The sequence below is a fragment of the Mobula birostris genome, chromosome 4, assembly GCF_030028105.1.
Source record: "Mobula birostris isolate sMobBir1 chromosome 4, sMobBir1.hap1, whole genome shotgun sequence".
Classification (NCBI taxonomy): domain Eukaryota; kingdom Metazoa; phylum Chordata; class Chondrichthyes; order Myliobatiformes; family Myliobatidae; genus Mobula; species Mobula birostris.
In genome coordinates, this window is record NC_092373.1 from 191,641,770 (window position 1) to 191,785,948 (window position 144,179).

Here is a 144,179-nt window from a genome sequence, read left to right on the forward strand (position 1 = left end):
CACTAATCACTCCTCTCAGAAGTGGACCTTGGGCTGTGGGTCCTAAATTCCTCACTGATGACACTACTTTCCCACTGTCAAAAGCCCTTGAATGTTTTTTAAAACATAACTTTTTCTATTTGAACTGTTAATTATTAGAAAATGCTGGGGATACTCAAGTGAAGCATCTGTAAAGAAACTCTTGGGTGAGCTGATTAATGGGTAGGTTGGTTAATTGATTCAAATTCTGAAAGCGTAATAGTACATTTCCTCACCAGCTACTATCTGACCTGCTGAATATCACCAGCATTCTGTGATTCTTGGGAAGAAACTACAGATACTATTTGTTACAATTTGTCACCTCATTCTAGAAGTATAAAATTAAACAGATTACATGTCTGACAGTCAGTAATCTGTTCAAATGAAAGTCCACTCAAATACCTCTTCAGTTTTGGCTTGTGTACAGAGATTGACTTTCCCCCTTGGCTCAGTTCAAGTTTATGCTACTAGGTTCTGGTTAATCCTGCAGAGACTGGGTATACAGCCAGCTGATGTCCAGGTCAACTTTGACCTCAGGGTGGCAGTTCCCATAGAACTGTCAGTGTAATACACAAGGTGGGCAGTGAGTTCAGTGAACCTCTACCAATATGCAAACATAATGTGTCAAGTTGAACACGGAGACAATAGGGATGAATTTCCATGCCTTAAGTAGATGGTAAACTTCAAGTCAATGATTTTTTTTTATATTGGGAAATGTAGTTGTGCACATGAGAGCACCAGCTGTGAGATTAAGGGTCAATTCCTGTGCCTGTCTAAAAGGTTTGTGTTCTTCCCAACCTGTTCCTCCTGGGGCTCTGATTTTCTCCCCCCGCCCCCCCCCACCCACCCCAATTGAAGACATATGAGTTGGTGTCAGTAGCTTGAGGGCGTACTATGCCAGAAGCATGGTGACACTTGTCTCAGCACTCCTTTGGGCACTGATAGACCAACCCAGTCAGTTGTTAATGTAGCTACACACAAAAGTTGCTGGTGAACGCAGCAGGCCAGGCAGCATCTCTAGGAAGAGGTACAGTCGACGTTTCGGGCTGAGACCCTTCGTCAGGACTATTAGTCCTGACAGTTAGTCCTGATGAAGGGTCTCGGCCTGAAACGTCGACTGTACCTCTTCCTAGAGATGCTGCCTGGCCTGCTGCGTTAACACACAAAAGTTGCTGGTGAATGTAGCTGACTGCTTTGTACATGTGACAAAGCTTTTCTTTCTTGTGAATTCTAGTGTTGAAATGATTGTATAGCACTTTTTGCACTTGGTCCTTATGAACTTCTTTTATCATTTCAGACAATAACTCTGGCTGGCATTGTTTACAAGCGGATAAGCAAAAAAGTGGAAAATCCTAATGAAGGTCAATGTAGTTCATTATAATTGTTCCTGCAATAAAATAGTTTTGCCATGGGTTTTGACTGGGGGTGTGCTTTTCAAAATTAATGTTATGGAAGCCTTTTACCTTGGCTTCATACTGTTTTCAATGAGTATTGCTAAAGCTTTTAGTGCTATGCATTCTCGAGCACTTCATGTGTTGAATTTATTGATGTAATATCAATGAACACAATAGCTCATCCTTCTGTGAGATATGGAAGTAGGCCATTCAACCCATCAAGTCTGCTCCACCATTCAATCATGGGCTGATCCAATTCTTCCAGTCATCCTCAGTCCCCTGCCTTCACCCCGTAAACTTTGATGCCCTGGCTGATCAAGAAACTATCTATCTCTGCCTTAAATACACCCAATGACTTGGCCTCCACAGCTGCTTGTGGCAATAAATTCCACAGATTTACCACCCTCTGACCAAAGTAATTTCTCTGGATCTCAGTTCTAAATGGACGTCCTTCAATCCTGAAGTCATGCCCTCTTGTCCTAGAATCCCCTATCATGGGAAATAACTTTGCCATATCTAATCTGTTCAGGCCTTTTAACATTTGGAATGTCTGAGATTCCCAACCACCCCCATTCTGCTGAACTCCAGGGATTACAGCCCAAGAGATGCCAGATGTTCCTCATGCAGTAACCCTTTCATTCCTGGAATGATTCTCATGAATCTTCTCTGAACCCTCTCCAATGTCAGTACATTCTTTCTAAAATAAGGAACCCAAAACTGCACACAATACTAAGTGTGGTCTCACAAGTGCCTTACAGAGCCTCAACATCACATCCTTGCTCTTGTATTCTATACCCCTAGAAATGAATGCCAACATTGCATCTGCTGCCTTTACCACCTACTCAACCTGGAGGTTAACCTTTAGGGTATCCTACACAAGGACTTCCAAGTCCCTTTGCACCTCTGCATTTTGAATTATCTCCCCATCTAAATAATAGTCTGCCTATTTATTTCTTCCACCAAAGTGCATGACCATACACTTTCCAACATTCTATTTCATTTGCCACTTCTTTGCCCATTTCTCCTAAACTTTAAGTCTCGTTGCAGGCTCTATTTCCTCAACACTACCTGCTCCTCCACCTATCTTTATATCATTGGCAAATTTTCCCACAAATCCCTTAATACTGTAGTCCAAATCATTGACATCATAAAGTAAAGGTCCCAACACTGACCCTTGTGGACCCCACTGGTAACAACCAGCCAAAATAGGATCCCTTTATTCCCACTGTTTTCTGCTGACCAGCCAATGCTTGACCCATGCTAATAACTTCCCTGTAATTCCATGGGTTCTTATCTTGCTAAGCAGCCTCGTGCAGCACCTTGTCAAAGGCCTTCTGAAAATCCAAGTACATTATGTCTACTGCATTTCCCTTGTCTACCCTGCTTGTAATTTCCTCAAAGAATTTCAGTAGGTTAGTCAGGCAGGATTTTCCTTTTAGGAAACCACCCTGGCTTTGGCCTATCTTGTCATGTACCTCCAGGTACTCTGTAATCTCATCCCTAACAATCGATTCCAACAACTTCCCAACCACTGTCATCAGGCTAACAGGTCTGTAGTTTCCTTTCTGCTGCCTCCTGCCCTTAAATAGCAGAGTAAGACTTTCAATTTTCCAGTCATCAGGTACAATTCAAAGAAGCTATCGATTCTTGAAAAATCATTGTTAATGTCTCTCCAGCTACTTCCTTCAGAACCTAAGGGTGCATTCCATCAGATCCAGGAGATTTATCCACCCTTGACCATTAATCTTCCTGAGCACCTTCTCAGTCACAATTTTCACTGCACAAACTCCACTTCCCTGACACTCTGGAATGTCCGGTATACTGCAGATGTCTTCCACTGAAGACATGCAAAATATGCATTCAGTTTCTCTGCTTCTCTCATTACAATGTCTCCAGCATCATTCTGAATTGGTCCTATATCTACCTTGACTCTTTTACCCTTTATATACTTAAATGCTTTTAGTATCTTTGATATTGGTTATCAGCTTCCTTTCATAATTCATCTTTTCCTTCCGAATGACCTTGGTTTCCTTCTGCAAGGTTTTTTTTTTAAAAAAACTTCCTAATCCTTTGTCTTCCTACTAGCTCTGAGCTCTGGCTTCCTCGTATGCCCTCTCTTTTGCTTTACTGTGGCTCTGACTTCACTTGTCAGCCATGGTTGTGTCTTTCTTCCCTTTGAAAATTTCTTGTTTGGAATATCTATCTTGCACTTCCCTCATTTTTCACAAGCTCCAGCCATTGTTGCTCTGCTGTCCGTCCTGCAAATGTCAGTCAACTTCAGCCAGTTCCCCATTGTAACTTCCTTTATTCCACAGAAATACCATAACATGAATATGGAGCAGGCAATTCTGGATTTAGTATTGTGTAATGAACCGGACTTGATAAGGGAACTCGAGGTAAAGGAGCCATTATGAGGTAGTGACCATAATATGATAAGTTTTAATCTACAATTTGAGAGAGGGAAGGGAAAATCGGAAGTGTCAGTATTACAGTTGAACAAAGGGGACAATGGGCCCATGAGGGAGGAGCTGGCCAAAGTTGACTGGAAAGATACCCTAGCAGGGATGACAGTGGAACAATAATGGCAGGTATTTCTGGGAATAATATGGAAGGTGCAGGATCAGTTCATTCCAAAGAGGAAGAAAGATTCTAAGGGGTGACTGTGGATGACAAGGGAAGTTAAGAACAGTATAAAAATAAGAGAGGAAGTATAACATAGCAAGGATGAGTGGGAAGCCAGAGGATTGGGAGACTTTAAGGAGCAACAGAAGATGACTAAAAAGGCAATACTGGGGGAAAAGATGAGGTATGAAGGTAAGCTAGCCAAGAATGTAAAGGAGGATAGTAAAAGCTGCTTTAGGTATGTGAAGAGGAAAAAATTAGTTAAGACCAAAGTTAGGCCCTTGAAGACAAATGGGTGAAATTATTGTGTGGAACAAGGAAATAGATGAGCTGAACAGGTACTTTGGATTTGTCTTCACTAGGGAAGACACAAACAATCTCCCAGATGTAATAGTGGCCAGAGAACCGAGGGTAACAGAGGAACTGAAGGAAATTTGCATCAGGCACAAAATGGTGTTGGGTAAACTGATGGGACCGAATGCTGATAAATCCCCAGGGCCTGGTGGTCTGCATCCCACACCAAGGGTACTTAAGGAGGTGGCTCTAGAAATCATGGATGCATCGGTAATTATTTTCCAGTGTTCTATAGATTCAGGATCAGTTCCTGTGGATTGGAGGGTAGCTAATGTTATCCCACTTTTTAAGAAAGGAGGGAGAGAGAAAATAGGCAATTATAGACCAGATAACCTGACATCAGTTGTGGGGAAGATGCTGGAATCAATTATAAAAAATGAAATAGTAGCATATTTGGATAGCAGTAGTAGGATAGGTCTGAGTCAGCATGGATTTACAAAGGGGGAAATCATGCTTGACTAATCTTCTGGAATTTTTTTGAGAATGTAACTATGAAAATGGACATGGGGAAAGCCAGTGGATGTAATGTACCTGGACTTTCAGAAAGCCTTTGATAAAGTCCCACATAGGAGGTTAGTGGGCAAAATTAGAGCAAATGGTATTGGGGGTAGAGTACTGACATGGATAGAAAATTGGGTGGAAGACAGGAAACAGTAGGGATTAATGGGTCCTTTTCAGAATGGCAGGCAGTGACTAGTGGGGTACTGCAAGGCTTGGTGCTGGGACTGCAGCTATTTACAATATACAATAATGATTTAGATGAAGGAATTAATTTGCAGATGACACAAAGCTGGGTGGCAGTGTGAGATGTGAGGAGGATGTTATGAGAATGCAGGGTGACTTGGACAGGCTGGGTGAGTGGGCAGATGCACAGCAGATGCAGTTTAATGTGGATAAATGTGAGGTTATCCACTTTGGTGGTATGAACCGGAAGGCAGATTACTATCTGAATGGTGTCAAGTTAGGAAAACAGGAAGTACAACAAGATTTAGGTGACCTTGTTCATCAGTCACTGAAAGTAAGCATGCAAGTACGGCAGGCAGTGAAGAAAGCTAATAGCATGCTGGCCTTCATAACAAGAGGAGTTGAGTATAGGAGCAGAGAGGTCCTTCTGCAGTTGTACAGGGCTCTGGTGAGACCACACTTGGAGTACTGTGTACAGTTTTGGTCTCCAAATTTGAGGAAGGACATTCTAGCCATTGAGGGAGTGCAGCGGAGGTTCACAAGGTTAATTCCTGGGATGGTGGTACTGTCATATGTTGAAAGATTGGAGTGACTGGGCTTGTATACACTGGAATTTAGAAGGATGAGGGGATCTGATTGAAACATGTAAGATTATTTAAGGATTGGACACGCTAGAGGCAGGAAACATGTTCCTGATGTTGGGGGAGTCCAGAACCAGAGGCCATAGTTTAAGAATAAGGGGTAGGCCATTTAGAATGGAGTTGAGGAAAAACTTTTTCACCTAGAAAGTTGTGGTTCTGTGGAATGCTCTGCCTCAGAAGGCAGTGGAGGCGAATTCTCTAGATTCTTTCAAGAAAGAGTTAGATAGTGCTCTTAAAGATAGCGGAGTGAAGGGATATGGGGAGAAGGCAGGAAAGGGGTACTGATTGTGTATGATCAGCCATGATCACAGTGAATGGTGGTGCTGGCTTGAAGGGCTGAATGGTCTACTCCTACACCTATTGTCTATTGAGAGGATTTGAGCTAGAAGTCAGGAGCAGATGGGCAGTGACTTGGCCACCACTGCTGGCCTGCCAACTAGAGAGTGTAGTGGTTAAGGGTTAAAATGTTCTATGAAGGTTGGCCATGACATCTGCTCCTGGTCAAATGCTATGGTTTCCTCATCAGGTAACTGTAGAGAGCACCCTGGTATATGACACAAGCAAGAGATCTTTGATTAACCAATAAATGAGCACTATAACTCTCTGGTGTTGAGATTCCCAATAACTCATGCAGCAGTGATATCTTTATCCCTTCTCCCTATGTTTATATTTAAAGTACCTCAACTATTAAATGCTTGAGGTCAAGGTCTTCATGATGTCTTCCACAGACCACTTTAGCCTCTGAGCTTGTCCATCATGAAATCCAATCTCATCTGCTCTTGGACACAGACAAAGCTCCTACTTTTTAAAGTATATCCAGATCTTCACTCTTTGATTAGAACCTTTTTTTTTAAGATGTGAACCAACTAACCTTATTTAAGGTTTTCCCCATATCCACATCTACTGGCTGCCAGTGCAATAATTGAAGCCATTCTGTACAGCCATCCTTAAATAATGCTGAGACTTTTCCTGCTGCCTCAACCCTTTGCGTGGTTCTCCTTGGTCTGGGAGATAGACAACTAAGATTGGAAACCAAACAAGGTGCTGAATGAGCAACACTTTGTAGCCTTGGTGTTAATCACTGGATGGTAGGTTGTCTATTTGAAAGATATTGCTTAGGTGAATAAGTGGGGTGCATTACTTTTTTTGTGGTTTGGCTGGAAAGGAATGTGGCCATTACTAGCAAGGCCTGACTTCACTGTCTATTATTGCTATGTATTGAAGCTATTTTTGGAGTACTCAAGTATCAACCACAGTGGAGTTGCATATGGAGTGCAGCAAACAAGGACACTAGCAAACCTGATGGGCTTTTATTACAGCCCAGGTCATGAGTAAAACATGGTTCTTTTAAAATTCCATGTTATTAACTGAATTTAAATTCTATCATTGCTGCTGTAGAATTTAGACCTGGGCTCTAAATTGTTGGGTCAATTGTTTGGATTCTGATGGTATAAACTACTGCAGACTGTGGCCCAGATTTCCCTCTGAAATATATCCAGTAATGTGAGTCTGCACACTACCACTCCAATTCCAAAACTCATCACCTCTTATGGATGGCATCCTAAACTATCTGTTTTCATAAAAGGATTTTTTTTTTTTTTTTTTTTTTTTTTGGTTTTGTTTCTCCTGCCTGTATGCTGCTCTTTGTTCCTGGTTTCAGATGGCAATCTAGTATCTGCAGTCCTGGAGCTTGTTGGTATAAGGCTTGCATGGTAGAGCAGTGGTTAGTGAAATGCTGTTACAGTGCCAGCAATCACTGATCAGGGTTCAACTCCCACTGCTGCCTCTAAGGAATCTGCATGATCTCCCTGTGACCACATGGATTCCCTCCAGGTGATCAAGTTTACTCCCAAATTCCAAAAGGCTTGCGGTTAGGGTTAGTGAGTTTTGGGCATGCCAGAAATATAAAGGATCCCCTGCACAATCTTTGCTGATATAATGCAAAACTGACACATGTCACGGTTCTGATGTACACATGACAAATAAAGCTAATCTGTTTTAACTGCACTGCCAACATTATGCACACGTGATGGGAGGAACGAACCTTCGGCCTGTCACTCCGATACCCAACCTTGTTCTGGCCAGCGATGAACATCTGGTGCTCTTTGGACCTGTTTTTATCCAGGCAAGTGCAGTCATTCTGTCATTGATGCTGATGAGATTGTAGAAGTGGACATGGCATTTACATCTTCAATACATGCTGATACATTCTTATGTGCATATTTTTCCATATCTGTACTTTAACCTCTAACTTATTTTTATATTTATAACTGACAAATGTTTTGTTGTACGTTGTGTTATAACACCCCCAGCAAATTCCTAATACATGTAAATGTACGTGGCAAATAAAGTTGATCCCTGAGCCTTGATCCAAAGTTAGCATTCTAAATGTAAGAGGTGTTAGCACTACCTCCGAATTCACTGAATTAAACCATAAAGTAGAAAAGTCCCCAGATTGTCTTTTATTCAAGATATTGGAAATAAATGCAAGATCTCACACATTTTACTAAAGACGCAAACACCAAATTACACCCTGGTAGCTTTTCATTTATTCTAGTCTGTTCATTGACATTAAGTGAGAAGTCCACAGCATCACAAAACAAAAACCTTTGTTTTAATCCTTAATGAAAATAATTTCAAGCACCAACTTGAGTAGCTGATCATGCCCATTTATTTCATTGACAAAATGGGCTTGGATGGGGGGAGAGATTAGATGTTTGATTTTTATATTTGCCTTCAAAACTGCTGGAGGATGATAAGCCGTCCTTATGCAGGACCAAATGCACATGACACAGTATTTGTGCTGCTATCTTGCATCTCCATACAAACTAGATCCAGTCCCGGCCTCTGGCATTGCCTATGTGGACTTTACATGTTCTACCTGTGATCATGGGCATTTCCTCTGGCATCCCAAAGCTGTGCAGGTTCTTGGGTTAACTGACCCCTGGTGGAGCTGGGTGGAAGTAGAATATCAGAGGGAAAACAGGATGAGTGCAATTTAATTGGTACAGAGGGAACTGACTAATTTTGGCATTGGACTATTGAGCGAGATGTATGCTCTATATGGGCCCTTTGATACTTCCATGCTGACCATCCTTACCAATCTACAGTAATCACATTTTCCTCCACTTTCCATGTCTTGTGCTTGTTAAGTTTACACTGAATTCACTTAGACCCAAGTTGACAATGATGCTTAAACCCAAAGTTCTGTAAATATTTGCCCAGAAATTCCTTCCGTTTTGATCTTTTTTGTGGTCTACAGCACCAAGCGGGTAGTTCGCCCAGACTGAAATAAACTACTGATCGGTTCATTCTCAACAAGTGATATTTCTGCTTGAAATATTTTTTCTAGAAAAAATATAGTTGAACCAGGATGTCCCTTTAGAACAGAGGAGGAATTTCCTTAGCTAGTGGGTGATGAATCTCTGAAATTCATTGTTACAGATGACTGTGAAGGCCTCACTATTTCAAATGTTTAAAGCGGAGGCTGATCAGTTCTTGATTAGTAAAGGTGTCAGTTACGGGAGAAAGCAGGATAATAGGCTTGAGAAGGATAATCAATCAGTCATGGTGGAATGGTGGAGTAGGTTCGATGAGCCGAGTGGATAATTCTGCTCTTATATCTTCTAATTTGTGGTTTGTGACTGAGATTCAATAAGTTATGAGCAAATACAAAATGTCACAAGTGAGGGAGAATTTCAAGTCATGTCTTCTAAATAATTCTCTGGGACAGAGGAGTAGAAATCTGTTCTCTGATGCTTATATTAACGTCTTATTGTTGCATGCTGAACTCCACTTCTGAAATCTGAATGTATTAGAGTGAGTGAAACAACTGTCTATGGGTGAGAGCTGGTGGGAAGGAGGGAAGAGGCTTGTTGTGTTCTGTGTTGTTCTGTCGAACATTTTGGCATGCTATGTTCATGCTGGAATGTGTGACATTTACAGGCTGTTCCCAGCACATCCCTAAGTAGTTATGGAGTCATTGAACATGATAGTCCATCTATTCTGTGCCAGACCATTCATCTCCCTAGTCCCATTGACCTGCTTCTGGACCATATCCCTCCTACCCATGTACCTATCCAAATTTCTCTTAAATGTGAAAATCGAGCCCACATCCATCACTTGTGCTGGCAGCACATTCTCACCACCTGAAGATGTTCCCCTTCATGTTCCTCTTTCTTTTGGTAGGTGACCAAAACTGGGCACAATACTCTAAATTAGGCCTCACCAATGCCTTTTACAACTTCAACATAACACTCCATCTCCTGTGCTCAATACGTTGAAGGCCAATGTGCCAAAAGCTTTCTTTACAATCCTATCTACCTGTGACACTACTTTCAAGGAATTATGAATGCTGTTTCCCAAATTCCTCTGTTCTACTGCCCTTCTCCGTGCCCTACCACTCACTGTGTAAGACCTACCCTGGTTCATCCTCCAAAAATGCAACATTTCACACTTGTCTGTATTAAATTCCATCTGAGATTTTCCAGCCTATTTTTTCCGGCTGGTCCAGATTCCACTGTAAGCTTTGATAGTCTTCCTCACTGTCCACTACACTCCCCCAATCTCAGTGTCACCCATAAATTTGTTGATCCGGTTAACCACACTGTCATCTAGATTTTTGATATCTATGACAAACAACAATGGAGCCAGCAGCCATCCCTACAGCACTCCACTAATCACAGGCCTCAAGGCAGAAAGTTAACCATCTACAACTACACTCTGCCTTCTTCGCGAAGCCATTATCTAATCCAATTTACTATCTCATCTTGAATGCCAAGCAACTAAGGCACCCTGACAAACCTTTCATGAGGGACCATGCCAAAGGTATTAGATAATATCCATTGCCATGACTTCAGCTTTTCTCACAACTTCCTCCAGAAACTATAAGATTGGTTAGACATGAACTACCATGCTCAAATCTATGTTAACTATCCCTAATAAAGCTGTGTTGGTTGTCAACACAAATAATGCATTTTACTGTATGTTTTGATGTACACATGATAAATTAATCAGAATAAGTAAATGAAAAGCTCACTTTAAGTGAGCGAAGCTGTGTTCAATAAAGATTTTTAAAAATCCACAAATTCTGGAAATCTGAAACAGGAAAACTCAGCAGGCCAGGCAGCATCTGTGGAAAGAGATGTAGTCAACAACTGAGTTCTGACAAAAGGTAGCAGACCTGAAACTTTGATTGTTTCCTCTTTCCATGGATACTGCCTCACATGCTGATCAGTTCTAGCAGTTTCTGTTTTGGTTTAAGCTGTGTTTCACATGTCTGGGTTACAAATAGTGCAACTTACAGCATAGAAAGGAGAATGAAATTGTACCAGAGGACCATATCTTTTTAATTACCATTTTCTAAAACAAGTCATGTTCTTCAACTGAATCTGAGATTAATTCCCAGCCTTTTCTTCTCCCCACCTTTACCAGAAGGAGACACATGAGATAGCAGATACTGGAATCTGCATCAGCACACAAAGTGCTGGAGGAACTTGATGGATTAGACATCAGTGGTGGATGGTAATGGATAGTCAACATTTCTGGTTGAGGAATGAGTCTAACTGAAGGTGCTCAATCCAAAACATCAACTGTCCATAGATGCTGCCTTACCCACTGAGCTCCTCCAGCACTTTCTGTTTTGCAATAAGTCACATCACGTGAATGAGTTCCAAATGCCTGCAGAATATGATTAAACTTTGGGATCCTATTTTCTTCTGTGGAAAAGCTCCTTGATGTATTCGCCAGCTGGTTCTGCCATGACTTGCATTTTCTGATTCTTCAGTGCCACCTCTCTCATCTGATAGTAAAGGAATTCGTTCTCCTTGAACATTCGAAGTTCCATTTCGGTCTGACATCGCATTGTCTGTGAAGAGGACATAATACAGATCATCAGTCTAACTTAGGTGGGAACACCGGCAGCCTGGTAGAAGAAGCAGTCGTGCTCATTTATACTATCTGCAGTAATAAATTACCAACAAAATGTGACCAAACAAATTGATAAAGGTTCAAGTTCAAACTTAATTATCATTCAATCATATATGCATATAGCCAAATGAAACGGCATTTCTCTGGGTCCAAGGTGCAAAACACATTATCAGCAACACACTGCAAATAGCACGTGTTGTTACAATTTCAGAAGAAACATACAGTCACAAAGAAAAAAAAAATAGCCCGAATCCCTGAATGTCATGGCTGTAGATTGTCCTGGTCTAGATTGTTCTTCCACTGAGTAGACAGTAACGAGCCAACACCAGAGGGAGCACTGACAAGAGAGGCCAACTCCCAACTCCCAACCCCCAACCCATTACGATTCCAGTGTGCCCAGCAAAGGCCCTTGCTCTGTTCCCTGAGCAGCTGCGACAGGTTGCTGCATCCAAGGTGACCTCACAGCCGAGGTCTAATGCTCACCACAACAGAGGCAATGCGGCTCCCCTGTTCTCAGTCTTGCCAATGAATGAACTTGCAGTATTCTACACTATCAATGTCCAACAGGATCTTGCGATCCCAATAGAACACACAAGATAATCACTCATTCTACTTACTGGATCGTGCACCATCTCAGCACAAAGGTATGCAACAAGTTCAGGCAACAACACAACGATACGCAATAAATCCAGCTCTATCACTATCGAGCAACTCACGGATGGAATTGTCCTGCAGGTTTTGATGTTCCTAATATCCAGCAGTGACTTGTGATCCTAAAGACATACAAGATGAGCAAGGTGCACCTTTGATTGGACCCAATCCGGAAGGTAGAGCAGTGGGTGTGGTGTATATGGATTTTACTAAGGTTTGGTGAGGAGGAATTTCTTTAAGCAGAGGATGATGAATCTGTGTAATTCTTCACCATGGATGGCTATGGATGCCAAGACGTTGGATATATTTAAAGCGGAGGTTGATAGGTTCGTGATTAGTAAGGGTGTCAATGATTATGGGAAGGAGCAGAAGAATGAGGTTGAGAGAGATAATAAATCAGCCATGATAGAATGGTGGAGCAGAATTGATGGCTGAATAGTCTAATTCTGCTCCTGTATCTTATGGTTCACCATAGTAGGCTCATCCAGGAAGACAGGAAGCCTGGGATTTAGGGAAACTTGGCAGTGTGGATTCAGAATTGGCTTGCCCACAGAAGGCAGAAGGTGGTACTAAATGGAGCGTATTCTGTGGTGTTCCTCAGGGATCTGTTCTAGGCTCCCTGCTCTTTTTATAAATTATTTGGCTGAGGAAGGGGAAGAGTGGGTTAGTAAGTTTTTATGTATATGACTCAAAGTTTGGTGACGTGGATAGTGTAGAAGGTTGTCATAGGTTACAAAGGGATATAGACAGGATGCAGAGCTGGGCAGGGAAGTGGTAGATAGATTTACATCTGGAAAAGTGTGAGGTAATTCACTTAGAAGATTGAACTTGAAGACAGAATATGGGGTTAACGGCAGGACTCTTAACAGTGTGGAGAAACAGGTGGATCTTGGGGCCAAATACATATATCCCTCAAAGTTGGTTAAGAAGGCATATGGGACATTGTTCTTCATTAGTTGGGGGATTGAGTTCAAGAGCTGTAAGATGTTGCAGATATAAAAAAAACTCTGGTCATACCACATTTGGAGTATTGCATTTGGTTCTTGCTGCCTCATTGTAGGAAGAATGTGGAAACTTTAGAGAGGCTGCAGAGGATACATTAGAGAACATGCCATGGGGAAAGGGTGAACAAGCTCACTTTGGAGAAAAGGAGGATAGAATTGCATAGAGTTATGAGAGGTATAGATAGAGTGGACAACCAGTGCCTTTTACTCAGGGTAGCAATGGTCAATACCAGAGTACATCCATTCAAGATGAATGGAGGAAAGTTTGGAGGAGATGGCAAAGGAAGGCTTTTTATTACAGAGAGTTGTGGATGCCTGGAATGTATGGTGGGGAGGTGGTAGAGGTAGATACTACAGGGACATGTAAAAGACTCTGACACATGGATGTAAGAAAAATGAAGAGTTAGAGGCTATGTAGGAGGTAAGGGTAAGACTGATCGTGGAGAAGGTTTATATAGGTTGGCACTCTGCTGTGTTGTTCTATGTTCAACACAACAAAAGACACACATTGACAATTTGAAAACACATTCAATCAAGAGATTGGGGTTCTACTGTTGGGTTTCACAGAGCTGGAAGCAATGCGCAATCAGGCATGATGGAATGGTGGAATGGACTTGATGGGCCAAATAGTCTAATTCTGCTCCCATTATACTCCCCCAGAAAATCAGCTGTATTATTATATAATTAAATTATTATTGTCACATTTTCCAAGCTGCAATGTTTTGCATGACAACCATACAGGTTATTTCATTACATCAGTACGTGGGCAGTAAAAGGGAACAGCAAATACAGAATTTAAAATAGTGTTACAGCTACAGGGAGTATAAGCAGGCAGACAATTAAATGCAAGGCCATGACGAGCTAAATTGTGAGTTCAAGTGTCTATATTATACAAGAGGTCTGTTGGATAGTCTTATAACAGCTAGATACCTGGAGAATTTGTCCTTTAACCTACTGGTACATGCTTTCAAGATTTTGTGTCTTCTGCTCAATAGGAGGGGGTAGGAAGGAGTGAGAAAAGAGAATGGCTGTGGTGGGAGAGGTCTTTGGTTATGTTGGCTTTTTTACCAAGGCAGTGAGAAGTATATATACATTCTTGAAAATCAAAGAACAACAGATGTCTTCACCTGATTTCAGTCATTGATGTATTAATCTGTCTTATGCTTGATGCTGTGAAAGCCATGATCCTAACTAACAGATCCAATACACAGTCATTCTCAGTGAAGACTGCAGTTAAGCAAGGCTGTGTTGTCTTCCCAATGCATTTTTACAATCTGTCTGACTGCAGCGCAGCCCATCACTGCCAATGCATTCCTCAAAGCAAGGTCGTTACAACGCCAGGGATCAGGTAGCGGGATGCATGAGGCCTGAGGTCAGTCTCGCTAAGCCGTGGCCAACTTGTTCAGTGGAGTGTATATCTCACAGCAACTTCTATACTCTACTAATTTCTCCCTACTGTGCAACACTAACAACAATAAAAATCCAGAAAGCAACCCTGAAAAACAAGAACCGCTTCCCCTATATCTCAAGAACTTCTAGCAGAGATGAATCTCACTGATAAAAGTTGTTTCCCTTTTATTATTTCATTACAACTCTTCACCTTATTCTTGTGTGCTTCTCTGAACATGTTGACAATGTCTTGGACATTGACCCAAGATCTGCTAGCACTGTAGCTGAACTACTGATGTTGAGGTGATCTTGTTGGAGGTGAGGTACAGCATTACAGCGAGACAGACTGAAAAGTGTTTGGTTGACACCATAGCCTTTCACAATACCAGTCTCTACAGAATCTTTCAACTCCACAGGAAAGATAACTGAACCAATGTCAGCAACTTCTCCCAGGTGAATATTCCTGAACATGATGTGTCCTACTGATACTCGTCTTGAAAGACCATATTGTTCATATGTCTTACACTAATCTCCCAAAGCAGACACTCTCTTCCAAGCTCTGATGTGGGAAAAGATTACTGGTGTGGACAGAGGAAAAGACGCAGGGATGTTACCAAAGCCAACCTGAAAGAGCGCACCAATCCCACTGGTGAGAGGCATCAGCTGTCCATGACTGTTCAAAGTGGGATGGAAATGAGTATCTTGAACCCATGCTACAGAAGCACACAAGAACCTACATAAATGTTTGACAAACCACCCCAGACTTTAAGAGCCATGTGGCCTACTCCTGCTTGTGTGCTTTATATCTGAGAGGAAGCAGGCAGTCTCAATCTTGAGAAAATCAGCTTCATCCATGCAGTACTGCATTCAAGATTCAAAACCGTCAAACCATCAACGTCACCCTCCAGTTAAAAGAGCACCCTTGGGACTAACCTCAAGATCCTTGGTGATGGGATGGGTTGGGCCATGTGTTACCAGGATAATCCCATATGCTTGGCAGATCATGGCATGGCCGGATTCTATGAGGCCAGCGTGCCAGTGGGTCACTCCAGCCCTCATCAGAGCCATTCCCAACTGAGCATTGTTGTGATGGTAGAGCTTCCTATGAACAATGAGAATGTTTTGTTAGGAACTCTTTATATAAACACAGCCTTAGTCCCGCTAATCCCCATCAACAATTACACCCAGCCTCTAGGTGTAATAAACCTTTCAGGTAACTTGATGTTTCTGTCTATATCAGCCATCATTTGGTGATATCTATTGTCTTTACCCCCTTTTCCTTCCTCTGGGAGCGGAGGATGTGTCCAGTCTGACATCCTGGGCATTTACTGCTCTACATTTTCACAACTCTCATGTTCTTTTTTCTGTGTTCCTGCTCTCTAGCTCCTCCCATTTACTCATTGACCAGATAAAGTGCAGGCCCTTCAGCCTAAATCGTTGTAACCTGTAACCAGATTTTAACCTATTCCAAGATCAAACAATGCCTTTTCTCCCACATACCCCTCCATTTATCTTTCATCCATGTGCCTAGCTAAGAGTCGCTTAAATGCCCCTAATGTATCTGCCTCTACCACCACCCCTGGCAGCACGTTCTACATACCCACCACTCTCTGTGTAAAAATAAAACTACCTCTGACATCCCCCCACCCAAACTTTCCACCAATCACCTTAAATTTGAGCCCTCTGATAATAGCCACTTCTGCATGGGGAGAAAGGTGCTGGCTGTCCACTCTATCAACGGGGTGAATGGTAGCTAATCAGTTATCACAAAACAATGCTTTACAGCAGGCAGCTGTAAGATCAGGGTTCGATTCCTACCACTGACTGTAAAGAGTTTGTACATTCTCCTCGTCACTGCATGAAATTCCTCAGGATGTTCCGATTTCCCCTCACGTTCCAAAGAGGTACTGTCAGGGTAGTGAGCTGTGAGCATGCTACGTTAGCACAGGAAGTGATGCAGCACTTGCGGGCTGCCCAGCACAGTCTTCGTTGACAGGCAAAGCATTTTTACACGTTTCGATGTACATGTGATAAATAATAAAGCTAATTTTTATTCTCACATACACCTCCATGGAGATGCTTCTTGTGCATTGATAATAAACTTGATTTTGACTTTGGACTGACCTACTTGAACCCATAACCTACTAAGCCAAGAGCAAGAGAACAAGCAACTGGGGCAAAACTAATTCAGGACGTAGGGAGAAACTGCAAAATAATGAGAAACACCCCACGTTACAGACACAGATTTTCTGATCTACAACAGTTTGTTGGTTATGGGAGGTGCCGACTGGTACTTACAGATATCCCTCCACCATCTGCTTGGCGTACCCTGCTGCTTCTTCAAAGTACTGCAGGTAAGAGAGGACTTCGGAGGCGAGGCTCAGTATCTTTAGCTTGTAAAGGTTTGTATCTGCCAGAATAGGCTCCTGTCTCTTCAGGCACTCCCGGCAGAGCTTCACAATCTGACCATGCACAAATCAGCCACCACAAATGCACCAAGAGAAGACAACAAGAAAAGAGGAATAAAGACAGTTTAATAACACCTTTGGTAGTATATCATCTCTGGAGACTTTTCCCTCCCTCCTTATCTGCTTACTTTGCAACTTTATTCCCTGGAGCATTGGGGAATGAGGGGGATTTTGGAGGACTGTGTGCAGTTCTGGTCACCTACCTAAAGGAAATATATCAATAAGATTGAAAGAGTCCAGAGAACATTTCTAAGGACGTCACTGGAACTTGAGATCCTGAGTTAAAAGGAAAGGTTGAACTGTTTTTTTTTTGGAGCATAGGAGAATGAGGGGAGATTTCATAGAGGTATACAAAATTTCTCTGTTCCACTGTGAATGTCTTCAAGAAAATGAATCTCAAGGCAGTATATGGAGATATACTGTATATGTACTGTGCTATGAAAATAAATTTACAGTACTTTGAACTTGGAACTTGGAATTATGAACGGTACAGATAGGGTAAATGCAAACAGGGTTTTTCTGCTGTGGTCGTGTGAGATTAGGACTAGAGGTCATAGTTAAGAGTGAAAGGTGAAATAATTAAGGGAAAATCGAGGGGAATCTTCTTCACTCAGAGGGTGATGAGAGTGTAGAACAAGCTGCCAGCTGAAGTGGTGGTTGCAGATTCGATTTCAACATTTCGCAGAAGTTTGGTTAAGTACATAGATTGGAGGGGTTGGAGGGCTATGGTCCCAGTGCAGAACGATGGGACTAGGTAGAGAAACAGTTTGCATGACCTAGATGGACCAAATGGCCAGCTTCTATGACTCTATAACTTTGGGTTAGTGCAACTCTTGAGTAGGATCAGAGCTCTGCCAACCAGTGTGCAAAAGGCAACAAACTGTGCAAATACAAGATTTAATCTTGATTTAAAATGCAAACTCATAAAAGATTCCATACCTTACTATAAATACAAGCTTGATCCAATTTTAGAGTCAGAGTCCCACAAATTATATTACATCTGATTCATTTTTACAGACGTGGCCAAGTGGTTAAGGTGTCGGTCTAGTGATCTGAAGGTCACTAGTTCGAGCATCAACTGAGGCAGCGTGTTGTGTCCTTGAGCAAGGTACTTAACCACACATTGGTCTGCGACGACACCGGTGCCAAGCTGTATCGGCCCTAGTGCCCTTCCCTTGGACAACATAGGGGAGACCTGCAACATGGGCAACTGGAGGTCTTCCTTACAACCTTGCCCAGGCCTGCGCCCTGGAAACCTTCCAAGGCACAAATCATGATCTCATGAGACTAACAGATGCCTATATTATTACAGATAGGACAATCCATAATAACCACCCAGACATAATATTACAGAACAAGCAAGAACATTAACTTAATAGATATTGCCTTTCCAAATACACACAACCCTCAGAAATGAATAAGTGAAAAACACCAGGAATATGCTGAATTAAAAGAGGAAATTAAAGACCTGTTATATCTATATCTCAGGCCTCCATGTGACTCTTTCATAGTCACAACAAACATGTTTCTAGGGTTGTCACTGAACTCAAGATGCTTTCTGATAAGTGCAAGAATATGCAGGAAATGGAAGAACATGTATCATGTGCAGGCAGAAGAGATTTAGCTGAATTTGACATCATGTTCAACACAGATGTTGTGGGCTGAAAAGCCTGTCCTGTACTGTATTGTCATGTGTAAATGTTATATGTTCCAAAAAATTAGCAGACCGTTAAGAACTCTGCTGGATGTGAAGTGTAAGATTTTCAGGATAGTTGGACTAATTTGTAAATGTAGACTGCCTCAATGAGCCCTGGATCATGGCTAACTAATTTCTACAGTCAATTACACGTTCACAGGAGCACCAAGTTATTGACAGTTTTGTGAAGTGAGGAATGCCAGTGCCAACAGTTCAGTCATCTTTAGAACATAGAGCATAGAACATTCAGTAGAACAGGAATAGAACATAAGGCACAGCAGTAGTGTAGCAGTTAGCACGACGCCATTAAAGCTCGGGACGTTGGAGCTTGGAATTCAGTTCCATTGCTGTCTGTAAGGATTTTTAGCATTCTGCCCATGAACATGTGGGTTTCATCTGGGCACTCCCACTCTCCTCCCACATTCCAAAGGCACATCTGTTAGGAGCCTAATTGGTGGGTTTCCGGGCTGGAAGAGCCCAGTATCTCTAAATGAAAATAAACAGCACAGTATAGGTCCTAACCTACTCTAACCACGTAGCCCCCCATGTTTCTATCGTCTACGTGCCTATCTAAGAGTCTCTTGATTGTCCCTAATGTATCTGCTTCTACCACCAAATCACCCCCACCCCCAGAAGCATGTTCCATTCATCCACCAATCTCTGTGTATAAAAAAAACCTATCTCTGACAGCCCCCATACTTCCTTCCAAACACTGTAAAAGTATGTTCTCTGGTACTAGTCCTTGCTGCCCTGGGAAATAAGTGCTGGCTGTCCACTTTATCTAAGCCTCTTATCATCTTGTATACCTCTATCAAGTCATCTCACATCCTCCTACACACCAAAGAGAAAAGTCCAAACTCGCTCAAACTTTTCTCATAGACATGCTCACTTATCTAGGCAGCATCCTGGTAAATGTCCTCTGCACCCTCTCTAAAGTATTCACATCCTTCCTATAATGAGACGACCAGAACTGAACACAGTATGAAATGTGGTCCACTAATACAGACTCCAACCACTGTGGTGAGCTTGGCCAATTATTATTTAAGTACAAGAATTGCATCAAATGAAGTGGTGAACAAGGAAAAAGGATGAAGATTAGGTGATACTTTTCTGAAGATAAGTGAAATGAATCATCAGCAAATGGTGGAGACTCACAGTTCACCCAGGATCTCCTGCATACCACGTAATTATAATGGTGTGCCAATCACAGACTTTAACTTTATGACAGATTCAGGACCTAAACACTCCCTGTATTAGTCAAAGGTCATGTAGTGAAAATATTTTGTTCTATGTGGATCTCTTTGCCTTTCAGATGAACTAATCTACCAAAGGTTCAAAGGTTCGATGTTTCAAAGTTGATTTATTATCAAAGTATATGTCATGATATACTACCATGGGATTTATTTTCTTGAAGATATTCACAGTAGAACAAAGAAATACAATAGAATTAATTTTAAATTATCAACAAAGACTGACAAACAACCAATGTGCAAGAGAAGACAAACTGTGCAAATATAAAACAAAACTAATTAACTAAATCAATCAATCAATAAATAAATAAATAGATAAGTAGATAGATAGATAATATTGAGAGCATGAGCTGTAAAGTCCTTGAAAATGAATCGATAGATTGTGGAATCAATTCAGTGCCGATGTAAGTGAAGTTATCCATGCTGGTTTAGCAGCCTGATGGTTGAAGGGTAATATAATAGGGCAACATGTTGGGAAAGAAAGATAACAAATAATGGGGCAGTTAAGGGGGCAAATGTAAAAACTGTTTATCAATATATTTTTATTAGTCTCCCTTTGCACAAAAGCCTCACCTAAACTAAACTTAAATAGATAAAACATGCTGAGAGTATTGTACAGATTTTCCTTCTCTACAAACTCAAGCGCTATACCCGAAGAAATGGTGCACAGGTACAATTAAACATTATAAAGTATCTAGTTATCAGGATTGATTAAAGCTTAGTGAACAGCTGATTTCACTTACGTTCGCCCAGAGACCTTCTTGTCGATCCTTCTCAACTTTTTCCAATGTCTTCTTTGAAAACTCAATGACTTCTTTCACTGTTTCTTCCGGTGGCTGCAGTTGTACAAATATGTAAGACACTGGCATTTTATTATTATCTAAAAAAGAATTAACACCTCTCTGAATCTTACTGTTGTTCCTGTCTGCATTCTCATAGCAATACAAATTGCTGTAATCTGCTGGAGGAACTTAATGTGTCGAGCAACATCCCTGGGAGGTAAAGAATTGCCAGCACTTTAGGACAAAATCCTGCAAACCTTCTCATTCCCAATCCTTGTTGTATTCTCACAGAGTTGTAAACCACAGAAATGGGCTATTTGGCCCACGATATTTCTCACTGGAATTAAAAGTCTATTACTCAATATGAGCAAATTTTAAGCACATTGACAAAGGATTTGGAATTAATCAATATGATTGAATTGAGATTGTCAAAAGTCCAGGACTGAAAGACTTCAATGTCTTAGAATTGTGAGTGTTGGATGAGTTGGGAATACTGAATGTACTAGATTTCAGGACGCTGGATGAATTTGGATTGGGGTGTGTTGAAAGACTTCATATTGAGAACGTTAAATGAGTAGAATTGGGAATGTTGAATGAGATTGGAGTGGGAATATTGAATGAGTTTGGTTTGGAAACATTGTATGAGTTTGGATTGGGAATATTGAGTAAATTCGTACAGTATTAGGAATTTTGAGTCAGTAGGATTGGGAACGTTGAATGCGTAGAATTGAAAATGTTGAGTCAGTAGGATTGGGGATGTTGAATGAGTAGAATTGGGAATGTCGAATGAGTAGGATTGGAAATATTGAATGGGTTTAATTGAGAATGTTGAATGAGTTTGGACTACCTGTTTAATATCCTGAGACTGAAGGAGCTGAATGTCTGCCCACAAGAAAACAAATCGTAGAATTATATGTGGTGACATACAGTGATGCTAGAAAGTTTGTAAACCCTGTAGAATTTTCTCTATTTCTGCATAAATATGAGCTAAAATGTGATCAGATCTTCACGTAAGTCCAAAAACTAGGTAAAGAGAACCCAATTAAATAAATAATACAAAAAACATTATACTGTACTTGTTCATATATTTATTGAGGAAAATTGAGTTTATATCAGGGAAGCGGAAATCCCCATGACAACCACTCTGTTATTTTAACACATTTCCTTAATCTGATCTTATTACCTGATCCTCAATGTCCCGGTAGCTATTAAGGGGGTCTGTCATACAATCCCACCTGTGTGATTGCACCCTTCCTATTCCTGAGTTCTACCCAAATGAACTCAATGTCTGACCCCTCCATTATATCTCCTCTTAGTGCAGCCGCGATATTGCCCCTGATTAGTAGTGCAACTCCACACCCCCTTTTACCTCCCCTCTATCTTTTGAAAAACTCGGAAAACCTGGTAGATTAATCATTCATTCCTGCTCCTCTCTCAACCAAGTTTCAGTAATGGCTACAACATCGTAGTTCCATGAACTGATTCATGCTCTAAGTTCATCACCTTTACCCATAACACTCCTAGCATTAAAGTATACACACTTGAAACTACCTGACCCATCATAGCAGTTATTTCGATTTTGCCTTTCAATATTTTTCCTGATATCTACCTTCTGATCCTTCTCTTACTGACCTAGGACTCTGGTTCCCATCTCCCTGCAAAACTAGTTTAAAGTCTCCTGAGTAGCAGTCTTTCAGTCTGTCTAATGTGGAGTGAGATTGGGTTGGGAAGGGGGCAGGGAGAGGGGAATGATGGTTGGGAAAAGGGAAAGGGAGAGGGGAGGGAGCAGGAAGCACGAGAGAGGCATACTGTAGTGATCAATTAACCAACTGTTTGGAATCAAATGACCTTCCCTGGTGTCTTGGGGCTGATTGTGTCCGCATCCGCACTACCCTCCACCCCGGAACTCTTTCTTTGCCACCTTTTCCACACCCCTCCTGCAGCACTTTACCCTCAGCATTCCCAATATTCTTTGCTCCCACCAGATTTACAAACTTGCTGTCTACTCCACATTGACAAATTTAGTACTGTGCAAAGGTCTTAGACACCCTTGCTATATACACGTGCCTCCGACTTCTGCACAGAACTGTAAGCTGCAATAAAAAATAAATAACAGTGTAAATGAGGAATTGCAAGGAAGTGTTGATGAGAGGGGAAGGGAAGGAGGTCCACACTGCAGCTAATTTTACCTTTTTGCCATCTTCGTCTTTGACACCCTGCATCAGGTCATCTTTGATTCCCTTTTGGCAATGCTCACAAGTGCAGTCGAAGTAATAATGCTGCTTGAGCATCTTGCGCCTGTCCGCACTGAGATTCAGGAAGTCCACATATGATACCGTCATCTCCTCCCCGTCCTTGATCTGCTGGATGGCCCGAAGTTCAATTCTGTTGATCAAGGAAAACATTCATTTCACCGCTGAGGTGGGGCCGTAAACATCACAGATGATTCCCCTCCTACACGTGATCCCCCTCCATGTGGGGCTGCTGTACCAGCCCATCCACAGGGCTTATGAACCCATTCACATCAAACAAAGCAATGATGCTGGCACAACGGTGAGTGGAAATAATATGAACAAATGGGACGCCATGGTAGTGTAGCAGTTAGGGAACACTATTACAGCTCAGGGCATCGGCGTTCTGAGTTCAATTCCAGCATCAACTGAAGGAGATCGCATATTCTCCCCTGAACCACCTATATCAACTATAAATTTGCTGACGATGCAACCATTGTTGGTAGAATCTCAGGTGGTGACGAGAGGGCATACAGGTGTGAGATATGCCAACTAGTGGAAAGGTACCACAGCAACAGTCTGGCACTCAACGTCAGTAAGATAAAAAAGCTGATTGTGGACTTCAGGAAGGGTAAGACGAAGGAGCACACACCAATCCTCATAGAGAGATCAAAAGTGGAGAAAGCGAGCAGCTTCAAATTCCTCAGTGTCAGGATCTGTGAGGATCCCAACATATTGATGTAGTTATAAAGAAGGCAAGACAGCAGCTATCCTTTATTAGGAGTCTGAAGACATTTGGCATGTCAATAAATGCATTCAAAAACTTCCATAGATGTACCATGGAGAGCATTCTGACAGGCTGCATCCCTGTCTGGTATGAAGAGGATCGAAAGAAGTTGCAGAAGGTTGTAAATCTAGTCAGCTCCATCTTGGGTACTAGCCTACAAAGTACACAGGACATCTTTAGGGAGTAGTGTCTCAGAAAGGCAGCGTCCATTATTAAGGACCTCCAGCACCCAGGGCATGCCCTTTTTTCACCGTTACCATCAGGTAGGAGGTATAGAAGCCTGAAGGCACACGCTCAGCGATTCAGGAACACCTCCTTCCTCTCTGCCATCCGATTCCTAAATGGACATTGAGCCCTTAGATACTACCTCACTCTTTTAATATATAGTACTTCTGTTTTTGCACATTTTTAAAATCTATTCAATATACGTAATTGATTGACTTGTTTATTTATTATGTTTTATTTTATTATTATTATTATTCTCTCTCTCTGCTAGATTCTGTATTGCATTGAACTGCTGCTGCTAAGTTAACAAATTTCATGTCACATGCCGGTGATAATAAACTTGATTCTGATTCTGATTCTGATTCTGAGCTGCATGGGTTTTCTCTGGGTGCTCCGGTTTCCCCACACAGTCCACAGTTAGTAGGTTAATTGGTCATTGTAAATCAGCCTTTACTCAGGCAGGTGTTAGATCAGTGGGTTGCTGGGCAGTGAGGCGATTTGGGCCAGGAGGGCCTGTTCTGTGCTGAATCTCTAAAAACAACTAAGTATAAATGTGCAAAGTTTTCAACACATGCTTTTTCCACAAGGAAGGACATTTGGCTTTCTAGCAGTAATACAGTCCAGGCAAACAAATTACAGTAAGTTGCAATAAAAAATAATATTGCAAAAGAGAAATATTGATGTTGTGTGCATGGGATGTGAGGAAGGGAGGTGTGCTTGATGTCAGCAAGCTATTTGGCTGCTGTAAATTTAATAGGTGGCTAACGAATTGAAAGGGAATTGATTCAAGATTATTTAATGTCATTTCCATTAAGTAAGGAGAACAAATAAATAAGGGAAACAAATAAATTATATGGGAGAACAAATAAATTGTTACTCTGGATCCAATGCAGCACAAAAAACTCAGTAAGATAAAGAACACATTAATAAAACAACACAACAAATATAAATATGTAAGATAGCTTATATGCAAAGAATGATTATATGTCCATAAAGTGACACTAGGCCCAGGTGTGTCTGTATATAAGGTGACTCTGGTAAGAAATGATAAAGTAGTGGTAGTGGAAAGTTTGTGGGATGGGTTCGTGGGTGGAGGTATCGATCAGCCTTACTGCTTGGGGAAAGTAACTGTTTTTGAGTCTGGTGGTCCTGATGTAAATGCTACGTAGCATCCTTCCTCATAGTCATTCAAGGTGAGATGAATGTGGCTTCCACATTAGAGAGATTAACAAATGAAACATAACGTATTTTTGTTTAAACTAGAAAAACCTTTTCAGAAATATCAGCCGAGTTAGCGGCAGTAAGAACTGTATCATTACAAGGCAGAATGGCCCGAGACTTTGTGTTGTCTGAAAAAGGAGGCAGTTGTCCCTAAGAGGACAAGAATGGTGTACTTGTATCCCTGATGAATCAGAAAATATAACTATCACAAGCTCCAGAAAAAAAAAAACAGGGGATCAGTTACATAATTACAATCCTCCAGGTGGATGGTGGCCATTTGGAATCTTGAGTAGGTGGTAGGCTCTATTAGTTCACAACGGTACAATATTGAGTGCAGTAATACTTCAGTGCACATATAGAGCAATACCCACATAGGGAAGGAATCGGCCTCTTATTCCTGTATATTATAGAGGAAGGAGAGCTCCAGGGGATGAGGGAAACAAAGAGAAGGATTATTTAGTTATGAGACCTTTACCTTTGAGGTATGAAGCCCCTATAGCTGAAACTAATCTTTAAAGTTGATTTTATGATTTAAAATGAGGGAATTGTAGAAGAAGGGTCAGCAAAAAAAGGTTAATGAATAAAATAGCTAACTTCCATTTTTCTATTTGAATTTTGTGACCTAATGAACCTTTGTAACCCAGTGTCCTAAACTTAGACTTTCAGCAGGCAGTCTTTCATAATCAGGTTGTAGCAATAAGAGCAAAAAAGAGGAACATACATTCATATGACTTTATTACTGTCTGTTTTATGATTTTAAATATCTTGTGCTACAAATGTACCTATCTGTTCCTGGTTATGTATATCTTCTTGTGTAACAGAATAACTTGCATGCCAGTAGTCATGTATATTCACCTGTTTAGAAGTATAAGCATATACCAAAATCGGTCTGTCACTTTGAGCTTGCACATTTCTGCAGGCTCTCCAGGATATCATGGTGAATAAAGTATCACTGCTTGAAGTCTTGTCTCTAAAGTCATTTTTTTTTCCAGTCTGGAACAGAGTCTTGAGCTCTTCCACCTCCTCTCTGTAGGCTGCATCATCATTGTTGGTGATGATGTCCTGTTATGTACTCTCTGGATTCAGGGCATTCGTGTATGAAAGGGAACAATTTGAAGGAGGAAATAAATTGCAGGGATACAGGGAAATACTGAGAGAGGGACAATTTTCAATGTTTTTGACTGAAAGTGCTTTGTTCTCAAGGCTTTTGAATTGGAATTGCCATGTTTTCTTAGGTCTGCTCGTCTTTCATAAACGACGTAATATGGGCACACGTTCATAATTCTACACTGATCCCACTTTTATTCTGCCTGCATTCCCATCAACCCTCTCTTCTCCAGGTTCAGCCACTCACCTGCACTCCAGGGACAATTTGCAATGGTCAATTAGCTTTAGAATACGGGAGTAAGCCCACGTGATCGCAAGCAGAGCTTCAACTCCACATAAGCAGAACCAGAAGTCAGAATGACATGCAGGTTGCTAAAACAGTGAGGCAGCAGTGCCACAGGCGGGAAGGAATGTCATTTTCTGTTAAACAAAAGAAGTTCTCCGTGATTGGCATTGATTCAATGGGCCAATGTTCTTTGAGAACACATCCAGTGTGTCCAGAATCAGAATCAGATTTATTATCACCGGCATAGAAAACATAGAAACATAGAAACATAGAAAATAGGTGCAGCAGTAGGCCATTCGGCCCTTCGAGCCTGCACCGCCATTCAGTATGATCATGTGACGTGAAATTTGTTATCTACAGTCAAAATCATCTGCACAGCCAGCAGTCATTGACAACAGATGGCAAATAATGTTTACAGTATAATACATGTAACCTTATATGAATAACTATTGGGTCAGTGTGCTTGAAATTAAAGCAACATTTAGTCAACATGACTATCATGGAAGGAATTAATGCTTCCATAGAGTGGCACCAATAGAGTGGCAAGTTCCTGGTGTCAACATCTCTGAAGATCTATCCTGGTCCCAACATAATGATTCCATCAACAAGAAGTGAAGAGGTGAATTGGTATGCCACAAAAAACTCTAAACAAATCTCTACAGATGTACTGTGGAGAGTATTCTGCCTGGTATGGAAGGGCCACTGCGCAAGATCGGAAAAAGCTGCAGAAAGTTACAGCACCATCATGGGCACTAGCCTCCCCACCATCAAGGACATCTTCAAAAGGTGATACCTCAAAAAGGCGGCATCCATCGTTCAGGGCCCCCATCACCCAAGGCAAGCTCTCTTCTTATGACTGCCATTAAAGAGGAGGTACAGGAGCCTGAAGACACACACTCAATGCTTTAGGTATGGTCTCCTCACCTCCACCATCAGATTTCTGAATGGACAATAAACCAACTCATGAACACCACCTCACTATTTTTGCTTTCTTTTTGCGTTACACACTTAATTTATTTTTATACTGTATTTATATTTTTATTGTAATTTATACTTTCTGTGTATTGCACTGCACTGCTGCTGTAAAGCAACAAATTTCTTGATATTAAACCTGCTTGTGATTCGGATTCTGCCTCTCGATGTCCAACACACATTCAGCCAGCGAAGTTGGCTTGCAGGTACAACAGGTTATTAAGAAGGCAAATGGAATGTTGGCCTTCATTGCTGGAGGGATTGAATTCAAGAGCAGGGAGGTCATGCTGCAACTATACAGGGTACTGGTGAGGCCGCACCTGGAGTACTGTGTGCATTTCTGGTCTCCGTACTTGAGGAAGGATATACTGGCTTTGGAGGCAGTGCAGAGGAGGTTCACCAGGTTGATTCCAGGTTAATCTATGAGGAGAGATTGAGTCGCGTGGGATTATACTCTCTGGAGTTCAGAAGAATGAGAGGGGATCTTAGAGAAACATACAAAATTTTGAAAGTGATATATAAGATAGAAGTAGGAAAGTTGTTTCCATTGGTAGGTGAGACTAGAACTAGGGGACATTGCCTCAAGATTCAGGGGAGAAGATTTAGGACGGAGATGAGGAGAAACTCTTTTTCCCAGAGAGTGGTGAATCTGTGGAATTCAATGCCCAGGGAAGCAGTTGAGGCTTCTTCACTAAATATATTTAAGAAACAGTTAGATAGGTTTTTACATAGTAAGGGAATTAAGGGTTATGGGGAAAAGGCGGGTAGATGGAGTTGAGTTTACGGACAGATCAGCCATGATCTTATAGAATGGCGGGGCAGGCTCGATGGGCCGGATGGCCTACTCTTGCTCCTATTTCTTATGTTCTTATGTTCAACGTCTAACCATTGTTGTCAAGAAGGAAGTGCAGTAATCAGTGTCACACAGCAAGCTCACAGGGAAAGCAAAGAAGTGATCGTGTGTTCTTGGGATTTATAGATAAGTAATTTCTGAGTCAGGCCACCCTTGCAAACCCTTCTGACTAGGGCACCTTCTACATCTCTCTCATGTTCCAGTCTGATGAAATGTGGCACTCTGAGGTGAGGTCCTTTTCTAGGTCAGATTGTTTGCTATCAAGCTGAATGTATGATATTCATTCCTGTGATCTGGTTATGAATTGAATGCTCTGAACATCTGAGTTTATGCAATGGAGTAGGGGAGACCCTTTGATTCTCAGCTTAGATTTTAGCCTAAACCATTGGCATAAAATAGTTACATGATTTAAAGGTGAAAGCACCTTAAAGATACAGGCAAAGAATGTAAAATGTACCACATCAAACAACAACCAATGTGGTACAGCACATTTCGCAGGCTATGTTGGGCCAGTTGTGCCTTTATTTTAGCTGAATTCAACGTCAGAGTCAGTGTTGGGTGCCCATCCCATTTCATGCTCACCCTCACTTCAGAGATAGAACTTGTGATTAGAAAAACATCCAATTCAAAAATAAAATAGGGAAATAGAGAGCAAAGCAATCACGAGAAGGACAGGATGGAAAGGCGGACTACATGTCGCTAAGGTCTGTAAATGGGGACCAACAGAGGAGCGAGCTCAGTTTGTTCCATGCTTCTGGCCAGGGTCACCACTCAATGTGGAACCTGAATCCCCAATCACAACACCCATCCCCACATCGTCCCGTCCCTTAATCACTGCCTCGGTATCCCTCAATTCTCTCACTCTACCAGAGTGTGTACACGCCTCCACCATCACGTACCTTTCTATGCACACAATACCTCCGTACATCCTCCTCTCTCCATCCCTCTGTACCAACACCTCTCCAAAATCCTCTGTACATAAAGCCCTGTACCCCCCTCTACTCCACGATCTTCCGTATCCAATCCTTTACCGCTACCGTAGTGTAACAATTTACAGCGGCCGTGACCCGGGTTCAATTGCCATCACTGCCTGTAGGGAATTTGTCCGTTCTCCCTCCCAGAGTTCTGGTTTTACCCCACATTCCAACAACATACGGTTTAGGGTTAGTAAGTTGTGGGCATGCTATGTTGGCGTTGAAACCATGGCAACACTTGCGAGCTTCTTCCAGCACATCCTCGGATCGAGTTGGCTGTTGATGCAAGCGACACATTTCACTGCATGTTTTTATGTTTCAATGTACTTGTGGCAAATAAATCTAATCTTTAAGTCTGTACACCATGTCCTCATTCTGCATTGACCCTCCCCATCCTTCTCAGTCAAAGCAATCTAGTTTTTCCTGTCTCTCCACCCACTATGACATAAATTCCCAGCTCAAACCATCAGACTCTTTCTCTTCAGGAGCTGACTGTGTTGGTGACTAAGGAAAACTATTTTTAAAACATACTGCCTGTTTTGATTTGATTCACTTTCATCACCCACTCAGATTTTGATGGGGTGTATTTTCCAGAAGTTCTGTTTGGCTGGGAGAATTGTGGTTAGAAGAAGTAGAGGCTATTGCAGAAGATAAGTATTCAGTGGTGCAGTGTTAATGTTAGACAGGGACACGGGGGGACAAAACAAAGAGCAGCCATGGCTTGACCCACCTCATCTGCGTGTGGAACATTGAGTTAACCGCATCATGACTGGAAGACAAAAATCGAAATCCACATTTCACAACCAAAGGAAAAATAAATCATGCACTACAAATTACATTTTCAGAACATCTTCAACATGGCAACACTTCCCAGGACACTGAGAAGGACAACCCTTTAATCAACTATAGAGCCAGGCTATGGTAATGAGAAATAGGCATCAGTGAGCAACATTTGTGGAAGAATTAGAGAGGGTGCAGAGGAGACTTACCAGGGTTCTACCTGGACTGGAGAGCATGTATTAATAGGATAGGCTTTTCTCTTTGGAGAGAAAGAGGATGAGAGGTGACTTGATCATAAGAGCCAGAGAATTTTTCCCAGGATAGAAATAACTAATAAAAGAGGGCATAATTTTAAGGAGATTAGAGGAAACTATGGGAGTGATGTCTGAGGTAACTTTTTTACGTAGAGAATGGTGAGTGTGTGGAATGTGCTGCCAGGGGTGGTGGTAGAGCCAGAATACCTTAGGGGCATTTAAGAAACTCTTAGATAGGTACACAGATGATAGAAAAATGGAGAACTATGTGGGAAAGAAGGGTCGGGTTGATCTTAGAATAGGTTAAAATGTCAGCACACTGTTGTGGGCCAAAGGGCCTGTACTGTGCTGCACGATTCTTTGTTGATCAAACAGCAGGATCTTTGAGTAGGAAAGTGAGTGGGAGGGGTCCATAATGGAATTTCCAGAGTACGTGACCCAACTGCTGAAAGTATGGTTACCAACAACAGAGCAGTTAGATTCAGGAATGTACAAGAGGCCGGACTGGGAGGAATGTGAATGCCCAGGAGGGGTGTTGGGCTGGAAGGGCTTACAAAGGGAGGGGGAGAGGTGGAGGGACTGAGAAAAGACCAACATTTTATTCAGACCAGTGAGTTAACGATGCCAGTGAGCATATGGATGAATGTTGACCAGGATAAAGAGCAAGCAGCAAAGTTTAAGATGACCACACGCAGAATTCTGAAGGAATTCATCAGGTTAGGCTGCATCTACGGATATGAATAAACAGTTGACGTTTCAGGCCGAGACCTTTCTTCAGGACTGGAAAGGAAGGGGGAAGACGGCAGAATAAAAAGGTGGGGGGAGGGGAAGGAGGATAGCTAGAAGGTGAAAGGTGAAGCCAGGTGGTTGGGATAGGAGAGGAGACTGGACCATAGGAGAAAAGAAAGGAGGAGGGGACCCAGGGGGAGGTGATAGGCAGGTGAGAAGAGGTAAGAGGCCAGAGTGGGGTATAGAAGAAGAGGGGAGGGGAGGAAATTTTTTTAAAAAGGAGAAATTGATATTCATGGCATCAGGCTGGAGGCTACCCAGACACGATATAAGGTGCTACCCAGATGGATGAAAGATGGCAGAGAGATTTGGAACAAAAAAAACATTAACTCCCATATCAAATCAACCCTCAATACAAGGGACTTGCAAAAAGAAGATGGGTCATGACCTTATTCAAACATGCTTGAGGTTCTGAAAGGCCAGATCCTGTGCAATTATTATTTATGGTCTTAGAAGAAAGAGAGTTATGTTGAACACATACAGGCCACTGGTTCAGCCATAATTGTGGTCACCACACTTCAGAAAGTCCCAAAGAGGATTGAAAGATTTGCTAGAACGTGTCCAGAGATGAGGAGTGTTATAGATATGCATAAAATCATGAGGGTCATAGGTAGCGAGAATGCACACAATCTTTTTCCAAGGGAAGGGGATCAATGATTTAAGGTGAGCAATGAAAGATTTAAAATGAAACTTCAGGGCCAAATGCTTTATACGTACATAGTGTGTACATGGGATAAGCTACAGAGAGAGTGGTTGAGACGAGTACAAGAGCAGCATTTAAAAGACATTTAGATAAGTACATGGAGAGGAAGAACTTAGAGGGATATTGGCCAAACATGGGACAAGCTCGAATGTGCACCTTGGTGGGCATGAACCAGTCGGGCCAAAAGCCCTGTCTTCATGCTGCATTACTCCAGGACTCTCTGCTCTGTGACTCTATATCAACTACAGGTTTAGACTGGAGAAATTGGGGTGGGTTCTCTTTAAACTAGAGAAGGTTGAGGGGAGATTTGGAGACAAACTAGATCATAGTATATTTTGGTATGGCAGATAGAGGGAAGCTGTTCATAAAGACAGGGAGTTGAAATAGCGGAAGCACAGGTTTAACACTGTGAGTGAAAGATGTTGATGTGAGGACCACACACAAAATGCTGGAGGAACCAACAGCTTGGCACAGTAGTGTAGCAGTTAGCAAAACGCTGTTACAGTGCAAGCAATCTGTGTTCGATTCCCGCCGCTGACAGTAAGGAGTGTGTGCGTTCTCCCCGTGACTACATGGGTTTCCTCTGGGTGGTCCAGTTTCCTCCCACATTCCAAAGACATATGGGTTAATAGGTTAATTGGTCACATGAGTGTAACTGGGCACTGCAGTCTTGTTGTGCCAGAAGGGTCTGTTACCATGCTAAATAAAATAAAACTCAGGTCAAGCAACATCTATGGTGAAGAATAAACAGTTGACATTTCGGGGCGAGACCCTTCATCACTTCCATAGATGCTGCCTGACCTGCTGAGTTTCTCCAACATTTTTGTGTGTATCACTCTGGATTTCCAGTACCTGCAGAATCTCTTGTGTTTTGATGTGAGAACAATCTTTTTCGCTCAGAGCGAGGATAGGAGCACACTAACTTTAATGTGTGTTCATGCACTACCACATTCCTAGCTGACACCATTTTGTATTTACACATTTTAGCAAGTACCAGATTAAACTCTTTCTTTACACCACATTCCTCGGCAACTTTCCCTCAAACTCCATCACACATTTACACAAAAGGGGTAGTTTACACTGGCCAACCAACCCACAAACCCACACATCTTTGGAATGTGGATGGAAAGAAGAGCACCTGGAGGAATCCCATGCCATCAGAGGGAGAGTATAAATTCTACATGAAGAGAACTGGGAGTCAGAACTAAATGAAGCTCTGAGGCAGCAGCTCTACTGTCCACATCACTATGCAGCCTTCTAAGTACTTTGGAGCCCCCAAAGAATTCTTATTTTGTAAATATACAAGAAATTTGCAAATGCTGGAAATCTTAAGCAACACACACAAAAAGTTGAAGGTACTCAGCAAGACAGGCGGAATCCATGGAAGCGAATAAATAGATTCTCTTACGGGCCGAGATCCTTCATCAGGACTGGAAAAGAAGAGGGAAGGAGCCAGAATATGGGGATGTTCCCCTTTCTTCCATGGTCTACTGTCCTTGCCTATCAAATTGATCCTTCTTCAGCATTTTACCTCATCCACCTATCACCTCCCAGCTTCTTACTTCATCCCACCCACCTTCCCCTTCACCTGGTCTCACCTATCACCTGCCAGCTTGTACTCCTTCCCCTTCCCTCACCTTTGTATTCTGGCTTCACCTTCCTTCCTTTCCAGTCTTAATGAAGGGTCAAGGCCCAAAATATTGACTGTTTATTTCCCTCCATAAATGCTGAGTTCCTCCAGCTTTTTGTGTGTGTCGCTTATATTTTTTTTGTAAATGTTTCCCTTTTAAATATCACTTGGGATCAGAGAAGTGTTTTACTTTTCTGGGGCTTCACTAGGAACCCATGTGGATCTGGAAGCCCAATTGTCTGTTCATTGCCTATTGCTGAAATAAATCTTAGCTCGGACAGTAGTTAACCCTTGACCTCAGGATCCATGCTCCTGAGGACCCTTCAGCAAGCACTGAGCACGGAGATCAGGATAGCATCTCGGATGCTCTTTCTTCCTCTCACCCCAACCCTCCCCTCTCCACTGACACCACTAGCCTCCCTCCCCCTCCCCCCTCTGATCCCACTTCTCATCTGTGCCGGGTCTTTACCATCCCCTCCGACCTTCAACTGTTCGTAGTAGGGGCCTCAACTTTGTCCCCCTTCACCCACACCTCAGCAAGTTCCGCGTTCGCCATGACGCTGAACTCTTCTTCCGCCGTCTCCGTCTCCGAGCCTACTTCTTTGGCAAGGACTCTTCCACCCCCACCGATGACCCCTTCTCCCATCTTCAACCCTCCTCCTCCTCATGGACACTCCGCTCTGGTCTTCTGCCTGCTCTGGATCTCTTTATTGCTAACTGCCAACGGGACATCAACCATCTCAACTTCACCACACCTTGTTCTCATTCCAACCTCACTCCTTCCGAACACTCTGCTCTCCACTCCCTCCGCACTAATCCTAACCTTACTATAAAACCTGCCAATAAGAGGGGTGCTGTTGTAGTCTGGCGTACTGACCTCAACCTTGCCAAGGCACAGTGACAACTCACGGATACCTCCTCTTTTTTCCCCTCAATCATGACCCCACTAAGGAGCATCAGGCCATTGTCTCCCACACCATCACCAACTTTATCCGCTCAGGGGATCTCCCATCCAGTGCTACCAACCTTATAGTTCCCACACCCCGCACTTCCCGTTTCTACCTCCTACCCAAGATCCACAAACCTGCCTGTCCTGGCAGACCTATTGTCTCAGCTTGCTCCTGCCCCACCGAACTCATTTCTGCATACCTCGACACTGTTTTATCCCCACTTGTTCAATCCCTTCCTACCTATGTTCGTGACACTTCTCACGCTCTGAATTTTTTCACTGATTTTAAGTTCCCTGGCCCCCACCGCTTTATCTTCACCATGGATGTCCAGTCCCTATATACTTCCATCCCCTACCAGGAAGGTCCCAAAGCTCTCCGCTTCTTTTTGGATTCCAGATCCAACCAGTTCCCCTCTACCACTACTCTGCTCCGTCTAGTGGAATTAGTCCTTACTCTGAATAATTTCTCCCTTGGGTCCTCCCACTTCCTCCAATCTAAAGGTGTAGCTATGGGCACCCATATGGGTCCTAGCTATGCCTGCCTTTTTGTTGGCTTTGTGGAACAATCCACGTTCCAAGCCTATACTGGTATCTGTCCCACACTTTTCCTTCGCGACATCGGCGACTGCGTTGGCGCTGCTTCCTGCACACATGCTGAGCTCGTTGACTTCATTAACTTTGCCTCCAACTTTCACCCTGCCCTCACGTTTACCTGGTCCATTTCCGACACCTCCCTCCCCTTTCTAGATCCTTCTGTCTCTATCTCTGGAGACAGCTTATCCACTGATGTCTACTATAAGCCTACGGACTCTCACAGCTACCTGGACTATTCCTCTTTTTACCTTGTCTCTTTCAAAAATGCCATCCCCTTCTCGCAATTCCTCCATCTCCACTGCATCTGCTCTCAGGATGAGGCTTTTCATTCCAGGATGAGGGAGATGTCCTCCTTTTTTAAAGAAAGGGGCTTCCCTTCCTCCACCATCAACTCTGCTCTCAAACGCATCTCTCTCATTTCACGCACGTCTGCTCTCACCCCATCCCCCCGCCACCCCACTAGGAATAGGGTTCCCCTTGTCCTCACCTACCACCCCACCAGCCTCCGGGTCCAATATATAATACTCCGTAACTTCTGCCACTTCCAATGGGATCCCACCACTAAGCGCATCTTTCCCTCCACCCCCCCCCCCCGCTTTCCGCAGGGATCGCTCCCTACACGACTCCCTTGTCCATTCATCCCCCCCATCCCTTCCCACCGATCACCCTCCTGGCACTTATCCTTGTAAGCGGAACAAGTGCTACACATGCCCTTACACTTCCTCCCTCACCACCGTTCAGGGCCCCGGACAGTCCTTTCAGGTGAGGCGACACTTCACCTGTCAGCCGGCTGGGGTGATATACTGTGTCCGGTGCTCCCAATACAGCCTTCTATATATTGGCGAGACACAACGCAGGCTGGGAGACTATTTCACTGAACACCTACGCTCTGTCCGCCAGAGAAAGCAGGATCTCCCAGTGGCCACACATTTTAATTCCACGTCCCATTCCTTTTCTGATATGTCTATCCACGGCCTCCTCTACTGCAAAGATGAAGCCACACTCAGGTTGGAGGAACAACACCTTATATTCTGTCTGGGTAGCCTCCAACCTGATGGCATGAACATTGACTTCTCTAAGTTCCGTTAATGTCCCACCTTCCCTTCGTACCCCATCCGTTATTTATTCGTTTATTATTATCATTTTTTTTTCTCTCTCTCCTTTTTCTCCCTCTGCCCCTCTCACTATACCCCTTGTCCATCCTCTGGGCTTCCCCCTCCCCCTTTCTTTCTCCCTAGGCCTCCCGTCCCATGATCCTCTCATATTCCTTTTGCCAATCAACTTTCCAGATCCCTCCCCTCCTGTCTTCTCCTATCATTTCAGATCTCCCCCTTCCCCTCTCAAATCTGTTACTATCTCTTCTTTCAGTTAGTCCTGACGAAGGGTCTCGGCCTGCAACGTTGACTGCACCTCTTCCTAAAGATACTGCCTGGCCTGCTGTGTTCACCAGCAACTTTTATGTGTGTTGCTTGAAATTCCAGCATCTGCAGATTTCCTCATGTTTGCGAGGATAGGATCTAGATTTTGATTATGATGTTCCCACAGGTCCACCGGTCCCCATTGGCCCACACTCTGAATTAGATGTTTGATCCATCAGTGACTTGAACAGGACAATGTGTGTCATTAATGAGTCAAAGTGAAGGGAGCACGACATTTTGAACCTGTAGCCTCTCACCGATTGTCACATTTTGGAGATAAACGTTAGTGATCCCAGGAGCAAATGTCAATATGGGTCTTCCCCGGGTTATAGAATCATGATGTCATGGAGCACTAGAACAGGAACAGGCCCTTTGGCCCATCTAGCCAATACTAAACTTTCATTCTGCCTAGTCCTATTGACCTGCACCTGGACCATAGCCTTCCATACCACTTCCATCCATGTACTTAACCAAATTTCTCTTAAATGTTGAAATCGAACACACATCCACCACTTCTGCTGGCAGCTTGTTCCACAGTCACACCACCTTCAGAGTGAACAAATTCCCCCTCAGGCTCTCCTGAAATATTTTACTTCTGACCTCTACACCTAGTCTCAAGAACGGACACAGCACCAGTTACGACAGGGTTCCTTTCCTTTCATAGCCTAATCAGTTTGGCATGTCAGAAATATGGTGTCCAGTAATCAATTTAACTAAAAATCATTGGCTAGCTAAGGGCAATGCATAGGCAAACCAGGGCACTTAATGCAACTATTCAGAATTAAGACTATAAAAATAAAACATAGGAGCTAAATTAGGTCATCCTTCTCACAAGGGAGAAGATAGCTGCAATTCTGTAGCAGCTGGTAAAAACGTATGTATGGGCTGTATTTAACCTGGAGAGGACCTGTATGAGGTTTCTGGCTTGTGGATGGTGGGTAGGAGAGGAGAGTGCTGTTTCCACGCACCTACCTTCCCTTTCCAATGCTCCACTTGAACAACACACTCCGACTACAATGTACCAATGTGCACCTATGACCCAGAACCAACCCAATGTCGGATTTCAGGGACATAATACAACTTTCCCGAGATTCCTGTAAGATCCATCACTGCTACTGCTGGCCCCACGTGAGCACTACATGCTTCATCAATAGATCTTTGGGTACCAGAGCACAAGAGGAAGGGATACCTGGATTTCTAGAGTGCCTAGAACTTAAGACCATGAGACATAGGAGCAGAATTAGGCCATTCAGTCCTTGAGTTCGCTCTGCCATTCCATCATGGCTGATTTATTATCCCTCTCAACCCCATCCTCCTGCCTTCTCCCCATAAACTTTGATGCCCTCACTAATCAAGTCCCATCAAACTCTATTTTAAATATACCCAATGTCTTGGCATCCAGAGCCGTCTGTGGCAATGAATTCCACAGATTCACCACCCTTTGGCTAAAGAAGTTCCTCCTCATCTCCATGAAGAAGTATTAGTGTTGCTGCAGTTGGACTATAGGCAACAGGACAGTCAGTATGTGCACAGCAAACTCCTACACACATCAGTTTGAACACCAGAAGCTTGGACCCAAGAGCAACTCCTCTCATTGCTGTTGTGTCATCGTAGGATGCACGAAAACCCATCTTAAAAACTGCAATATTACCAGCCACTATTGGGTAATTCTGGCCTATGACCACTATGTCACGGGCAAGAAAGCTCATTGTCACCTCTGTTTGCTCAGGAGGCGAAAGAAATTCAGCCTGTCGACTCTTAGCGATTTTTATCAATATTCCACAGGAAGGATTCTGTTTGGTTGAGTAATGGTTTGGTACAGCAAATGCTCTGCACCTGACCACAGGAAACTGCAGGGAGTGGTGGACATGGCTCAGCACAGCCTCCCCTCCATGGACCCTGTCTACATTTCTCACTGAATCAGTAAAGCAGACATGGTAATCAAAAACCTCACCCACACTGGACACTGTCTCTGCTCCACTCTCCCATCAGGCAGAAGGTACAAAAGCCTGAAAGCACGTACCGCCAGGCTCAGGGACAGTTTCTATTCCACTGTCTTGATTGGACATTGTGCACAAGATGGACTCGTGGCTGCACAATCTACCTCACTATGATCTTGCACTTTATCATTTAACTGTATTGTACTCCTTTGGTAACTTTTACACTTCATTCTACATTGTTATTGTTTTACTTTATTCTAGCTCAATGCACTGTGTAATGATGTGATCTGTATCAACAGTATGCAAGACAGGCTTTTCACTGTACATGTGACAATAGTAAACCAATACCAATATGTCACCGACACCTCCCTCCCCACCATCGATAGTATCTACATGAGGCACTGCTCCGTGAAGCAACACTTATCATCAACAATCCTCACCATCTGAGCCATGCCATCTTCTCACAGCTACCAGCAGGCATGAGGTACAGAAAGCTGAAGTCCCACAAGAACAGCTGCTTCCCTTCAGCCACTTTGTTCTTGAACTAAACTGCACAATGCTATAGTAAACAGGAGGGATATGTAGGAGGGGAGGGTTAGCTTGATCTTAGAGTAGGTTAAAAGTTCAGCACAAGGCCGTGGGCCGAAGGGCCTGAACTGCATTGTAATGCTCTGTGTTCTATATTCTAATGACTACGGTATCCCAACATTATGACTACTTTGATCACTTTGCACTCAAATGTGTCATGAGCCCTGCAGGTCTCTGTGACTTACCATAGAACCCTGGACTTCTAGGTTTCTTGAGCATCTGCACTTGCTAGGTGTTACCTTAACTAGAGCCGTTAAGCTCTGGTGTTTCTTGTCATTAATTGTGACTGGCATGGGTTTCCCATATTCTATGATTATTTAAAGGGGACCCTCGGTTAGTGCTGTAGTGGAGCCCTTGTGTTTGTGGAGAATGATTTGTCTTGCGATGTCGCTCGGTCATGTCTCCAATGCTCCGTTGGTATTGCTATATCTAACCTCTTGTCCATCTATCCTGCCAGCGACCACCACGACAAAAATGGACTTTTTAAAAAAAATTCTAATTGTGTTTTGTAAAAGTTGTGTATAATTTATGTTTAATTTCTATTTTTTTTTGTGGAAGGTTGTGTATCTGATGCTACGTGCCTGTATTGTGCTGTGCATACATGTACTCTATTTATTTATTGGTACGTATGTCAATAAACTCGACTTGACTTTGGCTTTTGTCTTTGAAAGAGGGGGAAGGAACTTTCGACATGGGATTGAGAATCTCTAGTCCATGTACTGGGAGCTCACAGAAGACCTGCAGAAGTGGTAGGGGTGCGCCATTGCACAAACTGCCCAACCCAAGCAGTCATCCCTTGTCCTGTCTGTGGAAGTCTGCAGTTCACACTCTGTCTCCTCCTCAGTACCCACAGAACTGGAGTGCAAGCAATTCACCCTCAGTCCCAAGAGACTGTTGAATCCCTCACACACACGAATTAGACTGCCCTGGGATTTCTGCATTCTGCTTTAACCTTTCTTTTTTGATTTTTATTAATTTTATTTTATTTATTTATTGACATACAGTGTGGAACAGGCCCTTCCAATCCTTCAAGCTGATTTTAATCCATGCCTATTGACCAATTAACCTATTAACGGGTACGACTTGGGACCGTGGGAGAAGACCAGAGCCCCCGGAGGAAACCCACCTAGTCACGGGGAGAATGTACAAACTCCTTACAGGCAATGGCAGGAATTCAACCCGGGTTGCTGGTACTGTAAAGCGTTGTGCTAACTACTACGCCACTGTGCTGCCCCAACCTTCTTTGGTTGAGTGTTTATTCTGCTGCTTTTTAATTCCTTCCAGATGTTCCCATTATTGGCAGGAACTAAATATTATTTGCAAATTGGTAAACTGATTTACTATTATCGCATGTACTAAGTAACAGTGAAAAACTTTGTTTTGCATACCACCATGCAGATCATTATGTCACTTTGGTACACTGAGGTAGTGAACATTTTAAAGATTGGCTTTATTTGTCACGTGTACATCAAATCAAATCAGTGAGGATTGGCTGGGCAGCCTGCAAGTGTCGCCTGTTTCCGCCGCCAACACCTCACTAACCCTAACCTTAGGTATTTTTGGAATGTGGGAGGAAATCAGAGCACCCGGGGGAAACCCACACAGTCATGGAGAGAACATAGAAACTCCTTACAGACAGCCACGTGAGTCGAATCCGGATCTTACAGATGGCGCTGTAAAGCTACAGTGCCAACCGTACGGGGGTAAACAATGACAGAATGCAGAATATAGAGTTATAATTACAGTGAAGGTGAGGTGCAGGCAGTCAATAAGGTGCAAGGCCATGACAAAGTAGATTGTGAGGTCAAGAGTCCATCTTATCATACGAGATAACGATTCAATTGGCCTATAGAATGTGTCCCTGAGTCTGGTAGTATGAATTTTCAGGGTTTTCTATCTTGTTTTATGGCTGTTGGCCTGTGTGTTTAATGGGTTAAGAACCTTTTAATATATTTAAGCTTGATAGAATGTTTCTACAGTTATGGAACTGAGGCCGGGATTTGAACCTAGGATGCTTGACTGAGTTGTAGGGAAAGGTTGACTACGTTAGAACTTTACTCCCTGGTGTGTAGGAGAATGTGGGGAAATTTAATAGAGGTATTCAAAATTATGAGGGGTATAGATAGGGTAAATGCAAACAGGTTTTCATCCCACTGAAACTGAGTGAAACTAGAACCGGGGTCATAGGTTAAGGGTGAAAGGTGAAATAGGGTGACCTGAGGGGGAACCTCTTCGTTGAGAGGGTGATGCAAATGTGGAATGAGCTGCCAGAGGAAGTTGTGGATGTAGATTTGATTTCAAAATTTAAGAGAAGTTTGGATAAGTACACAGATGGGAGGGGTATGGAAGGCTTTCATCCAGGTGTGAGTCAATGAGACTAGGCCGAATGTCAGTTCGGCATGGACTAGATGGGCTGAAGAGCCTATTTCTGTGCTGTAGTGCTTGTTGACTGTATGATGCAGATCAGCCGCACTCCAAGTGAATGGGAGAGTAGGCTTGAGGACCGAATAGCCCTTTACTAACAACACTCACCACCCCCGCCGCCCATACCACCTAGTTAGATTATGCAAAGCAGGTCTAATAACTAACGTTGCATTTGGTTTATTGCCTATTCAGACACATTGACCTATTGCAGAAAGATAACCTCCAGCAAGCTGATTTCACTGCATTATCTCAGCAAAGCTCTTTTGTGGACTCACTTTCCATTGTTCAACATGACTGTGCAGTTTGGCCAGCAGTTGTGATTCACAAGGCAGAGGTTTGGAAATAATCCGACGCCCACGGCTTGCAGCCCACGCTGGTCACTGATGGTAAAGCCATTGCAGTTTATCTGAAGAATTAAATGCAAGCAGTTTAAAAACACACAATCAAAATTCTGCACTCCCCCACTTTCTCCAATTTTTGATCAATTTCACATTCCCTTCGAGAGAGATTTGCACTAACCTTCTTCCTTCCCATGCCCTCTGAGATATCCCAAGCTGCTTTCTTTGCTGTGAATAACTTTCATAGAGTCACACAGAAATAAGTTATTCAGTCCATCACACTCGCACTGACATTTTTGGACTATCTACATCATGTGTAGGTGGGTGAGATTAGTTAAAACTAGACAACGGGTGACCCACTGGGGCACCCTTTGAGAGAAAGGTAGTGTAGTCTGATGTGACCAGGGGCCTACTTGTCAGCACAGGTGCAGTGAAAATCTAGTTGCAGCAGCAATCAAGTTCGAGTTTATTGCTATCTGAATGTACACATATAAAGAACCAAACAAAACTACCTTCTATATATTGGCCTCCCGATGCGGCCTTCTATATATTGGCGAGACCCGACGCAGACTGGGAGACCGCTTTGCTGAACACCTACTCTCTGTCCGCCAGAGAAAGCAGGATCTCCCAGTGGCCACACATTTTAATTCCACGTCCCATTCCCATTCTGACATGTCCATCCACGGCCTCCTCTATTGTAAAGATGAAGTCACACTCAGGTTGGAGGAATACCACCTTATATTCTGTCTGAGTAGCCTCCAAACTGATGGCGTGAACATTGACTTCTCTAACTTCCACTAATGCCCCACCTCCCCCTCGTACCCCATCTGTTACTTATTTATATAGAAACATTCTTTTCCCCTCTCTCCTTTTTCTCCCTCTGTCCCTCTCACTAAACCCCTTGCCCATCCTCTCGGCTTCCCCCTCCCCCTTTCCTTCTCCCTGGGCCTCCTGTCCCATGATCCTCTCATATCCCTTTTGCCAATCACCTGTCCAGCTCTTGGCTCCATCCCTCCCCCTCCTGTCTTCTCCTATCATTTTGGATCTCCCCCTCCCCCTCCCACTTTCAAATCTGTTACTAGCTCTTCCTTTAGTTAGTCCTGACGAAGGATCTCGGCCCAAAACGTCGACTGTACCTCTTCCTAGAGATGCTGCCTGGCCTGCTGTGTTCACCAGCAACTTTTATGTGTGTTGCTTGAATTTCCAGCATCTGCAGATTTCCTCATGTTTGCAAGACTACCTTCTTCCAGATCAAGGTACACTCACAAAACATATGTCACGCACAGCTCATAAAACATTATATTACCAAAAAATAAATAATAAAGTATAATTCAGAATGCATGTAGTTCGCAGCACAGATAAACATGAAACAGCTCGCTGTCCTATCTTTGTATAAAGCAGGGTTCACTGTAGAATTCCTTCTCAAACACACCAGATCAGGCTGTTGAACACTTTCAGTACAGTGAGTATTACACTGGAGGGGGTTCACTGTAGAATTCCCTGTCAAACACACTAGCTCAGGCTGTTGAACACTTTCAGTACAGTAAGTATTTACACTGGAGAGGGTTCACTGTAGAATTACTGGTGAAACACACCCATTGGGGCATCCTTTGAGCGAAAGGTAGTGCAGTCTGATGTGATCTTCTTTGGAAATTAAAGAAGAAAAACTTAGTAAAGAAGAAAGACGAGTAGGAAGACAAATATAGCTCTTCCTAGTTTAACGCAGGACACTTTTGATGACAACATTTCTAGTTGATCTGCCACCCTTCAAGAATACTCTAACGTTTTCATTTCTTTTTCCCCCGGCTTAAAGCCACATTCAGCTGACCATACTGGAATACTGGTTTCTTCAGATAAATCAGCACATTCTCCACGGTTTGGCCGTGCTTTATGTATCGTCATAGCAAAGCGTGACCGTACCGGCAACTGGTTTGCGCTGCTGAGGCTGGCTGTGCGCATGCGTCATGGTGTCGCATCAACTGGAATCGTCTCCGGTCAGCTCGGGTGAAACGGGAACGAGTTGATTTTGGCGAGTGAGCAATTTTAGAAGAATATATAACCCTGAACTTTGCAAGCATTCTGTAAGTTAGTGCATTTTAAGTCGATTTAGTCAAAAAAAGTGCCGCTGTAACGCACTGTTTGCGCTAATTGGAGGTCACAAACAGAGCATGAGAGTTTTAGTAGTATACTAGATTGGCACAGTTGACACAAACATCATGCATTTACTATCCTGTTAACTCCATCATGGACGGCCCCAGGCCCAGCTACGAAAGGAGGAGGATTGAGCAAGGGGCTTGCAACCCCATCCCATAAAAACCAGAGCTACAGAAACACCAGCAGAAGCTCCAAAGACCTCATCCTTGGGAGAAGAAGTTGTCTTCGAGGCTGGGCTACACTTGGGGACAGCTTGAAAGACTGGCCCAGGACGGAGGTCTCTGGTGAGCTGCAGTCAGTGGCCTACACCCCAGTAGGGGTGATGGGCTTAAGAGAAGAGTGCTGTAATGTTCTACAGCATGTCTGATGTTCTGGTTCACATTACGTTCACATCCACATTACATTCAGGAACAGTCATTACCCTTCAACCATCAGGCACCTGAATCAGCGTGGATAATTTCACTCACCTCAACACCGAACTGATCACTGAACACAACCTATGGACTCACAGCATGCCCTTGGGTGTGTTGTTGTTAATGCAAACAATGCGTTTCCCTATATGTTTCAATATACACATGGCAAGTAAACTTAAATCTTGAAGCTTGACTCTTGTTAAACTTCCAACAGGTGTGAGTCTCCACTGGAACCTTAGCTCTGGAAACCTTTTGATCTCAGCACCAGTTACTCACAAAAAGCATTACATTGTCATGGTCCCTTTGGGCAATCCCCCACCATGCCATTTACCTCAGGAATTGGGCCTCGATCACCTCATTTAAATTCCAATCATTCCCAGGTTCCACTAACTACACCTGCTTCCCATCAAACTGCAGGGTAAAGACCCTGTGACCACAACAAGGAGTTGCCAGTTCGTTGGTTGACTCTTGTATAAGTAGCCTTGTTCCGCGGTTCCTGGGACTATCAGTTCTAAGTCTAGCATCGTTCCTGAATTCTCTACTAAAACCATGACTTTGGCTAAAAACTCCCTCTGGACACCAATTCCACGCTCGCTATGGCCATAATGCCTCCCGATTCGGCCTCTGAGCCTGTGTTTAGCACTTGGGTTCGTAGCACCACCATGTCCTTGCAACAGACATGGCATTGGAAACTGCCACTGCATGAGTTTTGTGTTGGTAATTCCAGCAGGGAATTATGAGGGGACTCTCCCATGGGAAGAAGCTCTGTTGTGAAATGTCTTTATACAAGGCGTTGGTGAGGCTACACCTGAGGTATTACGGAGTATGGATGTTCATGATAGTGGCGGGCAGGCATGTCTAGGACAGGAGGGCATGGACTCAGACTAGAGGGGCATCCCTTTAAAACAGGGATGAGGAGGAAATTCTGTCACCAGGGGTGAATCTGTGGAATTCATTGCTACAGATGGCTTTGGACTCCAAGTTATTTGGTATATTTAAAGTGGAGGTTGATAGGTTCTTAATTACTAAAGGTTACGGGAAGAATGCGGAGAAAGGGGGTTGATAGGGTTTCTAAATGGAATGGTGGAACAAGCCCGTTTTCTCAAATGCCCTAATCCTGCTCCTATGCTCTATGTTCTTGTGGTATTTTGTAACAGTTTTGGTCACCCCCTGATGGGAAAGACATCAATAAGCTAGAAAGGGTCCAAAGAAGATCTACAAGAATTGGAAGTGATTTCTAGGGAGCGGTTGGGTAGGGAAGGACTTTATTCCTTGAAGCCTATGGGAGACAGAGGAGTGACCTTAAAGAGGTGTATAAAATAACGAGGGGTGCAGGTGGAGTGAACACACAGTCTTATTCCCAAGGAAAGGGAATCAAAAACTAGATGGCATGGGTTTAAGGTGAGGAGGGAAAGATTCATAAGAGACTCTGTGGGACAACTTCTTCCCATATTGGTTGGTCCATACATTTGGTATCGTGTGTTAGCGTAACACTGTTACAGCTTCTTCTTCCAAAAGGTGCACAGGGGGAACTCTGTGATCCACAACCTTAAGGAAGAGGACGGCTCAGTCGTGTCCTCGCAGACCGACATACTGAGGATCTGCAAGTCCTTCTATGCCGGTCTGTACGACGAAAAGGCCACAGAATCCACAGCCTCCCGCAACTTCCTGTCGTCTATCACGCAGGTCTTAGACGACGGCAAGCGGGAGAGTCTGGATCAGCCACTGACCCTGGACGAGCTGACAGGCTCCATCCGTTTCTTTGGGTCGGGTAAGACTCCCGGAAGCAACGGCTTACCGGCTGACTTGTATTCGGCTCTGTGGAACTGGATGGGCCCAGACCTGCTGGAAGTGTACAACGCTATGCTTCTGGCCGGCAGTATGTCTGAGTCCATGAGGAAGGGCATCATCACCCTCATCTACAAGCGGAAGGGGGAAAGGGAGGACATTAGAAATCGGAGGCCCATCTCTCTCCTGAATGTGGATTACAAGATCCTGTCCAAGGCTATCGCCAACAGGGTCAAGTCTGCTCTGGGACAGGTGATCCACCCGGACCAAACCTGTGCTGTACCGGGCAGGAGGATCTCAGACAGCCTTACGCTGCTGAGGGATACCATCGCCTATGTGCAGGACAGGGGGGTGGACGCCTGAATGGTCAGCTTGGACCAGGAGAAAGCCTTCGACAAGATATCGCACACGTACATGGCGGACGTGCTCTCCAAAATGGGATTTGGGGAGGGAATCCGGAATTGGATTAGACTGCTCTACACAGACATCCGTAGTGCAGTCCAGGTCAACGGGTGGGAAACAGACAGCTTCCCCATCAGGTCTGGAGTCAGGCAGGCTGTCCCCTCTCCCCTGTCTTGTTTGTCTGCTGCATAGAACCCTTTGCGGAAGCCAACAGGAGGGATGAGGGCATAAGAGGGGTGACGCTGCCAGGCAGTGGAGGGACCCAAGTGAAAACCTCCCTGTACATGGACGACGTCACCGTCTTCTGCTCTGATCCGAGGTCAGTTCGCAGGTTGATTGGCACCTGCGAACAGTTCGAGCTAGCGTCGGGGGCCAGGGTCAACCGCATGAAGAGCGAAGCCATGCTCTTCGGCAACTGGCCCGACCGATCCAGCGTCCCCTTCACCATCAGGTCTGACCACGTGAAGGTGTTGGGGATCTGGTTCGGAGGGGCCGAGGCGTGCAACAAGAACTGGCAGGAGCGGACTGCCAAGGTGAAACAGAAACTGGGACTGTGGGGAGGGCGCTCCCTGTCGATAACGGGCAAGAACCTGGTCATCAGGTGTGAGGTGCTCTCAGGGCTGCTGTACTTGGCGCAGGTGTGGCCCGTCCCCCGCTCCTACAGCTCGGAAATCACCCGGGCTGTCTTCAGATTCGTCTGGGGATCCAAGATGGAGCGGGTGAGACGGACCGTCATGCACAAGTCCCTGGACAACGGGGGCAAGAACGTCCTCAATGTCGCCCTCACCCTGATGGCCAACTTCGTATGTGGCTGCATCAGGTTGTGTGTAGAGCCCAGGTATGTGGGCACCAAGTACCACTATGTGCCCAGTTTCTACTTGTCGCCCTGGCTACGAAGGATGGGTCTGGCCCCACTCCCGCGCAACGCCCCAGTCAGCTGGTCGTTGCCGGCATACCTGTCCTACGTAGCAAAGTTCTTCCAGGAGAACGCCTTTGACCACAGGGCCATCAGGCAGTGGTCGGCATGAAGTGTCCTGCAGGCACTGCAGGAGAAGGACGTGATGGACACAGTGGGGTGGTTCCCTGAGCAGACTGTCCAGTTCATCTGGCAAAATGCCTCATCGCCAGATCTCACCAACAGGCACCAAGACCTCGCCTGGCTGGCGGTGAGAGGGGCCCTCCCAGTCAGAGCCCTCCTGTACGCCCGGAATGTCGTCTCCGCACCCCACTGCCCACGGGAGGACTGCAGTGAGGAGGAGTCTGTGACCCACCTCTTCGCACACTGCCAGTTCGCAAAGAGGATGTGGAGGAGGATGGACGGGCTAGTGTCACGTTTTATCCCCAGCAGCTGCGTAACAGAGGACTCCCTGATCTACGGGCTGTTCCTGGGGACGCACACGGAGACCAACATCCGGTGCTGCTGGCAGATCATCAACTCGGTGAAAAACGCTCTTTGGTCAGCCCGAAACTTGATGATCTACCAGCATATGGAGATGTCCGTGGGAGAATGCTGCCGACTGGCACATTCTCGGCTGCAGGAGTACGTGCTGAGGGACGCACTGAAACTCGGTGCAGCCACCGCAAGGGCCCGGTGGGGAAGGAGCACAGTATAGGTTTCTCCACCCGTGGGAGTGGGAGGGGTCAGTGGGCGGGGAGTATACCCCTCAACAATGATATGGTAAGCTGAACTACTGGAGTGCCATGTGGGTGGCTATAAATACGGATATGTACTGAGTATAATGGAAACGTATGTAAAGGATGAAAAGTTATTGAATGGTTTATTGTATATATTTATTTTTGAATAAAGTATATTTTGAAATTAAAAAAAACACTGTTACAGCACCAGTGACTTGGTTCTATTCCACTGCTGTCTGTAAGTTCTCCCGGTCACGGCATAGGTCTCCTCCCATGTTCCAAAGACGATTGGGCTATTATAGCTATTGGTCACGTGGGTGTAAAAGGGCAGCATGGGCTCATAGGGACAGAGGGCCTCTTATTGTGCTGTACCTCTAAACTAAAATGATTCAAAACCATATGGAATGAGCTGTCAAAGGAAGCAGCTGAGGTTGGTGCCTTAACTTCTAAGACCATAAGATATAGGAGAAGAATTTGGCCATTTGGCCCATCGAGTCTGCTCCACCATCGTACATATGATTTTTTTTGTGTGTGTTCTATCACTGAGCAGCAGTGAACCATCTGATTGGCCCATCAGAATTCTCTTTGGGAACTAGTTGACTTGATCACCATTTCTGATCTGGCTATTGTTCACGATTGCACTTAATAAAAAAAAAAATCCATTTACCTCTCAGCCCCAGTCTTCTGCCTTCTCCCCATATCCTTTCATGCCCTAGCAAACCCTCAACAGATTCACCACTCTCTAGCTAAAGATGTTTCTCTCATCTCTGTTCTAAATGGACATTCCTCTATTCTGAGGCTATGTCCTCTGGTCTTAGACTCCCCCACCATGGGAAATATCATCTCCACATTTACTCTGTCGAGCCCTTTCATCATTCGATAGGTTTCAATGAGATTCCCCCTTCATTCTTCTGAATTCCAGTGAGTACAGACCCAGAGTCATCAAATGCTCTTCAATCCCAAAATAATGTTTGTGAACATCCTTTGAATCCTCTTGAATGTCAGCACATCCTTTCCGAGATAAGGAGGGCAAAACTGATCACAATCCTCCAAGTGAGGGCTCACCGGTGCCTTATAAAGCCTCCAAATTACACCCTTGCTTTTATATTCTGAAAATGAATGCCAACATTACATTTGCCCCCCTCACCACCGAATCAACCTGCACATTAACCTTTAAGGAATCCTGTACGAGAACTCCCAAGTACCTTTGCACCTCAGGTTTTAAAACATTTTCTGTCCTTTTAAGAAATAGTCTACACTTTTATTTCTGCTACCAAAGTGCATGTTCATACACTTCTTTGCCCATTCTCCTAATCTGTCCGAGTCCTTTCATAGCTTTTCTGCTTCCTCAAAACTACCTGCCCCTCCACCTACCTTCGCATTGTCCGCAAAGCCATCAATTCTGTCTCCAATGCCTTATAAAGCCTGAACAATTTTAAATGACAATTGTACAGGTAAATAGATAGGAAATGTTTAGAGAACCAAAAACAGGCTAATGGGACTAATTTAGATGGGCATCTTGCTCAGCACAGACGAGCTGAGTGTTTTTGTGCTGTACTAGAAGACTAAGGTGAATCACAGTACTGAAAATCCCAGCAACTGAGACGCTATGCAGGAGTTCCACCAGATGGCGCACTGGTAGTTTACGGGACGTCAAATTGGGTGGACTGCAACCGTAACTGCAGACAGGTGAGAGGTTTTGTAATTTGCTGATCAGTTACAGCACCGTTGAAGCAAAAAGTTTGGAAACATTCTGAAAAAGAAATGATGTTACATGTAAGAAAAGAAGAAAAAAAAAAGAATGGGAGTAAGAGCTGAGAGTTTGGTAAAGACTGGAGAACCGTGAGCAATAATGTGCAATTTTAACACCAGCATAGACTATTTGGACTGTTTCTCTGCTACGAATTCTATGTAATTCTTTGAATGTAAGTTAATTGATTCTTGCATTGCATTCTAATTCAATTGTCTGAATTTAGCAGTCTGCGCACAATATGAGTGCTGTTAATTTATACTATCTCTTCAAAGGGAAACACTGAGTGGAGAGTTACCACTTCAGCAAGCAATCGGCACAATTTCTAGCTAGTGTCTAAATCAGCCATTGTCAACTTTTTTGCCCTGGAGGAACCTTCGAAATAATTTTCAGGTCTCAAGGAACCCCTGCGTAAAAATTAGTATATCTGCAGCTCACGATACATTAGCACGATCAGTAAGTTGTGATCTAATAATCCAAAAATAACTATCAATGCTCTTTTGAGTAGAGAATGAATTCTTAGCCAACCTTTCTTGAAATTAATCTCTTTCTTTCATAAATTTTTAAAACTCATAAGGCAAGCATAATAAATTTCTGTTAAATATCTAGCTTAAGCCAAAATGGGATTTAGTTTTTCTAAAGGTAGGCTCCGTAGATTTTTAAATTGATTGTAATTAATGCTAGTTACAACATTAAAATTTATTGACAATGTTGAGTAGTAAAGTTACTAAAAACCATAAGCCAAAGCAATTTGAGTGAAAATATAGCTGAGGACACAATTTTATACAAGACTTCGAAAAATACATTTTCTTACTAATCAAGAAAATGATCAAGCTCAAACATAGGCCTCAAATATAGTCCTGCCAAAACGCTGACAATATTCTTTTCCATAGATGCGGCCTGGCCTGCTGAGTTCCTCCAGCATTTTGTGTGTGTGAGCCTGTGCTTGTTTTTTGCAGCACAGATACTCAATTCTGGATCGAACTTCAGATAAGCACACACCTTCAACTGAAATGGGACGATTTCTATCCTTACTCTTGATGTTTCTTAACCCAAAAAAAAGCTTGCTCACGCATGTAAGAAGTTGAAAACTGCAGCAAAATGTTCATTGCTCTCCTATGAATGGCAGGATACTCTTCTTTCACAGAAATCCAGAACTTGTCCAGGAGCAGGTCAGTAAATCCCATCTTGATTGCACGATCAGACCGCAGCTCAGAAAGTTCTTCCTCTTCTCTCAGAGTTAAGTTCTCAGGCTGAGCAGAAGATTCAGAGAAAGAGTCCCTCACCCAGTTGAAAAGGGGGAAAAGTACTGTTCATTTTTGTTCTGCAGTTCTTCCAGGTGGTTTTCAATAAGACTCGAGACTTTCTGATATCCTTCCTCACCCCCATAAGTCAGTCGGCAGTGCATTGGGGTGAGTGATTTAGGAGGGAGAGGCTGATATCACAGCCCAAGTTGGGCGAGTCCATCGGTGCTCGGAAAACCCACCTCACGCTCCTCATCAGCCTACAGTCTTCTCCTCCGTGCACTCAGCAATTATCAATGGCCTCCCCATCTCGCGTCAAAAACTGAGAATGGTCTCAATCAGATAAACACTATCTGACTGCACACTGCCTGAGAGTACTGGGTACTGTGCTGAGAAGCTTCTAACGAGATTGCTAACGAGGCTGCTCGGTCACTGCCCACCACTATGAGTTCTAGCATCGCGCATTGCACAAAATTCAAAAAAGATGTTTTTTTTTGTCGCAATCGCTTGCGGAACCCCTAGCGACCTTTCATGCAATCTTGAGGTTCCGTGGAACCTCAGTTGAGGAACCCTGGTCTAAGTTGAAGAATGATATGGGAATACCACTGAGAGAAATGAGGGTAATTTCTAATTGTCTCTGTTATGGAAGAGCCCAGTGGTTGAAAGATGTCTTCACTCTGCTCTCCCCTTCCACCCTCTGTTTCCCTTTCCAAATGTAATTCCAATCCTATATATTCTTATGACTTTAAAAACAGCCACTCGGCCCGCTTAGTACATGCTACCTCTAAGAGCAAGCACACCTATGGGTATCGGGTAGACAGTTTGGTTGGCAAGCGAACAAGGTGTGCTGAAAGAGAAGGTTTACATGTTGTTTAATTCCATGATTTGGTGGAATTCTGAGTTAATTTACATAACAGTGCAGAAAATAGAGCTGCTACCCCACTATTTCAGCAACCAAGGTTCAATACTGACCTCTGGTAGTGTGTGTGCATGCATGCATGTGCTGTGTCTGCACATCCTACCCTTGACTGTAAGAGTTTCCGGTTTGCTTCCACATTTCAAAGACCATAAGGTATAGGAGCACAGTTAGGCCACTCGGCCCATCGTGTCTGCTCAACCATTCTATCATGGCTGATATCCGTCTCAACCCCATGCTCCTGCCTTCTCCCTGTAATCTTTGATGCCCTGACTAACCAACAACTTATCAACCTCCACTTTAAATATAGAGTCATAAAGTCATAGTAAAGTGCAGCACAGAAACAGGCCTTTCAGCCCATCTATTCCAACCAGAAACCATTTAAACTGCCTACTCCCAAAGACCAGCACCAGGAATATGGCCCTCCATATCCCTACTATACTCAATGATTTGGCCTCCGTAGTCGTCTGTGGAAATGAATTCCACAGATTCACCACCTTCTGGCTAAAGAAATTTCTTCTCATCTCAGTTCTAAATGGATGTACCTCTATTCGGAGGTTGTGCAATCTGGTCCAAGGCTCATCCAGTATAGGAAACATCCTCTGCACATCCACTCTATCTAGGTCTTCCAGTGTTCCATAGGTCTCAATGAGATCCCCCCTCATTCTTCTAAACGCCTGGTTAGGAATGATTATATTTTTGAAGAATACACACTACTTACCACTCCAAAAATGTGCGATATGGACTGTGTGCCAACTTGCTGCTCTCTGGAGTCCCAGTACTTCTGGAAAACTTCAACGTTCAATGTCAGCTCCTGCTTCTCTTCCAGAGTGCTGGCCCAGAACCATTAAATGCTTCAAATACGCAAACCCTTTCATTCCCAGAATCATTCTCATGAACCTCCTCTGGGCCCTCTCCAATGCCAGCACATCTTTTCTTAGCCCAAACACGAGGAAGTCTGCAGATGCTGGAAATTCAAGCAACGCACACAAAATGCTGGTGGAACACAGCAGGCCAGGCAGCATCTATAGGAAGAGGTACAGTCAACGTTTCGGGCCGAGACCCTTCGTCAGCACTAACTGAAAGAAGAGATAGTAAGAGATTTTCTTACTAACTCTTACTAACTGAAAGAATCCCTTACTATCTCTTCTTTCAGTTAGTCCTGACCAAGGGTCTCGGCACAAAACAGCTTTTCTTAGATAATTTTCCTAAAACTGCTCACAATACTCCAAGTGCGATCGGACCAATGCCTTATCAAGCCTGAGCATTACATCCTTGCTCTTATATTCAAGTCCTCTTGAAATGAATGCTAACATTGCATTTGCCTTCCCTACCACTGACTCAACCTGCAAATTAACCTTCAGAGAATCTTGCAAAAGAACTCCCAAGTCCCTTTGCATATCCGATTTTTGAATTTTCTCGCTGTTTAGAAAATGTTCTCTGCCTCTATTCCTTCTACCAAAATCCATGACCATACACTTGCCTACACTACATTCCATCCGCCACTTCTCTACTTAATCTCCTAATCTGTCCAAATCCTTCTGCAGACTCTGCTTCCTCAACACTACCTGCCCTTCCACCTATCTTGTGGATCGTCTGCAAACTTGGCTACAAAGTTTGGTAGGTAAAATGGGCACTGTAAATTGCCCAGGGTGTGTACATGTGGTAGAACCTTAGATGAATTTGATGGAGATTAGTGCAAGTACAAACTGGGACCAGTGTAAATATGTGTTTGATGTTCAGCATGGTATTGTTGGGCTGAAGGGCCTTTTTCCATATTCTATGAAAATACACTATAATCAAATTTACCAAAGCAGCAACTGTTTTCCAAGAATGCTCAGGTCAGGAATTTTTTTTTACAATTTCACACTACTTACCACTCCAAAAATGTGTGATATGGACTGTGTGCCAACTTGCTGCTCTCTGGAGTCCCAGTACTTCTGGAAGACCTCAACATCCAGTGTCAGCTGCTTCTTCTCTTCCTCACTGAGGTCATCCAGATGATCTTGCAGGTTCTCAATGGACGTGAGGCGATCCTCAGAGACAACGTCTCCCTCTCTCCTCATCCTCCACAGGATACGGGAGGCCAGTCTAAGAAAAGTGCAGAATTATGAATCACACACGATACCTTACAAATATTTACCCAAGTCATTGTTAGCATAATTGTAGAGTTGTTTCCTTTGCTCAGTCTGGCAGTGTTTTACAAATTCCAATAACTTGATCTACAAAAAAACTTCATTTTGATTTTTTTTTAATAAAGCTATTTTGGAAACCTCACAACTATTAAAATCTTTTTTCTCTCTCTCTCTAAAGGATATTGGAACCAATCTTAGACCGTCAGATATAGGAGTAGAATTAGGATATTTGGCCCATCAAGTCTGCTTCACTATTCTATTGTGGCTGATTTATTATCCCCCTCAACTCCATTCTCCTACCTTCTCCCTGTAACCTTTAAAGCCCTAACTAATCAAGAACCTCTCAACCTCTGCTTTGGCCTCCACTGCTGTCTGTGCCAATGAATTCCACAGATTCACTACCCTCTGGCTGAAAAAATTCCTCATTATCTCTGCTCTAAATGGGCGTCCCTCTATTTTGAGGCTGTGTCCTGTCATCCAAGATTCCCCAACTATAGGAAACATTTTCTCCATATCCACTCTATCTAGGCCTTTCAATATTTGGTAGGTTTCAACGAGACGTTATAAGGGTCAATATGTTAGAGAACCACTTAGAAAAATGAACTGGTAGTTTTGCACTATTATTAAAATAATACAGTTTCCCTGGAAACCACCAGTATCCTCAATATACTTGTACTAAAAGCCATTCTTATTAGAGGCAGATACATTAGGGGCTTTTAAGAGATGTTTAGATGGGCACGTGAGTGTGTGGAAAATGGAAGAATATGGACATTGTGTAGGCAGAAGGGATTAGTTTAGTTGACCATTTGATTGCTAGTGTAATTGGTTTGGTACAACACTTTAGGTCGAAGAGCCAGTTTCAATGCTGTAGTGTTCTCTATACTGACTAGTGAAATTTTCCACTGAATCAGACACAAAATTATCATGAAGTTAAATTAAAATGCTTATCTCTCTTCCTGTCATTGCACAGATCCATTTCCAGCTCAGAATTCCAGTTTACCAAGCTCAGCTCTTCCAGGAGGCTATGGAGTTACAAACTGCATACAGCCATAACAGGCAGAAGAAGCAGTAGGCCATAAGCACAAGAGAATGTATAGATGCTGGAAATCTGGAGCAACACTCAAGATGCTGGAGGAACTCAGTAGATCAGGCAGGCTCTATGGCGGGGAATAAACAGTCAATGTTTCAGGCCGAGATCCTTCATTAGGAGTGGAAGGAAGGGGGAAGAAGCCTAAATATGAAGATGGGGGAAGGGGAAGGGAAGGAGTACAAGCTCACAGGTGATAGGTGAAACCAGGTGAGGAGGAAGGTTAGTAGGTGGGAGGTTGGGATGAAATGAGAAGATGGGAGGTGACAGGTGGAAGAGCTAAAGAGCTAAAGAAGAAAGAATCCGATAGGAGAGGAGAGTGGACCATGGGAGAAAGGGAAGGAGGAGGAGCACCGGAGGAAGATGAGGAGAAGAGAAGGGGTGAGAGGGGAATCAGAATGAGAAATAGAAAAAGAGGGCAAGGGGGCAATTTGCCCTCTTGAGCCCACTGTACTGTTCAGTAAGTTTATGGCTGATCTCATACATCAGTACCAACTTTCCACAATAACCATACACCTCTTGATTTCTTTAATCTCTAAAAAATACCCTAAGTATCATGAATTTATACTATTTATAAATCGAGAAACAAATATTCAAAAAATGGGGCCAGTCAAATAATGCTCGAGAGCCAGAGGGATGTGGCTATAACAATAGAGTGTCATTCGAGGAGGGAGAGATACAGAAGGAGCATGGTTTAGAAAGTGCTTCGACTCGTGTTGGCGGAAGTCACTGCCACCAGTGAAAGGAAGAGGTGCAGGAATTCTGGAGCACAGGAACTCTGTTACCTCTGGCCCCGAAGGTCTCTGAGGGCCAAACCTAGAAGGGAATTAAGAGATGAGAATTTTAGCTAATACACTGTGAACTACTTTACTTTGGTAGATCCATGAGGATCTTCCCTCTGAGATGCAGACACATTAAAGAAAACACAAACACATCATCAGTTAGTCCTGACGAAGGGCCTCGGCCTGAAACGTCGACTGTACCTCTTCCTAGAGATGCTGCCTGGCCTGCTGCGTTCACCAGCAACTTTGATGTTTGTTGCTTGATCACATCATCAGGATTATCTCTTCATGGCTTAGTGTGACTTTTGAATTTTCCTATCCTCCATCCTACCCAAAATATGCATGGGATCTCTTAGGACCAGCAAACAGAGGAAGCAAAGCAGAAAAACACAGCAAGAAGAAGTGATTCCCAACCTGGGGTTAACGGACCCCTCAGTTAATGGCAGGGATCCATAGCATAAAAAAGGCTGGGAACCCCTGCTCCAAATACAGAAATCAACAGAGGTCTGTTGGATGATTGCAATTTCTCTCTCAGAAATCTTCTGCTGTGACCAGCTGGGAGTCCACTGTTAACATATCTTTTAGTCACCTGTTCCAGAAGCCAATTGTTCCCTGTGCAAAGTAACATTCAACATAGAACAGTACAGCACAGGTATAGGCCAATGTCTGTGACTATTATAAATCTCTTCTGCCTGTGCATGGTGCATATTCCTCTATCCTCTACATATTCATGTGTCCATCTAAAAACTCCTTCGTATCCGCTTCCACTATTATCCTTGTCAGTACGTTACAGGCACCTGCCACGCTTTTTCTCTGCAAATGTCCTTTAAACTTCTTCCCCTCTCACCTTAAATGCATGTCCTCTTGTACCTTGGACAGAGATTTTGACCGTCTACGCTCTCTCTTTATAAATTTCTATTGGGTAGCGGGGTGGAGGGTGTCCCTACCAAAAGAGCTGTAAGGTGCTCCTTCCCTCTGCTAGCCTGCAGGTCTCCCTTGACCAAGGTCACTTGAAACCATGGGAGCAGGTGGTGGATGGTCATATGAGCAGCTGGTGCATATCATAAGTTCTGGTTATATGCAACCACTGACACCAGGGAGACAGTCTCTGGAGAGTATTCATAATGGCTGGGGTCATCCGAATGTAAAGACACTGCCCAGAAGAATGCAATGGCAAACCACCTCTGTAGAAAAATTTTGCCAAGAACAATCATGATCATGGAAGGACCATGGGCATCCATGTCATACAACACGCCACATAACAAACGAACGATCAAGTCTCCCCTCAGCCACCAACACTCAAAACAACCCAGGTTTGTTCAAACTTTCCTTGTAGCTCGTAGCTTCTAATCCAGGCAGGATCCTAGTAAACCTCTTCTGCATTCTGTCCAAAACCTTTAATGGGATAATCAGAAATGGACACAATACTCCAAATTCAGCCTAACTACAGTTTTATGTAGGTGCGGTATGCCTTGCTGACTTTGTACTCAATGCCCTGACCCATTAAGGGAAGCATGCACAGGCCTTCTTTACCACCCTATCTACTTGCAGCGAGCTCAGAGACCTTCAGGGCCACGGGTTGCTTGCAGGGAGTTAGACCTCAAGATCCCATTGTGCATCAACACTGTTAAGGGCCCTGCCATTAACAATGTACTTCCCTTTTACATGTGACCTCCCATAGTGAAAACACCTCACGCTTGTCCAGACTAAACTCCATGCATTTGTGAGAACCTAGGCAATGTTGTTGACCTCAGCATCGCCTGCCTCTTCCATTCCCATCCATTTGGAAACCTTGTGCCTCCAGGGAGTGGTGAGGGCCTCCATACTGCGGGGACGAGGAGGGGCAACAGCCTGGGCTCACCTGATGCTCTCGCTGGGCGCCTTGCCGAACTTCCTGATGGCAGTGCACTCGTTCTTGTGCTCCGTCCACGCTGCTTTCTGGCAGGTCCGGTCGCAGTAGTGGGCGAACTTGCATTGGGCGCATCGCTGGAGCTTCCCCTGCTTCTTGAAGCACCCATGGCACACTTGCTGTGTGAGGCTGCAACGAGAAAAGCAAAAGAGGAGTCTACATTTCACCTGGCATCCAGTGATACTGCTTAAACCCTGGGTGATACAGTACATTAGCATAGTGGTTAGGGTAACACTTTCTAGTGCAGTGATCAGGGTTCAATTCCCACCATCGTCTGTAAAGAGTTTGTACGTTCTCCCCATGACCACATGGGTTTCCTCCGGGTGCTCCGGTTTCCTCTCCCATTCCAAAGGTGTGCAGGTTAAGGATAGTCAATTGTGGGCATACTATGTTGGCACAGGAAGCACGGCAACACTTATAATCTGCCCCCAGCTCATTCTCAGACTGTGTGATGGTTGTTCATGCAAACAATACATTTCACAGTGTGTTTCAAAGTACATGTGACAAAACAAAGACAGCTTTTATCTTTACGAACATTCAGCACAAAAAATTACTTTGGAAGGTGAATGACAAGGCGTCAAAAACAGAGCATCAGTGGATATCGGAGTAGAACATGACACATAGCAACTCAGCCTTGCTCTGGGAAGTTCAAATCCACCTTCCCACATAAGCCATCACCTCTTCATGATTAAATGCTGGCATGTAGACCCCAAGGTTATTTTACCTGAGAAATGGAAGCAATCCATTGTCTCAGTAGGGACTGCATCTGCTTTTCAGTGGTTCTGGTTTCATACCCTACTGCAAACATGGATACATAAACCTTTCCTGGTGCTCCTGTGTATGTTGGCCCCTCACCCATGGTTTAGTAGCCAGGCTTGATCATTTCAGTGGCCTTCTGCCCTTATTCTCCCCTCCAAAGACTTGTCATTCTGAACTGTGCTGCCCGAATCAAGTCCTAGTCACTCATCGCCCCTGTTTGCTGGTCAACATTGGCTCTTGCTGAGGAACACCTTGATGTTTCACATTCGGTGTCAGATCCCTCCGTGGATTCTCCCAGTAGCAGCCAGAGCCCAGACTCTGGAGTCCCTACCCTAACACTTTCCATGTTGGCCTCGTTCTCTCCATCTCACTGGGATGTTCCCTTCAAATAACTTGTTCGATCTGCCTCGAGCCCTTCCGGTGTGGCTTGGTGACAAATTCTGTTTTATAATTGTCCGAGGGGAAATTAATAGAGCAATGCAGCATAGATACAGGCCTTTCAGCCGAAATATTTCACGCTGACTATGGTGCCCACGTAGCTAGTCCCATTTTCCTGTGTTCAGTCCATACCCCTCTGAGCTCCAGCCTGCCATGTACCTATCCAAGTGCTGGTTAAGTTATACTATTGTACCTGCCTCAGCCACTTCCCCTGGCAGTTCACTCGATATATTCATCATGCTCTGCATGAAAATTGCTCCTCGGGACACTTTTATATTTCTCCCCCCTCACCCTAAACCTATGCCCCCTAGTTTTGGACTCGTGCCCTGGTACTATATGCCTGTGGTGCTGCTGCAGTATGTTTTTCATGTATCTGTACACACATGGCTATAAACTTGACTTTGACTCAATTTGCACTTTGGGTGTTGTGCACACTGTCACTCCTTGTCACTGAGAATAATGAGTATCTCCGTGAAGCCATGCTATTTAGAAGTTGGTTTCCATCCCGAAGCAGCTTTGACCTGGCAAGATTTCACTAACAGGTTATGTATCAGCGGGGTTTCTGTAACAGTCCTGCGGGCTACCCTAACACAAACTTGTAAGTGTTTGTTGGCCCTTTTGCAGAGAGGTCAAGTGTAGACCATAGACTAAATGACTGATGCAGTTTCACAGTAGGATGTAGGGGATGTAGCAGCCAGTGTGGGCACTGCAAGTTCCCATGAACTGCATTGTATTAACCTGCTCCTGGCTTGTGTCGGGCTTTGATTGTCAGCCAGGACACGGCAGAGAAAACCCCGCTCGTAGAACGTAGAACAAAGAGCACTATAGCACGGTCACAAAATAATTAAGCTAATGAGACCTCATCCCTTTTGTCTGCACATGGTCACCCTGGCAGGGATGACAACAGAGCAGCAACGGCTGGAATTTCTGCAAGCAATTTGGAAGGCACTGACTATATACAGCCTGAAAAGGAAGAAGTATTCCAAAGGAAAGATGATACGACTGTGGCTAACAAGAGAAGTCAAAACCAACAGAGCAAAAACTTGTGGGAAGTTAAGGGACTGGGAAGCTTTTAAAAACCAACAGAAGGCTACTAAAAAAGTAATTAACAAGGTAAAGATGGAATACGAAAGTAAGCCAGCCAATAATATTAAAGAAGATGCAAAAAGTTTCTTCAAATACCTAAGAGGCAAGAGTGAATATCGGACCACTGGAAAACGATGCAGGAGATGTAGTAATGGGGACAACAAAATGGCAGATGAACTAAACTTTGGATCAATCTTCACCGTGGAAGACACTAGAAGTATGGTGGGTTCCAGGTATGAGGGGTCATGAAGTATGTGAAGTTACCATTACTAGAGAGAAGGTTCTTGGGAAACCGAAAGGACTGAAGGTAGATAAGTCACCTGGACCAGATGGTAGGTGGCTGAAGAGATCATGGAGGCATTAGTAATGATCTTTCAAGAATCACTAGATTCTGGAATAGTTCTGGAAAAATGGAAAATTGCTAATGTTACGCCACTCTTCAAGAAGTGAGAGAGGCAGAAGAAAGAAAACTATAAGCCAGTTATTCTGACTTCAGTGGTTGGGAAGATGTTGGAGTCAATTATTAAGGATGAGGTCTCGGGGTACTTGGAGGCACATGATAAAATAGGCTGTAGTTAGCGTGGTTTCGTCAAGGGAAAATTTTGTCTGACAAATCTGTTGGAATTCCTTGAAGAAATAACAAGCAGGATAGACAAAGGAGAATTGGTTGATGTTGTGTACTTGGACTTTCAGAAGGCTTTTGTCAAGGTGCTGCAGATGAAGCTGCTTAACAAACTATGAGCCCATGGTGTTACAGGAAAGTTTCTAGTACGGATAAAGCAGTGGCTGATTGGTGATAGGAAAGGAGTGGGAATAAAGGGAGCCTTTTCTAGCTGGCTGCCAGTAACTAGTGGTGTTCTACAGGGGTCTGTGTTAGGACCTATTATTTTTATGTTATGTTAATGGTTTGAATGATGGAATTAATGGCTTTCTTACAAAGTCTGCAGATGGTATGAAGATAGGTGAAGGGGCAGCTAGTTTTGAGAAAGTAGAGAGGCCACAGAAGGACTTAGACAGATTAGGAGAATGAGCAAAGAAATGGCAGATAGAATACAGTGTCAAGAAGTGTATGGTCATGCACTTTGGTAGAAGAAATTAAAAGGTTGACTATTTTCTAAATGGAGAGGAAATACAAAAAACTGAGGTGCAAAGGGACTTATGCAGGATTCCCCAAAGGTTAATTTGCAGGTTGGCAAATGCGACGTTAACATTCACTTCAAGAGGACTAGAATATATAAGCAAGGATGTAATGTTGAAATTTATAAAGCACTGGTGAAGCCTCACTTGGAGTATTTTGAGCAGGTTTGGGCCCCTTATCTTGGACAAGGTCTGCTGAAACTGGAGAGAATTCAAAGGAAGTTCATGAAAACAAATCCAGGATTGAATGGCTTGTCATATGAAGAGCGCTTGATGGCTCTGGGCCTGTATTCAATAGAATGCAGAAGTATGAGGGGTAATCTCATTGAAACCTATTGAATGGTGAAAGTCCTTGATAGAGTGGATGTGGAGAGAATGTTTCCTGTGGTGGGAGAGTCTAAGACCAGAGGACACAGCTTTAAAGTAGAGGGGTGTCCTTTTAGAACAGAGAGGAGGAGGAATGTCTTTAACCAGAGGGTAGTGTATCCATGGAATTCTTTGTGACAGGTAGCTGTTGAGGCCAAGTCTTTATGTATATTTAAGGCAGAGGTCAGAGCATGAAGGAATACGGGGAGAAAGCAGGAGATTGGAGCTGAGCAGAAAATTGGATCGGCCATGATAAAGTGGCGGATCAGACTCGATGGGTAAATGGTCTAATTCTGCTCGTATACCTTATGGTCCATTGTCTGCACATTCACGTGACTAAGAGCCTCTGAAATACCTGTATCATAAATGCCTCCACCATCACCCCGGCAGCATATTCCAGGCATCCACTACCCTCTGTGTAAAAAATTTGCCTTGCATGACTTCTTTGAACTTTCTCCCTCTCACCTTTTCAACTCTATGGAAGAGGTGCCGTCTGTATCGGTGCCTCTTATAATTTTGTAAACTTCTGTCAGATCTCTTCTCAACCTCTACTGCTCCAGAATGAATAAAATAACCCAAGATTGCCAAATCTGTTATAACACATCCTGGTAAACCCCTTCTGCAGCTCTTCAAAACCTCCATGTAAATGGGGTGACCAGAACTGAATGCAATACTCCAGATGCAACCTAAAGCTGCAACATAACTTCCTGGCTCTTGATCTCAGTGCCTCGATTAAGAAAGGCAAGCATGCCATATGCCTTCTTTACCACCCTGTCAACCTGTGTAGCCACTTTCAGTAAGCTATGGGCTGGATGCTCTTCCATGGCTTAACATGATGTAATCTCTAGCAAGCCGTAGGGAAGCATAATGTGGCCTCTCAGATCTTTGGATCTTCCTACTGGGATTGATAGAGAACATATATATAACAAAACTGCCAGAAGATCCCAGCGAGTTGAGCAGCATCTGTGGAAGCAAAGAGATAATATAGCTGGTGAAGACTTTCATCAGGATTGTGAGTGTAGAGAGAAGGGAGACAATTTAAAAAGGTAAGAAGAAGAGGGTGAGGAAGGGGCTTGTAAGTCATAGAGTCTCTACAGCATAGACCTTTGGCCTACTTAGTCCATGTCATGCTATTGATCTGCCTCGTCCTATCGACTCACACCTGGACCATAGCCCTCCATACAAAATCCCATCCATGTACTTGCCCAAATTTGTCTTAAATGTTGATATCCACCACTTCTGCTGGTAGCTAATTCTACATTCTCACTACTCTCTGAGTGAAGAGGTCCCCCCCAGGTTCCCCTTAAACATTAAACATTTCACCCTTCACCCTTAACCCATGACTTCTAGTTCAAGTCTAAACTAACCTCAGTGGAAAAAGCCTGCTTGTACTTACCCATCTATACCCCTCATAATTTTGTCTGCCTCTATCAAATCTCTCCTCATTTTTTTATGCTCCAGGGAATGAAATCCTAACCTATTCAACCTTTCAGACACAGGGTAATATCTCTGATATCATTGTGAAATTTGTTGTTTTGCAACAGCAGTACAATACAATACATAGAATACTATAAATTACAATAAGAAATGGATACTGTATATAATAATTAAACTAGTGCAAAAACAGAGCAAAGTTGTGAGGTAGCCTTCATGGGCTGATTTATTTTCGGTTCAGAAATCTGATGGCGGAGGGGAAGAAGTTGTTCTTAAAACATAGACTATATGTCATCAGGCTCCTCTACCTTCTCGCTGACGGTAGCAATGTCCTGGGTGATGAAAGTTCGTAATGAGTCTTTTTGAGCCACTGTCTTTTGAAGACGTCCTTGATGCTGTGGAGGTTAACTTTGCAAACTTTTGCAGCTTTTTCTGATCCTGTGCTGTGGCCCCTCCATAAAATAAACCAATGTTGCTTACTGAACTACCCATGGCAGTGTCTATTGATTTCAGCTGTCAAAGCCCTAACCAGGAATATTAAATAAGACCATAAGATATAGGAACAGAATTAGGGCATTTGTCCCATCAAGTCTACTGTGCCATTTCATCATGGCTGATCCATTTTTCCTCTCAGTCCCAAACACCTGCCTTCTTCCCATATCCCTTCATGCCCTGACTAATCAAGATCAACCACTGACTTAAATACACATAATCCTGCCTGTGGCCATCAAACTTTACAACTCCTCCCTTGGAGGGTCAGACACCCTGAGCCAATAGGCTGGTCCTGGACTTATTTCCTGGCACAATTTACATATTTACATATTACTATTTAACTATTTATGGTTTTATTACTATTTATTATTTATGGGCAACTGTAATGAAAACCAATTTTCCCCGGGATCAATAAAGTATGACTATGACTATAAAGACTTGGCCTCCACAGCTGCCTGTGGCAGTGAATTCCATAGATGCACCACTATCTGGCTAAAGAAAATCCTCCACATCTCTGTTCTAAAAGGAAGCCCTCTCCAATCAGAGGCTGTGGCCTCTGGTCTTAGACTCTCTCACCATGGGAAACATCCTCTCTACATCCACTCTATCAAGGCCTTTCATCATTTAATAGGATTCTTCTGAATTCTAGTGAATACAGGCCTAGAACCATCGAACGCTCTTCATATGACAAGCCATTCAATCCTGGAATCATTTTTGTTAACCTACTTTGAACCCTCTCCAGTTTCAGAACGCCCTTTCTAAGATAAGGGGCCCATTTAATTGTTCCCTTCAGGGCTACACATAAAGAGTCACCACTTTTTAGTGCCATTTGGGCACGCAACCTTTCCCTATGATTTACGTCCTCAAGTCTTGGCAAAATCCATGTAAATTTTCTCTATATTCTTTCAATCTCCTTGATATCTTTCCTATGGGTAGGTGTTCAGAACTGCGCACAGTACTCCAAATTAGGCTTCACCACTGATCTCACACCTGCATTGGGTCTTGTACAACTGCAACATAATGTCTCAATTTCTGTACTCGGTACTTTGATTTATGAAGGCCAATGTGATAGGTGAAAACAGTTGGGACTTGGTAGATGGAACCGAGTGGGAGAGAGGGGAGTGAGGTTAGGGACAGAAACTGGCAGGTGACGGTGGAACCAAATACGGGGGAACTGAAAGCCAGAGGGAGCCAGGTGGGGGAGTGGGAGGAGATAGCAAAGGTAAACCAAAGGAGACAAAACACAGATGGATGGATATGTGGGTGATGGTCAGATGGAACTAGGTAGAGGAAAGTAATGAGAGAGAAAGGTAGGGAGGGAATAAAGTGCTGGACAAAAGAAGATGGAAATTGAGTGGATCAGTAAGAGGGGGAAAAGGAACACCAAGGATGTGGATTAGCTCAAATTAGAAAACGTGATGTTCATTCTATTGGGCTGAATATGAGGTGTTGTTCTAGTTTGCACCTGGCCTCACTGTGACAGTGGCGAAGGTCAAGGGTGGACGTTCGGTTTGGGAATGGGAAAGGGAGTTTATGTAATATGCAAGCAAAGGTTGCTGACTGTCGCGGTCCCTCTAGTACTCATCATGCATTAACCCTTTCATCCCTAGAATCAGTCTTGTAAGCCTCCTCTGGACCCTCTTCAGTGCCAGCACATCCTTTCTTAGATATGGGGTCAAAAACTGCTCATAATTCTCCAGAGGTGGTCTTACCAGCACCTTATGAAACCTCAGCATTACATTTTGCTTTCATATCCTAGTCCTCTTGAAATTAATGCTAACATTGCATTTTCCTTCCTTATCATGGACTCAGCCTGCACAAGGATTCTCAAGTCCCTTTGCAGTTATACCATGTCTATGACAATAATAAACTTCAGAGTTTTTACCTTCTAATCTCACACCCTGAACTGGCTCTCTGTCCCTAGGCCTCCTTCATCCCATTCATACCCCTAAAATTCTACCTCTTTGGCCAAGTTTTCTGATACTCTATCACAAACTTTCTATTTCTGGCCCAGTGGTCAAGTAGGTGTGGGCACGTGGCCAAGTGGTTAAGGCATTCGACTAGCAATCTGAAGGTCGTGAGTTCGAGCCCCAGCTGAGGCAGTGTGTTGTGTCCTTGAGCAAGGCACTTAACCACACAGTGCTCTGCGACGACACTAGTGCCAAGCTGTATCGGCCCTTGCCCTTCCCTTGGACGACATCGGTGTCGTGGAGAGGGGAGACTTGCAGTATGGGCAACTGCTGGTCTTCCATACAACCTTGCCCAGGCCTGCGCCCTAGAGAGTGAAGACGATCCATGGTCTTGCAAGACTAACAGATCGTCAAGTTGACGTGCAAACTTTTTGTCAACTCAGACCTGTTGGTGGTTCACTAGGGAGATTAGATGCAAGTTGCTGGTTGCACTTGCGGCCTTTGTCCTTCTGTGTTGTATCATTTTGTTTGATCTTAGTAAATAATTATATTTTAGCATTTTTTTGTCTTATCGTCTATAGTGGGGGAATGAGTGAGAAACTCAACTCTGTCCCACTGGAGAGCAAATGAATCCTGGCATCAGTGACCAGCCAAATTTTGTGATCACTGCGGAGCCTCATTTTTATATATAAATATATATCAAAATATATAAATTTAATTTCTTCATTTTTTTAAGATTTTGAAGACTAGCTTTATTTGTCACATGTACATCAAAACATCAAAACATGCAGTGAAGTGCGTGGTTTGTGTCAATGGCCAGCACAGTCCAAGGATGTGCAGGGGGGCAGCCGTATGTGCCACATTTCAACTCTAGGTCAACAATGTGGGAGAAATTGTAGCACCCAGGGGAAACTCACAGGGTCACGGAGAAAACATACAAGCTTCATACAAGAATGCTTTCCACTATACACCTGTGACGAATTGAACTCAGATCTTCCGATCGCTGGCATTGTAAAGCATTATGCTAACTGCTACACTACCATGCTGCCCCACCATTTTACAGCATCTGAACCAGCATTGGTAGCCCGTCCCCATCCAATTCCTGAGGAAGATGGTGATGAGCGAGCTGCAGTTGAGTGGCTACTTTGAAGAGCATTCAGGAGTTAAATACATAGGCACAAAGCCTGACCTCAGCCCAATGGAATGAGGTGGATAACTTCAATCACCATCACCATTACTCTGAACTGATTCTACAACTACAAAAAAAACATATATATATGTTCACTCCTTGAAGATGTCCTGGCTGCTGGGGAGGCTAGTATCCATGATAGAGCTGACTGAGTTTACAACTCTCTGCAGCTTATTTTGATCCTGTGCAGTGCACTGTGCTCCCTGCTCCCCCCATACCAGATGGTGATGCAGCCAGTTAGAATGCTTTCCACTATACACTTGTGGAAATTTGAGTGTGTCTTTGGTGACATACCAAATCCCTTCAAACTTTTTACAACTCATGTTCTCAATATTATTTTTATTTGCATGCTTTGTCTTGTTTTGCACAGTGGTTGTTTGTCAGTCTTTGTTTATGTATAATAGGCACCCGTTAGTCTCGTGAGACCATGGATTTGTGCCTTGGAAGGTTTCCAGGGTGCAGGCCTAGGCAAGTTTGCATGGAAGACCGGCAGTTGCCCATGCTGCAAGTCTCCCCTCTCCACGCCACCGATGTTGTCCAAGGAAAGGGCACTATGGCCGATACAGCTTGGTACCGGTGTTGTCGCAGAGCAATGTGTGGTTAAGTGCCTTTCTGAAGGACATAACATGCTGCCTCAGCTGAGGCTCGAACTAGTGACCTCCAGATCGCTAGACCGACGCCTTAACCACTTGGCCACATGCCACACACTTGTTTATGTATAGTTTATTGTAAATGCTATTGTCTTTCATTATTTACCTGTAAATGACTGCAAGAAAATGAATGTCAAGGCAGTATATAGTAACAAATGCATGCATTAATGATAAATTTACTTTGAGCTTTGATCATGCGAGGATTGGGTCTGGTATGGCATGGTGAAGCAGTTTGGTAGGGCTGCTGCCTCACTGCCCCTAGCATGTAAGAACATGGTAAGATCTAAAGGGGGTGGTGGCGGCATGGGGAAGGAGGACACAGTGAAAAATATCAGGGGAATGTGATTGCTCTGTGAGCTGGTCCAGACATGATGGTGGGAATGGCCTCCTTTACGCCATAATAAAGTATGAAATATGAATTCAGTTTAATTCAATTCAAGTTTAATTGTCATTCAACCATATGTGAATAGCCAGGAATATAGCCAAACAAGACAGCGTACTCCGGGGCTAAGGTGCAAAACGCATTACCAATGGTCACACAGCACGTACAAGATAGCAAGCAGATAAAGATACAGCCATGCAAAGAAGCAGTCCAGACCCGAGCCAAAATGCCATAGAGGTCTGTAGTCAAACAGTGGGGGGGGGGCGGGTAGCACTGACTCCAGCCTGGATGCCGTGCCACATCGCTCCCCTCGCCCCCCAGTGGAGCGTACTGTCTCCGACGCCTCTCTCCCCAGTGCTGTCAACAATTCCTTTCTCCTCAGAAATGCTGCTCGACCTGCTGCATTCCTCCAGTACTTTGCTGCTGCAGATTCCAGCATCTGTACTCTCTTGTGTCTCCAGTTTGGGTTGGTTTGGACTGTTCCACGCCAGCTTGTCTCTGTATCTATCCAGGGCAGGATGACCTCTGTTCCACATTGCTGTAGCTCGACGTAACAAGTCAGTTCTCCTGCAGGACTGGAATGGAAATCATTGCTCAGGGTATATTTTTGTAGCTATGGTTTAGTCAGTGACGTGATCCCCTTCAAAGACTTTCTTATCTGTCTCGAACAACTCCTAGCATCAGCTGTATGAGACATGGAATTTCACACCATCCACATTCTCCCGCTTTCTGAGTGACATAGGTCTTGTTTGTCCCTCTCCACAGACAGTGGCTGGCATGCCTCAGGCGTGGTTCATTTTTAGCACAGGAATGTATGTGTACTTGTGTCTAAAGGGTACTTGCTGGAGATTACAGTGACATCAGACAGACTAGGATGATATTTGTTTGAGTCAGTTAGGTTAGTAATGCTTGCCTCCATAGACTGAGATGTTGAATATAAGAGTTGGGATGGCCTGTTGTAGCTGTACAAATCATCGGTCAGCTGGTTGAGTGCTTTTAAAACAACCTTGCTCTCAATGTCAGTAAGACCAAGGAACTGATTGTGGACTTCAAGAAGGGAATGTTGAGGGAACACACACCAGTTCTCATTGAGGAATCAGCAGTGGAAAGAGTGAGTAGTTTCAATTCCTGGCTCTCAACATCTCTAAAGTTCTAAACCAGGTCCAACATATTGATGCAATTATGAAGAAGGCGTAACAACAGCTGTATTTTATTAGGATTCTTATGGCCCAGTATCACTCATCAGTGTGTATGCCCCTACCTTGAATTCCACCTCTGAGGCAAAAGACATGTTCTACAACAAATTAGAAGCTGTTGTCAGGAATATTCCCAGTGATGATCACTTTGTTCTCCTTGGTGACTTCAACGCCACAGTGGGAGCCCATAACGATTCCTGGACACTTTGGAATTGGCAAAATAAATGACAATAGACAACGTCTCCTGGAGTTCTGCTCCTACCACGGCCCATGTGTAATTAACTCCTACTTTCAGACGAAGTCACAGTACAAGGTCTCATGGCAACATCCACGGTCTAAACACTGGCACCAACTAGACATGATCATCACCAGGCGCTCTTTCATCAACTCTGTACTAATCACCCGCTCATACCGCAGTACAGACTGCCATACGGATCATGCTTTAGTATGCTGCAAGATCAAACTATGTCCGAAGAAAATCCACCACTCCAAACAAACTGGAAAACCTCGCATCAACACAACAGAGATGGTTGACCAGTTTGCCAAGTCAGTACAGGATGCTATGACTACCTGCTCACAAGGAGATACTGTAACAGAACAGTGGTCATACCTTCGCGACCCCATCCACGAATCAGCACTCTCTATCTTTGGAAGAAAGACCACAAAGAGCAGTGACTGGTTTGAGGCAAAGTCCAACATCCTGACTCCTGTCACTGAAGCCAAGCGTGCAGCTCTCACAGAGTACAAGCGATCACCATCCGACCGAACACTCCAGGCACTTTGAGCTGCTAGAAGCAAATTGCAACAGACTGCAGGGCAGTGCACAAATGAGTACAGGCTCCAGCTCAGTGAGGACATTCAGACAGCAGCTGTGACAGGCAACATCAGATCGATGTGTGATGATATCAAGAAGGCCCTTGGCCCATCGCGGAGCAAGACAGCACCCCTGAAGTCATCCAGCGGTGAAATAATCACTGATAAAAGCAAGCAAGTGGAACGCTATGTAGAACACTATGCTGAGCTCTACTTGAGGGAAAATGCTGTTGTTAGCTCAGCCATTGATGCCATTGATTATCTACCAGTCATGGATGAACTCGACTCCAAACCAACCATTGAGGACCTCAGCAAGGCCATTGACAGTCTGGCCCCAGGGAAAGCTCCTGGCAATGATGGGATTCCTCCAGACCTGATCAAACACTGCAAGAGCTCACTCCTCCAACCTTTACACAAGGTCCTCCGTCAGTGTTGGAAGGAAGGAACCGTACCGCAGGATATGCCCGACTCCAAAATTGTCACTTTGTACAAGAACATGGGTGATAGGAGTGATTGCAACAACTACAGGGGTATTTCCCTCCTGAGTATTGTCGGCAAAGTCTTTGCTCGTGTAGCTCTGGCACGTCATCAAGGAGATGCTAAAACCAGCAAAAATAGAGGTTTAAAGGAATAGTGAGAGTGGAAAGATTTTAAGAGAAAAATTTCAGAGCCTATGGTCCAGGCAGGTGAAGACCCCGTTAGCAATGTTGGACAAAGAAAATATGGGTGCACAGAATGGTTAAATAGAAAGAGCCCAAAGATGCTTGGGGGCTGAAGGAGATTGCAATGTTTAGGGAATCAAATGTACAGAGCAATATGAAACTGTGAATGAAAAGCTTAAATTCCACATACGTTTCTTCACTCTCATTTCTTCGATAAAGACGTTGTTCTACTTTCTCTGTTCATGAATTGTTGCTTAGGGTTCACATGTTGTGACTCATTTTTGTCACCGAACAGGAAGGAAATATTGTCCTGGGAATAATAAATGGGGACAGGTAGTTATTGGGACCATGTCGAATCAAATACCTATCATGTACCTGTTAGGAGGTTCCTGACACATCTCTGCGATGTGGAAGAAAACAGGATTTGAGCTGCAGACACTATCATACATCAGAGAGAGGGAGAGTTACTGTGTGCCAGGGAGGAAGCACACCCCTGAGATTAGGTACCTCATGTTTGATCAGAGTCAGGGTGGTGTGACTGCCAAAGAAGCAGACAGAGGCATTCAGAAGGTAGTTCCAGAGCTGCCACAGCTTAAACAGATACAAGGCTCTTGCTCAATGTTTGAGTATTTCAGAGAGGATATGAAAAAAACCTGTTCAGAGCATCATGACTCTGAGATTATTCAAGTGGGGAAGGAAAAAGAACATTAGCATAGCGTTGTAACTCTCTGGTCCTGCGTTCTGTGATTCAGCAATTCCCATGGTCTGGCTTATTTCAACTGTAGCATCATGAGAACAACACAGGAACAAGCCCACAATGTCAGTATGAACACAATGCAGAATTAAATTAAATCCCTCCTGCCTGCACATGATTTATATTCCTCTATTCCCTACATATTAATGTATCTCTTAAAGGCCATTGTCATATCTGCTTCCACCACTCCTTCAAGTACTGTGTACTAGGCACGCACTGTGTATATAGCTAAGGTGCCTAAGACTTTGGCACAGTATGCTGTATTCGTCAGAGACTGAATTTGTAGATCTGGCAGGAGCAAAGGATGTTGGGAATGGTGAGGGGGGGCACTGCAGGAGCGGCGTGGGACAGGTAGAAGAGAGGGAGTGCCAAGGGCGTGGGGGGGGTGGTGGTGGTGCAGGTGCAGACACACCCAGCCCTGAGACACCAGGCAAAGTCATTTGATTCCAAACAATTGGCTTATTGGTCATTACAGAATGTCTCTCTGGTGCTTCCTGCTCCCTTCCCCTTTTTCCAACCATGTTTCCCCTCTTCTTGCCCCCTTCCCACTCTCAGTCCAGAACAGAGACCCATGTCAGAATCAGGTTTATCATCACTCACATATGTCATGAAATTTGTTTTTTTTTGGAGCAGCAGTCCAGTGCAATACATAAAATTACTAGAGTTCTTAAACACCCTAGCTATGTATATATGTGTGTGCTTACTAATTTGTTATTGATATAACACTTCTGCCTAATGACTCGCCCTGTCCACTTACACCCATGTAACCATGCAATACTCTGTGTAAAAGACTTGCTCTGCACATCATCTTTGTCAGTTCCTCTGGTAGTTTGCCAAAAGGCCACCAGAGTGGTTGCATTTAGCAGCATCAGGTTTTCTATACACAGCATTTAGTGCAAGTGAAACCACTCTTCAGCTTCTCTGTTGTAAGCTTGATATTACATTTCAAGAAATGATGAGAACTATTTCTGATGGAATTAATATTAGTTATAATTTCCATTTTAAGCTCAGACTACTTTTTATGACATGACAATTAAGGAGCAGAATAAACTGACAGGTCTAGACGTTGGATATATATTTATGTACGGGATTATTGGGGCAATTTCTGTGGTCCAGTATTGGTCAGATTCCAAGGGTGAAACAGCAGTGCATACATGTGACCATAACACCATAAGACACAGGAGCAGAATTAGGCCAATTGGCCCATCGAGTCTGCTCTGCCATTTCATCATGGCCGATCCATTTTCCCTCTCAGCCCCAATCTTCTGCCTTTTTCCCATATCCTTTCATACCCTGACTAATCAAGAATCTAACAAGATCTGTCTTAAATATACCCAATGACTTGCCCTCCACCTCTGCCTGTGGCAAAAAATTTCACAGATTCACCATTCTCTAGCTAAAGAAATTCCTCCTCATCTCCATTCTAAAAGGACACCCCTCTAATTTGAGTCCGTGTCCTCTGGTCTTAGACTCTCCCACCATAGGAAGCATCCTCTCCATATTCACTCTATTGAGGCCTTTCAACATTCGATAGGTTTCAATGTTACACCTCATTCTTCTGAATTCCAGTGATTAGAGGCGCAGAGCCATCAGCCATTCAATCCCAGAATCATTTTTATGAACCTCCTTTGAACCTTCTCCAATGTCAGCACATCCTTCTTCAGATAAATGGCCCAAAATTGCTCACAATACTTTAAGTGAGGCCTCACCAGTGCTTTATAAAGTCACAAAATTACATCTTTACTATTATCTTCTGGTCCTCCCGAAATGAATGCTAACACCACATCTGTCTTCCTCACCACCAACTCAACTGGTAATTTAACCTTCAGGGAATCCTGCACGAGGACTCTCAAGTTCTTTTACACCTCAGGTTTTCTTAACTTTCTCTCTATTTAGAAAATAGTCAACCCTTTTATTTCTTCTAACAAAGTGCATGACCATACACTTGCCGACACTGTATTCCATCTGTCATTTCTTTGCCTATTAGAGTCATAGAGTCACAGCAGGGAAACAGGTCTTTCAGCCCTTTTAGTTCATGCTGAAACCATTTAGACTGCCTATTCCCATTGAACTATAGCCCTCCATATACCTGTACAAACTCCTCTTAAACGTTGAAATCGAGCTCATATGCGCCACTTGCACCGGCAGCTTGTTCCAGGCTCTCACAGCCCTCTGAGTGAAGAAGTTTCCCCTCATGTTCCCATTAACCTTCTCACCATTCATGCTTAACCCATGACCTCTGGCTGTAGACCCACCCACCCTCAGTGGATAAAGGCTGCTTGCATTTACCCTATCTATACCCCTCATTGTTTTGTCTACCTCTATCAAATCTCCTCTCAATCTTTTACATTCTAAAAATACAGTCATAACCTATTCAACCTTTCCTTACAACTCAGGTCCTTCAGACCTGGCATCATCCTTGTAAATTTTCTCTGTACTCTTTCAACCTTGTAGGTAGGTGACCAAAATTGTACACAAGACTCCAAATTAGGCCTCACCAATGTCTTATACAACTTCAACATAACATCATATCGCCTGTGCTCAGTACATAAATCTATGAAGGCCACAAGCTTTGTTTACGACCCTATCTACCTGTGACGCCACTTTCAATGAATTATGGACCTGTATTCCCAGATCCCTTTGTTCTACCACATTCCTCAGTGCCCTACCATTCACTATGTAAGACCTACCCCGGTTGGTTCTGCTGAAGTGCAAAACCTCGTTCTTGTCTGCATTAAATTCCATCTGCCATTTTTCAGTCCATTTTCCCAACTGATGCAGATCCCTTTCACTGCCCATGATAGCCTTCCTCACGTCCACTGCAACTCCAGTCCAGTTAACCACATTATCATCCAGATCATTGCTATAGATGACAAAGAACAAATGACCCAGCACAGATCCCTGCAGCACACTGTTAGTCACAGGCCTCCAGTTAGAGGGGTAACCCTCTACTACCACTCCCTGGCTTCTCCTACAAAGCTAATGTGTAATCCAATTTACTACCTCATCTTGAATGCCAAGATTCTCCTAATCTGTCTTCTGTAGTCTCTCTACTTAATCAAAGCGACCTGTCCCTCCAGCTACCTTCATATCTTCCACAAACTTTGCCATAAAGCCATCAATTCTGTCATCCAAGTCATACAACGTTAAAAAGATCAGACCCAACACAGACCCCTGTGGAACACTACTAGTCACCAGCAACAAACCAGATTGGCTCCCTTTATTCCCATTCTTTGTCTCCTGCCATTCAGCCAATGCCTTACCTATGCTAGTGTCTTTCCTGCAATACCATGACCTCTTAACTTGTTAAGCATCCCCATGTGTAGCACCTTGTCGAGGGCCTTTTGAAAATCCAAGTACACAATATCCACCTATTCTCCTTTGTCTATATGGCAAGATTTCCCCTGAAGAAAGCCATGCTGACTACGGCCCTTTTCATCATGTGCCTTCAATGAACTTGACTTTGACTGGAGCAGGGTTTCCCAACCGGGGTCCCTGGACTCTCAGTTGATGGAAAGGGTCCATGGCATAAAAAAGGATGGGAACCCCTTGACTAGAGAGATTTAACCAGGGATAGCTTGGTTAGGATAATAGACATTGTACTATGCAGCAGGAACAGGGAGTTCTGAAGGCTGTGTTACCTGCCTGTTGCTAAAGTTAAGGGCATCTTCTGTGTCAGAGAGAGACTAAAGAGGATCCAATTACTGTGATCTACACGGGTATCAGTGTCATAGGTAGGACTGGGAAACAGGCTCTACTGACGGGTCATGAGGCAGTTTGGGGCAAAATTGAAAGCATGTACCACCCAGGCCCAAGGATAGCTTCTACAAGACTAATGAACAGTCCCGTCTTGACTATTGGACCCTCGACCTCACAATCTATTGTGCTCGTGCCCCTTAATGTCAGCCTGCACTTCTCCAGACATCCCACCTCTCCCGGTAGTTCCGGGAGTCTCCCGCATATTAATAGTGGTTCCCTGATGCCCGCAAATTATATACAATATCCCGGAAATCCATTTTTTTGAGAGTGAGCGAGAGAGCGCGGGGGCGAGAGAGAGAGCACGCGCCATGGGAGAGTGTTCCAAAAAAAGAAAATATAAAACATATGTCACCCCAGACTACTCTAAAGTGTACCCCTGCCTAATAGGGGTCAAAAATAATGACAGCTTTGCTCGCTGCACTGTTTGCAACGGTAACTTTTCTATTGTCCATGGTGGGTTAAGATGGTAAAAGACATGTTGAGGTGAGTTTAGCATAGCTAACGTTATTTAAACTAGCTGGCTAGCTGCTAAGGAGTTACTCTATTGCAGGCATCCCACCTCTCCCCGAAGTTCCAGGAGTCTCCAGCAAATTGATGGTGCTACCTCCCTGAAATGAGTTTTTGCAGGTGGGATGTCTGCTTCTCTTTCTCTGTAACACTTTGTTCTGCATTCTGTTATTGCTGCTGTAATGCACTGTTGTGATAAAGAGATCTGTATGGTTGGCAGGCAAAACACATTTTTCACTGTACTTCAGTATGTGTGATAATAATAAACAAACACCAAATGTAACTATCTCTTGAGCAGGAGTTCACAACCTGGGGTCTGCAGACCATTTGGTTAGTGGGAGGGATCCATGGCATAAAAAAGGGTTGGGAACCCCTAGTTTAGAGGCACAGGTAAATCGTTTAAATTTCAGGAGTAATAGAGCAATTCAGCATGGATACAGACCCCCCTGCCCAACCACGGTGCTCACCCAGCTTATCCCAGTTTGCTGTACCCAGCCAGTATAGCTATGTACCTATCCAAAAGCCTCTTCAATGATCCTGTGGTACGTGCCTCAACCGTTTCCTCTGGCAGCTCATTCCAACGGCCACCAACCTCTGCGTGAAAATTTGCTTCTTGGGTCCCTTTTAAATCTTTCCCCTCTATGCCCCCTAGTTTTGGATACCCTACCCAGGGGAAAAGAATGTTAACATCCACCTTATCTGTGCCTCTCATAATCTTAAACCTTTCTATAAAGTTGTCCTTCATTCTCCTACATTCTGAGAAATGAAGACCAAGCTTGTCCAACCTCTTCTTCTAGCTCAGGCCCTCAAGGCCCTTGTAAATCTTTTCTGCACCTTTTCCAGTCTTTCCTATAACAGGGAGACCAAAACTATACACATTCTGCACCCTTTCTGGATGCCTAACTACAAGAAGGAAATCATTAAGATACAAGGGATCAGAATCAGAATTACTGTCACTGGAATATGATGTGAGGTGTGTTGTATTGTAAGCATCAAAATCTACCAATTACTGAAATAAATAAACTGTGCAAAGAAGAATAACATTAGCATTCATTGGTTGATGGATCTTTCAGATATGTGATGTCGGAGAAATCATTGCATATGTCTGCAGGTTCACTGTACCTCCTCACTCTTGGTAGTAATGAAAAGAGGGCATGTCCTGGGTGTTGAGGGTCCTTAAAGGTGGTTGCTGTTTTTTTGAGGCACTGGTTATTCGAGAGTAGCAAGCAGACTCGATGTTCCTAATGGCCCAATTCTGCTCCTATGCCTCATGGTCTATGCTTCTTGAAGATGTCCTTGATGTTGGGGAAGGTTATGCCTCTGATGGAACTGGCTAAGTCTGCAGCCCTCTGCACCCTCTTGTGATACTGTGTACCGGAGGCTCCATGCCAGGCTGTGATGCAACCAGTCAGAATCCTTTTCACCGTTCATGTGTAGGAATTTGTTAAAGTCTTTTCCGATGTACCAAATATCCTCAAATTCCTTCTTTCTGTGCTGTGGTGCTCTACAATTCCTAATGAAGTAGAGCCACTGGTATGACTTCTTCATGATTGTACCAATGTGATGCAGTTCTGGGCCTATTGTACTGATACAGTCATAAAGAAGACACGCCAGCAGTTATATTTCATTTGGAGTTTGAGGAGATTTGGCATGTCACCAAAAACTCTCGCAAATCCCTACAGATGCAATGTAGAGAGCATTCCAGCTGGTTGCATCACCATTTGGTATGCTGGGGCCACTGCACGGGATTGGGAAAAGCTGCAGAGGGTTGCAAACTCAGCCAGTTCCACAACGGGCTCTAGTGTCCCCAGCATCAAGGACATCTACAAAAGGTGATGCCTCAGAAAGGTGGCATCCATCATTACAGACCCCCATTACCCTGGACGTGCCCTCTTCCATCAGGGAGCAGGTACAAGAGCCTGCAGGTAAAACATTTTAGAAACAGCTTCTTCGCTTCGACAGGCAGATTTATGAATGGGCAGTGAAACAACCCATGAGCACTACCTCACTATTTTTGGTCTCCTTTTTGCACTAACTTAGTTTATTTTTGATATATACAGTATATCTTTGGGTGGCAGGGTGGAAATACATCTCTATCAAAGGATGTGTAGGGCGCTCCTTGCCGCGGCTAGCCTGCAGGTTACCCATGGGCAAGGTCTAGCACCCGTTCAATCCCTCGATCAGGATCATGTAAAGTCAGGACAGCAGGTGGTGAATGGTCGTATGAACAGCAGGTACATATCACAGGTCCTGGCTTTGCGACCACTGACGCCAGGCAGACAATCTCTGAAGAGTATTGATAATGGCTGGGGTCACCCATCTTGTAAAGACACTGCCCAGAAGAAGGCAAAGGCAAATTAATTCTGTAGAAAAATTGACCAAGAACAATCGTGGTCATGGATAGACCATGATCACCAACATCATACAACATGGCACATCATGATGACGATGATATATTTTTTATTGTAATTTATAGTTTCTCTTTATGTATTGCTCGGTACATCAGCAACAACAAATTTCATGACAAATGTCAGTGATAACAAACCTGATTCTGAATGTGCTGGGCCCAGGATAGATGATGCCCAGGAACCTGAAGCTGCTCACCCTGTACAGAAAGGATGCTGAACAGAATTTAATGCTGGAAAGTACGGGTTTGAGTTTAGACAGAGGGACGCATTGTTACAGTGTACAGGGTAATAGTGAGGCTATCAGTGTGGTTTCTGTTTTCCTTATTTAAGAATAAATATATAGATATTAGGGACAGGCCAAAGGAGATTTGCTTGGCAAATTCTTGGGAGGAGGGGCATTTCTGATCACAGGCAGCTAAAGAAGTTAGACACAAAAAGTTTTGGAGGAACTCAACAGATCAGGCAGCACCTATGGAAATGAAGAAATAGTCATCGTTTTGGGCTGAAATCCTTCTTCAAGACTGAAAGGAAGGTGAAAGCTGCCAGAATAAGAAGGTGGGAGAGGGACATGAGGTCTAGAGAGAAATCGATGGGTGATGGCAGATGGGTGGGAAAGGTATAATGCTGAAGAAAAAGCAATCTGATAGGAGAGGAGAGTGGACCATGGGAGAAAGGAGAAGGGGAAGGGACACCAGGGACTGGTGAGGAGAAGAGGTAAGAGGCCAGAGTGGGGAATACAAGAAGATAGAAGGGGGAGAGGAAAATCCACCAGAAGATGAAGTTGATGTTGGAGGCTACCTGGACAGAATATAAGTTGTTGCTCCTCCACCCTGAGGGTGGCCTCAGGGTGGTAAAAGAGCAGGCTATGGTCCGACAAGTCAGAGTGGGCATGGGGATGGGAATTAAAATGGTTGGCCACTGGGAAATTCCACTTCAGTTGGATGGAGTGGAGGTGCTCGATAAAGCGGTCCCCCAATTTATGTCGGGTCTCACCAGTTTCGGGGAGGCCGCATCAGGAGCACCGGATACAATAGGTGACCCCAACAGATTCGCAGGTGTAGTGCTGCCTCGCCTGTAAGGACTGTTTGGGGCCCTGAATGGAGGTGAGGGAGGGGGTGAATGGGTAGGTGTGGCATTTCTGTTGCTTGCAGGGATAAGTGCCAGGAGGGAGATTAGTGGGGAAGGACGAATGGACAAGGAAATCACAAAGTGAGTGATTCCTGCGGAAGGCAGAGAGTGGTCCTGGTGCAGGTCAATAAGACAAAGTAGGGTAACAGTTCAGCATGGACTAGATGGGCCAAAGGGTCTTCTTCTGTGCAGTAGTGCTCTATGAGTCTATGACTCTAGATCAAGGGTTGCCAACCTTTTTATGCCATGGACTCCGACCATTAACCAAGGGAATCCGTCGACTGCCGGTTGGGAACCCCTGGTCTAGATCCATTTTGAAAGATTGGGGAATTGAAGGTTATGAGGAACTGGCACAGAAAACGAAGCCAGCTTAGATCAGCTCTGATCATATTGAATGGCGGGGAGGGCTTGAGTGAGCAGCTGGCCTTCTGTTGCAGCTGTTTTTATTGATTTCTTCTTGCTTGTACTAGGTAGGGGAGACCAGAAATGACAGATAGACTATATATTAAATCCTGGGAAAAGTTAGGACTGTGTTCTGCACTGGAAGTGTGACAAAAGTTTGGAATTCTTCTCAGCAAACCAGTGCTGACATATGTCAACTGTTAATTTTGGAACTAAGGCTGAGAGATCTAGTTCCCTGATGGATACAGGAGTAGGTCAGAGTTCCCTCATGTCCTCTTTGAATAAACTTGAGTAGGTAAGTACTACCACACAGAAATGCCACACCTACCCATTCACTCTGATCTTGTCGCTTTACATTTCATAGAACATAGAAAATGCAGCACAGTACAGGCCCTTCAGCCCACAATGTTGTGTCAATCTTTTAACCACACTAAAATCAATCTAACCCATTCCTCACACATATTGTAGCCCTCCACTTTTCTATCATCCATATGCTTAGACTTGAGTTTCTTAAATGTCTCTAATATATCTGCCTCTACCACCACTCTGGCAGGACAAACCACACAGTCACCACTCTCTGTGTAAAAACATATCTCTGACATCCCCCCATATTTTCTTCCAATCACCTTAAAATTAGGACCCCTCAAATTAGCCATTTCCGCCACTGGAAAAGTCTCTAGCAATTCACTCGATATAAGCCTCTTATCATCTTTTACACCTCTTTCAAGTCACCTCTTATTCACTTCTGCTCCAAAGACATTTCACCCACTGGAATTATGCCAGTGAAGACAAGTCCTTAGAATCCCTCAAGAAGTTGCTGGTGAGTTACTTCCTGAATACCAGCAGTTCTTGCAGTGAAATATTCACTTAGCTTGCTAGAACCACTGTTAACCGGCTATATTATATATAACACCAATGCCCAAGAATGGAAAAGCCTACAAAGAGAGGTGGATAAAGCGCAGCCCATCACAGAAAAACCCCTCCCTGCCTCTGAGCACGTCCACAAGGAGCGCTGCCGCAAGAAAACCAACGTCATCACGGACCCCGTCATCCAGGCCTCATGTTTACCATTGTTTATCTATTTATTTACTTGCTTATTTATTTTTATGTATTTTCAGTTGGTCTTCTTCTGTACATTGGTTGCTTGTCAGAGCTTGTGTGTAGTTTTCCATTGATTCTATTGAATTTCTTTGTTCCACTGTAAATGCTTTCAAGAAAATGAATCTTGGAGTTGTGTATGGTGACGTATGCTTACCTTGATAATAAATTTACATCGAAATTTAGTTCTGAGGCCCCCGTATAAGAAGGATGTCAGTAAGCTAGGAAGGGTGCACAAAAGATGCACGTTATTGGGATTGGGGAGCTTGAGTGATAAGGACTGGTTTATAGGCTGGGCCTTTTCTCTGGAGTGTAGGAAGTCAAGGGAAGGCCTTACGAAGGTGTATAACATTATGAGTCACAAACAAGAGAAAGTCTGCAGATGCTGGAAATCCGAGCAACACACTAAAAATGTTGCAGGAACTCAGCAGGCCAGGCAGCGTCTCGGAAAAGACTACAGTCGATGTTTTCAGCTGAAACCCTTCAGCAGGACTGGAGAAAAATGCTGGGGGGGGGGGGGGCCAGGAGGGGAGAGTGAAAGACTAGGTGATCGGTGAAACCAGGAGGGGGAAGGATGAAGTAAAGAGCTGAGAAGTTGATTGGTGAAAGAGATAGAAGGCTATGGAAGAAAGAAAAAAAGTGTCACCTCACCTGGAAGGACTGTTTAGGGCCTTGAATGGTAGTGAGGCAGAAGGTGTAGGGGCAGGTGTAGCACCTGTTCTGCTTGCAAGGGTAAGTGCCAGGAGAGGGATCAGTGGGGAGGGACGAATGGACAAGGGAGTCGCATAGGGAGGAATCCCTGCAGAAAGCAGAAAGTTGGGGGGAGGGAAAGATGTGCTTGGTGGTGGGATCCCATTATCCTTTTCCTATAATAGCGAGTCTAAAATTGAAGAACACAGATCTAAGGTGAGAAGGGAGATGGCCTGTTAGGAGCTTGTCCATTTTCCCTGTGACTGCATGGGTTTCTTCTACGTTGTCTGGTTTCCTCCCACAGTCCAAAGACATACCAGTTCATAGGTTAATTGGTCAACGTAAAATTGCCTGTAATTGGGCTAGGATTTCATCGGGACTGCCAAGCGGTGTGGCTCGGAGGGCAGGAAGGGTCTAATCTGTGCAGTATCTCAATAAATAAATGAATGAATGAATAAATACATATATAGGTAAAAGTGAATAGGTAAATAAATACACAGATAGATAAGTAAATAAATAGAACATCAAATAGACTGAAGAACAACTTTATCACGCAGAGGGTGGAGGGTATATGGAATGAGCTGCCAGAGAAATGTACAGAGGCGGGTACAAATACAATCATTAAAATACATCTGGAAAGATACAAGGATAGAAAAGGTTTAGCTTCTAAACTTTAGAGGGATGTGGGCCAAATGCTGGCAAATGGAACTAGCTCAAAGCTTGGCTGCCATGGATGGGTTGGGCCAAAGGACCTGTGTCGTGCTGTACGACAATGTGACTGTTTGACCCTTGCAAAACATAGGAACGTTGAAACTTATTTCTAACATTTGGTTCAATTAAAAACAATAGGACTGAATTTCACAGCAATGTGTAGTATCTACAAAGCTATATCAAATATGCCTCCAACCTCATAAACCATATAATAGAAGATACAATATATTTTTTTTATTTTATTTTTATTTAGAGATACAGCATGGTAACGGGATCCTCCAACCCACAAACCCATCATGTGACAGCCATGTGAACAATTAACCGACTAACCCATACGTCTTTGGAATGTGGGAGGAAACTGGAGCACCCTGAGGAAACCCATGCCATCACAGGGAGAACCCCTTACAGATGGCGCTGGAATTGAATCCAGCTAGATGTGCCACCCTGTGCAGGAGACCATTCAGCCCATCATGTTTATACTGATCTATCCAATCCTGTGGTTCACAGCACCTAAGGTAGCTATCTAGGTTCTTTATTGTCTTAAATGATCAGAACTCCTATCTCCACCACACATTTGGGCCAAGTTCCATACTTCAGCACCTTTTGAAAGAATAAATATCTCCCTAGCTCCTCTAATTTCCCCCTAGGATAGAATATTTATTGACCCTTTGCAATGCTCTCCCAGGTGAGGGTTGGTGAACTTCTCGAGGATCTGCTGCTTCCTCTGCTTCATAGCACGGGCCCTTCACCTGCTGGCCAGGTGGAGGGATGGCTGAGGCCATGTGGGCATTGCGGAACACTCTAGGTGTGCAGGAACTCCTTCCAGCTTTCTGAGTTTGAGGAACATCAACAGAGAGTCCAGCCACTGGGAGTGCGGGGGACGGAATGGAGGTGTCTCTCGTCTTTCACCCAACAGTAACCCAGAGCTCAGCCCCAGGGAGAAGTAGGTGTCTGATCAGAATCGGGTTTAGTACCACCAGCATATGTTGTGAAATTTGTTAACCTTGCGGCAGCAGTACGATGCAATACATGATGGTATAGAAAAAGATACGAAATTGCGAGAAGTATATGTACATGGTAGAGCAAAAACAGAAATTAAAATAAGTAGTGAGGTAATGTTCATATTGATGGGGAAGATTAAGCAGTAACCATAAAGTCATAGAGTCATGGGTTTTTCATCACACAGTGTGGAAGCCAGTTGCTTGGCCCGTTGAGGTTTGCACTGACCATCAAGTCCCCATTTATACTAATCCTCCATTAATCATTTCTTCTATACTCCCACTACAAGTTCCCCCAATTTCTACCACTCACCAACACTCCAGAGGCAGGTTACAATGCCCATGTTAAGCTACCATCCCTCATGTCTTTGGCATGTGGAAAGAAAGAGGAGCGCTGGGAGAAACCAGTCTTAAGGAAAATGTGCAAACTCCACACAGTCAGGACTCGTGCTCACAATTGGCACTGTGAGACCGTGGCTCAGCTGGAAACTCCACTGTGCTTCCCAGTCAGTTTCTGGCCTTGTTACCCAGTCTTTGCCTATTGTTGTTGGCCAGCCATGTCATCCACTACAACTATAGGTGAGATGAACTACTGATCCTCACATTCCATGGTCACTGTCTCTCCTATCAGATTCCTTCTTCTTCAGCCTTTTCCCTCTTCCACATACCACCTCCCAGCTTCTTACATCTTCCCTCTCCTCCACAAAACCCACCTCACCAGTCACCTGGTCTCACCTATCACCCACCAGACTGCATTCATTCCCCTCCCTTGACCTTATTTTTGGTTTTTAACCCCTTCCTTTCTGGTCCTGCTGAAGGGTCTCGGCCCGAAATGTCAGCTGAACTTTTTTCCATGGATGCTGCCTGGCCTGCTGAGCTCCTCCAGCACTTTGTGTGTTTTGCTCTGGATTTCCAGCATCTGCAGATTTTTTCCTTGTTTGCGATCCATTACTTCTGTCCTAGTCTTTCACAACGTGTCCCGAATGAGACCAACTTTGTCCCTTACCAGCGTTAGATGACTGGGCTGATTGTCATTCCTGCCTTCTCCTTAATGGAGTGTTTTGCAGCTGTGGTAATCTGTATCTCCAGTGGACTTTCCTTCAGTCAGGACTCTGACCTTAAAGCCCTGAGGTCTCATGTTCCAAGTTTCCAAGTGAGTGTAAGGTAGATGCCTGTGTGATCTGCAGCAGTTATGGTACTGTAACTGCCTTCGTTTCTGTGACATTTCTCAGGGTTGAATCAGAAATGCAGATCGAGGCCCATTTGACCAGAGCCCCGACTCTGTGAATAAAGTATGACTATGACTAAACTCTCAGGTTACCTGGGTTACTAGAGTTGTGGACGAACAGCATAATTTTCCCTTTTTTTTGATATTTTTATAAACCTCGTTGCCAATCACTATATATCCTAAGGTCTGTCTTGGATCCTGTTGGAGTTCAGTTGAGCTTTACTTATGTTAATAGTTGCAGGATATGGGAGCTTCAAGCAAAGGCAGCTCTGAGTCAAACAGTGACTTAGTGCGGTGATCTGCAGAATCTCTTTGGTTTATGAAACTGCTCTTAATGTAGTTGGGTGGTATACTCTGGGTGAGAGGTGATGGACAAGTGGGAAGAATAAAATAGGATGAATGCAATTAGGTGGTTAATGACTGCATAAGACATAGGAGTACAAATAGACCATTCGGCCCATCGAGTCTGCTCTATCATTAAAACACCTGATTGATCATCCCTCTCAACTGTACTCTCCTGCTTTCTCCCCATAACCTTTGATGCCCTTACTAATCAAGAACCTATCAAACTCCACATTAAATATACCCAATGACTTGGTCTCCACCATTGTGTGTGGCACTGACTTCCACAGATTCACCACCCTCTGGCTAAAGAAATTCCTCCTTATCTCTGTCCTAAATGGTCAACCCTCTATTCTGAGGCTGTGCCCGCTGGTCCTAGGCTTGCCAGCTATAGGAAACATCTTCTCCACCTCCATGAACTCAGTGGACTGAAAGGCCTGTTTCTGTGGTGTATGAGTCTATAGATGAATGCAGTGTCTTCTCTCAACTTTGACAAGGGATTCAAAATTCTCCTACTCAGACACAGAGGGGAGGAAATGATCATTTGAGTCCTGCTAAATCCATGATCCTTTGACCCAACTCTTGAGCAGCAGAAATTAGTCATGTTCTGGTTAAAAATCCCCAAATGATGAGGAGCATGTGGGCATTAAATACTTTCCATAGGAGGATGATACCATTCCCCTCTGGCACCAGGTCGTTGAAGTGCACTTGACATTTTGTTTTGACCTTCTATTGACATATCATCTATCAGTGCCCAGTAAAGGAAGTTTAACGTTTTCTTGTGAAGTCTTACACTTCAGTGTCGCCATGTGCTAAACACATTTAGTAAAGTGATTCTGCTCTCCCTTCGTTAGAATCTACATCTTCCCTCAAACCCATTCCCATTTTCTTCTTGTCCTTAAGGTGCTGATTCTGACCGGGATGATTCTGCTAGGACCTGTAGCCAGCCCCATATCCCAGTCCATCTGCTGGCCCGTCAGTCAAATCACCTCCACTGCTGAGCACAGTGGCTACAGGCACCATACAATAGCTTGTTGCGTAATCCTGCTCTTGTACAAGCACGCACACACATGCACACTCACACACAGAACATAGAACGCAGAACACAGTACCATACAGGCCCTTCAGCCCATGATGTTGTGCCGACCCTTTAATCTACTCCAAGATCAATCTAATACTTTCCTCCCACATAGCCCTCCATTTTTCTTTCATGCATGCACACACACTCACCACTAACACCTAAACACAATCGCATGCCAACACACCCACAAACACACACTCATATCAGTCAGACACACATCAGCATGCTCACTCACCTCCTCATACATATTACTGTTATTATTCTATGGATTTGGTGAGAATGCCCTCAAGAAAATGAATCTTAGGATTGTATATGATGACATATATGTACTTTGATAATAAAATTTACTCTGAACTTTGAACTTTGAAGATGAAGCTGAAACCTCATGTAACAGAACATCATGTTATAAAAACAACCGTGGCATTGTGAAAAAAGGGTTAGGGGCATGGGCGTTCAGATTTGTAATCGTAACTTTATTTGTCCTCACAGGATTTTCATAGATAAAAGTGTACTTAATAACTCTCAGCTAATTTCGTTACTTAACGTCATACTTTATTTAATAGAGTCTCATTGTACAAATATCAGTAGAAGTGCTGGTCAATTTCCCGTGGAGAAACTGGCAGCCTGTGTTCTTTCGAGACAAAGATGTCTGATTACTACTGGGAGGTTAAATGATAACAGGTTTTCTCCACTCAAGACTGTCTTTTATCCAGTATACTATCTTTCCTGCTTGTCAGTTTCCAAAGCACCTCCTTAACTGGTTCTCTATTTCAGGATCAAAATTGCACTATAGTCAATTGGGCCTGCATAATACAAAGAGTGCTCCTTAATTGAACTATATCCAATTTGACTTATGGATTCAAAGATCATAGCAGATCTACATTTACTCTGCCTCCAAGATTCATTTTGTACTGTCTCAGCAAAATGAGCTCTGGTGCTGGTGTCATTACACAATTACTTGTTGCTATTGACCAAGGATGGATTCTGAGGTCAGCAAACTTCAGTAAGAATAGAAACCAATGACTTATCATTCATGGCTTCTTCAAAGTTTGAAGTAACTTTATTATCAAAGTACAATAGTCACCATAGATAACCCTGACATTCATTTTTTGCAGGGAATCGCAGTAAATGTAAGAAACACATTAGAATCAATGAAAAACTGCATGCAACAGGATGGACAACAACCAGTGTGCATAAACAACAAAATGTGCAAATAGAAAAAGAAAGAAGAAAAAAGAACTAATAATAATCGTAATCGAAAATACGGAAGTCAATAAGGGGACAAACCAGAAATATGCTGAATTAAAAGAGGAAATTGAAAGACGTTGGAACATGAACAGGGTATACATTGTTCCAATAGGAATATCTACAACTGTTATCATCCCAAAGTCACTACACAATAGCATCAAACAATTAGGGCTACACAGTAATATCTATGTAAATCTTCAGAAACCCACAATAGTAACCACCTCTAGAATAATCTGAAAGTTCCTAGCAATTAACAAATGAATGTGCTTGACTATGCTCGTACCTCAGGTTTTACCAGCTTGAGCTGAGAGAAAAAAATAATATTATTAATAAATAAATAAGCAATATACTTCAAGAACATGAGATGAAGAACCCTTTAAAGTGAGTCCATAGGTCGTGGAAAGATTTCAGTGATGAGGCGAGTGAGGTTGAGTGAAGTTATCCTCTCTGGCTTAAGAGCCTGATGAGTAATAACTGTCATTCAGGCTGGCCGGTGGTGCAGTCGCATCAGCACTGGACTTTGAAGCAGATGGTCCTGGGTTCAAATCCGGCTGGGTCCCAACCTGGGTAGCAGCAGTATCTGTGCGTAAGAAAGGCCCGGCAATCTACTTCTGTACCTTGCCATGAAAACCCTATGGACAACTACACTATCCATGAATCAATGATGACACCATGGCACTCAACAATAAGAACAACAACTGTCATTGCAACTTTTAAAACAATCTTCCTTAGGTTCTGTTCTTGGTAATGGAATGATTCTATAATCTGATAACAAAGGGAAATAATTCAGATCTAAAGATAAAAGTCATAGTCAAGTTTATTGCAATGAAAAACTTATGATAAAAGTCATAGTCAAGTTTATTGCAATGAAAAACTTATTTATACCACTGTCACAGGTATGTAGAATCATTTCTGCAGTATTCACAACTATAAATTAAACATAAATGATACCAAATTTTTACAAGAATGAACACAATTAGAGCAAAAAAAAACAAAATAAATTTTTGTGCAAAGTGATCAATGTGATCATAGTGCTGTTAAACTGTAGTGATTATGGTTTTGATAATTGAATAATTCAGACTGCTATTTATTGACTACAGATCTGTCTTCAATACCATAATTCCAAGCAAACTCATCTCCGCACTCCTAGATCTAGGACTCAACATCTCCCTTTGCGACTGAATCCTTGTCTTCCTGACCAACAGACCACAATCAGTACTGGCATCCCCAACACAGTTATCCTCCACACTGGCACTGCAGAAGATTGCATTCTATTCTACACCCTGTGCACGTTTGATTGCATGGCAAGACTCCGTTCTAACTCCATCTACAAGTTTGCAGATGTATGAGCGGTGATTGATAAGTTTGTGGCCTAAGGTAGAAGGAGTCAATTTTAGACAACCTAGCACATTTATTTCTCAACATAGTCTCCTCCTACATTTACACACTTAGTCCAGCGGTCGTGGAGCATACGGATTCCTTCCTTGTAGAAGTCAGCGTCTTGGACCTCCAGGAAGAAAGAAAAATAGGAGATGAGTTATTACTTCAAGCTTTCTGCATAATCACTCAAAGAGTTGAACTGCACATGCATGTAATAGGAGCTGTATAACGCACCTCCTTCTACCTTAGGCCATAAACTTATCGATCACCCCTGCTGTGGACACTTCCTGGAGGTCCAAGATGCCAATTTCTACAAAGAAGGGATCCGTATGCTCCACAACTGCTGGGCTAAGTGTGTACATGTAGGAGGGGACTATGTTGAAAAATAAATGTGCTAGGTTTTCTAAAATTGACTCCTTCTACCTTAGGCCATGAACTTATCAATCACCCCTCATATTCAGGGTATCCCCTATGGCCATTTATGAAACTAAAGGATAACAGAAAATGAATCTCAAGATAGCATATAGTCACATAAATATACTTTTGATAACAAATTTACTTTGATTCTGATTTGATTTTTTTTCTAGTCTTCTGGTATCTCACGTGTGTCCAACACAGATGCAACAGTATCTGTCAGAGCGCCAGTTATCTCCTCCCTTGCTCCCTTTAACATTCTAGGAAACATCCCATCAAGCCCTGGAGATTTAGTCCTGGGGTTATACAGCACAGAAACAAGCCGTTTCGTCTAATTTGTCTATACTTATCAAGGTGCCTTCCTGAACTTTTAACCTGTCTGAATGTATTTTTAAGTTGTAATTATACTTGACTCTACCAATATCTCTGGCTTCTTTTTCCACATATCCACTGACTTCTATGTGAAAATCCTGCCTCCAAGGTCTTTCCTCATCTTAAACCCATGCCTTCCGCTTTTAGACTCCCATAAAGAGAAGGCACAATAAAGCAGCTGGCAGATTAGACAGAAGGTAGCTTTATACATGTAACACCCTGGTTACAATTTCTACTGCTATGGATGAGATCGGGAGAAAATTCCAGAGAGAGCTGGGCGGAGAGAGGTTGTGACAGACGGTCTGGTTTGGGGTCTTTTAGCGGGAGCTGTGGAGCGGGATTCAAGGGAAGATGCAGCAGAATGCAATTAGAAGGAGAGTCCCCGTGGCAAGAAGTGCTTTGTGCAGATGCAGATGTATCGGAAGGATAAGAAGGTAGGCAGAGGGGGAGGCGTGGCTTTATTGGTAAGAAATGATATTAAATCATTAGAAAGAGGTGATATAGGATCGGAAGGTGCAGAATCTTTATGGGTTGAGCTAAGGAATAGCAGGGGTAAAAGGACCCTGATGGCAGTTATTTATAGGCCTCCAACCAGCTGCAGGGATGTGGACTACAAATTACAACTGGAAATAGAAAAGGCTTGTCAGAAAGGCAGTGTTATGATAATTGTGGGGGATTTTAACATGTGAGTAGATTGGAAAAATCAGGTCAGCACTGGATCTCAAGAGACAGGATTTGTAGAATGTCTGCGAGATGGCTTTTTAGAACAGCTTGTTGTTGAGCCCACTAGGGGATCGGCTGTACTGGATTGGGTATTGTGTAATGAACCAGAGGTGATTGGAGAGATTGAGGTGAAGGAACCCTTAGGAGGCAGTGATCATAACATGATTGAGTTCACTGTGAAATTAGAAAAACAGAAGCCGAAATCTGATGTGTCGGTGGTTCAGTGGAGTAAAGGAAATTACAGTGGTATGAGAGAGGAACTGGCCAAAGTTGACTGGAAAGGGACACTGGCGGGAAAGATGGCAGAGCAGCAGTGGCTGGAGTTTATGTGAGAAATGAGGAACGTGCAAGACAGGTATATTCCAAAAAAGAAGAAATTCTTGAGTGGAAAAAGGATGTAACCGTGGTTGACAAGAGAAGTCAAAGCCAAAGTTAAAGCAAAGGAGAGGGCATACAAGGAAGCAAAAATTAGTGGGAAGACAGAGGATTGGGAAGTTTTTAAAACCTTACAAAAGGAAACCAAGAAGGTCATTAAGAGAGAAAAGATTAACTATGAAAGGAAACTAGCAAATAATATCAAAGAGGATACTAAAAGCTTTTTCAAGTATATAAAGAGTAAAAGACAGATGAGAGTAGATATAGGACCGATAGAAAATGATACTGGAGAAATTGTAATGGGAGATGAGGAGATGGCAGAGGAACTGAACAAGTATTTTGCATCAGTCTTCGCTGAGGAAGACAGCTGGATACTGGACACTCAAGGGTGGCAGGGAAGAGAAGTGTGCGTAGTCACAATTACGACAGAGAAAGTACTCAGGAAGCTGAATAGGCTAAAGGTCAATAAATCTCCTGGACCAGGTGGAATGCACCCTCGTGTTCTGAAGGAAGTAGCTGTGGAGATTGTGGCGGCATTAGCGATGATCTTTCAAAAGTCGATAGATTCTGGTATGGTTCCGGAAGACTGGAAGATTGCAAATGTCACTCCGCTATTTAAGAAGGGGGCAAGGAAGCAAAAAGGAAATTATAGACCTGTTAGCTTGACGTCGGTGGTTGGGAAGTTGTTGGAGTCGATTGTCAAGGATGAGGTTACAGAGTACCTGGAGGCATATGACAAGATAGGCTGAACTCAGCATGGATTCCTTAAAGGAAAATCCTGCCTGACAAACCTATTACAATTTTTTGAGGAAATTACCAGTAGGCTAGACAAGGGAGATGCAGTGGATGTTGTATATTTGGATTTTCAGAAAGCCTTTGACAAGGTGCCACACATGAGGCTACTTAACAAGATAAGAGCCCATGGAATTACGGGAAAGTTACATATGTGGATAGAGCGTTGGCTGATTGGCAGGAAACAGAGAGTGGGAATAAAGGGATCCTATTCTGGTTGGCTGCCGGTTACCAGTGGTGCTCCACAGGGATCAGTGTTGGGGCCGCTTCTTTTTACATTGTACATCAACGATTTGGATTATGGAATAGATGGCTTTGTGGCTAAGTTTGCTGACGATACGAAGATAGGTGGAGGGGCCGGTAGTGCTGAGGAAACGGAGAGTCTGCAGAGAGACTTGGATAGATTGGAAGAATGGGCAGAGAAGTGGCAAATGAAGTACAATGTTGGAAAGTGTATGGTTATGCACTTTGGCAGAAAAAATAAATAGGCAGACTATTATTTAAATAGGGAAAGAATTCAAAGTTCTGAGATGCAACAGGACTTGGGAGTCCTTGTACAGGATTCCCTTAAAGTTAACCTCCAGGTTGAGTCAGTAGTGAAGAAGGCGAATGCAATGTTGGCATTCATTTCTAGAGGAGTAGAGTATAGGAGCAGGGATGTGATGTTGAGGCGCTATAAGGCGCTGGTGAGACCTCACTTGGAGTACTGTGAGTAGTTTTGGTCTCTTTATTTAAGAAAGGATGTGCTGACGTTGGAGAGGGTACAGAGAAGATTCACTAGAATGATTCCGGGAATGAGAGTGTTAGCATATGAGGAACGTTTGTCCGCTCTTGGACTGTATTCCTTGGAGTTTAGAAGAATGAGGGGAGACCTCATAGAAACATTTCGAATGTTGAAAGGCATGGACAGAGTGGATGTGGCAAAGTTGTTTCCCATGATGAGGGAGTCTAGTATGAGAGGGCATGACTTCAGGATTGAAGGGCGCCCTTTCAGAACAGAAATGCGAAGAAATTTTTTCAGTCAGAGGGTGGTGAATCTATGGAATTTGTTGCCACGGGCAGCAGTAGAGGCCAAGTCATTGGGTGTATTTAAGGCAGAGATTGATAGGTACCTGAGCACCCAAGGCATCAAAGGTTATGGTGAGAAGGCGAGGCAGTGGGACTAAATAGGATAAAATGGATCAGCTCATGATAAAATGGCGGAGCAGACTCGATGGGCCGAATGGCCTACTTCTGCTCCTTTGTCTTATGGTCTTATGAATGGCTCCAAGGAGGAAGGGCGAACACTCCTGAGAGAGAGCCAGTTCATTCGAGATGGACTTCAAGGGAAGTTCAGAATGTAGCAGACTATGGGTCCAGCTCAAGAATAAAGAGATACACCACTTGTGACTCCAGTATGAGCTCCAACATTATGTGCATATTGGAATGGTTTAACTGTAATGGGTCCTTATATCTTCTTTTATTTCCTTTTTCCGATTAACTGTTTGATAAAGCTGAAATGGGTAAATATACTTTATAATTTTATGTGGTGTACAATCTGTTATTTCTTGCCAATGGATAACTGTGTATGGGCAGTATTTACACAGCATTCACTCAAATTGAGGTTCCTTTAATTGGAACATCACGATATTCCTGTTTGGTTGAACCCCAAATCATATGTTGTTTATGAAAGGTGGCCCTCTCACCGCCAAGTCACGTGGCCGTTGGCAAAGGTAGCTAAAGAGTCGAGTTTGTATATGAGCCCTGGTGAGAGGAGAGTTACTTAATTCTTACTGAACACAGAAGCATAAGATGAAAGCAACAGAAGAGTTTCAAATGGATTTTATCCAGTGAGTTGTGATCCTTGCATTCTGGGAGATGCACCAAGGCAAGCTGATATTCTATAAATAGAAAGCTATTTAGAATTCATGGATCACTGAAACTATCCATACAGGGCCGGCTGGTGGCGCAACGACATCGGCGCCGGACCCGGGAGTGGAAGTTCCTGGGTTCGAAACTGGTCGGGTCTGCCCCGAGCATGCTTTCCATCCGTGTTGGGTTGAGTGTTGAGATCGTGACTTGACCTTGTAAAACAAAGGGAAAATGCTGCGAAAATGTCTGTGTGGGGAGTGGTGTGCTACACAGTCTCTGTCTCCCACTCTGCGCCTTGGAAAAAGCCATGAAAAATCCATCGTCATGGACGCACGCACAGACACACAGACCCAGGCGCACAGACTCACACGCATGCAGGCACACGCCAGAAAAAAAAGAAACTATCCATACAAGTGGACAAAATCAGTAAAGTGTTATAAGCCAAAGCAGAGAAGATAAGTACAAGGTGGTTGGTTAGCTAGGACATGGGCTAGAACTTTATTTGCAGCTCTGGTCCCACAAGAGAGACAGGATGTGATTAAGTTAGGGAGAGCGACACATGGATGAAATTAAAAAATGGAAGGCTGTGTGGCAGGGAAGGGTTTGATTAATCTTAGAGCAGGTTAAAGGGTCGGCACAACATTGTGGGCTGAAGGGCCTGTACTATGCTGTAGTGTTCTATGTTCCGGATATTACCTGGATTGGAGGGCTTGAGTTTTAAGGAGAGTTTGGAAAGGCTGGGTCTGTTTTCCTTCCAGCGAAGGAGGTTGAAAGATGACATAATAGAGGAAAGTAAGATTATGGGAGGCCAAGACAGGGTAGGTAGCCAGTGTCTCTTTCCTATGGTAGAGGGGTTTAAAATTGAAGGGCATAGTTTTAATGTGAGAGGGAGAAGGTTTAAAGATACTAATATTTTCACGCAGAGTAGTTGGTATCCGGAATGAGCTGCCAGAGGAGGTTATGGAGGTAGGAATGGTAACATTTAAGAGACATCTGGGCAGGTACTTGAATGAACAGGTTATAAAGGGATATAGGATTAATGCAGGCAAGTGGGATTAGTAGCATGAATTTGGGCCGAAGGGTCTGATTCCGTAATCTGTGATTCTCTAACGCTAATAAAATGGGATAGCTGGAAGATTAATGTGATGGTCAACACATTGAGCTGAGGGATCTGTTTCTGTGTAAATTACTTTGTGGCTATGAAACTTTCTGCCAACGTGGTCTGATCTTTCTGTCACAATGCAGATGACTTTTAACTACTTCCCAAAATGGCCGTGTAAGCCGTTCAATTCAGCAGTTAGGGATGGTCAACAGTTGTTGGCTTGTCAGTGCTAACTATGTCCCACGAAGAAATAAAAAGCCAACAATCACCAAGTTCTCCTTAACATCAAAGCTGTCGCAACCAGAGCTCCATTGGCAGTCCACGTTGCCCAGTTGGAGGCCCGGAATTCTCCAGCACATGCCATAACAGGGGCAAGCAGACAAGCAGGGACGAATGCCATCTCCGTGCACCCTCATAGCAAGCCTCAGAAAGGCACTTATTTAGGGATTCTGCACAACGTTAGCAGAGCTCACATCTGTATTCCACTTTGCAAAAATTGCCACGTGCAGTTACTGAGACCTGTAGTTCACCTGTGTCCTCACAGACCCGTGCACCGTCCTGGGGGACAGTTGTAGATGCAATCAATCTGAGGAACCCTCCTTACGCAGAGCAGTACCGAAAATAGCAGGAGAGGGTAAAGCTCTCAGCGCAAAGTAACTTAGTCATTAAAGCATCAATGGGAAACTGCCTGACTGCTGCCTTCCAGAAACAAGTTTACTAGGGACCACCCAGACAGAATTTACCACCTACAATGGAGCAATATGCATTGGTTTGCGCTGTACAGTAAGCAGGCGCATTGACTCACTTGTCAAACACGACCGCAGCATACGCTGGCTCAGCAAAGACCACATCCCCACTCCAAACTTCTTGCTTCGTCTTCAGACCCCTTCCCTTGCTCTCCGTGTCGAAGACTTCTGCTTTATCCATGTCACCCATCGTCATTTGAGGGAATGAGGGAGGCTGCGTGTGACAGGACAGACTTTAACCTTAGTGACTAATCTGCAGTTATCTTGACACCGTTCGGATGCCTGAAACCGAGCTTCTATAAATGGTCTGCCTCAGTCAGGCTGGACCAAGTCAAATGGTGAGGGGGTGCACGGAGGACAGGGGGGAAGTGCAACCTGTCAAACACTACATGCTGCATCAGGTTATAATGGCTGCACTGGTATAACCACAGGGGTGGGATCTTACTAAAACATATCAGAAGGAGTAACATTTTCCTGAGGGATTTTATAAATCCTGGAATAATGGATGTTTTGTCTCTTCCCCTGCTCTGGGGAAGGAGGCTGGAGCCAAGGGTTTTATTTTTGGAAATCAGATGTCCTTATCCATCAAAGTGCGGCAGCTGGAGAGAGGCAGCCATTTGCTATGAGGCTTGAGAGAGGAGAATGGAGAAGGACTGGTCTCTTCTTAAGCAGCAGTGTGGGGCAAGGTCCTAATATAATAATCACACCCAAGGGACACAGAGAGTTTACTATTAGAGATACAGAACGATAACAGACCCTCCTTCTGGCCCGACGAGCCCGTGCTGCCCAATCACACCCATGTGAACAATTGACCTATTAACCTGCATGTGGTAGGTAACCAGAGTACCCGGAGGAAACCCACACAGTCACAGGAAGAACGTGCAAACTCCTTACAGGGAGCGACTGGAAATGAACCTGGGTGGCTGGTGCTGTAAAGCATGATACTACCATGCTGCCCAATTCCACGTTAGAGTCATAGAGTCAAAGTTCAAAATTAATTTATTCTCAAAGTACATATATGTCACCATATTCAACCCTGAGATTCATTTTCTTGCAGGCATAGACAATAAATCCATAACAGAATAACAATAATCCATACTAGGCTCAATAAAAGGCCGCACCAGCTGGGCAGAGACTCATAGAACACAGCACAGAAACAGGCCCTTCAGCCCATCTAGTCTGTGCCAACCTATTAATCTGCCTCGGCATGGGCATGTTCTCCCCATGACCATGTGGGTTTCCTTTGGGTGCTCTGGTTTGCTCCCACAGTCCAAAGATGTACTGGTTGGTAGGTTATAGTAAATTGTCCTGTGATCAGGCCTAGGATTAAATTGGGTGATTGCTGGGCAGCATGGCTTGAAGGGCCGGAAGGGCCTGTCCAATGCTATATCTCCAATCAGTAAGTAAATAATGCAGTGGATGGACATTACAGATGCAGAGGGATATATACGGAAAGATGAGAAGACAATGTTAACAGATTCTTATTCATTTATTTACCACATGTACATCAAAACATACAATGAAATGCATCATTTGCGTTAATAAGCAACACAATGCAAGGATGTGCTGGGGGCAGCCACACACTCCAGCACCAACGTACACTCGGTAGACACTTTATTAGTTCAACCTGCTCACCTGCTTGTTAACGCACATATCTAATCAGCCAGTCATGAGATCTAAGCGACTTTTACCATGGAATGATTGTTGGTGCCAGGCGGGGTGGTTTAAGTCTCTCAGAAACTGCTGACCTCCTGGGATTTTCACACACAACGGTCTCCAGAGTTTACAGAGAACAGTGCAAAAAACAGAAAACACCCAGTGAGCAGCAGTTCTGTAGATGAAAACACCTTGTTAATGAGAGAGGTCAGAGGAGAATGGTCAGACTGGTTCAAGCTGGCAAGAAGGTGACAGTAACTCAAATAACCACACATTACAACAGTGGTGTACTGAAGAACACGTTGGATGTTGAAGTAGATGGGCTACAGCAGCAGAAAACCTCGAACATATAGTACACTCAGTGGCCACTTTATTAGGTAATTCCTGTACCTAATAAAGTGGTCACTGAGTGTAACATTCCCACAACGTTCGCCTAACCAGCACTTTTAAAGGAATTGAATGAATGAAGAGCCTGGAGGATCAACATGTGAGAAAACTGTAACAAAAGCTACTGGATCTTTATTTTTCTGAAAAAAAAACCCCATTAGATAATTGATTGTTTATACTTGAGCCAGGCCCAGTATAAGGGATTATTAGACATGGGAGATCCTTCAGGAATTATATGCAGAACAGATACGAATACAAACAATAAGCAGAAACTATTCAATTGTGAACTACAGGCAGTTATCAGTTTTGAAACTAAAAGCACAGCTATGCCACAAACAGACTTGCTGACAGAATACATGAGATATAGTTTGTACAGTGCCTATAAAAAGTATTAACACCCCTCTCCCCAGAAGTTTTCATGTTTAATTGTTTTACAACATTGAATCACAGTGGATTTAATTTGGCTTATTTGACACTGATCAACAGAAAAAGACTCTTTTGTGTCAAACTGCAAACAGATTTCCACAAAGTGATCTAAATTAATTACTGTGACGACAAACCAAGTTATCAGAAGATTGATGCTGATGAGAAAGATAAGGGAGACAAATGGAGAAACGTTCAAAATGTTAATGAGAGAGGAGAGAGAGATAACGAAAAGAGACACCAGTCTGAGTATTGACAGACCAGTTGCTTTGAACCTGAACTGTTTGAAGTTTGATGGACAGGCGATACCCCTGCAGGGGGATAAAAAGAACAGGTTCGCTAAGGCATGACACACACCACGAGATCATGAGATAACGAGACCCTGGAAGAGCGGTGTGCCCCCACAAGTTGGTGGGAGTTTGGAGGTCTGGTCGCGGGAACCGACCATAGATGCACAGGGTGAAAAGGTACGATCGGCGGGAACCTGGTGTGTGTGTCCGCCCTTGCCTGGGTGCCGGGTTCACCGCGGAAGAACGGTCGTATCCGGAACGGAAGGGTCACAGTCAGTGACCACAGAAGACATTAAAAGGGTTCGCCCGAAAGCTAACTGCTAACAAAGGTCTGTCTGAATCAGATTTTCATATTATCTCTCTCCAATGGCACCACAGCGATTACTGCGAACTGTACTGAACTGAACTGAACTCTGCGTCACTTGAGACTGATCATTTTACCCCTAGACTGCGATAGAGCTTGATTGATTCCTATTACCCTAGTTCTGTGTACATGTGTGTTTTATCATTGCTAACCTGTTGCATTTATATCCATACGATTAGAGTATTGTGTTACTTATTTCTTTAATAAAACTTTATTAGTTTCTGTTAACCAGACTCCAACTAAGTGGTCCATTTCTGCTGGTTTGGCAACCCAGTTACGGGGTACGTAACATTACAAATATAAAACACAAAATAATTGATTACATAAGTATTCACCCCCTTCAAGTCAGTATTTAGTAGATGCACCTTTGGCAGCAATTACATCCTTAAGTCTGTGGGGATAGGTCTCTATCAGCTTTGCACATCTGGACACTGCAATTTTTCCTCATTCTTCTTTACAAAACTGCTCAAACTCTGTCAGATTGCATGGGGTGGGGGGAGGAATCATGAGTGAACAGCCTTTTCCAAGTCCAGCCACAAATTCTCAATTGGATTGAGATCTGGACCCGATCTGCACTCCAGAACATTAACTTTGTTTTTTTTAAAACCATTCCTGTGTAGCTTTGGCTTTATGCTTGGGGTCATTGTCTTGCTGGAAAACAAATCTTCTCCCAAATTGGAGTTCTCTTGCAGACTGGATTAGGTTTTCCTCCAGGATTTCCCTGTATTTTTTCTGCATTAATTTTACCCTGTACCTTCACAAGCCTTCCAGGGCCTGCTGCAGTGAAACATCCCCACAACATGATGCAGCCACCACCACGATTCACAGTAGGGATGGTGTCCTTTTGATGTTATGCGGTGTTTGGTCTGATGGCCAAGAAGCTTAACTTTGGTTTCATCAGACCACAGAACCCTCTTCCTGCTGGCTAACTCACTGAGATTTCACGTGAGTTATTTTCAACAGTGGCTTTCTGTTTGCCACTCTCCCATAAAGCTGTGTCTGGCGAAGCATCTGCACGACCGCTGTTGCATGCGAAGTCTCTCCCAGCTCAGCCACTGAAGCTTGTAACTCCCCAGAGTTGTCAAAGGTCTCTTGGTGATCTCCCTCTCTAGTCCCCTGCTTACACGGTCACTCAGTTTTTGAGGATGGCCTGCTGTTGGCAGATTTACAGCTGTACCGTATTCTTTCCATTTCTTGATGAGTGACGTAACTGTACACCAGGGGAACATCAATTTCTCAAACTTCCAGTAACGCCCCCACCCCCACCCCCCCTTCCGGGGGGGTGGGGGTAGGGGAGTGAATACTTTTTTATAACCACTGTAAATTGACATGACCTTGAGATTTTCTCATCTGCATCATCCATATGTAAGACAATGGAGCTGTCTCAACTGGCCTACATCAAATCAGATGTCTTCAGTGAAGTTAGTTTTGTATCATTGTGACAGCAATCCTGGATGGTCCCAAACCAGATTGATTAATTTGTCCATGTTCCACTGTACCTAGTAAAGTGACTACTGAGTGTACCACCATAGAATAAACAACATAGCCATGCTGACCCAGATGTCTACCTGATCTAGTCTCATTTGTTTGTCTTCGGCTTATATCCCTTTATAGCAGAAAAATGCAAGGATCCTGACAGAGATTTTTTATAAACACAAGAAATCCAAAGCAACATTATCAAAATGCTGGAGGAACTCAGCAGGTCAGGCAGCATCATTTCAACGTTTCAGGCCGAGGTCCTTCTTCGGGACTGGAAAGGAAGGGGAAGACACCAGAATAAAAAGATGGGCAGAGGGGAAGGAGGAAGCCTAGAAGGTGATAGGTGAAGCCAGGCGGGTGGGAAAGGACAAGGGCTGGAGGGGAATGAATCCGGTCGGAGAGGAGAGTGAACCACAGGGGAAATGGAAGGAGGAGGGGCACCGGTAGAGCTGATAGTCATGAGAAGAGACCAGAGGCCAGAGTGGAGAATAGAAGAATTGTGGAGGAGCAGGGGTTTTTTTATATATCAGATGAAGAAATTGATGTTCATGCCATCAGGTTGGAGGCCACCCAGACGGAATATAAGGGGTTGTTCCTCCAGCCTGAGGGTGGCACAATAGGCCTATAGATTGTCCGCAAAGCCTTTGATAATGTCCCAGAGAGTAGGTTGGTATGTAAGGTAAGATCACTTGGGACCAAACAAAACATTGTCAAGTTTGCTGATGACATAAGTAGGAGTGTAGTAAGAATGCAAAATTCAGTTTTTATGAAGTGGAGTGTAGTAAGAATGCAGAAATTCAGTTTTTATGAAGTGGATTTTCTCTGATTGTACTCAAGAAGTGCTATGGGCCCTTTGCCCTTAAGTAAGGGCATGCAGACAACAAAGGGCCCATAGCACTTCTTGAGTACAATCAGAGAAAATCCACTTCATAAAAACTGAATTTCTGAGAAATTTAATTGATGAGAAATTGGGAAGTGTTCATATTCAAGGAGATCAAACATAGGTTGTTTTCGCTGGAGCTGAGGGGAGATCTGATAGAGCATTATAAGATCATGAGAAGCATAATGGTCCTAGGCATGACTCCAAACTGCAACCAGTGTTGAGGCTCTGATTGGGGGCTTTCAGAGCTTTGGGGAAAGTGGAGTTACCCCTTAGTCATTCATTGCTCCCAGGGCCGCTCTGACCCGGAACGGTAGCACCCGCAAGGGTTCCTGCTCAGGATATGAGCAAAGGCCAACAGCAGATCCGGCAGGCTCAGTAACTGAACTTATGACAGAGAAGGTGGATGAGCTAGGACTTCAAATGTCAACGGCTATAGTACCGGCGGATGAACATTCAAGAAGAGAAATGGTGATTTCTTTAGTTCGTCCAACGGCAGGCAATAGCAAACCACTGTTGCTAGATACTAGGTTTCCTAGAATCTATTTGCTAAGAAAACCATGGTCAAACTCACAAAATGTATCACACAACTACAGCGTCAAGAGGATCTTCAAGACAATTCTGAAGATGCTTCGCTCTGTGGGATTGATTCTGGTCAGCAAGGGATCCCTGACCATTATCAAGCTACTGCTCATAATATTCAAGTAACACAAAAGAAAATTATTGCCATTTGGAATGTAAGAACCCTATATCAAGCAGAAAGATTGGACAATGTGATAAATGAAATGGAAAGACTAAAGATCCATCATGGGAATTAGTGAAGTTCGTTGGATAGGTGCTGGAACATGTAAGAATAGAAATAAAACACTAATTTATTCTTCTAGAACATCCCATACTAATGGAGTAGGAATTCTTATGGATGAAAACATGGCAAAAAATGTCTTAGGACATTGGGCAATATCAGAAAGAGTGCTCCTTGTTAGATTCAGAGGACAACCATTTGATTTAGCAATTACACAGGTATATGCACCAACAATGGATGGAACAAATGAGGATATAGATAAATTCTATGAAGAGCTTGAACAAGCAAAGAATGAATGTAAATCTCAAGATATTGTTATTGTCATGGGAGATCAAAATGCTAAAGTAGGACAAGATGCTTATGGAAATACCATAGGAAAATTTGGACTAGGGAAAGAAATGAAAGAGGTGAGAAATGGGTAGAATATGTGCAAGATGAATAATCAGGTCATTGTGAATACCAACTTTAAAAGCCATCCAAGACGCTTATGAACCTGGAAAAGTCCAGGTGATAACACTAGAAATCAAATTGACTTTATTACTATAAACCAAAGATTTAGAAACCCAGTGACTCAATGCAAAACATATCCAGGTGCAGACTGTAATAGTGACCATAACCCAGTAGTATGTCATGTAAAAGTAAAACTTTAAAAAAAAATTAAAGAAGCAAAAAACTGAATAATCCCTTGATTACTTGCAATTAATTAAAAAAGATAACTTAAGACAAAAATTTACAGTTGAAGTAAGGAATAGATTTCAAAGTCTAGAAATAGAATCTGTTGAAGGTGATAGCAATCATGTAGAAATGAAATTTAACTCTCTAAAGGGTGCCTTGGTAGAATCAGCAATGTCAGTGATTCCTAAAAAAGAAAAAAACACAAAGAATAAATGGATGACAGATGAAATCAAAAATCTAATGGAAGAAAGGAGACAGAAGAAAGCAAATCCTATAGAATATAAATCCTTCGATAAAAAAGTTAAAAGCTTATGTCAAAAAGCCAAAGAAGAATGATTAAACCAGGAATGTGAGCAAATAGAAAGAATCCCTATTACTGATCCAAAATGGTTACATCAACAAATCAAGAATATTACTGGTAAAAAGCTCCTCTGTTCTTCAGGTGGATGTTTAAAAGCAAAGGACGGTAGAATTATCATGGAAAAAGATGAGATTATGAACAGGTGGACTGAGTACATTCAGGAACTGTTTGAAGACAATCGAGGCGAAAAACCAGAAATTAAGAAAAACATTGAAGCTCCAAGTATTTTAAAATCTGAAGTTCGTAATACAATAAATAAGATGAAGAAAGGAAAGGCAGCAGGTCCTGATGAATTAGTAATAGAACAAAATATCGCCCTTGAAGATTATGGAATTGAAAAACTTACTGATTTAATCAATGACATTTGTGAAACTGGAATAATACCAGAAGAGATGAAAAAATCAGTATTTATCACTCTTTCTAAGAAACCTGGAGCAATAGAATGTGAATTATATAGGACCATAAGTTTAATGAGTCATATCACCAAGATACTTCTAAGAATTTTGATGACAAGAGCTAAAAGTAAGATATAAGGTGAAATAGGTAAAGAACAATGTGGTTTTGTAAAAGACAAAGGTACAAGAAACACAGTATAAAACTTAATTGATATAGTTGTTGAAGAAAGTGCAAAATGGGTCTTTCCTTCAATTGCAAAAAGACAGAATGTATGGTGATATGCAAAAAGAAGGAGGGTCCTATCTGCAGACTGAGAATAAATGGGGAAGACATAAAACAAGTACAGAACTTTTGCTGCTTAGGAAGCTGGGTGATATCAGATGGCAGGTGCGACATGGACATCAAAAGAAGAATAGGGATGGCAAAAGACACCTTTATGAGAATGAGGAGTATACTGACCAATACTAAAAACTAGACATGACAACCCGCCTCAGAGTACTGAAATGTTACGTTTATCCAGTTATGTTATATGGCTCAGAATGTTGGACAATATCTAGTAACATGAGGAAACGATTTGTGGCAGCAGAGATGTAGTTTTTGAGGAGGATGCAAAGAATATCATGGACGAAACGAATATCTAATGAGGATGTCATAAACAGAGCAAACACAAAAAGAGAAATACTGTATGAGGTCATGAAAAGGCAACGTAACTTCATTGGACATGTGACTAGGAAAGAGGAGTTACAATGCATGGTAATTATGGGAAAGATTGAAGGGAAGAAAGCAAGAGAAAGACAAAGACAAATGATGATGGAGACAGCAGCCAGAGAACTGGAAATGAATACCAATGAATTGATCCACTTGACAAAGCTCAAACTGGGCACGGCACCTGATGATAATGATGATGAGAAGCATAGATAGAGCAGACAGCAAGTATCTTTTTCCCAGGATTGAAATGTCTAATACCAGAGGGCGTGCATTTAAGGTGAGAAGCGGTAATTTCAAAGGAGATGTGAGGGTGAAGTTTTTTTACACAGAGTGGTGAGTGCCTGGAATGCACTGCCTGGGGAGGTGGTGGAGGCAAATATATTAGGGACATTTAGGAGACGTACTTTAGATAGGCACCTAAGTGTGAGGAAAATGGAGAGATACGGACATTGTGTAGGCTAGGCATAAGGGATTAGCTTAGTTGGCCATCTGAATACCAGCTTAATTGACTTGACACAACATTATGCACTGAAAGGCTATACTGTTCTATGATATATGAGATCTGGGAGTCTGTTACCAAAATCAGACAAGCAGACACAGCAGGCAATTAGGAAGGTAAGTGGTACATTAGCCTTCATTGCTTGATGCTTCATTACAAGAGTAAAGTTGTCCTGCTACAGTTATGTAAGGTCCTATGAGTCCACACTAGAGTATTGTAATGTTTTGATCTCTTGGACTAAAAAAAAGAATATACTTGCTACCAAGAGATGTGCAGTGAAAATTCTCCTGATGCATTCCTGGATGCTGGTTCTAAATTCTCTGGATTTTAGAAGAATGGGTGGTGACCTCATCGTATTGGATAAAATTTTAGAAGTTGTACTAAAGCAATGATAAAGATTGGCTTTATTTGTCACATGTGCAACAAAACATACAGTGAAATGCATCATTTGCATCAAGGACCAACACAGTCTGAGATGGTCTGGGGGCAGCCCACAAGTGTAACCATGTTTCCAGCACCAACACAGCATACCCACAACTTACTAACCCTACCCGCACGTCGTTGGAATATGGGAGGAAAGCAGAGCACCTGGAGGAAACCCACGCAGTCACGAGGAGAGTATACAAACTCCGTAGAGACAGCAGCAGAAATTGAACAGTGATCTTACAGCTGACACTGTAGAATGTTACAGTTACCACTCTGCTTCTGCGCCGCTCTCTTCAATGTGAAGAGGATGTTACCGCAAGTGCAAGAGCCTAGGGATTTCAGCGGTAACTGAAAGGGCAGACCTAGTAGGGTTCAAATGAGCAGAAATCTCTTCCCTTGAAGGGTAATGTATCTTTGGAACTCTTTAAATCTGAAACCCTTGGATGTTCAGTTATTAAATGGATTCAAAGCTGAGATCAATAGGTCTCTAGACAGTAAAAGGATTGTGGGATTTATGGGTAAATCAGGAAATTGGTATTATGTCAGATATTCACCTGTAAATCACAGAGCAGGCTCAAAAAATCAAAAGGATTTTGCTTTGCCTTTTTATGTGCCTCCTACATAACCATTTAATCAACTCAAATGTTTAAATATTATTCTGCTTTTTCAACTAAAGCAAATAACAAGCATACTGTAAAATAATGAAACCTTTACTTCATGTAAGGGGGTTTCGATTTTTATGTTACTGCGGAGGCTAATTAAAATGGCGTTTTTGTTATGTTCATCTGGGGAATGCGGCTTTGTTGTGCTTTAACGCTGAGAAAGTTTGCGCTAGCAGCTTATTGTGGTTTAGAGGGTGATAAGAAAGTGCTATTAACCAATTGGGATAGTTGTTATGGTTTTGGTGTATTTGAAGATACTGTATGCGCGGGGTTTTGGGGCAGAAGGCGGGAGACCGAGACAGAGGATGGACCAGGTGCTGTGAGTCCGCTAACGGGGTCGGACCCCGAGCGGGACGTTCGGCGAGGAGACGGAGACGGAGATGGACTCGTGTGGAGCGTCTGGTCGACCACCGTTGTTGGTCCCAGGCGGCCGGTCGAGGTGGTCCGAGGGGTCACAGGGTGAAGAAGAAGGTCCTTGAGCTCCAACGGTTTTGTGCACGAAGAGATTGAACTTTGATAAGTGTGGCGCCTTTTATTTTCCTTTTATATTTTATTCTCTTTTAATTATATAGTTCCAGTAATATCTATAAACTGTAAATCATTTAATTGCATCTGGTGTATTGTCTGTTATTTGGGCGGGGTGGGGTACCTCACATAGCATCCACACAAACGAATTACCTAGTTTGGCGGGGCCGAGGCTGTTTCCCTAGACGACAGCGAGCCGAGCGACCCTGAGGGTGGCCTTCAGCCTCCTGCAGTCGAGACGTCAGCTTCTTCGGGGACTCCTTCAACTCTCACCACAGCCTCAGCCCTTCAATCCAAAATGTTGTGCCAGGCTGATTAAATGAGTAATCAAATGCACAACGAAACTAATCCTTCTGCCTACCCAATGTCTGTGTCTTTCCGTTTCTTGTACGTTCATGTGCCTTTTAAAGAGCCTCTTCAAAGCCTCTATTGTACTTGGCTCCCCGCCACCACCCCAGGCAGTGTACTCCAGGCACCCACCACTTAGTGTACAAACTCGCCCTGCCCATCTCCTTTGACTGGATCCCTCTCACCTTATATGCATGCCCTCTGGTGGTAGACATTTCAATCCTGGGGGACAAAATACAGTACATTGGCTGCCTATTTTCTCTTTGCCTCTCGTAATGTTATCAAGCCTGTCAGGTTTCCCTTCAGCCTCCACCACTTCAGAAAAACAACCCGAGTTTGCCCAATCTCTTGCTGTCTAATCCAGGCAGCATCCTGGTAAACCTCTTCTGCACCCTCTCCAACACCTCGACATCCTTCCTAAAATGGGGTGGCTAGTACTGTTTGCAATATTGCAGATGCGGCCTAGCTAAAATTTTGTAAAACTGGAAAATAACTTCAAGACTCCTGAATTCAGTTCCTTGACTAATACAGACAAGAGTGCTCTATGCCTCCCTCTCAATCTGAAGCCCCTTTCAGACAGCTATTGACTTGGTTCCTGAGATCCCTCTGCACATCAGCACTGGTAAGGGTCTTGCCATTAACATTGTACTGACTCTTTACTTGCGATGGTATTGGATTTGCTGACCATGAAGTTCTAAACTCAGGTGAAGACCTTAAGCCCTATTGGGTATAAATAGCCTCAAGTACTTTCATGAAAGGGAGATAATACTATAACTACCCAATCTTCAAAAACAAGTTTACTTCCCTGTTTATTCTCCATGGTGAGTTTAGCTGCCAATACCCACTATTTGAGCAGTGGGTCCCTCCTCCCTACTAAGGAGAAGATACTTCCAGCTAATTTGATTCCGATCAATCGGTTTAATGATTATTATAGAATGTCTCTCTGGTGATTCCTTCTCCTTCCCCTTTTCCCAACCATGACTCCACTCTCCCTGCCCATAGAACCATAGAAACCATAGAAACTACAGCACAGAAACAGGCCTTTTGGCCCTTCTTGTCTGTGCCGGACCATTTTCTGCCTAGTCCCACTGACCTGCACACAGACCATATCCCTCCATACACCTCCCATCCATGTACCTGTCCAATTTATTTTAAATGTTAAAAAAGAACCCACATTTACCACCTCGTCTGGCAGCTCATTCCATACTCCCACCACTCTCTGTGTGAAGAAGCCCCCCCTAATGTTCCCTTTAAACTTTTCCCCCCTCACACTTAACCCATGTCCTCTGGTGTTTTTCTCCCCTTGCCTCAGTGGAAAAAGCCTGCTTGCATTCACTCTATCTACACCCATCATAATTTTATATACCTCTATCAAATCTCCCCTCATTCTTCTACGTTCCAGGGAAGAAAGTCCTAACCTATTCAACCTTTCTCTGTAACTGAATTTCTCAAGTCCCGGCAACATCCTTGTAAACCTTCTCTGCACTCTTTCAACCTTATTTATATCCTTCCTGTAATTTGGTGACCAAAACTGAACACAATACTCCAGATTCGGCCTCACCAATGCCTTATACAACCTCATTTCCCACTCTCAATGCCCATTTCCCACTCTCAGGCTAAGGCTTTTAGTTCCTCCTTCTCAAATTTCAAAGTGAACTCAATTATATTGTGATTACTGTTCTTTAAGGGTTCCTTAACCTTAAACTCTCTTATCACCCCTGGATCATTGCACCACACCCAATCCAACACAGCCGATCCCTTAGTAGACCCAACAATAAGCTGTTCTAAAAAGCCATCCCTTAGCCATTCTACAAATTCTCTCTCTTGAGGTCAAGTACTGGCCTGGTTTTCCCAATCCATTTTCATGTTAAAATCCCCGATGATTATCATGACGTTGCCCTTCTGTGGCACCTTTTCTATGTCCTGCTGTAATTTAATCCACAACCTGGCTGCTGTTTGGAGGCCTGTAGACAACTGCCATTAGTGTCCTTTTACCCTTGCCATCTCTTAACTCAACACATAGAGACTCTACGCCTTCTGATCCTATGTCATCGCTTTCCAATGATTTACTATTTCTTGTACATAGAGCCACATCACCCCTCTGCCTACTAACCTATCTTTCCGATACATCGTATATCATTGGATGTTCAGCTCCCAAAGGCAGTCATCCTTTTCCCACGTTTCAGAGATAGCTACAATGTCGTACTTGCCACTCTGTAGCTGAATTTCAAGATTGTCCATTTTATTTCTTATGCTGCATGCATTCAAACATAACACTCTCAGTCCGGTATTTGTTGCTTTCTATTTTAACTGTACTAGGCCTCTATTGCCCTGTATCTCATCTCACTGGCTGTGATTATGCCTCATCTCCTGCTTATCCTCCCTATCATCTCTGTTGCACGCTATCTTTGATTTATTTCTGTTTTCCCCTTCCTCAGCCCTATCACTCCGGTTCCCATCCCCCCACCAAATTAGTTTAAACCCTCCCTAACAACTCTATTAAACCTACCCGCCAGGATATTGGACCCCTTTGAGTTCAGGTGTAACCCGTCCTTTTTGTACAGGTCGTACCTCCCCCCAGAAGAGGCCCCAATGGTCCAGGAATCTAAAGCCCTGCCCCCTACACTAGTCTCTCAGACACGCATTAATATGCTTGATCATGCAATACTTGCACTTGCTAGCACATGGCACAGGCAGCAATCCTGAGATTACTACCCTGGAGGTCCTGCTTTTCAGATTCCGACCTAACTCCCTGAATTCTCTCTTCAGGACCTCCTCCCTTTTTCTACCTATGTCATTGGTACCAACGTGTACCAAGACTTCTAGCTGTTCACCCTCTCCCTTCAAAATACTGTGCACCTGATCCGAGACATCCCGTGTCAGAATTTAAAAGAGTCAATACTACATCTGTAAACAAATGTAAATTTCAAACAGGTCGGCTGGTATAATGCTTTTGTGGCCTTGGTTAATGTGAGAGGAGAAAGAAATTTAAGACTTCATTCTCTAGGGTGTAGAAGAATGAGGGGAGATTTGATGGAGGTATATAAAATTATGAGGGATATAGATAGAGTAAATGCTAAATGCAAGCAGGCTTTTTCCACTGAGGTTGGGTGAGACTAGAACTAGAGGTTATGGATTAAAGGTGAAAGCTGAAATGTTTAAGGGGAACATTAGGGGGACTTCTTCACTCAGAGGGTGGTGAGTGTGTGGAACGAGCCTCCAACGGAAGTGGTGGATGCTTCGCTGGAGGAATGGTGGATTTCAACGTTTGAGTGAATTTTGGATAAGTACATGAATAGAAGGAGAGCAGGTTGATGAAACGAGGCCGAATAATAGTTCAGCATGGACTAGAGGGGCTAAAAGGCATGTTTCTGTGTTGTAGTGTTCTATGACTCCATGACTTTAAATACAAATGTTATATTTCTGTTCGTTTACATATTAATTTCCCCTTGAAATCAGAAAACAAATGATTTGAATTAAATTCAACCATTCTCCAGTATTATACACCCACAGGCACCATTATTAGGTATAGAAGGTATGTATGTTTGTGGTCTTCTGCTGTTGTAGCCCATCTAATGCAAGGTTTCATGTGTTGTGCATTCAGAGAAGCTCTTCTGCACACCACTGTTGTAAGGCGTGGCTATCCAAGTTACTGCCACCTGCCTGTCAGCTTGAACCAGCCTGAACGTTCTCCTCTGATTTCTCTCATTTACGTGGCATTTTTACCCACAGACCTGCCACTCACTGGACATTTTTTTGTTTTTCTCGCCATTCTCTGTAAAGTCGAGAGATTGTTGTGTGTGAAAAACCCAGGGGATCAGCAGTTTCTGAGATACTCAAACCACCCTGTCTGTCACTGATGATCATTCCATCGTCAAAGCTACTTTGAAAACATTTCTTCCCCATTCTGATGTTGGATCTGAACAACAACTGAATCTCTTGACCATGTCTGCATGCTTTTATGCATTGAGTTGCTACCTCGTGATTGGCTGAATAGATATTTGCATTATCAAGCAGGTGAACAGGTGTGCCTAATAAAGTAATGGCTGAGTGTACATTAAACTTTCGATGAATGAATGCACTGCTTCACTGCGTCATTCAGCAGGCTCCAAATCAGCCACAACTCATTGGGCGTCACTCTGTGAATGACCATTAGTATTTTCTAAATGCACGGATCATATGATAGACAGATAGATAGATAGATAGAAATACTTTATTGATCCCAAGGGAAACTGGGTTTCGTTACAGCCTCACCAACCAGTATATGGAGTATTTCCAAATGTCCGGAAGCCTTTGTGAGAGACCACTTCAATTTTGGCCCTCTGGGCACAAATTCCCACAAAATCATCATCCATGGTAATTTTTTACATTCTACTTGGTCTTGTTTTAAAATTCAACCCTTTTGGATAAATTTAAGAGTCTTATTGGAACAAATTACTGGAATTCAACTTCCACATAACCCTGTATTATTTCTATTAGGTGATATTGAAGGGATTAAACCGAAACTTAAATTGAATAAATATCAGAAAGAATTTATAAAAATTGCATTGGCAGTAGCTAAGAAGACTATAGCAGTTACTTGGAAATCTGATTCGTATTTAAGTATGGATCGTTGGAATAATGAAATGGCTAGTTCTATTCCACTCGAAAAAATTACTTATAATTTAAGAGATAAATATGTGACATTTTTGAATATTTGGCGCCCTTATTTACAAAAGATAGGATGGCATATTTAAGTGCTCAGAAAAAGATCTTGGTCCCTTGGGGAAAGTAACGAATAATTATACCAAGTTTATTTTGAATCCCATGGAGCATGTGGAAACCTTCCAACACCCAGGCGGCTCTTCTTTTTTTTCTCTTCTTCCTTTTAGGTAGGACTATATATGGGGGCGGGGGTTAAGGGGAGGGGGGAGGGTAGATTTTATCTTTCATGTATTCTTTTTGAAAACTTAATAAAAATTATATTATATAAAAAAAAAGTCCTTCATAGGGAAGAGCTCCTCGTACTTGGATGCATCATATAGTTTCTGAATTGACGTTCTGGACAACAGGTAACCACCCCCACTGGCATAGGGAGGATAAGGTTTATTCCCGTAAAGAGATAGGGGGATGTAGTATTTACTAGAAACAACCCTAACTGGATACCAGTTCCTGAAAACATCTCCAACATAAAGGTCCTGGGAAGCATTAAACTCCTTCAGATATTCAACAATATTTTCCACATTAACAAACGTGTCGTCATCCCCCCTCAGGACAAATTTCACAGCCTGGCATTCCTCGGTGAACCGCTTCCAGAGGAGTGTCTCCTTCAGGGTGACGTTGAAGAAGGACTCGTGAAAGCTCTGCTGGATTATTTCGCCATGCTCCTTGTTCTCCTGATCCACCAGTGACTGAACAGCCTGTGAATGGATACGGCTCTCCATCCACCCCAGAAGGAAGACACAGTGGACTAAGAACCAGTCCACTCTTCTCTCTTGTCCCCATGTGCTACGGATGGAAGCACGATGGTCAGCATTCCCTGCCAAAGACTTGATGACCAGCAACAGGAAAATATCCTTCTGGTTGCACACCTTGGCCTTATGGATACTCGGGAAGTCCGTGCAATGTGGGTACGCCATGAAGTCCTTATAGATCGACATGAGATTGGCAGTCAGATTTTTGACATGTCCAGTTTGGAAGGCAAGGAGCTGCAGTCACCTCCACTCTGCATGGGTGCGTGGTCACATTGACAGAAGTCTTTTGCTGTGGCGTTGGTTTAGAGTACGACACCATCTTCTGGAGATAAGATAGAAACCTAACCTTCCTCGCGCTGACTCCGATGCAGAAGGTGAAACCCACAATTAGTGCAATTGAAAATATCAACACAACTTGCAGACCACGGATCAACATGGCATTGGTGACAGCTGCATGTTGGGGTGGGAGGGGACAAAAGAGAAAATTAGTGAATTCTACATACTGTATCTACTGTTGAAAGTATCCTGACTGATAGCCTTGTGATTTGGTACAGCAATTCAAATGCACATTAGCTTAAGAAGCTTTAGTGAGTAATGAACTCTACCCAATACCTCACAGTCACATTGCTGGCCCACCTCTCATTGGTCGAATCTACAGGAGGCACTGTAAAGGGGAAGTGACACAGAACTGGCTTTTCGCTGGTGGGCTCAACCACAAGCTACTCTAAAAAGCCTCCCAATAGGCATTCTACATATTGGGCTCCAGCACCAACCTGATTTTCCCAGTTACCTGCACATTGACATCCCCCACGACCTTCATAACATTGCCTTTTTCTATCTCCCATTGTAATTTGCAGCCCACATCCTGGCAATTGTTCAGAGGCTTGTATACAACTCCCATCAGGGTATTTTTATCTTTGCAGATTCTTACCTCTACCCACAAGGATTCTACCTTCTGATCCTATCACAAAGCCATCAATTCCATTATCAAGATCGTTAACATATACCTGTAACATGAAAAATAGCAGACCCAACACCAATCCATAAGACTATATGACCATGAGAGATAGGAGAAGAAATAGGCCATTTGGCCTATCAAATCGGATCTGCTATTCCTTCATGGCTGATTTATTAACCCTCTCCGGCCTTCTCGCCATAACCTTTGACATCTACTAATCAGGAGCCTATCAATCTCCGTTTTAAATGCACCCAATTATTTGGCCTCCACCGCTGTCTGTGGCAATAAATTCCACAGATTCACCACCATCTGGCTAAAGAAATTCCTCCTCTTTTATGTTCTAAAGGGATGTTCTTGTATTCTGAGGCTGTGCCCTTTGTCCTAGACTGCCCCACTATTGAAAACATAGCTTTCCACATCCACACTATCCAGAGTTTTCAGTATTTGATAGATTTCAATGAGATCCCCTGTCATTCTTCTAAACATCAGCAAGTATGGGCTGAGGGCAAACAAGCGCTTCTCATATGTTAACCCTTTCATTCCCAGGATCATTCTCCTGAATATCCTTTGGACCCTCTCTAATGACGGTACATCCTTTCTTAGATAAGGGACCTAAAATACTGGAGTTAACAATCCCAGGACAGAGGAGTCCAAAACTAGAGACATGAACATTGAACACACAATGTAAGAACAATTGGTACCTGTTGTTCCTTTGTGCTCCTTGTTCTGAGTTAACATAGACAGAAACAAAGTGATCAGATTTGCGATACGAAGCACAACTAAAATATTAAGAACTTCCAACAGTTGCCCTCGAAGGAAAGGACTTACCAGATCTGTTCCTGGGGGCCAAGCTGGAAAAAGAATAAAAAGATAAGAGTTTGTATTTCAGGTTCCAAGGTTATTTTTCCTATATGATTGTAAAGGTCAGCTTTATTTGCCACATGTACGACTGTGCTGCAACACACAGCTCGAATCACATCATCAAGTTCGCCGATGACACGACCATGGTGGGTCTCATCAGCAACAACGATGAGTCAGCATACAGAGAGGAGGTGCAGCGGCTAACCGACTGGTGCAGAGCCAACAACCTGTTTCTGAATGTGAACAAAACAAAAGAGATTGTTGTTGACTTCAGGAGGACACGGAGCGACGACTCTCCGCTGAACATCAACGACTCCTCTGTAGAGATCGGAAACAGCACCAAAATTCCTTGGTGTTCACCTGGCGGAGAATTTCACCTGGTCCCTCAACACCAGCTCCACGGCAAAGAAAGCCCAGTAGTGTCTCTACTTTCTGCGAAGGCTGAGAAAAGTCCATCTCCCACCCCCCATCCTCACCACATTCTACAGAGGTTGTATTGAGAGCATCCTGAGCAGCTGCATCACTGCCTGGTTCGGAAATTGCACCATCTCGGATCGCAAGACCCTGCAGCAGATATTGAGGTCAGCTGAGAAGATCATCGAGGTCTCTCTTCCCGCCATCACAGACATTTACACCACACGCTGCATCTGTAAAGCAAACAGCATTATGAAGGACCCCATGCACCCCTCATACAAACTTTTCCCCCTCCTGCCATCTGGCAAAAGGCACCGAAGCATTCAGGCTCTCACGACCAGACTATGTAACAGTTTCTTCCCCCAAGCCATCAGACTCCTCAATACCCAGAGCCTGGACTGACACCAACCTACTGCCCTCTACTGTGCCTATTGTCTTGTTTATTATTTATTGTAATGCCTGCACTTGTTTTGTGCACTTTATGCAGTCCTGGGTAGGTCTGTAGTCTAGTGTAGTTTTGTGTTGTTTTACGTAGTTCAGTGTAGTTTTTGTATTGTTCATGTAGCACCATGGTCCTGAAAAACATTGTCTCGTTTTTACTGTGTACTGTACCAGCAGTTATGGTCGAAATGACAATAAAAAGTGACTTGGCTTGACTTGACTTGAAACATTAAAATATACAGTGAAATGTGTCGTTTGCAACGTGCCAAGGCAGCCCACAAGTGTTGCCACTTTTCCGGCGTCAACATAGCATGCCCATGACTTACTAACCCTAACATGCTCGTCTGGAATGTGAGAGTAAACTGGAGCATCCAAAGGAAACCCACGCGATCCAGATTTACAAATCCCTTACAGGGAGCGGCAGGAATTGAAGCCTGATTGACCCATGTCCCTCTAACCCTTCCCTATCCATCTACCTATTCAAACGTCTTTTAAACGTTGTGATTTTACCCACCTCATCCACTCTCTCTGGTGGTTCGTGCATCCCCTTGCTGAAAAACTTTCCCCTAAGATCTCTATTAAATCTTTCTCCTTTCATCGTAAGTTTTTGCCGTCTTGTTTTAGCCTCCCCTATAGAGGGAAAAACATGGTGACCACTCATCTTATTTATTATTATTTATTTACTGAGATGCAGCACATGATAGGCCCTTTGAGCCACACCACCCAGCCATCACCCAATTTCATCGCAGCCTAATCACGCAACAATTTACATTGACCAATTAACCTACCCGGTACGCCTTTGGAAAGTGGGAGGAAACCAGAGCGCCTGGAGGAAACCCTCGTGGTCATAGGGAGGAGGTGAAACTCCTTACAGGCAGTGGTGGGAATTGAATCCTAGTCGCCTCTACTGTAAGGTGTTGTGTTAACCACTATGCTCCCGTGCTGTCTGTTATCATACCTCATGATTTTGTATATCTCAATAAGATCACTCGTTAGCCTCCTTATATCTCAAGCCCGCCAGTCCCAGTAACGTTCTCACGAATCTTTTCTGCACCTTTTATGACATGCTTCCTAAACCTGGGTCCCCAGACCTGCGCACAATGCTCCAACTGTGGTCTCACCAGCACCTTGTACAGCTGTAACATGATCCATGTTTTACAGTGACACTCAACCATACTTTCGACCGAATATGACCAAACCAGACGAGCTGCAGGAAACCTGGCTAAAGGATAAAAAGCTTTCACGGCCCTGAAAATAAACCCTTTCATTCATGCAATCTCCCTGGCTCTCCTTTTCCCTTATTAAAAGCATAACCAGCAACCAGACAACATCCATAATGTGCTCACTCTATAACTTACTTGCCTCACATTGCAATCATTTTAAGTTAAAAAAAATTACTATTTCCAGCTGCTTGTAAATCCACAGTCTTGATCTATACAACAAAAATGAACATACTTATCAAAAGAGTCCCCTCTCAGAGCTTTAAGCTCATTCCCTGGGTCATTCAGCTGTGACGTAGTGAGCTATTCTCACACACTAGGCCCTAGTGCCTGCCTTCTTCCCTGATCCTTATGCTCTTTGCTTTAATAGGAATGATTCATGCTGCATAAGAAGCACACACTTTACAAGTATTCCTCTTTAAAAATATGCAAAGCGTAACCAAACTAATGTTAGAATGATTTGGAGGCACGATAACATGCAGATGCTGAAATCTAGAACAATAACCAATCTGTGGAGGAAACTCAGTGTCTGTCAGGGGAGAATGGACAATGAATGGTTTGGACCAAAACACTTCATTTGGACGGCAAAACAACTTTCCAAGGCTGCAACAACATAGTCGAAGGACCCAACCATGCTGGACGTTCTCACTCCCATCAAGCAGAAGATACAGAAGCCTGAAATCGCATACCACAGGCTTCTGTCCCGCTGTTATAAGACCTTCCAATGGACCTCTTGTACGATAAAATGGACTTCATAATTTACCTTGTTATGACCTTACACTTTAATGTTTACCAACACTACACTTTTTAAATAACTACTTATTATTTTTTTTATTTATTTATGTAGAGATACAGCCCGGAACAGGCCCCTCCTCCCCAGTGAGCTGTTCCACCCAGCAACTCACCTATTTAACCCCGGCCAAATCATAGGACAATTCTCCCTCTTTTCTCTCTCTCTCGCTCTCCCCATCCCCCTTCCTCTCCACTCCCACTCTCCCTCCCTCCCTTCCTCCATATTGTGTGTTTGACATCTTTTTTTTGGTGGCTCTGTTGAGGTTTCTTTGCTTTGTGGCTGCCTGTAAGGAGACGAATCTCAAGGTTGTTTAGTGTATACATGCTTTGATAATAAATGTACTTTGACCTTTGAATCTGTACATCGTTTGAATGAGGGAGGAAACCGGAGCACTCGCAGTCATGGAGGAATATACAAACACCTTACAGACGGCACCGGAATTGAACTCTAAACACCGACACCCCAAGCTGTAATAGTGTCTCGCTAAGTGCTACACTACTGTGGCGCCCTTTTACGATTTTACACTACTCGCTGGAATTTAGAAGAATGAGGGGAGATCTCACTGAAAACTATCAAATATTGATAGGTCTGGGTAGAGTGGATGTGGAGATGATGTTTCCTATAGTGGGGAAGCCTAGGACCAGAGGGCACAGCCTCAGAATTAAGGCATGTCCATTTAGAACAGAGGTGAGGAAAGAATTTCTTTAGCTAGAGGGTGGTGAAATTCTTTGCCACAGACGGTTGTGCGGGCCAAGTCATTGGGTATATTTAAGGCAGAAATTGAGAGATTCGTGATTAATCAGGCTGTCAAAGATTACAGGGATTACCGGCAGGAGAATGGGGTTCAGAGGGATGGTGAATCAGCCATGAAGGAGTGACAGAGCAGACTTGATGGGCCAAGTGGCCTAATTCTGCTCCTATGTCATATGGTCTTTATGCTGCATTGTTATTGTTTTACCTTTTTTTTTCTAGCTCAATGTAATGATTTGATCTGTAAGCTTTTCACTGTATCTTGGTACATGCGACAATAATAAACCAATATATTTGCTTTGATAATCAGGCAGCTCACATAGTTGGCCCTGGGATCAGTCCTCAATTTACAGTTTATCATGGTTTTAATGAACTCACTGATTGCACTGTAGACAGCTTCAACGATATTTGAGTTAGCAAGTTGCAAGGACAAAAGGAATCTGCAAGGGGATAGAAATTGGTTTAATGAGGTGGAAAGAAGCTGGTGATTGTGTTTAATGTGGGAAATATGAGGTTATCCACTGCAGAAGTAAGAATGAAAAGGCAAATTATTACCTTAAATAGAGTGAAAACTCAAAATGTTGCAGCAGAAAAGATCTGGGGGTAAACACAGACATTCACATGCAGGTATTGCAGGTTATTAGGAAGGCCAATGCAATGTCAGCCTTTGTTGAATAGACAATAAGTACAAAAGGAGGGAAATTTTGATATCACAATAAAGGATCCATTGGGAACATAGAGTAAAGCATCACACAGAAAATGCTGGACGAACTCAGTAGGCCAGGCAGCATCTTTGGAAAAGAGTACAGTCGATGTTTTAAGGCTGATTTATACTTATGCGTACTAGCTTACGTCATAGCCTACGCAAGTGGGCTACACCGTTGTGAGCATTTATACTTGTGCATTGGTGTGTCTGCATCGCTCTGCAATTCACTGCCAAAGCACTAGTTGGCGGTGGGGTTTCTATGCCACTGTGTTGAGTTTCTCCGCGTTGAAACTCAAACTTCAAACAATGGCAACTGAAACTGAAGGAGGGTGAATTTTCTGTGCTTGTCCGGCCATTGAGGGACATTTCAAATATTTTCAGATGTTGGCAGGTAGATTTGACGATTTGGTTCATCATCTCCAACCATTTATTTTGCATCAGTGTACGCACAGTATACTCAGAGACCTGCAATCACCATTCGAGTTTTAGCTTCAGGTTGAAGTTATCAGGCTGTAGCAGCTAGCTACAAACTGGTGTCAAGCACAGGGTCCTCCATAATTTTGGAGGTCTGTAAAGCTTTATGGAAAGCATTGCAGCCAGAGTTCCTTCCCTGCCTTCAGTCGCCCAATGGGAAGCTATTGCAGCGTAGGAGGAAATGCAATGCTACCAAGCAGACCACTCACAGTTGTTGCGGTCTGCGTTGCCGCGACGCGTAGTTACATTTCTGGGAAGGTGCGCATCAGGCTACGGCATAGGGTACACGGATACGCCATACCTACGGCATCGATTTGACGCACAAGTATAAATTGGCCTTTAGGCTGAGACCCTTCATCAGAACTGGAAAAAAAGATGAGAAGTTAGAGTCGCCCCCACCTACTTGCTCTAACATCTCATCCTTTTCGTCCAGTCCTGAGGAAGGGTCATAGATGTCACCAGGCCTGCTGAGTTCCTCCAGCATTTTGTGTGTGTGTGTGTGTGTGTGTGTGTGTGTGTGTTGCTTGGATTTCCAGCATCTGCAGATTTTCTCAGCAGAGTAAACCATACCATTTTGGTCTCATAGAACATAGAAATCTACAGCACATTACAGGCCCTTTGGCCCACAATGTTGTGCCAACCATGTAACCTACTCTAGAAACTAGAATTTCTCTAGCCCATAGCCTTCTATTTTTCTAAGCTCCATGTAACTATCTAAGAAGGTCTTGAAAGACCCTATTGTATCTGCCTCCACCACCATCACCAGCAGTGCATTCTACGCACTCACCACTCTCTGTGTGAAAAACTTACCCCTGACATCTCCTAGGTACCTATTTCCAAGCACCTTAAAACTATGTCTTTCTACTTAAGGAGTGATATACTTACACTGGAGCTACTGCAGAAATGTCTGAACAAGTTGATTTCTGCTATGAGGGCATTGAAGTAAAAGAACAGTTGAGCAGATTAGGCCTATACATGCCTGGGTTCTGAAGAGCAAGAGCCGATCTTATTGAAACAACTCTCTGACAGGTCGCAAGCAAGAGAAAATCTGCAGATGCTTGAAATCCAAGCAACGTACAGCAGCAGGCCAGGCAACATCTGTGGGAAAGAGTACAGTCGACATTTCGGGCCAAGAAGTCCTACTGAAGGGTCCTCAGCCTGAAACTTCGACTGTACTCTTTTCCGTAGATGCTGTCTGGCCTGCTGCTGTGTGTTGCTTGGATTTCAAGCATCTGCAGATTTTCTCTTGTTTTTGACCTGCCAGAGCCTGGCCTGCTGAGTTCCTTCAGCATTTTGTGTGTGTTACTCTGACAGATGTTGACATGGTGAACGTTGAGATGGCATTTGGTAACTAGTAACTAACAAAAAGCGTTGTTTGCATGCTATTCAAATGGATCTTTCCATAGGTAAATACATAGAGGGGGTGCTAAAAGACAACCAATAATAGAATGTGGAATATAGTTTTACAGTTACTAAGAAATCAGAATTCAGAATCAATTTTAATATCGTGGCATATGTCGTCAAATTCTCCCAATGTGACCATGTTGGTTTTGTTCAGTTGATAAGCTGATTGGCTGCTGTAAATTGCTAGAGAGTAGCTGAGTGATTATATTCAGGGGATGTATGTAGAGAATGGAGTCATGGATTCAGAGCCTCAGAGTCAAACAGCATAAAACAGGCTCTTTGGCCCATCTGGTCCATGCTAACCAAGATGCCTATCAAAACTAGTCCCATTTGGCCCATATCTAAACCTTTCCTATCCATGTACCTACCCAAGGACCTTTTAAAAACTCTTAATATTCTTGCCTAAACCACTTCCTCTGACAGCTCATTCCAGAAACAGGCCACCCTTAGGATAAGCAGTTGCCTCTCAGATTCCTATTGAATGTCTTCCCTCACAACTTAAACCTATGCCCTCTATTTCTGTATTCTCAACCCTGGCAAAAAAAAAAGCTATGTGCATTCAAAAGTTCAAAGGTTTATTTTATTATCAAAGTATGTATCAATTTACAACTCTGAAATTTGTCTTCTCCAGATAGCCACAAAACAAGAAAGAACATGAAAGTCATTCAGAGAGAAACATCCTGCAGATTCTCTCTTGTTTATGGTGGGAGGTTTGCTTGCTTCTGCTGGCTGCTTTCCTTCGGCACCAGGAGGTGTCGAAGGAGTCAATGGAGGAGAGGCAGTTTTTCGTGCTAGAGTGGCTATGTTCACAACTTTCTGCAATTTCTTTCTGTCTTGGACAGAGTAATTACCATCCCAAGAGAGAATTAGCTTTATTTGTCACATGTACGTCGAAACTTTGAAACATACAGTGAAATCTGTCGTTTTACATCAATTTGCTGGGGCAGCCCACATGTGTCACCATGGTTGTGGTGCCAAGATAACATGCCGGCAACTTCCAAATCTGCACATCTTTAGAATGTGGGAGAAGACCAGAAGAGCCAGAAGAAACCGGTGCAAGTCACTGGGAGAACGTACAGGCAGCAGCTGAAGTTGAACCCCAGTCACTGGTGTTGTAAAGCTTCATGCTAACCACTACACTACTGTGACCAAACTGTGATGCATCCATTCTGCGGTGTCTGTTAAAATTAATGAGCGTCAAAATGGGGAGATAGGTGAATTTCCTTGGCCTCCTGACAAAGCAGACGAGCTTGTGTGCTTCTCTCTTGGGAAGGAATGTGGGATGTCCTAACCACCTATGGATGCCCTGAAAAGTACATTCGAATACTGAGACTCCTCCACGATGGCATGCCTGCCACAGTCATGGTCAGCAACAGTAACTGTGAGCCTTTTGAAATTAGATCAGGAGTAAAACAGGGATGCGTGATTGCCTCAACTTTGTTCACCATCTTCATTGCAACAATCATCCACATTATCAAGGGCGACCTACCCCCAGGAATTGAAATTGTCTACAGAACAGTTGGCAGATTTTTCAATCCTTCCCTGATATGACATGAGTGAACCAGATGGTTTTCTCATTAATCTAGAGACTTTGTGTCACAGACACACACCAGCGCAGTGCAAACCCTTGAGACTATGTAAATACAGTTAAAAATAATGGGATTACAGCCATAGCAACTGCAACAGAACACTGGTTGAGGTTCAGAAAGTGCATGACAGTTCTGGTTGTCAGACTGGAGAGAAGTATACAGCGGTGTCTACTTAAGTGATGGTTCGGACCACTGATAAATCCAGATAAAAACTGTTGAATCTGCTAAGTGTTAACAGGTTGAGCTTGATTGTAGAGCATAGAACATGGAATAGTTCAGCACAGTACAGGCCCTTCGGCTCACAATGTTTTGTCTTAAGATATTAAATCATAGGAGTAGAATTAGAACATTTAGCCCTTTGAGTTTGCTCTGCCATTCCATCATGGCCGATTATTTTCCCTCTCAACCCCATTCTCCTGCCTTCCCCCTGTAACCTTTGACACCCTTACTAATCAAAAACCTATCAACCTCTGCTTTAACTATAATTAATGACTTAGTCTCTCTCCACAGCCATTTACGGTGATGAATTGCACAGATTCACCATTCTCTGGCTAAAGAAATTTGTCATTTCTGTTCTAAGGCTTGTTTTCTGAGGCTGCACCCTTTGGTCCTAGACTCCCCCCACTGTAGGAAATAACCTTTTCGTGTCCGCTCTATCTAGGCCTTTCAATATTCAACAGGATTCAATGCAACCCCCCTCATTCCTCTGAACGGTCAGTACAGGTCCAGAGCCATCAAAAGCTACTCACATGTTAATCCTTTCATTCCTAGGGTATTATATCCTTGCTTTTATGTTTTAGTCCTCTCAAAATAGAACGTACACATGTATACCTGTCTATTTTTTAAAATTGCCCAGGGCTGGAGAATAAAGAACTATAGAGCTCAAGCTGGAGGTGAGAGGGAAAAAATTAACAGGGACCCTAGGGGCAACTTTTACACCCAGAGTATGGTTAGTACTGTGTATGGAAGGAGCTGCCAGAGGAAATAGTTGAGGTAGATATATTAACAACACTGAGGCTACGTCCACACTAGACCAGGTAGTTTTGAAAATGCTGCTTTCGCGTAAAAACAATAGGCATCCACACCAGGTATTTTTGAAAATACCTCCATCCACATTAAAATGGGTATTTGGGCGAGTCTCCTCCTACTGGGCATGCACAGGACACATCTACAGAAAACAAGCGAAGAGGAAATGGTATACTCGGTGCGCGTCTGTCCAGTTATGGACTAGAAAAACTTAAAAGGAAATTGCCAAACGATGGACAGCTGTTGGCTCTCGCGCAGGAGGACTTAAAACTGAAAAAACAAATACTGGAGCGTATGGAAGCAACCAACAGGGAGTTCACGGACAGTGTGACCCGGCTGACGACGAACATTGAAAAACTGACTACCTCTGCTGCAGAGGGATTTGCAATGATGAGGAATATGATGGCTCCACCCCCCCCCCCCCACAAGTACCTTTCACAACCACAATACCAGCCTCACAGCCACTCCAATAGCTACACATACGGACACACAGACTCCCGGGTGGCCCCACCAACATCTTCCCCACTCCCACAGAGGGTTCACCCTGGACACATTTCCTACAGCCATAGTCTCTTCACCGATGAAAGGGATGACAGGTTTTTAAAAACCTCTGGTTACCCCGTACACACTACAACGCCCAACCGGCGTTTTCAGATTTAAACACTCTGGACAGCGTTTCAGAAAAGCTCCGTTTTCGGGGGAGGAAAACGCCATTTTAGTGTGGACGGAGGGTCAAAAGGAAGATGAAAAGCTTCGGTTACGGATTTATCCGGTCTAGTGTGAAGGTAGCCTTAAAAAGACACTTAGACGGATACATGGATGAGATATACCTAGAAGGATATGGATCAAATAAAGACAAGTGGGACCAGTTTAGGTGGATATTCTGGCCAACACGGACCAGCTAGGTTGAAGGAATTGTTTTGGTGCTGAATGATTCTATGACTCTATTAATTCAGATTCCGATTCCAATTTATTTATCTGAGGCATACGGTGAAAAGTACTATTTGCATTCACAACCAGCACAACCTAAGGATATGTTGCGGGCAGCCCACAAGTGTCGCCATACATGATACCAACTCAACATGTCTACAATGTTTGGCAGATCAACACAGAACACATGAAAACAGAACATACCAAACGACAAAAAACCAAAGAGTGAAACGAGCCCCGTTCCACCCTCCCCCTCCCAGACACGTACACAGCCCTCTAAGCTCTCGGCCTAAAGCCTCTAGCAGACTCATAGATGTGCAGACATTGGGCCCTGACTTCCTCAGCCTATTCAGACCTCAACTGTTGGACCTCCGATCAACTTTTGGGCTTCAGTCTGGACTTCCAACCAACTTTCAAGCTTCGATCTTCGCTATCAACTCAACACTCGCATGCGGACCCTGGAAGAGGGCGCAAATTCCACACCTTAAAATACCAGGCTCACTGATGACAGGATCCAGAAAGTCCTCAGTGCTCTGCTGGTCTGACATCAAACACCCATCCAGCTAGCTTTCAGAGACAAAATCATGGCCAGTTCTCCATTTTCCCTGTACTCCGATCCCTAATCCCCATCCTGACCGCTTAACTGCCCTCTCTGACCTCAAATCCACCCCTATGAACCTAAAAAAACTGTAATAATGAATTGAATCTGAGCCGCGACATCTATGGAGACCACAGGTTGGTGCCACCTTGGACAGGGAATATTGTGCTATAATGCGTCTGAAGGGGCGGAGAGAAGTGATGATGGCGCTAAACGGTGACTCCTTTGTTTGCATCTTTGGAAACAGCTCTATTTCTATCTTTAATATCTCTTTTTTTCCCTTTCAGGGTTCTTTTGAAGACCCTGACCTGGAGTTACATGCTGACTACGGTTCTTTGCAGGAATGGGAATCGCTCTTGGGGTTTCATAACCGGCCGTTGTTGTTCGGCATGCCAACGGCTTGACCTAAGAGTTCGGCTCAGCTCTGGAGGCCTAGGATCTCAGGGCTCTGGAGGCGGGCGAATCAAAGGTCAGTGTCATGGCAGTAGATCAGTGTGCATCGGGGGAGTCGGAATATCTACGGCTGTGTGTCCAGAGACCCAAAATCTTTGGGCACAGAGCTTCAAAAAAGTGACGTAACAGACTTCTAACATCGTAAACCAGTGAGTTGTTTGTTATGTCTCCCCTCTCACTGTGAAACAGAGACATTTCTTTCTCCCTTATTAGGGAGAGAGAGTCTGTGGTCTGTCGAATACCAGGTGAAATGTGAAGTCTTTGGGGTAACTGCTGTTGCTTTGGTCACGCTTGAGTGCTCGGCAGTGGGTGCCAATGCTTTTTTTTGCCAGTGGGGTGAGGGAGGATTGTTGCTTGCTGCCGCTTACACGTGGGAGGGAGGGGAGTTGGGGGGTACTTTGGGGTTCCAACATTTAACTGTTGTTCATTCTTTGGGACACTCCTCTGTTTACGTGGATGGTAGTGAAGTAAAAGCATTTCAGGATGTATATTGTATATATACATTAAATACAATTAAATGTACCTTTGAAACCTTTGAACTCCAAGATGCAACTTGACAAGGCTCTTTCAACAGCAGTTCTACAACCAAAGACAAGAGCAGCAGACACATGGGAATGCTGCAGGGTCCCTTCCAAGTCACACAGCTCCTTAAATCCTGGAAGTCCTTAAATTAACACCACTGTGAGAGCACTATCACAAGCACTGCAGTGGTTCCAGATAGCAACAACCATCCTCTCCTCACCATGCCTCCAGTTAATACCAGTGATATTCCAATGTCCATCACATTTTTATATCAAAATAAACTTGTTAAATCATTTTAAAGATTACAAGAATAAACTATGCAATGCCTTCCATTCTTATATCAAGACCATAAGACCATAAGATATAGGAGCAGAAGTAGGCCATTCAGCCCATCGATTCTGCTCTGCCATTCAGTCATGGGCTGATCGAATTCTCCAAGTCATCCCAATTCCCCTGCCTTCTCCCCATACCCTTTGATGCCCTGGCTAATCAAGAACCTATTTATCTCTGCCTTAAATGCACCCAATGACTTATCCTCCACAGCCACTCGTGGCAACAAATTCCGCAGATTGACCGCCCCCGACTAAAGTAATTTCTCCGCATCTCTATGCTAAATGGATGTCCTTCAATACTGAAGTCGTGCCCTCTTGTCCTTGAATCACCTACCATGGGAAATAACTTAGCCGTATCTAATCTGTTCAGGCCTTTGAACATTTGGAATGTTTCCCCCCTCGTTCTCCTGAATTCCAGGGAATACAGCCCAAGAGTTGCCAGACGTTCTCCATACGGTAACCCTTTCATTCTTGGAATCATTCTCGTGAATCTTCTCTGGACCCTCTCCAATGCCAGTATATCCTTTCTAAAATAAGGAGCCCAAAACTGCACACAATACTCTAAGTGTGGTCTCACGAGTGCCTTATAGAGCCTCAACATCACATCCCTGCTCTTATATTCTATACCCCTAGAAATGAATGCCAACATTGCATTTGCCTTCTTCACAACCGACTCAACCGGAAGTTAACCTTTAGGTCTCCCAAGTCCCTTTGCAACTCTGCATTTTGAATTCTTTCCCCATCTAAATAATAGTCTGCCTATTTATTTCTTCCACCAAAGCGCATGACCATACACTTTACAACATTGTATTGCATTTGCCACTTCTTTGCCCATTCCCCTAAACTATCTAAGTCTCTCTGCAGGCTCTCTGTTTCCTTAAAACTACCCACTCCTCCACTTATCTTTGTATCATCAGCAAATTTAGCCACAAATCCGTTAATCCCATAGTCCAAAACACTGACATACATCGTAAAAAGCAGCGATCCCAACACCGACCCCTGTGGAACTCCACTGGTAACCGGCAGCCAGCCAGAATACGATTCCTTTATTCCCACTCTCTTTTTTCTGCCCATCAGTCAATGCTCCACCCACGCTAGCAACTTCCCTGTAATTCCATGGGCTCTTATCTTGCTAAGCAGTCTCCTGTGCGGCACGTTGTCAAAGGCCTTCTGATAATCCAAGTACACCAGATCTACTGCATCTCCTTTGTCTAATCTGCTTGTAATTACCTCAAAAAACTGTAGTAGGTTAGTCAGACAGGATTTTGCTTTCAGGAAACCATGCTGGCTTTTCCCTATCTTGTCATGTGCTTCCAAGTACTCCGTAATCTCATCCCTAACAATTGATTCCAACAACTTCCTAACCATTGATGCCAGGCTAACAGGTGTATAGTTTCCTTTTTGCTCCCACACTTCTTAAATAGCAGAGTAACATCTGGTACAATGTCAGAATCTATCGATTCTTGAAAGATTATTGTTAATGCCTCCACAATCTCTCCAGCTACATCCTTCAGAACCCAAGGGTGCATTCCATCAGATCCAGGAGATTTATTCACCCTCAGACCATTAAGCTTCCCGAGCACCTTCTCAGTTGTAATTTTCTCTGCATGTACTTCATTTTCCTGATACTCTTGAATGTCCAGTATACTGCAGATGTCTTCCACTGTGAAGACTGAAGACACATTCAGTTCCTCTGCCATCTCTACGTCTCTCATTGCAATATCTCCAGCATAATTTTCTATTGGTCCTATATCTACCCTCTACTCTCTTTTACCCTTTATATACTTAAAAAAGATTTTAGCATTTTCTTTTTTTTGTAATTTATTTTTTAATTGAATTTCATCATCAAACATTTCCATAAGATGTATTTCAGATACTGTACATATATATCATATTTGTCATAAATCTCCACATAATACGAGGTATAAGATTTTAGCATTTTCTTTGATATTAGTCACCAGCTTTCCTTCATAATTCATTTTTTCCTTCCTAATGACCTTCTTAGTTTCCTTCTGCAAGTTTTTAAAAGCTTCCCAATCCTTTATTTTCCCACTAGCTTTGCCTTCATTGTATGCCCTCCTCTTTGCTTTTACTTTGGCTCTGACTTCACCTGTCAGCCACGGTAGTGTTCTTCTTCCATTTGAAAATATCTTCTTACTTGGAATATATCTGCCTTGCACTTCCCTCATTTTTCACAGAAACTCCAGCCATTACTGCTCTGCTGTCCTTCCTGATGGTGTCCCTTTCCTGTCAACCTTGGCCAGTTCCCCTCCATTGTAATTTCCTTTAGTCCACTGAAATACCAACACATTGGAATTTAGGTTCTCCTTCTCAATTTTCAAAGTGAACTCGATCATACTGTGATCACTGTTCCCTAAAGGTTCCTTAACCTTAGGCTCTCTTATCACCTCTAGATCACTACACAACACCCAATCTAGCACAGCCGATCCCCTAGTGGGCTCAACAACAAGCTGTTCTAAAAAGCCATCCCTTAGGCATTCTACAAATTCCCTCTCTTGAGGTCCAGTACTGGCCTGGTTTTCCCAATCCACTTTCATGTTAAAATCACCAACGATTATCATGACATTGCCCTTCTGACACATCTCTTCTATCTCGTGATGTAATTTGTAATCCACATCCTGGCTGCTGTTTGGAGGCCTGTCTGCCTACTAAGCTATCTTTCCAAAACACTGCCTATCCTTGGATGTTCGGCTCCCAATAGCAGCCATTCTTTAGCCAAGTTTCAGAGATGGCCACAACGTCATACTTGCCAATCTGTAGCTGAATTTCAAGATTGTCCATTTTATTTCTTATGCTGTGTGCATTCAAATACAACACTTTCAGTCCAGTATTTGTTGCTTTCTGTTTTAACTGCACCACGCCTCTATTGCCCTGTAACTCATCCCACTGGCTGTGATTATGCCTCATCTCCTGCTTGTCCTCCCTATCATCTCTGTTGCACGCTACCTTCGATTTATTTGTTTTTTCCCTTCCTCAGTTTTATCACTCCGGTTCCCATCCCCCTGCCAAATTAGTTTAAACCCTCTCTAACAGCGCTATTAAACCTACCCACTAGGATATGGGACCCCTTTGGGTTCAGGTGTAACCCGTCCTTTTTGTACAGGTTGTACCTCCCCCAGAAGAGGCCCCAGTGATCCAGGAATCCAAAGCCCTGCCCCCTACACCAGTCTCTCAGCCATGCATCAATTTGCCTGATCATGCAATTTTTGCACTCGTTAGCACGTGGTACAGGCAGCAATCCTGAGATTACCACCCTTTCAAAGTCAATGGTTGAAGGAGTGTCTATTTTATTATATCAAACTAATAGCACTATTGCCACTTGTGGACCCTGGGGTAATACACTACTACTACAATGACTGGGGGGGGGGGCTTCCTCACCCAGCCCAGCCCCTTGTTCTCCAGTCGTGAAAGAACCCTGTGCTGTCCCCATTCCAGTGTCCATCACATTATTCTCCAAGGGTTTACCTTTAAAGAGTAAATAATGCCTCAGGGCGAGCAGCACAGAGGCAGAGTGGTTAGAATAATGCTGTACACTGCCAACAACCTGGGCTAAATCCCCACTGCTATCTGTAAGGAGTTTGTATACTCTCCCCGTGACTGCTTGGGTTTTCTCTGGGTGCTCCCGTTTCCCCCAACGTTCCAAAGAAGGTGAGGGTTAGTAAGCTGAAGACATGCCATGTTGGTGCCAGAAATTGGCGACACTTGTGGACTGTCCCCAGCACATCTTTGGACTGTGCTAGTCGTTGATACAAACAACTTATTTCACTGCATGTTTTGACGTTTGTGTACATGTGGTAAATAAAGCCATCCGTTATCTTTATCTTTAAAAAGACACTGCAGTTCCCATCTAATCTCCGCTCTTACCATTTCACTGTCTGCTTGCCCATAAGGCATGAAGACAAATCCCCACTGAAGTACAAGGTACAAACGGAACTGCAGTCATCCGAGCACTGCCTCGTCACGCACACATTTACTTTTAGTGCCCAGTTCCTGTCTGTCCAACCAGTTCCAAACAATGCTCTGTCGATGGCTCGGAGCAAAACGGTGGATGGGTGTCCTGTGTTGTGGAGGGAAGGGATGGCCGACAGATAGCCTGACCAAATCTTGACCGAGTAGGTGAGGTTAATACTTCACTGTGGAGATAAGTGAGACTGTAGGCGAGGGAATATAGTGCATAAAACAAAGGACTGGTATTCACCAAATGGTATGAACATCAAGCAACAGACACAAAATGCTGGTGGAACTCAGCAAGTCAGGCAACATCTATGGAGCAGAATAAACAGTCAACATTTTGGGCTGAGACCCTTCATTACCCCCTTTGAATGCACTGTCCTCCACTCTCTTTGCACCAGTCTCAACTCCTTTGGTGAGGATTCCCTATCCCCAACTGATGACCCAGCCTCCCATTTTCAATCCCCCTCCTCATCCTGGACACTCAGCTCTGGCCTTCTGCCCGCTCCGGATCTCTTCACCTCTAACTGCTGACGAGACACCAATTGCTCCTCTCTCCAACTTGAACCTCAGGTCCTCTGAACGCACTGCCCTCCACTCTCCCCACACCATTCCCAGCTCTCCTGTGTCTGCTACGAACTTCGAATTTTCCAGTTCCGGGTAACAGAGTTGGGAAGAGAAAGAGATCTAGGACTTGCTAACAAGAGAAAATCCGCAGATGCTGGAAATCCAAGCAACACACACAAAATGCTAACATCAATTGGCAGAAATTAACAGGAATTGCTAGCATGACTGAGTTTTTAGAGTTAAAACGATTTGGAAGAATAGATTTGGAGAAGTTATTTCAAGTGGTGGTGGGGAAATCACAAATTTCAAATAAGAAAATCACAAATAAGAAAACACAACCAAGGCAGCATGGTTGTGTAGCGGTTGGTGAAACACTATAACAACGCCAGTAACCTGGGTTCAATTCTACCACTATCTGAAAGGAGTTTGTTTGTTCTCCTTGTAACTGTGTGGGTTTCCTCTGGGTGCCCTGGTCTCCTCCCACATTCCAAAGACTTACCAGTTGGTCACATGGTCATATGGTTATAATTGGATGGTGCAGGCTCATTTAGGTGGGAGGGCCTGGTACCATGCTGTATCTCTATATAAATAAAGATGGGCCCTGCAGATGCAGGAATCTGCAGCAACAAAGCAACACTGGAGGAATCCAGCATCTGTGAGGGAGAAAAAAATTGTTGACTTTTTGGGTTGAAACCCTTCATCAGGACAGATAAAAATGTAAAATTAGCGTGCCGCCTTTTAGCGGTGAAATGATCCCCTTTATCTCCAAGAGGAAACAGGTACTGGGTGAACAAACAAAGTTTTCTATTCAGAATGAAAATCACAAATCAGCAGGAAAGCAAACAGAAGATGCTGGCAACTAATAATAATAAAAATAATAAATATCGAGAACATGAGGTGAAGAGTCCATGAAAATGAATCCATAGGTAATGAGGACAGTTCAGGGCTGGGGCAAGTGAAGTTGAGTGAAGTTATCTCCTCTGGTTCGAGAGCCTGATGGTTGAGGGGTAATCAGCCACAGGGGAGATGACTAGACAGCGTCACCGCTAGGTGCCATGTGGCATAGTGTAGCGGTTAGCTCAATCACTTTACAGCACCAGCAATCCCAAGACTGTCTGGAATAAACTTGTACATTATCCATGTGGCCACTTAGATTTCCTCTGGACGCTCTCATTTCCTCCCACATTCCAAAGACATATGGTTCGGGCTGGGGTTAATAAGTTGTGGGTATGTTACGTTGGCACCAGAAGCATGGCCGACACTTGCAGGCTGCCCCCACCACAATCGACACTGATTTAAAATGATGCAGAATGCTCATTTCACTTTGTGTTTCAATGTTTTGATGCACATGTGACAAATAAAGCTGATCTTTCTCTTTATCTTTCATGTTCGTTCATTTGAAGCTGCTCTGCATTCAGAGGGTCAGGTGACAGCAGATGGTGGTTCACACGCACAGAAAACGATCAGAATTTAGACATCCCATGAGGGGACAATAGACGCTGTAAATGCACAAGTTGTAACCTGAGAAAGGCAATGAGTGGGCTGCGGAAATTAGATTAGATTAGTTTCATTTCTCATATGCACATCAAAACATACAGTGAAATCCGTCATTTGCGTCAAATCAAATCAGCGAGGCTTGTGCTGGGCAAGTGTCGCCAAGCTTCTGGCACCAATATAACAAGCTCACAACTCATTAACCTTAATCGCAGGTCCGTGGAACGTGGAAGACAATTGAAACACCAGGAGGACACCTGCACAGTCAGAGCGAGGATGTGAAAACTCCTATCAGAGAGCAGTGGGAATTGAATCCCGATCGGTGATCGCTTGTGCTGTAAAGCAATTGTGCTAACCTCTATGCACCACCCCACCCCCCACAAATTACCAGCAGCACACACAAAACGCTTGAGGAACTCAGAAAGTTAGGAGGCATCTGCAGAGGGGAGTAAATAGTCAATAATTAGGGTCAAGACTCTTCATCAAGCTGAGGCTTTGGTCAGACTGCACTTGGAGTATTGTGAGCAGTCTTGGGTCCCTTATTTAAGAAAAGATGTGCTAGCATTGGAGAGGATCCAGAGAAGGTTCATAATGATTCTGAAAGGCTTGATGTATGAGGAGTGTTTGATGACTCTGAGGGGGGATCTCATTGAAACCTATTGAATATTAAAAAGCCTAGACAGAGTGGATTTGGAGAGGATGTCTCTTTCAGTGGGGGAGTCTAGGACCAGTGGGTACTGCCTCAGAATAGACAGAGATGAGGATAGTGAATCTGAGGAATTCATTGCCACAGATATCTGTGGAGGCCAAGTTATTGGATTTATTTAAGGTGCAGTTTGATAGGTTATTGATTAGCAGTGGTGTCAATGGCCACGGAAAGAAGGCAGGGGAATGAGTTTGAGAGGGATAATAAATCAGCTTTGATGGAATGGTGAAGTCTCAATGGACCAAATGGCCTAATTCTGCTTCTACGTCTCACAGTCTTATCAAGACTGTTGAAATTAACTTTTTTAACTATTTTTACCCCAGATGATTTTGCTCTGGTCACACTAGACAGTAATGTCTAGGCTTCTAAGGCTACGTCCACACTACGCTGGACAATTTTGAAAACGCCGGTTTCGAGTAGAAACGACAGGTGTACACACTAAGCGTTTTTCAAAATATCTCTGTCCACACTAACATGGATATTTGGGCGAATCTCCTTTACTGGGCATGCGCAGGACACACAAAACAAGCGAAGAGGAAACGGTATACTTAGTGCGCATTCATCTAGTTACAGAGTAGAAAAACTTAAAAGGAATTGCTCTTGGCTCTCGCTCAGGAGGACTTAAAACTAAAACAAAAACAAATACTGGAGTGTATGGAGGCAACCGACAGGGAGTTCACGGACAGTATGACCCAGCTTACGACGAACATTGAAAAACTGACTAACTCTGTTGCATTAATAAAGCACCTTGTTAAATGTGTAAAACATGTCTGCATCAGTGTTATCTTGTATTTCCATACAATGTTACATTAGGCTGTTACACATCTATTGTCAGAGAAGTACTTGCATAAATAGGTAAACCACCTTCATACAAGCAAGGACAGAAAACAGGGCAAAGTGAGAATACTTATTTATTCAGTAAGCTATGGGTCAAAGTATTCGGTGAGTACATTTCTAACTCTTCTGGCTTCAGTCTCGTTGCCGTCTGTTCTGAAATTGTTAGGTTCTGCGAAGCGCAGAATCAAATATCGCTGTGATGATTGTATGCTCTAGTATCAATTGTTTGGCGACAATAAGGTAGTAATAATAATGATAAGGAGGAGAAGAAGAAGAAGGAGAAGAAGAAAACAGTGAAATGCCGGGCTGCTGCCCTCTGTTCCGGCAGGTCATGACAGCAGTTTTAAAAAGCTCCGGTTACCCTGTACCCACTGCAACAGATATTAGGCATTTTCAGATTTATTCACTCTGGAGACCGTTTCTGAAAATCTAAGTTTTTGGGGGATGAAAACGCTGTTTTAGTGTGGACAGAGAGTCAAAGCAAAGAGAAAAAGCTTTGTTTTCAAAATTATCCGGCATAGTGTGGACGTAGCCTAAAAGACCAGGTTTATTCCCAGAGTGCTAAATGATCAGATTTGCATTGAGTTGAAAACCATTAGAACAGGTCCTCAGTAGGCAACCAAACAAAGAACTATTCCAATCAAGGCCACAGTGTGTTCCAAACAGCAATACACAACCTGGTGGAGAAACTCTCAGCGGGTTGAGTAACAACTTTGGGTCAAAACCTTGCATTAGGACTAACAGAGATGCAGAGTTTCGACCCAAAATGCCGACAGTTCCTTTCCTCCTGTGCTGTTTGACCCATGAAGTTCCTCCAGCAGAATACATACAGAAAATGCTGGAGACGTCAGCATTTATGGAGGGAAATGAACAATCGATGTTTCAGGCCAAGAACCTTCAACAGGATTCATTCAAGCCGAGAACCTTCAACAGGACTCATAATTTTCCACAGATGCTGCCTGACCTCATGAGTTCCTCCAGCATTTGATCCAGATTTCCAGCATCTGTAGTTTCTCTTGTGTCCTCCAGTAGACAGTGTGTGTCTCCAGATTCCAGCATCTCATATGTCCCAACCAACAGTTTGTTTAGATAATGGTATTTTGACAGAGACAATCAGTCTTAATCTAACACAAGGGTTCCCAATATTTTTTATGCCATGGACCCCTATCATTAACTGAGGGGTCCGAGGAGCTCAGGTTGGGGACCCCTGACTTAGCGTCACTTTATGGACATACAATCAATCTATGTATATAAGCTATCATATATATTTGTCTTTAATGTGTGTGTGTATTTTAATTATTGAGTTCTTTATCTTGTTGAAAACACATACCATCAAGTTCAAAGGTAGCTTCTATTCCATTTTAGTAGACTCTATCCTCATGGTATCAACACCCTGAGGAAAGGTCTTGGTCTGAAACATCAACTATTTATTCATTTCCATAGGTGCTGCCTGACCCGCTGAGATCATCCAGCATTTTGTGTGTGTCTCCAATGTCAGATAATTTCCACCCTCCATCTTCTCTCCTTTTTGTTTTCCTATTTTGGCTCCCCTCTTACCCCTCCTCTTCTCCTCAGCTGCTTTTCACCTCCCTCTGGTGCCTCTCCTCTTCCCCTTTCTCTCATGGTCCACTATCAGATTCCTTCTTCTACAGCCCTTTACCTTTTCCACCTATCACCTCCCAGCTTCTCACTTCATCCCTCCTGTCCCACCCATCCACCTATCTTCCCCTCCCCTACCTTCTAATTATGGCTTCTGCTCCTTTCCTTTCCAGTTGTGATGAAAGGTTTCGGCCCTATACATTGACTCTTCATTCCTTTCCATAGGTGCTGCCTGACCTGATGAGTTCCTCCAGCATTTTGTGCATGTTGCTCTGCATGTCCAGCATCTGCAGAATCTCTTGTGCTTATAGCTTCTAGTCTGCTGTTATAAGACTTGAGTGGATCTCTTGTAAAACAAAGATGAAACTTTGATCTTCCAATCCACCTCCTTGTGGCTTTTGCTCCTCATTGTTGTCTGCTCTTTAGTTTTCCTGTACACTATGTTTTGCATTCTAGTTTTGTCCTTCCCTTTATGCTACCTTAATGTACTTTATGTTTTGAAATGATTTGTATGGGTAGCATAATGAACAATGTTTTTCATGGCATCTCGCCATAACCAAATGGAGAACCAAAGCCCCTGAAAAAAGCTGAAGTAGGCCAAATGAGGACAGGCATAATCTTACCACAGATCTTTCATGTTGCAAGTGGAGATAAAGCCTATGCCACACCAGACCTTGTAGGGTCGATGGAGTCTTGACACCATCCACAGACTTGCCCACAAAAGGTGAACTTCCAGGTTTAGTCAGTGGCAAGGAAGGCAAATGTACTGTTAGCATTCATTTTATGAGGACTAGAATATAAAAGCAAGAATGTAATACTGGGACTTTAGAAGGTATTGGTCAGACTGTATGTGGAGTATTGTGAGCAATTTTGGACCCCTTATCTAAGAATGGATGTGCTGGCATTGGAAAGGGTCCAGAGGAGTTTCATGGGATACATCCCAGAAATGAAAGACTTAATGTGTGAGTAGCATTTAAAGGTTTTGGGCCTGTACTCACTGGAGTTTAGAAGAATGAGTAGGGATTTCATTGAAACCTATCGAATATTAAAAGGCCTCGGAAAAGTGGCTGTGGAGAGATTATTTCCTGCAGTGGGGTGTTTAGGACCAGAAGGCACAGCCTCAGAAAACAAGGATATCCCTTTAGAACAGAGATGAGGAGGAATTTCTTTAGGTGGTGAATCGGTGGAATTCATTGCCACAGATGGCTGTGTACACCAAATCATTGGGTATATTTAAAGCAGAGGTTAATAGGTTTTTGATTAGTAAGGGTGTCAAAGGTTACGGGGAGGAGGTAGGAGGATTAAACCTGATTCTGATTCTGAATGGGACCGAGAGGAATAATAAGTCAGTCATGATGAAGTGATGGAGCAGACACCATTAGACCAAATGGCCTGATTCTGCTCCTATGTCTTATGCTCTTATGGTCTACAAGGTATGATGAAGGAGGGTGTCCCTAATTAGCCGCTTAGATCCTATCATTGAGAAGGCTTGTATGATCAAAGATGATATGGAGACACCTGAGAAAGCAGCCTTACCTTGCAAGATAAGAGAGCCACAGCTCAGAAACAGGCCCTGGGAGAACCACATCCAGCTGGGACCATCGCAGGAAAGTTGCAAGGATCTCTAAGCGGTTGTGCTAAGCATAATTATTGGGAAAGTGGAAAGAGAAAGAGCAACACACACAAAATGGTGGAGGAACTCAGCAGGTTAGGCAGCATCTCTGGAGAGGAATAAACAGGACATCCGAAATTAATCCCTTTTTTTTTACTATTTGTATCCCTGCGGTTTTAGACTCCCCCTTCCCATCAGCTTCTGCGTCCTTCCTTTCCAGTCCTGATAAAGAGTCTCAGCCCGAAACATCGACTGTTTATTCCTCTCCAAGGATGCTGAGTTCGTGCGGTATTTTGTGTGTGCTGCTCTCGATTTCCAGCATCTGCAGAATCTCTTGTGTTTAGGGGAACAGGAGCTAGAGTGACAACTGGTCCTGGATTTGAAGCATTAACTGCTGGGCGCAGTCTTTCTTCGATTCTATTGTGTTTCTTGGATTTACTGAGTAGGCCTGCAAGAAAACAAATCTCTGGATTGTATATGGTGACGTACATGTACTTTGATAATAAATTTACTTTGAACTTTGAACTGTTCTTCTATCTGTCCTGCTGAGTGTTGAATGTACTGTTTTCCTTTCTGTTTCATTATTACAATATGCCGTATGTAATATTGTTCTATGGACAATAATAATTCATCTGAAACTATGCATTTTTTAAACTATGTCATCAGTCTCACTGTTAGCCTGTAATGGAGGCCAAGTCTCTGGATACTTTCAAGAAAGAGATGACATAGATAGAGCTCTTAAAGATAGCGGAATCAAAGGTTATGGGTATAAGGCAGGAACTGGATACTGATTGTGGATGATCAGCCATGATCACAGTGAATGGCGCTGCTGGCTCAAAGGGCCAAATGGCCTACTCCTGCGTCTATTGTCTATTGCAATATTGTGTTTCGGACAGAATGTTCCAGAAAGTGTACATTGGAAAGAAAGCAACTGCAGAATACCAGTGAGAATCTAATAAAGTACCTTGGTTTAAAGTTTAAGTTATGTGAATAAGGGAGATAAACACAAATCAGGCCCCGAGGTTCACAATTAAATGAAAGTTAATTATCTTTTGCAGCAGGGAGTAACAAACTTCTATCATTCTGGAACTTCTGCAGAGGTGCTTCTGAGAGTCTGTGACGTCTACCTCTGTACTGTAGATTTATCTCTCAGTCTTAGCATTTCCAGCCGACAAAAATAACTGCCTATAAACTACCAATTCTGTTCCCATAGGCCATGAAATACAGAAGCTCACTTCGGTCATTTGGCCCATAAAGTCTGCTGCACCAACCAATCATGGCTGTTTTCTTTATCTATGTTAGTCTCGTGTCTCCAACAACATGTGCTTTGACCTTGTTATTTTGCTTTGTGTGTGTCACTCTGTCAAAGGACCTCTGAAAATCTAATTAAATAACATCCACAACTTCCCTTTGTCTATCCTTACTCTTTCCACCTCAAAGAATTCCTACAGATTTATCAGGCAAGATCTACTCTTAACATTCAATATGTCCTGTCACCATATTTCCTAAATTAACAACAATTGCCACTTGACATTATTCATGTCAAAATTTCCTTGAATATTCGCACAGCTTTCACTGTTTCCTTGAATCACCGTCTGGTATCGAAGGGCCGCTGCACAGTATCAGAAAAAGTTACAGAAAATTGCAAACTCAGCCAGCTCTATCATGGGTACTAGCCTCCACAGCATCGAGGACACTTTGGAAAGGATATGCCTCAAAAAGGCGGCATCATTCATTAAGGACCCCCATCACCCAGGACAAGCCCTCTTCTCATTGCTAACATCATGGAGGTGGTACAGGATTCTGAAGGCACACACTCAACATTTCAGGAACAGCTTCTTCCCCTCCGTCATCAGATTTCTGAAGGGACAGTGAACCCATGAACACTACCTCACTAACAAGAGAAAATCTGCAGGTGCTGGAAATCCAAGCAACACACACAAAATGCTGGAGGAACTCAGTAGTCCAGGCAGCATCTGTGGAAAAGAGTACAATTAGCGCTTCGGGCTGAGACTCTTCAGCAGGGCTTCATCAGCACTACCTCACTATTTTTTTCCTTTTGCTTTATTTTGCTCTGTTTTGCGCTACTTATTCAATTTAATCATATATATAGTTCTTATTGTAATTTATAGTTTTCATTATTACAGAGCTGTGCAAAAGTCTTAGGCACATATATAGAGCCAGGGTGCTGAAGGCTTTTGCACAGTCATGTATTTGTCAACATGGAGCCGAGCGAGTTCGTAAAGTGGCGGGAGCAAAGGATGTTGGGAATGGCGAGAGTGAAGCGCCGAAGGGGTGGGGACAGGTGGCAGAGAAGGAGTGCCAGGGGAGTGGGTGGAGCGGGTGCTGACACATCCAGCCCTGAGACACCAGGCTAGGTCACTTGATTCCAAACAATTGGTTTATTGATCATTACAGAATGTCTCTCTGGTGCTTCCCACTCCCTCCCCTCTCCCTTCCCCTTTTCCCAACCACGATTCCTCTCTCCCTTCCCTCTCTCAGTCCACAATAGAGACTCATATCAGAATCAGGTTTTTCATCACTCACAAATGTTATGAAATTTGTTTTCTTTTTGAGCCCACAGTACAGTGCGATACATAAAATTGCTACCGCACTGTGCAAAGTCTGAGGCACCCCATCTATCTACATGGGCCTAAGACTTTTCCACAGTACTGTAGGTATTGCAATGCACTGCTGCTGCAAAACAGAAAATTTCATGACAAATGCCAATAACGTTAAACCTGATTCTCGTTCTGAATTCAGAAAACTTGTGTGAATTTTGGGGTGTTTCAGCACCGCTGCTGTTTGGGAGTGTGCAATTATAGAACAAGAGGATTTGCCTGCTCATGTTCCTTGTCAATGCAAATGTGTAAAATTATAATAGAGAAATTTGAAAGGAAGAGCCCACACACATTACAACACGACAATACAGTAATTCAATTTTCTAATTTTAGGTGAATATTCAAACAGGTTCTTTTACCAGATTCTTACCTGAAATAATTGCTGAATAGAATCTATGGACTTACTGTCAAGAACTACAATTCATCTTCTTAGTGTTATTTATTTAACTATTCCGTCTGCCTGTTCATTCATTCATTTATTTATTGCACAGTTCGTCTTCTGCACATTGCTTGCTCGTCACTCTTTGTATGTCTTTCATTGTCTCTATTGTATTTCTTTGTTCTACTGTGAATGCCCATCAGAAAATGAATCTGAGAGTTGTATATTGTGACCATATATGTACGTTGATAATAATTTTACATTAAACTTTTCTACTTTCTCAGGAGGTTAGAGATATTTCATATGTCCCTGTTGACTCTTAACAAATTGTATTAATGCAGCACAGGAAGCGTGCTATCGGGATGCATTGCAGCTCAGTGCAGCAGCTGCTCTACACGTGACCACAAGAAACTTGCAGAAGGTTGTGGACGCAGCTTAGCACATTACAGAAAACAGCCTCCCCTCCACCCCTCTCTACTTCTCACCGCCTCAGTAAAGCAGCCAGCATAAGTAAAGACCCAACCCACTCTGGAGTTCCCTCAACAACTTCCTCTCCCTCTCCCCCCTCCCCCCCCATTGGACACAAGATACAAAGGCTTAAAAGTACGAAAAACCAGGCTCAAGATCAGCTTATTGTAACATTCTTCACTGTCCTAGTCAAAAGCTCAGACGAGAAAACGTTATAGTCTACCTGGGCAGTCTACAGCACAATTTTCCAGTTTTAGGTAGCACTCTCTTCCTTTTCCCCTTCCTGACCCCCCATCACTCTCTCTCCCATCCCCGTACATTTCCACACATCCATCCACCATTATCTATTTCTGTCCCCGACCCGCTCCCCCTCCCAGTTCTTTCCACAGGAGTCACCCACCGGGGCTCCCCCACCTCACCTCACTCCCCTCCCCCATTCTGTCCTGGTCCATCTGCCATTCCCTCTCCTCTAACAATTCCCATTATCAGCTCCTTTATCTATCAGATTCCAGTACTGGTAGCCTTCAATGATCCCACTTATCACCTTCCAGCATATCTCCAACTGTCACCTACACCATCTTCCTGTACTGTCTGCCTTCATCTGTTGTGTTGTCCAACTCTACCTCCCGCCTCCCCCTACACCCCCATTCGCGGGCGCTCTCTCTCTCTCTCTCTCTCTCTCTCTCTCTCTATATATATATATATATATATATATAAAATTCTATATGTTCTTTATAGAATGTGGCAGTCTGAAAGTAATTAGTGTAGAAGCGGGAATAAAAAGGAGAGAATGAAAGATCGGAGAGTGATATATATATTTCAGACTGCCACATTCTATAAAGAACATATAGAATTATAGCACAGTAATGAACCTTCAGCCCACAAAGCATCTGCCAGAAGTGCATGCGGCTGGGCGATCTGGAAGACCGTGTAAGGAATCTGGAGCTGCAGCTGGATGACCTTCGGCTCATAAGGGAGAATGAGGCAGTCATAGATGAGAGCTACAGGGAGGTAGTCACACCTAGGCTGTCGGAAGCAGGTCATTGGGTGACAGTCAGAGGGGGGAAAGTGAAGGTGAACAGACAGGTAGTGCAGAGCACATCTGTAGCCATTCCCCTGAATAATAAGTTTACCATCCTGGATACTGTTGGCGGGGACGAACAACCAGGTGTGAGCCACGGTGGCAGGGCCTCCGGCACTGAGTCTGACCCGGTGGTGCAGAAGGGTGGGACGGAGAAGAGGAGAGCTGTCGTCATTGGAGACTCTATAGTCAGGGGAGCAGACAGGAGATTTTGTGGACGTGAGAAGGACACCCGCATGGTTTGTTGCCTCCCGGGTGCCAGGGTCCGGGATGTCTCTGACCGGGTGCACGACATCCTGGTACGAGAGGGAAAGCAACCAGAAGTCGTGATACATGTTGGCACCAACGACATAGGCAGGAAGAGGGATGAGGTCCTGAAGTGTGAGTTTCCAGAACTAGGCAGAAGGCTGAAGAACAGGACCTCAAGGGTGGCGTCCTCAGGATTGCTGCCAGTGCTACGTGACAGAGATGTTAAGAATTGGAGGAGATGGCAGTTGAATGCGTGGCCGAGGAGTTGGCTCAGGGAGCAGGGTTTTAGATTTTTAGATCATTGGGATCACTTCTGGGGAAGGTGGGACCTGTACAGATTGGATGGGTTGCTCCTGAACTCGAGGGGGAGCAATATCCTTGCAGGTAGGTTTGCTGGCATGGTTCAGGAGGGTTTAAACTAATTTGCAAGGGGGATGGGACCCAGAGCGATAGAGCAGTGAAAGAAGTGCATGGAGTAAAGCCAGATCTAACATATAAAGAGGCTTTGAGGAAAGAGAAGCAGAATAAACAGTGTAAAGACAGTAAGGTAGAAGGGCTGAAATGTGTGTACCTCAATGCAAGAAGCATCAGGAACAAAGGTGATGAACTGAGAGCTTGGATACATACATGGAATTATGATGTAGTGGCCATTACAGAGACTTGGCTGGCAGCAGGGCAGGAATGGATTCTCAATATTCCTGGATTTCAGTGCTTTAAAAGGGATAGAGAGGGGGGAAAAGGGGAGGAGGGGTGGCATTACTGGTCAGGGATACTATTACAGCTACAGAAAGGGTGGGTAATGTAGCAGGATCCTCTTTTGAGTCAGTATGGGTGGAAGTCAGGAACAGGAAGGGAGCAGTTACTCTATTGGGGGTATTCTATAGGCCCCTTGGTAGCAGCAGAGATACAGAAGAGCAGATTGAGAGGCAGATTTTGGAAAGGTGCAAAAATAACAGGGTTGTTATCACGGGTGACTTTAACTTCCCTAATATTGATTGGCAAATGATTAGTTCCAAGGGTTTAGATGGGGCAGAGATTGTTAAGTGTGTCCAGGACGGATTTCTGTCACAGTATGTTGACAGGCCGACTAGGGGGAATGCCATAGTAGATCTAGTACTAAGTAATGAACCAGGTCAGGTCACAGATCTCTCAGTGGGTGAGCATCTGGGGGACAGTGACCACCGCTCCCTGGCCTTTAGCATTATCATGGAAAAGGATAGAATCAGAGAGGACAGGAAAATTTTTATTGGGGAAGGGCAAATTATGAGGCTATAAGGCTAGAACTTGCGGGTGTGAATTGAGATGATGTTTTTGCAGGGAAATGTACCTTGGACATGTGGTCGATGTTTAGAGATCTCTTGCAGGATGTTAGGGATAAATTTGTCCCGGTGAGGTAGATAAAGACTGGTAGGGTGAAGGAACCATGGGTGACAAGTGAGGTGGAGAACCTAGTCAGGTGGAAGAAGGCAGCATACATGCGGTTTAGGATGCAAGGATCTAATGGGTCTATTGAGGAATATAGGGAAGCAAGAAAGGAGCTTAAGGGAGGTCTGAGAAGAGCAAGAAGGGGGCATTAGAAGGCCTTGGTGAGTAGGGTAAAGGAAAACCCCAGGGCATTCTTCAATTATGTGAAGAAAAAAAGGATGACAGGAGTGAAGGTAGGACCGATTAGAGATAAAGGTGGGAAGATGTGCCTGGAGGCTGTGGAAGTGAGCGAGGTCCTCAATGAATACTTCTCTTTGGTATTTACCAATGAGAGGGAACTTTATGATGGTGAGGACAATATGAGTGAGGTTGATGTTCTGGAGCATGTTGATATTAAGGGAGAGGAGGTGTTGGAGTTGTTAAAATACATTAGGACGGATAAGTCCCCAGGGCCTGACGGAATATTCCCCAGGCTGCTCCACAAGGTGAGGGAAGAGATTGCTGAGCCTCTAGCTAGGACCTTCATGTCCTCGTTGTCCACGGGAATGGTACTGGAGGATTGGAGGGAGGTGAATGTTGTCCCCTTGTTCAAAACAGGTAGTAGGAATAGTCCGGGTAATTATAGACCAGTGAGTCTTACGTCTGTGGTGGGACAGCTGTTGGAAAAGATTCTTAGAGATAGGATCTCTGGGCATTTAGAGAATCATGGTCTGATCAGGGACAGTCAGCATGGTTTTGTGAAGGGCAGATCGTGTCTAACAAGCCTGATAGAGTTCTTTGAGGAGGTGACCAGGCATATAGATGAGGGTAGTGCAGTGGATGTGATCTATATGGATTTTAGTAAGGCATTTGACAAGGTTCCACATGGTAGGCTTATTCAGAAGGTCAGAAGGCATGGGATCCAGGGAAGTTCGGCCAGGTGGGTTCAGAATTGGCTTGCCTGCAGAAGGCAGAGGGTCATGGTGGAGGGAGTACATTCAAATTGGAGGATTGTGACTAGTGGTGTCCCACAAGGATCTGTTCTGGGACCTCTACTTTTCATGATTTTTATTAACAACCTGGATGTGGGGGTAGAAGAGTGGGTTGGCAAGTTTACAGACGACACAAAGGTTGGTGGTGTTGTAGATAATGTAGAGAATTGCAGAAGATTGCAGAGAGACATTGATAGGATGCAGAAGTGGGCTGAGAAGTGGCAGATGGAGTTCAACCCGGAGAAGTGTGAGGTGGTACACTTTGGAAGGACAAACTCCAAGGCAGAGTACAAAGTAAATGGCAGGATTCTTGGTAGTGTGGAGGAGCAGAGGGATCTCGGGGTACATGTCCACAGATGCCTGAAACTTGCCTCACAGGTGGATAGGGTAGTTAAGAAAGCTTATGGGGTGTTAGCTTTCATAAGTTGAGGGATAGAGTTTAAGAGTCGCGATGTAATAATGCAGCTCTATAAAACTCTGGTTAGGCCACATTTGGAGTACTGTGTCCAGTTTTGGTCACCTTACTACAGGAAGGATGTAGAAGCATTGGAAAGGGTACAGAGGAGATTTACCAGGATGCTGCCTGGTTTGGAGAGTATGCATTATGATCAGAGACTAAGGGAGCGAGGGCTTTACTCTTTGGAGAGAAGGAGGATGAGGGGAAATATGATAGAGGTGTACAAGATAATAAAAGGAATAGATAGAGTGGATAGCCAGCGCCTCTTCCCCAGGGCACCACCGCTCAATACAAGAGGACATGGCTTTAAGGTAAGGGGTGGGAAGTTGAAGGGGGATATTAGAGGAAGGTTTTTTACTCAGTACTCTGCTGTACTTTTCTATGTTCTATTAAAGCGGTGCCAACACTTTAACCTACTCCAAGGCTGACCTAAACCTTCTGTTTCTCCTACACCATCTTCCCTGTATTGTCTACCTTCATCTGTCATGTCCTCCAACTCTACATCTCCCTGTCCACCCACTCCCCCAGCATCCATTCTCTCTCCCACCCACTCTCCCTCTCCCTGTCACACTCTCCAACCTCTCATTCTCCCCACCTCTCTCTGTCTCCTGCATATTCCCACTGTCTCTTTCTCATTCCATTTCCTACACTAATTCCTTTCAAACTATCTCGTTGTATAAAGAACATATGGAACATTACAGCACAGTACAGGCCCTTCAGTCCACGATATCGTGTCGATCCTTTAACATAATCGAAGGTCTATCTAACCATTCAGTCCCACAAAGTCCTGTATCTTTCTATCGTCCATGTGCCTATCTATGTGTTTGTTAATTGTCCCTAATGTATCTGCCTCTACCACCACTCTTGGCAACGGCTTATGGATGTTAACTTTCAGTGATCCATGTACAAGGATACTCAAGTTCCCGGGTGATTGGAAAGGGAAATTGTAGGAGTGCCAGTTCCCCCCGTCCCACTGCACTGCAGGTTGAATAGATACTGTTGAAGAGTCTCAGTGAGGTATTGCAGTGTATTTTGTAGATGGTCTACCTCAGTTTCAGTGAGCCAGGACAGAGGAATTCTATCTCCTGCTACCCTCACTGATCCACAATGGATCCTGGTCCTGCAACCGCTCAATGTTAAATGTCTCCTTCTTG

At 43.6% G+C, this 144,179-nt stretch overlaps 2 protein-coding genes and 1 pseudogene across 3 annotated transcripts in view; 1 reads left to right on the plus strand and 2 right to left on the minus strand.

The window, feature by feature from the left end:
* The window catches only part of LOC140197094 (fatty acid-binding protein 1, liver-like), a 9,493-nt gene extending 8,094 nt beyond the window's left edge, over positions 1-1,399 (plus strand). The window contains exon 4 of the mRNA XM_072257009.1: positions 1,316-1,399. Coding sequence (XP_072113110.1) covers positions 1,316-1,399 — 84 coding nt within the window. The remainder of the gene's footprint in view (positions 1-1,315) is intronic.
* A 6,840-nt stretch (positions 1,400-8,239) lies between these two features.
* Positions 8,240-95,046, minus strand: smyd1b (SET and MYND domain containing 1b). 2 transcript variants are annotated; one of them, XM_072256709.1, is made up of 10 exons: positions 94,842-95,046; positions 58,112-58,288; positions 54,124-54,337; positions 41,882-42,012; positions 30,268-30,306; positions 23,071-23,266; positions 20,843-20,935; positions 16,984-17,147; positions 15,619-15,787; positions 8,240-11,579 (listed from the first exon to the last, which is right to left on the minus strand). In XM_072256709.1, the coding sequence occupies exons 1-10, from the start codon at positions 94,976-94,978 to the stop codon at positions 11,421-11,423; spliced, it is 1,479 nt and encodes a 492-aa protein (XP_072112810.1). In that variant the 5' UTR covers positions 94,979-95,046; the 3' UTR covers positions 8,240-11,420. The 2 variants fall into 2 exon arrangements, with proteins under 2 accessions (XP_072112810.1, XP_072112811.1); XM_072256710.1 differs by lacking the exon at positions 30,268-30,306.
* Positions 95,047-109,720: 14,674 nt separating this feature from the next.
* On the minus strand, positions 109,721-111,281 carry LOC140197095 (N-acetyllactosaminide beta-1,3-N-acetylglucosaminyltransferase 4-like; annotated as a pseudogene).
* Between the last annotated feature and the right edge of the window lie 32,898 nt (positions 111,282-144,179).

Excerpts from the sequence above, each read along its gene's own strand:
- smyd1b (XM_072256709.1), bottom strand. The coding sequence starts at position 94,978 with ATGACGATGGGTGACATGGATAAAGCAGAAGTCTTCGACACGGAGAGC. Across the intron at positions 42,013-54,123 it reads TATCACACATTTTTGGAGTG|ATAAACTGCAATGGCTTTAC; the intron begins GTAAGTAGTGTG and ends TTAATTCTTCAG. Across the intron at positions 15,788-16,983 it reads CAGATGGTGGAGGGATATCT|GAAGCTCTACCATCACAACA; the intron begins GTAAGTACCAGT and ends CATTGTTCATAG.